This window comes from Vulpes lagopus, chromosome 3 (genome assembly GCF_018345385.1).
Source record: "Vulpes lagopus strain Blue_001 chromosome 3, ASM1834538v1, whole genome shotgun sequence".
Taxonomy (NCBI): Eukaryota; Metazoa; Chordata; class Mammalia; order Carnivora; family Canidae; genus Vulpes; species Vulpes lagopus.
In genome coordinates, this window is record NC_054826.1 from 115,022,233 (window position 1) to 115,144,128 (window position 121,896).

At 47.3% G+C, this 121,896-nt stretch overlaps 2 protein-coding genes across 3 annotated transcripts; both read left to right on the forward strand.

The window, feature by feature from the left end:
- Nucleotides 1–17,235: 17,235 nt before the first annotated feature.
- Nucleotides 17,236–92,359, forward strand: SYT17 (synaptotagmin 17). 2 transcript variants are annotated; one of them, XM_041749214.1, is made up of 8 exons: nt 17,236–17,568; nt 21,203–21,220; nt 21,890–22,038; nt 28,417–28,565; nt 31,466–32,085; nt 61,709–61,829; nt 63,386–63,541; nt 91,022–92,359. In XM_041749214.1, exons 1-8 carry the CDS (start codon nt 17,554–17,556, stop codon nt 91,216–91,218), a joined length of 1,425 nt encoding a protein of 474 aa, XP_041605148.1. In that variant the 5' UTR covers nt 17,236–17,553; the 3' UTR covers nt 91,219–92,359. The 2 variants fall into 2 exon arrangements, with proteins under 2 accessions (XP_041605148.1, XP_041605147.1); XM_041749213.1 differs by lacking the exon at nt 17,236–17,568 and adding an exon at nt 18,836–21,036 and having other exon boundaries at nt 21,198–21,220.
- A 13,204-nt stretch (nt 92,360–105,563) lies between these two features.
- Nucleotides 105,564–119,742, forward strand: CLEC19A (C-type lectin domain containing 19A). Its single transcript, XM_041749215.1, has 5 exons — nt 105,564–105,702; nt 108,642–108,807; nt 115,217–115,310; nt 118,071–118,203; nt 119,427–119,742. The coding sequence occupies exons 2-5, from the start codon at nt 108,644–108,646 to the stop codon at nt 119,504–119,506; spliced, it is 471 nt and encodes a 156-aa protein (XP_041605149.1). The 5' UTR covers nt 105,564–105,702; nt 108,642–108,643; the 3' UTR covers nt 119,507–119,742.
- Nucleotides 119,743–121,896: the final 2,154 nt, after the last annotated feature.

Consider the following 121,896-nt stretch of genomic DNA (forward strand, 5'->3'; position numbering starts at 1 on the left):
CACAGCCAGCTCTGCTGTTCTAAAATTCTCCTATGTTGGTTGAGACTGATGCTGAACCCCAAATTCCCATCCTCCCAGTGGCTTGTGGTTTCCTTTCCTGAGGCCTAAATAGCCGTGTGGCTCCAAGCATTGGAGAATTTTATCCTTCCCCATCTTTCAATTTCCATCAGCCCAGTCTTTATTTATTTATTTTATTTTTTTTTTTAAATTTTTTTATTTATGATAGTCATACAGAGAGAGAGAGAGAGGTAGAGACATAGGCAGAGGGAGAAGCAGGCTCCATGCACCGGGAGCCTGATGTGGGATTCGATCCTGGGTCTCCAGGATCGCGCCCTGGGCCAAAGGCAGGCGCCAAACCGCTGCGCCACCCGGGGATCCCCCAGCCCAGTCTTTAATATGGGCAGCTGATATTGCCATTTTTTTTAAAAAAAAATAATTTATTTATTTATTTATTTATTTGAGAGAGAGAGCATGAGTGGGGGTGGGCAGGGCAGAGAGAGATAGAGAGGGGAGCCTGACACCATGCTTGATCCCAGCATCATGACCTGAGCTGAAGAGGCTCAGTGAGCAGAGGCTTCACTGACTTAGCCACCCAGGCCCCAACATCGACTTAATTTGATGTGGTATTAAACATCTTCCTCTTCAACAACTCCTTTCTTCCTGAGACCCAAGCCTTTCCTCATATAAAAATTCTGGGGCTCCCTCTGCTGAGGAGCCCCTAAAGATTTACACTTTCTAAGATAGCATGATGGGTTCCATTCAGAGATAATACTTTCTTGAAAAGCAAACATTAAAATGGCACAATGAGTCCTGGCCTGGCTTCCAACAGCTTTTGGGCATTAGCTCTATGACTGGTGCCATTTATCTTAGGCACCAGGAACTCCAGGACATTGCCATACCTTGTGCTTTTAGAGTGGAACAGGCGATTGTGGAGGACATGGACAGATGTTTTTAAATTGGCCATGCACACTGTATTCTTGCTTTTTTCCCCCAGGCAGGATTTAAAGCAATTTTTTTAAAAAAAGGTTTTATTTATTTATTTGAGAGAGAGAGAGAGAGAGAGCAGAGAGAGGGCACAAGCAGGGGGAAGGGAAGAGAGAGAAGCAGACTCCCTGCTGAGCAAGGAGCCTGGTTCAGGGCAGGATCCCAGGACCCCAGGATCATGACCTGAGCTGAAGGCAGATGCTTAACCGACTGAGCCACCCAGGCGCTCCTTAAAGCAAATTTTTAAAACTTAAAAATAAGCAAACAAACAAGGACACCATGGGTAGGTTCAGAAGAGCTTGATTCAACAGCTATTTCTGGCAGCTTTCTAGAGCAGGTGTTCAGGAAACAGAGAGGTGAACCAGTGCTGTCCTTGCCCTCAAGGGGCGGGTGGCCTCAGGATGAGACAGACACATAAGAAGCCGCTAGAATATGGGCTAGTCTCAGCCAGGGCTGATCAGAGTTTAATGTGCCTACAGACCACCTGAGAGCTTCTTAAAATGCAGATTCTGAGCAGATTTGAAACAAATCCTGAGATCTGTGTTTCTCACAAGCTCTAGATGCTGCTGCTGCTGCTGCTGCTTCAGGTCCACATTTTGGTTGGCAAGGGACCAGGCACTGAAAGCATGAAAGCATGGGCTCTGGAGCCACTTACTAGCTGAGTGAGCTTGGAGAAGCTTCTTCGCCTCTCTGAACCTCAGTTTTTCGTCTGTATAACAAGGCCAATAATGCCTACCTTGTGGTATTGTGTCTGTATCAGATGGTATAATTCAGTTGAAGCACTCAGCCTATTGGAAATGCTCAACAAATGGTAGCTGTCCTTGGGAGGGGCTCTTAAGAGCTATTCTGAAGTTAGTGCTATGGGCATTCAAGGAAGGCTTCGTGGAGGGGGTGACATTTCAGCTGAGTCAAGCAGAATGGGAAGAAGCATAGGGCAGGGGACAGCCTGAGCAGATGTCTTACAACTTTACAACTGGCCGCATGCTGGGCGTGATTGTTCTTGTGTCAAGACTTGGTATGACATGGGGTTGCCAGAGGCTCAGCCCTTCCTGCTCCTTCTGCTTCTTTCTTCTGCTGTCGTCCTTGCTCTGAAAGGGACATGTGTAGGGATCTGCATGGAGCTGCTCTATCCAACATGGTCGTCATTAGCCCCATGTGGCTAGTCAACATGGACAAGGTACCTAGCGCCACGTGTTGAAACGACAGTATGTTGGATATCCTGGGATAGAGAAATCATGTAAAATATATAAGGGAAAACGGGTAACAAAATACAGTGTATTGTTAAAATTAATTTCACTGTTTCTTTTCACCTTTTCAAAAATGTGGCTAGTAGAAAGTTTTAAATTAAATATGTGGCTTACATTGTATTTCTATTGGCCAGCACTTGCTGGGAGCCACCGGTCAGGTTCCCTTGCTGAGGCTATGGCAGAGAAGTAGGGAGTCCTGATCTGGGGACCTCAGCCAGGGTCTGCTTCTGGAGTTGGAGCAGCTCGGAGAACAGGCATGGAACAGGAGGGAGGGCTGGGTTTGAGGAAAGGAAGGAGGTCAGTTACCATCTCAGCAGATGTTCATATGTGTGCTGTGTAGCAGTTAGCTACTGCTGCATAATAAACCACCCCCAAAACTTAGTCACCTAAAACAACAATCATGCTTCCATGTCTCTGGGTCATCTGGGAAGTTTGCTGATTTAGACAGGGTTGGGTAGATTTTGACTGTGTCTCTTCACGGGCCTCAAATTTAATTGGTCTGTGATGGGGCTTAGCAATCAATACATCTTAAAAGCTCCCAAGTGACCCTAATGCAGCCAGGATTCAGAACCATTGATTCGGACCCTAAAGCAGTGGTTCTCTGATTCAGAACCCCCTGGAGAGTTTATCAAACTAGAAATTGCTGGGCCTTACCCCTCAGACTTTCCAATTTAGCAGATTTGGGTTAGGCCCTAAGAGTTTGCATTTTTTACAAGTTCCCCGGGTGATGTTGATGTGCTGGTCTTGGGGCCACTTTTTGGGAACCGCTCGCTGAGCAGGAAGAAAACAGTGATGAGGTAATGGTGAGCAGGGATTCCTACCAGACAGGATGGGGAAGTAAAACCTCCCCATCTGGGCTGGGAGGAGGAGGGGAGAGAGAGGGGAAGTGAGGTAAGAGATTAGATTTAAAAGTCCTTGCTCCTACTTGCTGGAGGAAGTAGCAAAGGCTGGTGAGTTTTAGAAACCTTCAGCACAGTTTTGGGGAATCTGAGGATTGGACATGGTATTCGGTTTAGCATCACACGGCCCAGAGAGATTGCAGGTCCCTTGGGGAAACACGCTTTGGCATGGCGCCACATCAGTGTGGTGTGAGAATGATGGATTAACCAAGGTGGCATGAGAATGGTGGATCAACCAAGATTTGGGGTAAGGGCCTTGAAGGCAGACTCCCAGAGTCCTGACTGCTGCTGAGAAATCCCTCAGAGACTACAACAATCCCCACCCCCATCCTGGGGACACAAAGGTGGATCGTTGTCTGGGGTTGGGAAGTCTGGGTTTGGGAAGAAGCAAAAGCAATGGGACACCTGGGTGGCTCAGCAGTTGGGCATCTACCTTCCGCTCAGGTCGTGATCCCAGAATCTGGGATCCAGTCTCACATCAGGCTCCCTGCATAGAGTCTGCTTCTCCCTCTGCCTCTGTCTCTGCCTCTCTCTGTGTGTCTCATGAACAAATAAATAAATATATATATAAAAAAAAGCAAAAGCAATCATAGGGATACAAGCAGGACCCATGGTCATTGGAAATGGGTTCCAGCATGAAAACCAGGAACCAACACAATCCAGACCAGCACAGACCTGCCACTTCTCAGCAGAAAGCAGCAAGAATAGAAGCCCATGTGCAAAGCAGGGTCAGGACTAAGGTCAGGCGAGAGAGGTACCCAGGACACAAAATGCTATTGCAGGGTCAGCACTCACCCTAGACCCAGTCCCCGCACAAAGACGAGAGAGATGAAGCCCTCCTATGCTGGAGCCCCACAGACTTACCAGTTCTCCCACACTGCTGCTGGGAGTCTGACATGCACCCTGCATCCATCAGGGAAAAGGCTCAGAGCTGGGGACACCCCATGAGCTGATGAAGAGTTCTATTCACCCTGTGTCCTCGAAGAAGACTGTTTGGGATCAGAAGAGACTGAGTTATCATTAACAGGTGAGTTTCCAGAACCAGAGGGGAATGTCAGATCCAGATAGAAGAATGGTTTTGCACAACTGAATCATGGTGTCAAGTTTGCTATGGGGTATTTCACAGAGGTTGCATCAAAAGTCTTTTATTATTATTTTTTTAAACAAATGAAGGTTTGTCTGAGACAAGAAAGGGTTTGAACCTTTTAAGAACTTGGCTGGGTAGGAGGCTGATGAGGCATGTTATGGAGATCCTGTTAAGACTGATGAGGCCAGGCGATGGGTGGGTCAATGTGCCTCTCTGGGAAACTGGCTGAACCTAGAGTGAGGGCAGGTCTGGAATTGAGCAGACCAGTCCCACCCAGTAATTACTTTGTTACTCACCCTGCAGATTTACTTTGGAGAGGGAGGGGGCCCAATGGGCAGGGACACTCTGGGTCATGCCAGATCCAGGGAAAAGCCTAGACTGATCCGTTGAACCTATCCCCTGCCCCTATTACAAGGGGGCACAAGTTTGGGTGTCAGATCCCATTTGTTCCAAGACTCTGGTGGGGCACCTGATTCCCTTCTCGGGGAAGTCCGCGGCTCTGGTGGTCGGGGAGGCAAAAATGTGGTCCTGGGAGTGAAGTCAGCCGGCCACAAAGAAGATCCACTAGTTTAACCTGGGTGTGAGAGGTAGGAGATACTTCCCCTTCTTAATGCCTGACCTCTCCTTTTATTTATTTTTTCTAAGATTTTTATTTATTTATCCATGAGAGACAGAGACAGAGAGAGAGAGAGAGAGAGAGGCAGAGACACAGGCAGAGGGAGAAGCAGGCTCCATGCAGGGAGCCCGACATGGGACTCGATTCCAGGTCTCCAGGATCAGGCCCTGGGCTGAAGGTGGTGCTAAACCGCTGAGCCACATGGGCTGCCGCCTCTCCTTTTATATTCAGCTCTCCCTGTAGGATCCCTCCCCTCGTCCTGTTTTCCCAGCGCTGGATGCCTTCCCTCTGCCAGACAGGAGGAAGTCAGGTTAAGGAAGGCCTTGCACGCCTGGGAGGGCGTTGGCATTTATCCTGCAGGGAGTGGGGACCTCGGCGGGCTTCGAGCTGACCACTGGCGTGGCTAGTGTTTCCCCGCACCCTCACCCCAGACAATGCCTGGTTTGTAGAAATGTGTGCTCAATCCACTTGGTAGACCCATGATCTATGCTGTGTTCTAAGAACTGGGTAAGTTTCCACTATTTTAACACAGCCTCTTCTCCACTGCCCTAAAGCAATCTCCGACCCATCCTATCGCTGTAGGATGCTTTGTACTTATTTCTACTGATGGTGCATTTGATTTTTTTTCTGCCAGATTGGCAGCTCAGGTTTCACCGATCTTATCTCTGAACCCAGAAATACCTAGAACAAGGGGTAGTCTAGTAGGGTTGGATATTGGTCCTCCCCCAAAGCACTGTGATTGATGTGGCTTTGATTTCTTTTTTTTTTTTTTTATGATAACCTTCCAAGTTGATCAAGTTTAATGGAATTAGAGCACAGTAAAAGGCATTAGTATCCTAAGATAATGCCCTCATTCGTCCCATGGTCAGTCTCCAGGATTCTGTGGGGTCAGAAATGGAATGATCAGGTGTTATTTGGTACAATAGAAAGAGCAAGAATTCTGCTCACTGGCAGGTCACCCAGATCCCAGCCCTGCCACTTAGTAGCTCTCTCACCTGAGACTGTTTGCTAAATATCTCTTGGTTTCAATTTTCTCTTGAAAAGTGAGCACCACCTCTGTGTCTGGCTTACAGAGCTGTTGTGAGGATGATAAGGAAGACAGGTACTCAAGTGTTTAGGGCAGTGCTTGGTCACAAGGTAAAGGCTCAATAATCAGAGTAGTTATTGAGTAACACCCCCTTCTCCCCCCTCAGTGGCAAAAGCCCTAGTGATTGGGATTCTGTTCAGAAAGATACCGGACATTTTCGATCCAAGGCCTGTGAAAGATACTGGGGCTATTTCTGGGCAAGGCTGAGAATAAACTTCATGAGACTCACTTTAAGGATAAAACTTTTTTTTTTTTTTAAAGAATAAAACTCTTAAAATAAAAATCCCTTTCTCTTCACAGAGCTCTCCGGCCTCAAGAGATATTTGGATTTAAGCTTGCAGGGAAAGGTGGTTTTTAGCTTTCAATACTAGATAAGAGTAGAGGTGGGGGTGAAGGAGGAAGGGGTGTAGGAGTGACTCAGAGAAGGGGAGGAAGTACTGGAGTCCTCCTGGCGGGACAAGGGAAAAGAGATTTATGTCATGAGGACAGGGCTGGCTTTACTGGCAGTGGTCCAGATCATGTGCTCAGAAAGATCGCGAGCCCGGCTTAAAGATCTGTTGTCGTTATCATCTTGAAATTGTTAATAATTTGGAACAAGGGGCCCCACATTTTCATTTTGCACTGATCCTGAAAACTATGCACTTATGTGGTCCCATATAAGTGGAGGGATGAGGAGCAGAGGGGGCTCAGCAGATGCTGAGCTGCCTGCCCACGTGGACCATCCAGTGACCATCCTCTTTGGGTCATATGCTTTCCCAGAGTCATTGAACACTTGTACATCCTCTTGAATGAAGAGAGAGGATGCAGATGGGTATGCACTGTCTTTAAGAAGGGAAAATCTTAAAGAAGAAGAAGAAGAAGAAGAAGAAGAAGAAGAAGAAGAAGAAGAAGAAGAAGAAGGAGGGGGAGGGGGAGGGGGAGGGGGAGGAGGACTGAAAATCTTGCTGCCCTCATCGGAGTGGATCTGAATATAACCAGGAAGGCTTTTCCCTATGAGCACCTGTGAGACCTGAGACCATCACCGAAATACTCTGAGGTCCACACTGGCTCATTGGACCATTGGACCATCTTGCCCTGTTAGGATTTTTCTGCACGAGGTGGGTAATCTTCTGGCTGTCTGGTGCTTCTGCCTTTCAACCATTCTCACTGCCTCTGTGAAAACTGCCCTTTACTTTTCCATGTGTTTCCGGTGGGTCTGCCACTGATGGTGTGCTGTCTCCCACCATTGGCCTGGGCACGTGACCCAGGCTAGGCCAGTCAGTGCTCCATCTTCCTCTCCCTCTGCGTTGGACCATTGGTGGCAGTAGAGGGGACACCAAAGCTGAAGCTACCTCTCTCCTCTAATGGTATTGAGATGGAAATGACCGGTCACCTGGAAACAGACTCCTCAGAATATTTCACACGTCTTCTGTCCCCTATAATCACAATGTAAGATTTTACTTGTACTGTTCCTACTTCCTGTGTGAATGTGGGATTTATCCGGTGCTCCGATGGGCACAGATCCCTGGAGCTGGTGCAGTTTATTCAGTGACCAGGTCAGACAACAAAGGGTCTCTGAACACGACCAGAAAACCACTTCAAAATGCCAGAGTGTTATGAACTCTTTTGGGTCTTACTGAGGGCAGAAATGAGAACTACTTATAAACTTCATTTGTATTAACTGGGACACCAATGGGTGCATTCATTGGTCTTTCATAGAAACACATAACTAAAAAGCGAGGAAGCATAATTCTCAAAGCGAATTTGAGAGGAGAGCCTTTAGACATAGAACAACAATAACAAAAAATAAAAATAACAGGGAAGATAGTAAAACAATAGTAAAAAATAGGAAAGATATAAGCTACGTCATCTTTTGGCAAGAGATTTCATTTTATTTTCTTTTAAAAAATAGCTTTGTTGACATGTAATTTACATACCATAAAGCTCACCCATTTTGAGTGTACAATTCAATGATTTCCAGTAATTCACAGTCATGCCACCATCACCACAAAACAGTTGTAGAACGTTCTGCTCCCCTCCCCATACCCCCCCCAAACTCTCTTGTGCCTATCTGCATTCATTCCACATCTCCACTCCCAGCCCCTGGCAACCACCTCCTTTCTCTCTCTAAGGATTTGCTCTTTCTGGACATCTCATATGAATGGAGTCATATCATATGTGGTCTTTCTTATCTGGCTTCTTTGACTTAGAAAATGTTTTTGAGGTTACCCATGTTGTGGCATGTACCGATCGTTCATTTCTTTATTGCAGTAAAGTATTGTATGTCTGTACCACATTTTGTTTATGCATTCACCCATTGATGGGCATTTGGATTGTTTCCACTTTGGGGACAATTATGAATAATGCTCCTGTGAATTATGGCATACAAGTTTCCTTGCAGAGCAATGGCTCTTTCGATAATGTTAAATTCTTCTTCAGTAGAGAGAAACAAGCTCTTTCTTGAAAGAGTACATGGGACTTCGTGAACCTTGTTTTGAATAATGGATAAAGTGATAAAATTCATCTGCTACCCTGGAGAAGGCAAAATCGTTATAGGGGATGTCAGAAAATCTCAGTCCCTGTACCGGAGATTTCCCCATGTCTCTCTTAATGAGGTGGGGCCCATTAATTCCTCCCTGGATTGATATACATATGGATGTCTGGGAAAATCTCTTTTCTCACGGGGGTGGCTATGCTGAGAAAATGTAAAGTTGGTGCCCACTAGTGCCACTTGTCCTCTACGTGGAAGGAGACTTAGCAAAATACACTCATGCATTCAACAATACTATTGAATGCCTTCTATATGCAAGGCAATGTTCTAGGTATTAGGGATACAGGTGTGGGAGAAACAGAAACCAAAAACCCGCCCAAAACCCCTAAGCTCAAAGAGCTAGTTGGGGAGACAGACCATAAAAAATAGGGAAGATATAAGCTACGTCACATGGTGATATGTATTAAATTAAGCAGGAAAGGCAAACAAGAGTTCCTGGGAGAGGGGAAAGGTTGCTATTTTGTTTTTGTTTGTTTGTTTTTGTTTTTTTTTAAAGATTTTATTTATTTATTAATGAGAGACATACAGAGAGAGGCAGAGACACAGGCAGAGGGAGAAGCAGGTTCCATGCAGGGAGCCCGATGCGGGTCTCGATCCCAGGTCTCAGAGATCACACCCTAAGCCAAAGGCAGGCGCTAAACCACTGAGCCACCCAGGGATCCCCACGGTTGCTATTTTGAAGAGGAAAGTTGGCGAAGATCAGATTGCAAAGGTGACATTTGAGCAAAACCTAAAGGAGGTTGTATTATCTAAAGCTATCTAATGAATTTCTACATGCTTAGCTACTTAAAATAACACGTATTTATCATCTCACAGTTTCTGTGGGTCAGGAGTCTGGGCATGGCTTATTTGGATCCTCTGCTTCAGGGTCTCTCTCAAGTCTTTAATCAAGAGGTCGGTGGGTTGGGGTCTCACCTGAAGGTTCAACCAAGGGAGGATCCACTTCTGAGCTCACCTGGCTGTTGTCAGAATTTTAGCTCCTCTATGGGTATTGGACTGGGGTCTCAATTTCTAGCAGGGTACCCTCATCTCCTTGCCATGTGGATCTCTCCAACATGGGAACTTGGGTCATGGAGAAAGAGGCAGCTACCAAGGCAGAAATTACTGCTTTACATAACCTAACCACCGAAGTGACATCTCATCACTTGTGATAAGTTCTGCCAATACTCAACGGGAGGAGATGACGTGAGGGCGTCAACAGGAGGCAGAATCATTATGGGCCATCTCGTATGCTGCCTGTCATACAGGTGAAGGAGTGAGCCATGGGGGAGCTCAGAGGGAGGAGTGTAAGAGGCAGAATAAATAGGTGCAGAGGCCCTGGAGTGTTCAGGAAACAGTGAGGAGGTCCGTGTGGAGTGGAATGTGCAAGGGGCAGGGGAGCAGAGATGGGGACAGTGGAGGAGGTAATGAGGGGCCAGGTTATGTGGGACGTATTTGACTCTTACCTTAAGTGATATGAGTCACTGGAGAGTTTCCGGCAAAGGGATGACATGAGCTGGCATTCGTTCTAGACCCTCGATCCTCCAACTGTGGTCTGTGGATCACCCTTGAAGCTTGTTAGAAATGCACAATCTTAGGACACCCCCCCCCGCCCCGACCTAGTGCATCAGAGACTGCATTTAACAAGACCCCTAGGTGAATGGAATGCCCAGTAAAATTGGAACCTCGGTGGTTCTCACCCTGCAGCCAGCATCAGAATTACTCAGAGTGTTTGTTGACCCAGTTTGCCGGGCGCCATTCCCCAACCCCCAGAAGTTTCTGATTCAGTAGGTTCAAGGGGGAGGACTGAGATTCTGCATTTCTAACAATGTCCCAGAGATGCTGCTGCTGCTGCTGCTGCTGCTGCTGCTGCTGCTGCTGCTCAAGGAACCATGGTTTGAGAACCACTGGTTTACAGTGTGCCTGGTGCCAGGGTGCAGGGATGAGGAAGACAAAATCCTTCCCTTGAAGCTGTTCAGAGCATCAGACCCTGTTCTGGCCTCTGGGGGAACATGACATATCAGACCCAAAGCTCTTTCCTTGTCATAAGTCCTAGGAAGGTAGATTTTCTGTGCTGTCCTTTAAAACCACATCTGTGTGGTCACACTGGTGCCTACCCTGGCTCTCCGTTCTATTTGTGCAGTTAAATCTCATCTGTTTCTCCTAGCTGTGGCAGAGAGAGGGAACAGGTGGTCACCAGTGCCCCACTAATAGCTCTTCAGATGTGTGCAGCCCATTATTAAATCGCCCTCAGATTTTCCTTCTTGAAGACTAAATAATTAGCTCCCCTTTTCTGAATCACAGAGTGGAGAAGGTTTGGCTGACTGTAGCTACCAGCCTCAGACAGGGGCAGATGTGGTGGAAATTCTTAAACCAGCAGGGAGGCTAGAGGTAAGATGGGGTGGGGGGCTTCAAAAGCTAGACCATGGGACTCCTTCATCTCAGCAAGATCCTTAGAAGTGATGCCAGCAGACAGCATGCAAGATGGCATGTCTGGTGTCATGCAGAGATCAGCTGGAGGTGACATGTCACGGGTGAGCCAAACGTCTTCAGGGATTATGGGCACGATCGGGTTCACTCCTGCCCCAGGGCAATCTCCCACCCTGACTCATTCCAGCCAATGGATCAAGACCAGTGGTGATGATCCTCCTAGGTAGGAAGTATGTGGACATCACAAAGATGATGTCCTAGTATGCCAAGGTCAAGGTCAAACTTGGACCACCTGCATCAGCCTCTCTTGGGAAGCTTGTAAGGAAATGCAGACCTCCAGACCCCACCTTTATACTTACTGCATCGAAATCTCTGGATGAGGAGTCTGAGAATAGGGATTTTAACAAGATGGCATCCCCTCATTTCTCTGCACACTCAAGTTTGAGAATGACTGTGCTAGTGTGTGATATGGCTCTCTCTCTTCCTAGGGTTGGCCACCCACAAAAAAGAGAAACTGGTCAGGGTAGATAAAGCACTTAGTATGGGTATTAGTAATAAAAGCAACTTTGGTCTGTTTCCATTTTGAAAATAAAAAATAATGATAGCATTTCTTGAGCAGCTCCTCAGTGGCAGGCACTGTGCCAAGGGATGAATATGACTGGCCTATGAAATCCTCACCTCCATGAAATAGTGGCTGCTAGCATCCCATTCAACGAAGAGGCAACTGAGGCAGAGAGATATGTCTGAAGTCACATAGCTGCTAAGTGGCAGGCAGCAGGATTTAGATCCAGGCTTGGCTGATGCCCAAGGCCAGGATTTGAACCTCTACTTTGTCCCCTCCTCCTCCCTAACACATTTCCTTCCACCTATAGAATAGAATAAGAGGAGCCACGGCCCCAGATTCTGTGTCTGTTGTGGGAGAAAGAAACAGAGAACCACTAATTGTGAACACCCACTAGAGTTTCACATGCATTGTTCTCACTTACCTAACTTCACACCAGCCCTCAAAGGGAAGCATTATACCCATTCTGCTGGTGAGGAAACCTGAGGCTCCCGGGGATGAAGCAGCCTGCCTGAGGCCACAAAACCATTCTGTAGGCAAGGCTGGACTGGAACCCAGATCTCTTGCTATCATCCAGCCACACTGCCCAGAGAAGAAAGGGGTCTGACTCCTACGTGGGTTTACTCATCACATCAGCCCTAGGGATCATACTTAACAGGTGGCTGCCCTTCTTATTGCCACACCAGCTATTTAATTAGCCCAGAGCCTTCTTACTCCCCAGAGTTCAGAAACACTGCCTGTGGGTTATGGGCACAGCTAAAACAGGATCTGAATGGCATGTTCAGGAAGCTGTATAATTAAAACTGACTTAGGAGACAAGTGCCGTCAGCCTGTTTGGCAGAAATAGAAAGTCACCTAACCAGAATGTGTGTTGCCCATATGGTTGCCAGAGACAGCTTTTTGCTCTTCTGGCGCTTTTAAATTATAAGAGATATCCTGAGGTCTGTGGTTTGCCACTTCTAACTACCTTCTTAAGGATCCCGAAGAGAAAACCATTATTATGTGTCTGCCACCTGGGATTGGAGGGGAGAAGGTGAGGGGCCAGGTTCCTTCGAGAAGCTGTGGACTGAGGTGAGCCTAGGAGGTGACTAAAGCCTTATCTCCTGATCAACTCTGTGCCCCATTCTGCATTAGGAAGGTCTGAACTCCCTTACCAACACGTCTGCCCACTGAACACCTCCACCTGATGTTCCACAGCCACATCACTGTGGGCATGTCAGTTGGTTTCCAGAATGTCTTTCTTAGAGAACCCCATCCTCCCCCTCTCTACGTGGTCTTCATGGGATGGTGGCTCATGATCTCTGCTCACCTGGTCCAGGTGGACTCCAGCAGAGTGCTGGCTCCTCTGGACACAGTGCTTGGTCCAGAGGTAGGCACTTGAGCCAAGCAGGACCAATTAGAGTTTTTCCTTAAGATTTCATAAAAAGCCTCTCTTACTTTTGGAGCATTAACTATTAAAACATACACTCACGTTCACCACTGGCCATGTTTCTGCCAGGGGAAGCAAACCCCCTCCAGGAGAAAAACTTCATGTGTTCAGAGAAAAGCCGTGAAGAGGTGAGATATGGAGAGAGTGAGTCCTTAGGACTTCTTTTGCATCTCTAAATCCAGCCACGACTCTAGGATTTGCCCTCGGACTTCCCAGTCAGTGAGCCCACAAGTTCTTTTTCGCTCAAGCTGGATGGACATGAGTCTCTTGCAGGAACCTTACATAATATGTGTCTGAGATTCAACATATGCAAATAGAAAACCCCAACTCCTCCCCCAGCAAACCTGCCTTCATCTAGCCTCAGCTGCCTTCTACAGCCTCACTGCTCATTCAGTTACAGCCACTGATTGACCGACGTGACCATCATTCACGCTCAAAATCGCCTCATATCTGGATCACTACCATATCCTCCCCGCCTCCAGGCTTGTCTACTCCATGTCCACAGACAGACAGACAGACACACAGACACACACACACCCCTGCCAAAATCCTTCTGGGCCTGACCCTTCCTGCTCTTCTGTGGAGTAACTTCCCAGGCTGCAGGGCATCTGGCCTCTCCTACCTGTTGAACCTCACCTGGCACCGTCCTCCCCTTGCTCTCGCCAGAAAATTATTTGGCAGTTCTCACTCTCACCCCTAGGCTAACACACAATGCTACTTGCTGGGGCTCCTAATCCTTTCTGTGCCATGGACCCCCCAATAGTCTGCTGAGGCCTGTAGACCCCATCTCAGAATAATGCCTTTAAATCATAGAGTGGGGGATCCCTGGGTGGCGCAGCAGTTTAGCGCCTGCCTTTGGCTCAGGGCGTGATCCTGGAGACCCGGGATTGAATCCCACGTCGGGCTCCCGGTGCATGGAGCCTGCTTCTCCCTCTGCCTATGTCTCTGCCTCTCTCTCTCTCTGTGTGTGTCTGACTATCACAAATCAATCAATCAATCAATCAATCATAGAGTGGGATACCTAGGATTATAATGAAATGATACTTCCATTGATAAACACTGATCAAAATATTAAAACCAATTTAAATATGGTAATGTATGTGCTTCTTCACTAATGCATTAGATAGACCTAGTAGTTGTGATTTTCAAGCAGTAAAGAGTGCAAATAAAACTTCAAGTTATTCGCAACAACTGTAATGTGATACGAATGTACTTGATTTCAATTGACTTCTATTTCTTTTTTTTTAAGATTTTACTTATTTATTTATTTGCTCATTCATTGATTCATGAGAGAGAGAGAGAGAAAGGCAGAGACACAGGCAGAGGGAGAAGCAGGCTCCATGCAGGACCCCAATGTGGGACTCAATCCCAGGTCTTCAGGATCACGCCCTGAGCCAATGGCAGGTGCCCAACCGCTGAGCCACCCAGGCATCCCCTGACTTCGATTTCTATTCTACTCTCTTTCTGTTTCTATTGGTCACAAACCCAGGTAAATGTTTTAATCTGCTGGGGTTTGTTGTCTGCGTCCCAAATTAAAGGATGTACTGAATTTCATGTAGAGGCTAGTGACAATGGAGGTGTAACTCTTTTCCTTCCTAATTTCAGGAACACTGCAGAATTCTGAAGTAGGGGCTTCTCTACGGAGAGCTGGGTGGGTGCCAGCTGCCTCGTCCAGACAGGCACAGCCTTGCTCTGAGTCCATATTACACTTCAAAGCCGGACTACAGGGGCTCCTGGGTGGCTCCGTGGTTGAATGTCTGCCTTTGGCTCAGAACATAATCCCAGGGTCCTGGGATCAATTCCCACATCGGGCTCCCCGCAGGGAGCCTGCTTCTCCCTCTGCCTGTGTCTCTGCCCCTCTCTCTGTGTCTCTCATGAATAAATAAAAATCTTAAAAAAAAATAAAAAAGAAAGAAAGAAAGCCAGACTATACATCCCTGTGAAGGGCAGACAGAGGAGGTAGGGACCCTGAAAGCCAGGCTTCGAGTGACATCTGATGAATGACTTACAACTGACTTCTTGTTCATTCTTTCTTTGGAGGCAGGATGGTGCAGCTCTGAGGAGCTGGGCTTCCAGAGTTAAACACATTTGTATTTTGGTCCTGTCCCTGTCGCCCTTCACTTCTTTAACTCCAGTGACTCACTTCCTCTCTTCAGAGCTTCAGCTTTTGCACCTGGAAAATGGGATGACGATAGTACCTACCTTGTGAATGCTCCGGTGAATGCATGTGAAATGCCCAGCTCTCGGTCATAATAATGACTCAAAGGTTGGCAGCATCCATATTAGCTATTGTTACCATCCATTTACTCATTCAACAAGCACTTATTAAGCACCTATAGTGTGCCAGGTGCTTACACACCAGAAAGTATTTGATAACCTCAGAGGTAGGTTCTATTATGCCCATTTAAAATAACGTTCAAAAAAAAATAAAATAAAATAACCTTCACTGGGAGGGGTGCCCGGTTTTCTCAGTTTTAAGTCCTTAGGGATTAAGATATTAAACTAACCCTAAGGATTCCCTCCCTTTTCCCCCAATAGCCAGCACTGGGAGGCAGTGCGGTGCCCTGACTGGGGGAAGGATTTGGTGCAGGCTGTCTAGGTTTGAATCCCAACTGTTCCCCAATACCATCTACCCCCTGGGCAAGTTACTCCACCGCTTCATGCCTCCTCTTTTGTCATCCAGAGACTGGGATGGCAACAATGCCCACGTTACGTTTATCAGGGAAGTCAAAGCTGAATTTGGGCAAAAGGGTTAAAGTAGAGCCTGGCACACCATCTCCAAAAGTTTAGCTGTTCTGTTCTTTCTTTCTTTTTTTTAAGATTTTTATTTACTTATTTATTCATTCGAGACAAGAGGGAGAGAGAGAGGCAGAGACACAGGCAGAGGGAGAAGCAGGCTCCATGCAGGAGCCCGATGTGGGACTCAATCCTGGGTCCCCAGGATCAGGCCCTGGGTTGAAGGGGGAACTAAACCGCTGAGCCACCTGGGCTGCCCAGGTTAGCTGTTCTTAACTCCTGGGAACACCTGGCTAACTTTTCCACCTCTCTCAAGTTCCCCCTAAAAGCGCCCAATCCCAGAGAGGCCCTCTCCCCACCCAGCACCTTTTCCATCAGTGTTGAAGAAACATCGGGGATAAATACCATTAAGTGGTTAGGAGGGTGCACTGTGCGGGTTGCAACGCCAGCTGTCACGCTTCTCTGAGGGGTCTCTACCTCCTGCACCCCAGTCTCATCTGTGAACGGGGGGGGGGGCGCCTGCAGCGCCTCCCTCAAACAGGAGGAACCCCCCCTGCAAGCACAAAAACATTTCTTGAGTGCCTCCTCGGGTCAGGCACCGTGCTGGCCATATCGTGAGCAGGGCAGGGGGACGAGGGCATGACACGGTGCTGGTGGACAGTGGAGCACGTTGCCCGGCGGATTCTGCGTGCTCGGGCTGTGCTGCACGCCGCGCGCTACGAATGAAATCTTCCGTGCTAACGAATGTGTGCCGGCTGGATTTTCACGCCAAATACCTACCCAGAGGCACGTTACGCCTTTTATTTATGACATCCACGCTCATTTGCTCACGTATCCCCACAAAGCAGCCTTGGAGAGAAGGCAGGACGCAAGGACGGAGATTCTATGCCTTTTTTTTTTTTTTTTTTAGTGCAGAAAAGACAGACGGGAGGCGCTGGGCGGCAGAGGCTGCATAACGTGCTCACGAGAGCCGGCGGAGGGCAATGTTCCACTGCTAACTCCCCCGCTCCCGAGGCCCGGGCGCCCCCGCCACGCGCGCCGAGGGGACCCGCGGGACCCGTCCCGGGGCGCGCTCGCTCGCTGGCCCCGGAGCCCGCCCGAGGCGGCGGACGCGCGCACATCGCGGGCGCGACGCTGGGTGGCGCTGCCGGGCCGCCCCGCCGCCGACCTGTTGCGCCCCGGGCGCAACTCGGGCAGGTTCGGGACCCGGGGGCGCTCGGGTCTCGGCGCGCGCCCCCGCGGCCCCCCGGGCGCCCCCTTGCGCCGCCTGAGCTTGGGGCTCCCAAGGCCCCGGCCCCTGCGATCCTCGCCGCAGCAGCTCCGGGCGCGTCGTGCACCGTTCGGGTGGGGCGGGAATAAAGTTTTTCCGACCGGGACTGGGAGAGGGCTGGATGGGGAGGCCCCTCCCCGCCCCGGCCTCCTCGGCGGCCAGGCCTGGGCGCCGCCGGCTGCAGGGCTGTGCCGGGGGCTGCGCTGGGGGCTGCGCTCTCGGAGGGGCCGGCCCGAGCCGCGCGGAGGGGCCGGCCCGCGCGCCGCCCGCCCCCGCCCCCGCCCCGCGCCCGCCCCCGCCCCCGCGCCCGCGCGCCCCGGCCCCGGCGCCTCCAGCCCCGCCCGCGGCCGCCCGGGGCTCCGCGCAGCCCGGCCCGCGCCTGGGGGGAGCGGCGGCCGGCGAGCGTGGCCGCGGCGGGGGCCCCGGGCGCCCCGAGCGCCCGCAGCCTGGGAGGCGGCCCCGGCCCCGGCCCCGGCCCCGGCCCCGGCCCCGGGAGCAGGAACGCGGGGAAGGGCAAGGACGGGGCGGCCGGCGGAGGGGCGGGCGCCGCTCATCAGCCACGCCGGTCACGTCTGGGGCCGCCCGGCTGCCTCCTGCTTCCTCCCCCCCTTGGCTGTGCCCCGCGGCCCCTGCGGGCGAGGGCAGAGCGGCCGTGGCGGCGCCATGCCCGGGCCGGAGTGAGCGCGCGAGGGCGAAGATGGCGTACATCCAGGTAGGGCTGCGGCCGGGGGTCGGGGCCGCGGCGCCCCCTCGGTGACGGCGCGCGGCCGGGCTCCCGCCAACTTGGCTCGACCGCAGCGGCGCCCCGGGGCGCGCCCCCTGTGCGGCGGGGGGCGCGCCCCGGGGCAGGGGGCAGGGGGCTGCGGGCTGCGGGCTGCGGGCTGGGGACCCCGCCCCCGGGACGGAGGCCCCCCGGCCCCGCGCGCGCCCCGGCCTCCCCGCAGCGCGGGGGGTGCGGCCGACTTCCCCGCAGCCCGGCCCCCGCACCCCACCCCCGGGGAGGGGCCGCGCCGGGGCGGCCCGGGACGCGCCGGCCGCGGGCCCGCCAGCTGCCGTTGCCGTGGTGACGGCTCCGGCTAATTGGCCGGCGGAGCGGGCCCGAGGCAGAGGCAGCTGCTCCGGGCGGGAGGGACAAGGACGTCGCCTCTCCCGGGCACGGGGTGCCGAGGCCTGGGGGGCGGGGGGCGGGGGGCGGGCGCCTTCGATCGTTTCCGGCCTTTGCCTTGGGGTCTGCGAGTTGGGAACCCCAACACCTGGAGGAAACTTCGCAAGAATCCTTGCGAAGGAAGGGAATAATTTCCGAGCATCCTTTTTTTGGGGGGTGGGGGGCTGCTTGGGACCTTTCCCTTCAATACAAGGCGGGGAAGTGGCGACAGGTCAGCGCCAAGGTCGTGCAGTCAGACCCGGTGAGCTGCCTGCTTTCTGGGGCTGGCTCCTCTCTCTGCCTAGCAGAGAAGCCTACAGGTTCCCCCCTTTAGGGTGCATCTGGACTCCCTTCTCTTACCCTCGGCTACAGCCCGCCAGGGCGGGGGTGCTGGTCTCCTAGCTCCCCACTGACTCATATCCTGTCCTCGGACTTTTCAGCCTGGCAGGAACTCTGTGGTCTGTCACCGGTGGTGGTCTCTCCATCCCTCACCTGGCTTAGACTGGCTCCCTTGGCCTCTATGGAATGTCTAGGTCCTCAAGTTCAGTGAAGGTCACGTCGCTGAGCTGTACGCTTACTGCGTGCTGAATGTTGTCGTGGGGCTATTGGATAGTCACTCAACAAACACTTGAGTGACTACCTACTCTGTGTGGGCGCTGGGGATACAGTTGTGAAAACAGCAGTCTGCCCCTCAGGATGCACAACCCAGTGAGAAATGCCCGACATTAGAACCCGCCTCTGTGGTTTTTTAATAACCACCTTTAGGACAGAGATGAGTGACTTGCCCAAGGTCACACAGCTGCTTAGGGGGTGTGGTGGGATCTAAAAGAGAGAGGATGGTGGGGATCAGTGGGGGATTTGTTAAGCTAAAATGAGACTGGCTCTGTGATACTGACTTTCCTTCTAGCACAAGGTATGAAACTTTTTCTATAAAGGTCCAGATAGTAAATTTATTTTCTTGGAGGGCTACGCGGTCTGTGTCACAAATAGTCAACTCTGACTGTGATGTCAAACAGCCATAGACAATAGTAAATGCATGGGCGTGGCTGTGTTCCAAGAAAACCATTTGTGGATACTGAAATTTGAATATCATCAACTTTGTACTAGTCGGGAAGTATTCATTTTCTTTTTTTTCCAACCATTTAAAAAGGTACAAACCATCCTTAACTGGAGGACCATACAAAAACAGGTTGTGGGCTGGATTTAGCCTTGCAAGTCATAGCTTGACAACCCCTGTTCTAGAAGATCTGAATTCCCCTTGGTGTTTTTGGCTTAAATCAGTGATCCTCCATCCAAATACCTGAACCCGGTGGACCCAATGTAAGGAAAGACTTAGCATGCTGGAAACATAAAAACATCTTCCCTCCCCTTTTTCTCTTGGTTTCTCTTTGCTCCCTGACATTCATCTTATACCTGGGGTTTGAGACAGCTGGATGATTGGGCCCTGTGGTGGTAGCCTTGTCTCTGTTCTCATGGTTTTATGAACGGTGTCTTTTGATCACCACACACCCAGGAAATGCTTTCCTCTCAGAAAAGAATGGGCATGGACTGTAGTCTAAGGAAAAAGCCACACTTTATCCTTGCACTTTATTGTGCTTACAAAAAAGTCCTCAAGCACTTTCTCACATGTAAGTGCAGGCGGGCATAGCTTTTTGCTCCTTTTTCACGGCTGTATTGGCCAGGACAGTCTCTGGTGCCTAATAGGTTCCAGCTGGTCTTGACAAACCACCTCGTTCTCATAAAACCACGGAAAGAGTGCAGATATTCTGCGGCTGGGCAGCACAGGCAAGAATTTTCATAGAGTCCTAGCTTAGCCCTTCCACTAAAGAAAAGAGGTAACTGAGGTTCAGAGTAGCCCCCTGACCTACCCAAGTCACAGGACTGGATGGTGGTGAAGCCAGCACCAACACTTACCCACTCAGCTCTGCGTGACCCCCAAGCATCTTCGGGTCTTGCTCTGTGTGTGGTTCGACTTTTGCATTTGGAAGAGTTTGTGATTAATGCCTGACACTTTCTTTCCTAAGCTGCAACCATTCCCTTATCATCACTTCAAGGATTTTGAATTTTTCATGAGCCGTGTACCACTTGTACTGTATTTACTTAATACTTTTTCCTATAAATGGACTATTTTTTTTCTTTACTTAAAATCATATGAAAAGGAAACTTTATGTCACTACGATAGTAGAAAACCATGGTCACTTGATATAAGCAGAAGGCAGCTGGAAAGATAAACACAATGATAATAATGTCACATAATTACTTATGTCCAAGGCTCTGAGCTAGGGTCTGTTCTCTGTTTAAGAAGAAGGGATGGTGGTGGGGTGAGATGTGCAAGTGTCAGAAACACGTTAACATACAGTGGTACCAAACTGAGACCTTCATTTTGAGAGAGAACTGAAAAGGAGGATAACTTTCTTCATCTTGATTGAGTGTTCTGAGTTTGAGTTCATCTCCGGAATATATCCCAGGCTGAGATGCAGGTGGACTCCTGATCTCCGGGGTTTACATGGCCCATCCATTCCTAAACCACTGTGACTCTTCCCTGGAAGAGGGGGAGGGAGTCTGTGTGCCTTGGGAACCTGTGAGGAGTCCTGGTGGGGGGCGGGGCTACCTCCCTTTTCAGCCCCTCCCTCCCAGGACCAGATTATGGCTTCCTCTTCTGCTCCCTGTGTTTGTGGGTGGTCATATGAAACTCCCCACCATCACCATTGGAGCAGAATTATAAGGTAGGGCCTCTGGGAGGGTGGGGGAAGCCAAGTCACATCCACTCTGTGCCAGTCTGCATGTTTAGCTAATCATGTCCTTTTGGGTTGGCTTCATGGCTATTTCTGTATAGGAAGGTTTGCTCTTCTGAAGTGTGGCTGCATTGGATAGCATGACTATCTATCCACCCGCTCTGATTCATAACAGCATACGGTGCAAATCAAATCGAAATGCTAAAGTTTCCCATTTATTCGGTGTTGGTTAGCCAGGAGGCTACCAGCAGCCCCGCAGATAGCAGTACGTTGTTAGGGAGTCAGCTCCCTTCCCAGGATGGTAAGTGGAAAGATGCAGGGCTTTTTTTTTTTTTTTTCCTTTCTTTCTTTCTTTCTTTTTTCTTTTCTGAGTTGCTGGAATATTGCTAAACTGGTCTTGTCTCTCTTTTTGTAATCCTCTCACCCCCGACGCCCCTTGGCTTCTTCGTGGATCTCTAAAAGGGCAGTTGGAACCTTTAAACGAGGTGGGTTAATTCGATGATTCATTTAGTCTTGTTTCTGATCAAGAGGTGCTTGCCTTTCATTTTGGAGTTTGATGTGGGGCTGTGGGGATGTTCAATGTTAAACGATAACTGGATGTTGAGAATGGCACAGTTTTGATGCCTTTCTATGGCAGGGAGGGAGAGCCCGATGGAGAGATGCTCGCAGACAGGATAGATTTCCCTCCCCGGCCCCCTCCTTACTCCGTTTGGTTACCTCTGTTTACTTTCATGTAACTGAGGTGATTTTTTTTTTTAAAAAAAACCTTTTTGCTTTGCTTTCAAGAAGACAGTAATATTCATTGTGTTTCGAGAACATACTGTATAGCCCTCATGATGTTGTATAAACCACCCACCTGTCGAGAAAGACGTTCACATAAACCACCCAAGAAAATACCTGCAAATGTTTTGCTCACTATTAATGGCTCCAGCGAGTTGGTGTTTGCCATCTTTATGCCTGCAGTTGGTAAATAGAAACGGAAAACATTTTGTTCTAAGTGTTCAGCAGCAGAGACAGACCTCCCGAATGTCCTTATTTCTCAGCAGGGATCGGCTGCTTGTAATTTCGAGTGTTTTTCCTTCTCCTCCTCTCCACCCCTCCCATCCCCCACCCACTCCCCCTCTCCACTGCCCACCTCCCCCCGATGGCCTCAGGGTTTTCTTTCTAGAATCTCCGATCTGCTACTGTGCAGATGGACTTGCAGGCACTGCTGTCAGAAGTGCTATGAGTCCAGCTGTTGCCAGTCGAGTGAGGATGAAGTTGAAATTCTGGGACCTTTCCCTGCCCAGACTCCTCCCTGGCTGTAAGTAAAACTGCTCTGAACTTCCTCGAAGGCAATCTCAGGAGGTTTCTTTTCTCAGTTTGTGAGATGGGGTGAGGGCAGGAGGGTTTGAGGTATGATCGAGGGAAAGGCTGAGTGGCTGTGGACCTCTTTGCTGCCCATGGGGACCTGCTCTGTGCCTCTCTCATTTTGTTTGGCAAGCTGCTGAAACCAGCTGGTGGCGGGGCTCAAGTTTAGCTAGTTTCACATCGGCTCTTCTGAGATGTGAACTGTACACTGCTAAGCGTGTGGGCACTATTAATCATGTTGAGTGTCATTCCAAGTCAGAAAAGAGATCTGTGAGCATCTGTATTCTTCAAGGGATGTCGAAATTCTAAAGCTTTCCGTCCAAGTCAGTATGACGAACTGTCCTAGCATCTGACCCAGTGCATGGCACACAGTCGATGCTCAGTAGAAACTGCTGCAGGAGTGGTAGACCAAACGGACAAACAAGTGCCTTTTTGCTGGTCTGAACAAGAGCTTCGGAAACAGGGAAGCAGAAGAGCACCTCCAAGCTCCATCCTGTCCTCCAACGCTGTTTATGTTCTCTCTGGCATCTTTCATTTTATTTCCAATTCGTGCTCCTCCCGCGCCTGCATACAACATCTCCATCTGCCAGTCGCTCAGATATTTTGGGAATGCAGTTTTGAAGCCTCTCAGCCACGTGTCCAGTCCACCTCTCCGTGGCTGAGAGAGGCACATGGCTAGAGAGTCTGGGTTGAGTCTAGAAAAGGCCAGCGCTGAGAAGGTCCTGACCATCATCAAGTACAGCTTCTCCTGACACAGAGTGGGAGGCCCAGAGAGGGCAAGAGGCAGTGCAAAGGCCCACAGCCAGAGCCTCAATGCTGGTCCAGCTAAATCTTTGCTCTGAGGTTCTGGAAGTCCACGATGTCCCCTCTTTCCCTCCAAGTTGGAGGTCATGCCTCAATCTTCTCATTTGCCCTTCTTAGAGACAAGCATCAGATATTTCCATAGCAAAATGCCTCTATGTCAATCTCCGTGCATTCAGATCCTGTTTCTCCTACCTTTTTTCTAGTTCTGTGACCTTGGGCAAGTTGTTAGATCTCTGTGCCTTGACTTCACATCTATAAATGGGGATGATCAAAATAATAGTATTTATCTCATATGGTTATTGTGGTGACCGCACAAATTAGTACACAGAAAAACACTTAAGAATGGTTGACACCTGGTTGGCAGTCATAAATGTAAGTCATAAATGTAAGTCATAAATGTAAACCATCTCATCCTGTTTAGTTTCAGGTTGTTTGTTTTTTTTTTTTTAAGATTTTATTTATTCATGAGAGACACACACACACAGAGAGAGAGAGAGAGAGAGAGAGAGGCAGAGACACAGGCAGAGGGAGATGCAGGTTCCATGCAGGGAGCCTGATGTGGGACTCGATCCTGGGTCTCCAGGATCACGCCCTGGACTGAAGGTGGCGCTAAACCACTGAGCCACCCGGGCTGCCCTGGTCTCAGTTTCCACATCTGTGAAGTGAGAACAAGAATAGAACCTATTTTATAGGGTTGTGATTAAGAGCAATGAGATGTGCACATAACATACTTTATAGAGTAGTATTTATTCATTTCTGAATTTGTACGTATTGATAGAGATGCTTTAAACGGTGTAAAGATAGTGTTAAGAAATGCTTTCGTTACTCATGGGTTGTAGCCTGAATCCTGCAGATATGTGTAGAGTGAGATGTGTGGTGAAACCAATTCGTTGATCAGGAGATCATTCCCTCACTGCCTGGATAGCTCAGTCCCTTCAGTGTCTGCCCTCGGCTCAGGTTGAGATCCTGGGGTCCTGGGATCAGGCTCCCTGCTCTGTGTGGAGCCTGCTTCTCCCTCTCTTTCCTGCTTGTGCTCTCTCGCTATGTCTCTCTCTCGCTCTCTTTCAAATAAATAAAATCTTTAAAAAAAGAGAGAGAGATCGTTCCCATTTTCTAGAGCCCTGTGTGGCAGGGATTGGCTCAGCCCACCTGGTATCTTGAAAGCCATGCTCAGAAGAATGCCAGCTCTGTGAGGGCAGGGTTTTTATCTGTGTCGTTCACTCCAAAAAATTATTTATTGACCAACTGGCTGACCTGCAAGCAGAAATTGAATCTTCAAAGTGCCAGTCATCTGGTTGGAAACTTAATCTCAGTTTCTTTGGCAATTATTTCTTGACTGCTCTTTGTGCTAAGCATTGCAGGATGCAGAGATTAGTTAGAGTCCTATTACTGTGCTCAGGAGATTTTAAATATCATATAGCAGATAAGGCAGGTACATAGGTCTAGCTAGAGTTGTGCATTCACATCCTGTACTCCAATATGATAGTTCTGCATAGAGTCTCATTTTGGAAAAAATCCAAGGATAGTGGCTTCAGGCATAGCTGGATCCAGGGGTTCAAATGTTGTCATGGGCATGCATTTATGCTCTCTCTCTCTCTCTCTCTCTGTTTCTTCAGTATTGGTCTCATTCTTCTTTTGAGGTGGGGAGGGGCAGGGAGAGTGGGAGAAGAATCTTAAGCAGCAATGTGGGGCTCAATCTCACAACCCTGAGATCATGACCTGAGCCAAAATCAAGAATTGGATGCTTAAGTGACTGAGCCATCCAGGCACCCCTATATTGGCCTCATTCTTTTTTTTTTTTTTTTTAAGACTCTATATATTTGAGAGAGAGAGAATATGAGAGGGGGAGGGTCAGAGGGAGAAGCAGACTCCCTGCTGAGTGGGGACCACCCCCCTCCCCCGATGTGGGGCTGAGCCAAAGGCAGATGCTTAACTGACTGAGCCACCCAGGTGCCCCATGCCAGTCTTTGTAATAGACAATTTGGGTGCTGTAACCAGAGAGGAGGGACTGGACCCAGAATGGGCAAACTCTACAACATTTAGGAAGAGTTGGGGGAATCATGGGAAATGAGCCTGCAAGCTCAGGTCATGTAGGGTCTTGAATGCCAAATTTTAAGGACTTTGAATTAGCTTCTGAACCAGTGGAGAATCCTGATGGACACTGAAAATCACAGTCAGGTACTGTTTGCCCTCAATACCCAAATGTTGAGTGTTACAGATGCATGCCCAGGTCCTGGCACTGAGCCGGAGGACGGTTGTACTCTGGCTGTGGACCCATTGTGCAAGCGGAGGACTCTTTCTGGGGGCAAGGGGTTGGGAACCTCTGGCAAGACACTTTGGTCTTGCCACAAGCAGAAAAGAGGGCTGGAACCTTCCCAGTAGGGCCAACACACCACACAATTCTGGAAGACTCCATTGACCTCATGGTCATTATGAATGATACCACCTAGAACTTTGCAGTCTAGAGCCTGAACAACGGTACACGACTCTCCATACTTCTTAAGATGAATTTCTTGAATCCCAGGTAGCAACTTAGTATATTTTTGGCACTCAACATAATGCAAAATGTTAAGAAAAATCTGTAAAGGGGAGGCGGGTTAAATCATTCAAAAAGTGAATTTACAGCTTGTGCTTTCCCCAGATTTATTTACCAAGTGGGCATTGCATGTTATCAAACAGTCAGGGAGTAGAAATGTCAAGTGTGCAGGCTCTGCAGTGCTGTTCCTACTGTGACATTTGAGCTAAGAACCACAGGACATGCCTCTCTGTGGGGCGGCATGTGGCAAATGAGCTAGTCCTTTATGTGTGGGGTATTTGGGGGGACACCACCATTAATTGTTACATATTATCCTGTCATCTGGGTACCCCAGCTTTTTTTTGGCTGGGCTGGGCCAGTGAAGGTCAGGAAAACTATATACAATCCGACTGGCTCCTTTTGGAGCGATGCCAGAAAGACCCTCCTTGAAGGGTGAACTAAAGTCAGGTCACTTCTTTGTTTATCAGGCATGTGTCGACCTACTAGATGCATAGCTCTGATGGGTCTCACCAGGGATGCCCAGCTCAGTAGTTTAGAGCATGTAGTTCAAATTTGGTATTGCTGGACTTCACTGGGAGTTTAACAGTGGTGCAAAATAATGACCCACCCCATTCCCCACCCCACCAGCCTTCCATTCCCCAGTCTGGAAGGGGGGTGAGGTTATTAATAACAAGTAAACTCAGGGGTGCCTGGGTGGCTCAGTTAGTTAAGTGTATGCCTTCAGCTCAGGTCGTGATCTCAGGATCCTGGGATTAAGCACTGCATCAGGCTCCCTGAGGAGTGGGAAGTCTACTTCTTTCTCCCCCTCTGCCCCAATTTCCTGCTCTCCCTCTCTTTCTCTCTCTCTCTCATGTGCTCTCTCTCTGGGGAGAGAATAAATAAATAAAATATTTCAAACAAAAAAGGATAGTGCCTGGCACATACATGGTGCTAAGCAGCTGGTACCTTTGATCAAGATAAGAACAGATCGCCCCATTAAGAAGGGGCTGCTGTGGAGGGTGGTAAGATATGCACTCAGATCACCTTGAGATAAGATAAATCAGATAAGAATCACAAGAAGGGTGTATCCATTCATTGATTTACTGAGAAAATAAACGTGGAAGATGCTGTGCTAGGGTGAGGTTAGCCTTGCTGGTGGGTAGGAGATGTTGGTCTGCCCCCATGAAGCAAGGATTTAGTGTCAGATGCAGAAGATAAGCTACCACTAAAGGTAGTAGTTATGTGTGTTGCTGAAGAGGTAAAGAAGGGCTGATGGGGGGAAGAGGTGATGGGGACAGGACAGAGCTTCTGAAGAGGTGCTGTTGAAGCTGAAACCTGACTGATGAGGAGGAACCAAACAGGAGATGGAGACTGGAAGAGCGTTCCAGGCAGAGGGAACAGCATGGCTTGGCTCGGTGTGTTGGAGGAAGGGCTGGGAAGCCTGGTGGGTGCAGAGGAGGCAGGAGTGGTTCAGACGACTGAGAAGATTCAACTGAAGCTTCTGGGGGGCAACAGCGCTTATGCTGAGCCTTGAAGATCGGATGGGACTTTACAGGTGGAGGTGGCTGCTGCACTGACGTATGGCAGGTGGGTAACAGGCATGCAGGCGGAGGTGCCTGAGGTGGTTCTACTACCTTGGGAAGATGCTGCAGCTTTTGTTTAAGGGAGAGCCAAGGATGAACGATACAGTATGATTGCATTTCTGTGCCTTCCCCTGCCCTCCCCCTCCCCCCATTTTATCTGCTACAGACCAAGAGCAGACTGGGTATTCCCCTGCCCTCTGCCCCCCCATAACATGCCCTGTCTTGTCCTACCTGTGACCCTTATATTGCTTTGGAAGAATATTAGATAGGTCTCATTTCATGCATAGGCTGCATCTATCTAAAGACCTCCTAGAATTGGAAACTTGCATTTTTCAAGACTAGCTTCTGCACAGGCTTAAATGTCAAGTTTGGGGGAGAGGGGAATGCAGTCTCAGAAGGTATCAGTCTATAGCCACGACAGCTTAGGGGCATGTCAATAGCAGCATCCATCTCCCGGTACTACTCCGCTTTTTTGCCCTCCTCTCTCCACCCCCCAGCATCCTTACCTAGCATTATGGGGATTGGGGAATCTTAAAGATTGTAATAAATACCAGCTAGAATGTGTTGAACACATACCTACTACATATCAAGAACTATTCTAATAAGCATTTCATATGTGTTAACTCATTCAGTGTTGAGAGCAACCATATAAGGTGGGTACTAGTATTATTCCCATTTTACAGATGGGTAGATGGAGGCACAGAGAGAAGGGCCTTGCCCAAGGTCACCCAGCCAGGGTTCAGGCCAAGAGGTTGTGCTCTTAATTACTACCCTGTATCTCCCCATCCCTTACCCAGTGCTTTTTCTTCTTTTAGTATCTTTCATCCTCATGGGGAGCACATTGAATCATGGCTGCTACTCATTTTTAGCTGTTTCTTCACATGGAACTATTGGTCTCTTCATTGATTCTCAGGGCCGTTTTGTGGCTATAGCCCTGCCACACAAAGAACTCTTGAGTGACACTGCTATACGATACGTTTAAAACATGTTAAAGTGTAGACACAGTGAGGGTTGAAACAGCAGAGCACTTCTCACCAAAAGCCACTTGCCCAATTTCAAATGGGTATGAACACCTCCTTGGTTCCTTCCCAGACTGAAGATCTTGGTCTGGGCTTGGCGTAGCCAAAGTGGCGCCCCCACGTGGCTATAGCCTGCATAAGCCTTCCCACAGTCTTAGCTTGGAATTATGCACATTCTTGACAGATTGTTCTAAATTGGAAAGCATTTATTCATATCATTTCACATTTTGTGCAAAAAGTCACTCGTTATTAAGAGTTTAGGGCTGCCATGCTGATTCAGGTTTGTATTACCCCAAGTTGTCTAAACTGGATCTGAGAGCTATTTCTTTGTGGGTCTGCCCTCCAAGGGATGGAGATGCCAGTCCCTGGCGATTTTTTGACAACCATTGATACCTCTTTCCTTCCTATAGGATGGCCAGCCGGAGCAGTGACAAGGACGGGGACTCTGTCCACACAGCCACTGAAGTCCCTCTGACCCCACGGACCAACTCCCCAGATCGAAGATGCTCATCCTCAGACACATCTAAGTCTACGTACAGCCTGACCCGGAGGATTTCAAGTAAGCGTTTATGCTGTGACTGTCTAGGGGTCATGGCTCATGCAATCCTGTGTTGTTGCACCTCCATTCAGGCCCATGAATTAAAATCCCATTAGCGGGGGCCCCAGGACAAAAGAAGAGATCTGGCTTTCCCAGATTCTCAGCAGCATCCCCAAGGAAAGATGTGAGGGGAGGGGTTGTCTGAGGAGGGGGCAGGGTGAGGTGACAGTCCGGAAGACAAGAGGATGGAGAAATAATCACAATGTGATAGGAGTGCATTACACCTGATTTCTGCTGAGTTCAATCAGAAGCGATTATTTTGATTGATTTTTCTTTTTACTAATCACGAGTTTCATGGAATTGGGTCAACTGATTGACATGGCCAGCATATATATCATATCAGACCCCAAAAGGTGTGTGTTATTGTGTCATACAGGAGAACTTGCAAATTCAGGTCACTTCAGGGGCTGGGTGTGTTATGTTGGGGGATGAGTTGCAGAGGGTTAGACAGAGCTGAATGTCGTTCTGATGCAGTGACAAGTGGCAGCTGACTCGGCCTCAGTTACCAGGGCAGGGTGGGGACTTGGGGAGCTGATGCCCCAGTCACGGGGGGCAGCGGCTACTCAACTCTCGCTGCAGGAGAGAGAGAAAGAGACTGTGGGCTCAGTACTGCCTGCCCTTTCTTTTTAAAAAGAGTTTATTTATTTATTCATGAGAGACACAGAGAGAGAGAGAGGCAGAGACATAGGCAGAGGGAGAAGCAGGCTCCCTTTGGGGAGTCTGACGCAGGACTTGATCCCAGGACCCTGGGATCACGACCTGAGCCAAAGGCAGACACTCAACCACTGAGCCACCCAGGTGTCCCCTGCCTGTCCTTTCTAAAGAGAAACTGGCAATCTGGTTTTTATATAAAACTTTCTTAGCTTTAAACCCAAACAAAGCAGATTTCTGGGTCAAACTGGGTCCACAGGCCACCCAGTTTGTCCACTCTGATGTACAGCGTCTGTGTTTGACCCAATGGCATGATTTGGCTGGGGAGGAAAAATGAGGATGAAACCAAAGAGTCCCAGCCTCCTCTTACATCCCGAAAGTATCTCTGCAGTCATTTCAGCTGTCTGCTATTCACTTAACAGAGGAGAAAAGCTTAAAATTCATGATGTAGATCCACTAAGGTGGAAATATTGGTGTCTGATCTTTCCTGGGGGCAAATGTGGGGGGAAGGGGAAATAGAGAAAGTTCAAGGGCTTGATAGAGTGAAGCAGCAGACATGTGAGGCTTCTCTAGACCTCAGTCTTTCTGTCTGTAAAATGAGAGGCCTGTTCTTGTCCTGCTGTGTCCAGTACAGTGGCCACTAGCCACATGTTGCTGGCGAGCATTTAAATGGGGCTGAGCCCAATCGAGACACGCCTCATGTGCGCTATACTCATGATTTTGAAGCCAGGAACTGAAAGAAAATTTAAACCGTCTATCACTAAAATGTTTTAATTTTGATTATATGTTGAAAATGTTAAAAAATTTCACCTGTTACTTTGCACCTTTAAAAAACGGGGATCCTGGAAGATTTTATGTTCCCTACGTGGTTTGTATTTCTGAAACCCATGATGTTTCACCAGTCTAGATGAGTCCCAGGTCGCATGCCCAGCTCTAGACACAGATGATTTTCATTTAGTCCATAGTTATCAGAATACCAACCATGCACCAGACCAAAGTGTCATGATTTTAGTAGACACGACAGGTGTTCGGGCAATGTCATGAGAGAACAAATAGTATATAACCCTGCTTTAAATGAGGAATCTAATAGTCAAACTCCTAGGAGCAGAGAGTAAAGTGTGGTTGCCAGGGTGGGGGAACTGGGGAGGTGTTGGTTTCCACTATGCAAGATAAATAAGGTGTAGAGATCTACTGTACAGCACAGTGCATATGGTTAACAATATTTTATTACTTAAAATTTTACAGAGACTTGACCTTATATAAAGATTTTTATCACCAGAAAAATTAAATAAATAAAGCAGTAGAAAACTTTTGGAGATAATGGATATGTTGATAGATAGCACAGAGTGTGGTGATGGTTTCATGGATACATACTTACCTCCAAACTCATGCACAGCTTTTTGTATGCCATTTGTGCCTCAGTTAAATAGTTTTTTTTTTTCTTCAGTAAATAGTTAAAAAAAAAAAAATTCCGTGAGCTCACTGCTAGAATAGAGGAATGAGCAAAGATTCAAATGGTGGACTTGGAAGACATGAACTCTGCTGGTTGATGGGGAGGGGTGAGGTGCCCCACAAGTGGTGAAGTTCAAATATGATCGTTGACAAAGTATAATAGTTACCATTTAGTGACCTCTTACCATGTGCACGTTCTTACCATGTGCACGTTCTATGCCGAGCCCTTTCCATGCATTGGCTCTGTGAATCACCACAGTCTTTGAAGTAGGGGCTATTACTGACTCCATTTTACAGATGGGGAAACTGAGTCCCAGAAATTCTGGCCTCAGGGTCCACTCTCTGAAAGTGGAGGCAGTATAGGGTAATGGTTAGCGTCAAGACTTTGGAGCCAGACAGGCTGGGCTTGACTCCTGGTTCTTCCTCTCACTACTTTGGTCACTTTTGGAGAATTATTTAAGGTTTCTGTTTCGTCATCTGTCAAATAGGGATAGTCGTTATCTAAAAGCTTGTGAAGATGACTTGATATGTCAGTGCATTTAGAACAGTGCCTGGCCGTGATGGAGGTGATAATGCCACCAAGCTACCTCTCATAGAATAAATAAGAGGATCTCAGGGTGTGGAGAGCAGATGGCACAGAGCATCATGAAACAGAGTGAACAATGTGAGAATCTGAGAAATGGTGCTAATTTCACAAAGTGGCCCAGGTTCGGTCCCATACATGGCGGTCTTAATTATTATTTCTGGTGACTGTTTAGGTCTTGAATCCAGACGACCCAGCTCCCCACTTATTGATATTAAACCCATCGAGTTTGGCGTTCTCAGTGCCAAAAAGGAGCCCATCCAGCCCTCGGTGCTCAGACGGACCTATACCCCAGATGACTACTTCAGAAAGTTCGAGCCCCAGCTGTACTCCCTTGACTCCAACAGCGACGATGTGGACTTCCTAACAGACGAGGAGATCTTGTCCAAGTACCAGCTGGGCATGCTGCACTTCAGCACCCAATATGACCTGCTGCACAACCACCTGATGGTACGGGTGATCGAGGCCAGGGACCTGCCACCGCCCATCTCCCATGACGGATCGCGCCAGGACATGGCCCACTCGAACCCCTATGTCAAGATCTGTCTCCTGCCAGACCAGAAGAACTCTAAGCAGACGGGGGTCAAACGCAAGACCCAGAAGCCTGTGTTTGAGGAGCGTTACACCTTCGAGATCCCCTTCCTCGAAGCTCAGAGGAGGACCCTGCTGCTAACTGTGGTGGATTTTGATAAGTTTTCCCGCCATTGTGTCATTGGGAAGGTGTCCGTGCCTTTGTGCGAGGTTGACCTGGTGAAAGGCGGGCATTGGTGGAAGGCGCTGGTCCCCAGCTCTCAGGTAAGGGGTGGTTTGGCGGTGTCTCCTGCTGGGATCTTTGCAAAAAAAAAGATGATTATTTTTATTTTATTATTGAAATCGTCTTTGTATTTTAACAACTTTTCATTTTGAAATAATTTTCTACTTCCAAGAAGCTGCTGATGTAATATAGAGTGGTTGTGTTCTCTTCATCTAGCAACCCCAATGAGAAATCTTACACAAGCAGAGTGCCTTAGCAATACCAGCAAATTGGCATTGGCAATGAAGCTTCGGACCTTATAGAATTTTCACAGATTTTTACATGCACCATTGTGTGTGTGCGTGCGTGCATGTGTGCGTGTGTGTGTGTGTGTGTGTAGTTCTAGGACATTTTATCACATGTATAGATTCGTGTAACCACCACCACCCTGGGAGCTTTTTTGTCATTGATGCCGGGTTATTTAATAAGGAGAATGATTGTCCAGGGTATGAAGCTATCAGTTATTTTGACTTTCAGAAATTGATTTGGGAAAAATAAAATGAGGGCTGCAGAACAGGATGATATATGGATGTTTTTCAGGCAAATTGTGAGATTGGCTTCTTTCCCCCTACCAGCCCACAGACTTGCAACTGGCTGCTTGGGAAGCCACCCACGGACCAGGCTCTGTCCCCAGTGGGCTGATAGAGTCCCTCCCTTGGGCATTATGTGGATGACAATGCACGAACTGTGCAGAGAAGGACGAGGTAGGAGCCCAAGGGAAGGAAAAGACCCAGCCAGCTGGAGGCCATTCTAGTCCATTCAGGCTGACGGTGACAATCCTGTGTAATGCAGGCGGGATTATTTTATGTCAAACATGCCAAGGTGCTTTTCAAAGCTGAACTCTACTGGTCAGGGATTTGATGATCCAGCATCACACCTGGAGTATTAGGTTTTAAACATGGGGACTGGAGGGGTTGCTCGTGTGTGTGTGTGTGTGTGTGTGTGTGTGTGTGTGTGTGTGTGTGTTTCCATTCAAAGATAGATTTATCCTTCTCTTCATTTGGATCCCCCTAGGAAGAAGGGAATCCTGAGGCAAAGGAAGTCATTTATTAGGGAGGTGACAGCAGAGGAAACACCAGGAGGAGGGTGGGAAATTGACATAAAGTATGCATTATCCAGCTGGCCACCAATTTGGGGAGATCAGGCCCTAAACCTGCTGGGGAAATGGGAAGCCAGGATTAGACACATGTCTAGAGTCTTTCCACCTGAGTGGTGGGGGAGTTGGGGTGTGTATATACCAACTCCTATCAGCCACTGAATGAAGGCTGTTGGCAGGGGTATGGAGACGTTCCTTCCCTGGCATTTCTGGCCTGTTAATACTGGTTGATAAAGAGACCTTTGACATCCACAGATGCAAAAAAAAAAGTGCAAGAGCTGGCAGCTACATACAGACCTGTGTGCACTGAAGTGATCAGGACCAGGAGGTGATGGTCAAAGTGTTAGCTGTGTTTGCTATAATCCTGTATCCTCCTTCCCATCACATTATCAGAATAGATTGGGCGCTTTCCATGTAGCCTCCTCAATATTTGGTATCACTGGGTTTTCGACCATCAAGAGGGTTGAAAGAGGGAGACCCACCGGACAAGATCGACTCTGTATCGCCAGCTTGACTGCGCACATCAGAGAATCTGGACATCCACACACCTTGCCTCCTTTAGGTCTTGGCTGAAATGTCACAACTTCAGCGAAGATTTTTCTGGCACATCTGCTGTAGTTTGATTCTCCTGAAATCTGAGGCCAAAGGCCAGGACCTGGGTGCAGGTAGATTCTTTAGGAGGCTATCCCGGGGAACAGGAATGAGGGGTAAGGAGGACACAGGGAAGGAGGGAACATCAATAGTGGTTTTTCAGGTTGCCATTCCAGCCCTAGCATGCTCGTCAGGTGGGCCCCCACACCCTCACGGAAAGACTGGGAAGGAGAAAGAAAGGCCAGGACCAAGCCCGAGCAGAACTTCGGGACCGTCTGTAGCTGGGCCGGAGGTGGTGTCCACTGCATGTCTCTGCTGACGCGGTAGCCAGCACCCAGGCACTCCCTGTCTCCTTCTCCTGCTTTTGCTTTTCTCCAGAGACTTTAACCATCATCCTGCAGACCATACATTCTGTGGTCTGTCTTCCCTGCTAGTATGGAAACCCCATGAGAACAGATTTCTGTTTTGTTCACTTCTGTGTGTCCTGCACCGAGAACAGTGCCTGGTGTGTAGTAGTGCTCAATCGAGCACTATTTGTGGAATGAATGAAGGATTCCCCGGAGTGAATTTCTTTCTCCCACCTGCCACCTTGCCCCCTGCTCTCCTCCTTCCTTCTCACTGGAAGAAAGGCTAGTGGAAAGGCCAGTTGTCTGAGGTTGGGTTCCCTGGCAGCAGAGCTTGAGATAAGGATTTGGGTGTAAATCTATTCGCTTGTAGGGCTGCTGTGACAAAACAAACATTAGAGGCTTAACACCACAGAAATTCATTGTCTCACAGTCTGGACATTAGGAGTACAAGATCAAGGCCACGCTCCCTCTGAAACCTGTCAGAGAGAACTCTTCCTTGCCGCCTTCTGGCTTCTGGTGGTTGTTGGCAATCCTCGGCATTGCTCAGCTGACAGCTGTACCACTCCCACCTCTGCCTCCATCCATCACAGGACCTGTCTGTCCGTGTCTGTGTCTTTTCTCTTCTTCTAAGGACACCAGTCCTGTTGAATGAAGGGGGCCACCCTATTTCATTATGTCCCCATTTTAAATAATTACATCTGCAATAACCGTATTTCCCGATAAGGTCACATTCTAAGGTAGTGGGAGTGAGGATGATAACATATCTTTTGGTGGGGGGTTGTAGGAGAATGCCCTGCAGGGGAGAGAGGGAAGCAGTCTAGGGGAAGAGTGACAGCCCATTGAGAGCATGGTCATAGCCTCAGCCTGATGGGTGGTTGGAGAAGGGACGATGGATCCCCACCCAGATGGTGGATGGTGGATGGAGCTGCAGTGTCCTTCCTCCTTTAGACCCAGAGCCAGCCTTTGACCTCCCACATCTGTCAGCTATTGGCTGGGTGGCCATGGGCCTACATATAGCTTCTGTCCTAAAGATAGGGGTTCTGAGCCAAGGACAGACTTGCTCTTGGGACACTTGGCAGGGCTGGGAAATGTTGTGGGTTCAGCGAATTGAGTTCAAGGATGCTGCTAAGTACCTGCGGTGCACGGAACAGCCCCCACCACAAAGGGTGCTCTAGCCAGAAGTGTCTGTGCCAGAGGGGGCGAGCCCACAATGAGAGAAGGGGATAACAGATTCAAGAATGGCAGCACGGTCTGCCACACAGGCAGGATGAGGGCCAGGCTGGTCCCTGAAGGCTGGGAGTTTTCTTCCAGCAGAAACAGTTGCTGGGAAGCAGGGAAAGCCAGGGATGGAGGGTGTTAGGAGCAGATATCCAGGTAACGGTGTTGTTTTTCATGCCATCTGTGGAAAAGGAGACACTGGTTCTGAACAAAAATCCACATTGTGCAAAGTAGGCCTGTGTTAGAGACAGAAAACAAAATCCTCATGTGATGCACTGAGGCCATGGGATGTCGATGCTGATTTTCACAGCAGCCAAGGTCTACCTTCACCAAATCACGTGGAGGTCAGTTGAACAGGAGGGGAAGATGCAGCGGTGTCCAGGGGTGGAAGCAGAGCTCGACAGGTTCTTGTTTGCAGCCCACCTTTGCTAGTGTGGGATCCACATGACTCTTAGAGGTTAGCTCTCGGTTTCTGTGTGTTGGAGAACCCACGGGAATGGTGGCTGGCAGGGCCACACCTCCTCATCTCCTGGCTCACGGTGGGATGTCCCAGCTATTTTGTGGCTTTGAGCATTGTGTCTTTGACCTTGGCCTTCAGAACACAACAGCTAATGGGGCTACTGTAAATTTTTTGGTCTCGTTGATAAGGTTTGGCTAGGAGATCATGAAAATGAAGACAGAGAAATATGAAGCCTCTGGAGTGATTAAACAGGTGCAAAGTTACTCTTGCCACTAAGAGAAATTCTGCTCATCCAAGTGGACTACAGTGAATTGGCACTGTAGTCATTGAATGTGAAATCTATGTAGGCTCTACTCTTTTTTTTTTTTTTTTTGAAGATTGTATTTATTTATATGAGAGAGAACAAGAGAGAATACGAGCAGGGAGGAGAGGGAGAAGCTGAACAAGGAGCCCCATGCAGGGCACAATCCTGGGACCCTGGGAACATGACCTGAGCCAAAGACAGATGCTTAACCAACTGAGCCACCCGGGTGCCTATAGGCTCTACTTTCTTAAAAAAAATTATTAGTTGCCTCTCTCTCTCTCTGTGTCTCTCATGAATAAATAAATAAAATCTTAAAAAAAAAACTATTAGTAATTATGACAAAACACACCTAACAAAATGTACCAGGTTATCCATTTTTAAAAAATATTTATTTAAATTATGGTTAGTTAACATACAGTGCAACAGCTTATCCCTTTTTAGGTGCACATTTCAGTGGTATTAAGTACATTCATAGCATTACAACCGTTATCACCATCTGTCTCCAGGACTCTTTTCATCTTGCAAAACTGAAACGTTATACCCATTAAACGATAGCTTCCATCTTTCGTTGCCCCCCGGTGCCTGGCAATCACCATTCCTTGGGTCTCTATGAATCTGACTACTCTGGGTACCTCACGTAAGTGGAGTCATACAGTATTTGTCTTTTTGTGACCAGCATGTTTCACTCAGCCTCATGCCCTCAACATTGAAAAGGTGCTTGACGTCATTAGCCATCAGAGAAGGGCAGATTGGAACCACAGTGAAATAGCACTATATACCCAAATACCGGTATGTCTAAAAGTTACAAAGACTGACAACACCAGCGTTGGTGAGGATGTGGAGCAACCAGAACTCTCGGGCAGTGGAGGGGTATAATGTGGTATAACCACTTAGGAAGAAGCTCTAGTAGTATTTTGTGAAACTGAACATTTATCTACTCCCATGAACCATAAATAGCCACTCCTAGGTATTTGCCTAAGAGAGATGACAATCTTATGTCTGCACAAAAACTTGGACTCAGATATTCACAGCAGCTTTACATGTCACAGGCTCCAGACTAGAAGCAGCCAATTGTCCCATCAGCAGAATGAAGGATAACAAGCTGTCATATATTCATATAATGGAGCATTATTCAGAAGTAAGAGGGAACAAAGTACTGATGCATACAACAGCATGGATGAATGTCACAAACAAACAGAACATTATGCTTTAACATATATATATAATTTATAATTTAACATTTATATATATATGACTGCATTTATATATAATGCATATACATATAATTTAATATATACATATATATGTGTGTGTGTGTGTATATATATATATATAAAACTGCATTTATATTGTTTGAGAACCACCAAAACTAGTCTATGGTGAAAAACCAGAATAATAGTTGTGGGACGTGAACAGGAGGGAAGGGGATTGAGTGGAAGGGAGCAAGAAGGACATTTCTGAACTAACAGTGATGTTCTACATCTTGATGGGACAGGTGTGTGTGTTGTCAAACTCATCAGGTACGCTTAAGGATTATGCATCTTGTTGGATGTAAGTGTTATTTGCGAGGGGGGGGTGGGGGGGGAAGAGCCATAAACACACACTGAACTCTGGCTACTGACATGCCTGCTGAAGTGTTTCAGGGGGAAGCCTGTAACTTATTTTAAGATGCTTTCAAAAAAAGATCATGGTGGGGGGATGCTGGGTGGCTTAGTCATTAAGCATTCGACTCTTGGTTTGGGCTTAGGTCACGATCTCGGCGTCATGAGATCAAGCCCCATGTTGGGCTCTGTGCTCAGTGGGAGTCTGCTTGAGATCCTCTCTCCCTCTCCCTCTGCCCCTCCCCCCCAAAGAAATAAATAAATCTCAAAAGGAAAGATCAGTAGACATGCAATAAGGCAAGTATAGCATAATTTAAAAATATTAATGTAGAATTATTAATATTAACTGCATTGCAGAAGCTAGGTGGTGTGTATAAAGGAGGTGACTGTACAGTTCTTTCAGCTTTTCTGTATGTATGTGACAGTTTTTATGATAAAATGTTGGAATGCAAAGAGAGAAGAAGACAGAGACCCTAGCAAGGAGCAATTTGCCATGGTTGCGTAGGCAGGATATGATCTCCTGGACCTGGATGTAAGGTGCAGGAACATACGGGGCCAGCCGGAGAGACCATTTGAAGGTGCAGTGTTTCATGTCTGGGACCAACCCTTAGACATTCAACTCCAGCTTCAGGGGTGCTATAAACAAGGCTTCCTGACAGAGTAGGGGTTCTGCATCATGCTGGCTGTTCTCTTATTTTGACAATCAGCCTCGCTGATTCTAAGGTCCCGAGTCTTAGATGAATCAATCACACTTCAGCGAATGTGCTGGGAGATTCTAATGCAGGTGAGCTGTGGTCCTCCAGCTGAGCAGCACTGGGTGACCGTAGAAGGAAAGGGTTAGCTGTCCAGGCTGGACGTATGGGGCTGGAGCATGGCTCTGCCACTCACTGATTGGCTGTTGTGTTGGTTGAATGAGCTGAGTGGCCAACATAGGCTGCCATTAAGATTATGTGTTATGGAGCCATTTGGGAAGGAGTAGACTCAGGTTACCATGCTCTTAAAAGGTCTTGGGGGATAATTCTGGGTCACATAGGGGTGTAGCATCTCTTATTACAAAGCCAGATTTTCCACCAAGGAGAAATGTTTGATTTGCACTCAGAAGAAGAAAATGTGTTTCGTCAAAAGTGATATTTGCACACTGCAATGCTGGATATTTATGTTTCTGAAAATTGCTTTAACCTGAGATTTGCTCTGACCAAAGGAACGCCTTTTAAATCTTCGATGCCTAGCATTCTGGGCCCTGTGGCTTAGGAAGCAAAGTCTGTGCATATTGCCTTTGCCAAGTAAGATTCGGGGATTCACATTTAGCAATAAATATGTTCTGGGACTCACACATACTAACTAGACCCTGAGCTGCATGCAATACTTACATTACCCTATCAGATGGATAGTAATGACACTTGCATTTCATAGATGGGGACCCTGAGGCTCAGAGAGGTTGAGGACCTTGCCCATGGTTGCACAGCTGGGATGGAGAATTGAACCTGAGACTAACTGAGCCCACACCCATAACCTCTATGAAATAATCAATTTAGGGAGTGCCCTGGCCAGTGGCTTTGAAAGTTGATCTACATCATGTAACTCAAGAGTGATAAGACAGTATTTCCCATAAGTATAGCCACATTTTAATATGACTATGTACCTTGCTTCCTTCCCCCCTTGGATTTATCCTCCTAGAAGGAGTTCTGTGTTTGTTCTGTGTTGTTTCAGCAAGCTTTCAGAGTCTGAGGGGCGTGCTCATGGCTTTCCTCAGGAGCACCAAACTGACTGGATTTTTGAAAATGTCTGTGGGACAGTCTTATTTGATAACAAAGATAGGTGTCTATGTAGCAATTGTTGTTTGTGGGTTTTTTGTTTTTGTGAGTTTTTTTTTAGGAATAGAAAAAAGTTGTATGACTGAGGTAAAGAGATTTACTTTCTTGGGTGGCCCCCCAAATGTCTTTTTTTTTTTTTTTAAGATTTTATTTATTCATGAGAGACAGAGAGGCAGAGACATAGGCAGAGGGAGAGGGAGAGGCAGGCTCCCTACAGGGAGCTCGATAAGGGACACGATCCCAAGACCTGACCTGAAGGCAGATGCTCAACCAGTGAGCCACCCAGGTGCTCCAAAATGTCTATTTTTATCAGGAATCTTGGTTAAAACTGACAGAACCCATCTTAAACTAGCTTTGGCCAAAGAGGAAGGTTTGTGGTAGTGTGGGCTCCCAGCATCCCTGGCTCTAGAGTTTTGGTTGTGCCCTGGGAATCTTTCTCAGCTGGAATGTTCCTCAGCTCTGCCTTTCTCCATGGGTTTTCTTCTCAGAAGATGCTTCCCGTGTGCAGGAGCAAAAGCAGCTACAAGTTACCCCAGGCCTACCTCCCACCAGCCAGGACATGCACTTGGGGAGACAGGTCCTCTCTTCTAAAAGTTCTAGAAGTCTGGGGCACCTGGGTGGCTCAGTTGGTTAAGCATCTGCCTTCGGCTCAGGTCATGATCCTGGGGTCTTGGGATCGAGCCCCAGCATCGGGCTCCCTGCTCAGTGGGGAGTCTGCTTCTCCTTCTCCCTCTGCCCCTACCTTTCTCTCTCAAAATAAATAAATAAAATCTTTTTAAAAAATCAAATAAAAGTTCCAGAAGTCCCAGGGAGGATTCTCAGGGGCCCATCTTCCTTGGGTCCTAACCTTGTCCATGTGGTGGGAGATTGTTTGTCACCACATCCCCATTCCAGCTGGTGGTCACCACTCAGGAGCCTTGCAATGGGAGGGAGCGTGGTTTAGGGGAAGGAAGAGTGAATATCTCCTTACTCAGTTGCCACAGTTGTGGTTGGGATTCTTTTTTTTTTTTTTTTTAATTTTTTTTTTTAATTTTTATTTATTTATGATAGTCACAGAGAGAGAGAGAGAGAGAGAGAGAGAGAGAGAGAGAGGCAGAGACATAGGCAGAGGGAGAAGCAGGCTCCATGCACCGGGAGCCCGACGTGGGATTCGATCCCGGTTCTCCAGGATCGCGCCCTGGGCCAAAGGCAGGCACCAAACCGCTGCGCCACCCAGGGATCCCTGTGGTTGGGATTCTTTGTTGCTGCTTCCCTGACTAGCACTTCCCTGGCTAATGTCCCTGCTGAAGAACCTTGGCAGGCAGGGGTTCAAGAGCTGGCCCTGGTAGCAGGTGGATGCCAACTATTTGGAAGTTTCTGGAAGTAGAGGGGGCTGCCCGGGCCCTGGGAGTATACCTCAGGGCTTTTTACTGTTGGGCAGCAAAGCTGGGCAGCTTCTCCCTGGAGGAGGAGCTCTCAAGGATGGGTCCTAGTCAGATGGCCTGATCCTACCTTCTCTGGGGCTCAGTGGCCATGAGAAACTCATCTATGTCCTAGGCTGCACTCTCCTAGAAGCAGACCCTGAGACCAAGATTTGAGTGCAAGTATTTTATTTGGGGGTGATGCCAAGAAAAACCAGAAGGGAAGCAGGGGAATGAGACCTCCACTAAAAGACCTGTTATTGGGCAGGTTCCCACCACGGGCAACTGGGTCACGATCCTCTTGGGCACTCAGTGTAGGGGCAGTGGCAGCAACAGAGCATTTATTCACCATCTCCCTCCAGATAGAGGTTGAGGGCTGCTTCCAGAAACCCTTAATTTTTGAGGCTCCTCTATCCTGTTTCTTGGACATGGTGGCCAGAGAGACTCCTCAGATGGAGAGATGTGGGGCTGGCTATAGGAAGCTCGGTGGCCTCTGGCAGTGATGCTGGTCAGGCCTGGGGGCTGGAGTGGCCCCTTCTGCATCCCCACACTTACTCTTGCCACCCCGAGTGCAAGGTCTTCTGGGCTCTCCCTTCCCTCTGCTTGCCACTTCTCTCGATCCCTCCTCTCCTCTGGTCAGAAGGGTGAAAAGCAGGCGAGCAAGACCACTGGCAGAACAGATGCCCATAGAGAAGAAGGTGCCAGTCTCCCCTTCCTAGAGGGGCATGCGATCTCTGAGAGTGTTTCTCTTGGCAGCCATCTCTCTCAGCTTTGGGGTGGATGGACTGGGACAGTCCTCAGCTTTCCCCACTCAGCCAGCATCTCCTCTCTGCCCATCGAGGCAGGGAACGTCAATGGTTTTGAATAATGCAGGATCCCATCTCTGCCTTTTACAAATCCCAGAGGGAGGTGCTGAGCACCTGTTGTTCCTAGCACCTTGGTAGGTGTCCCCTGTCCCCAGCTTTGGGCCCAGGCTGCCAGTTCTGGGGCCAGCAGGGAAGGCCCCCCTCCGCATCCTATTGAGGTACAACTAAAGGCTTGGCCAGACTCTCCATAACATCAGCTTCTGCTTCTATTTATTCTTGGTATTTTTGACACAAAGAAGGAACTCATTAGATGTTTTTTGAATTGAATAAATATTGTTGTGTAAAGAATATTAGCTTTAGAGTTAAACTGACCTGGTAAAGGTCCCAGCTTCACCTTGTACCAGCTGTGTGAATTTGAGTCCAACTCATCATGGGGAGTTGGGGCAGTGTTGTGAGGATAATATAATGACAAAGAGGACTGACTCTGACATAGTACTTACTGTGTGTGAGGCATGGTGCCAGGCATTTCTATTGTATTTATTATCATCCCACTTTATAGATAGGGAAACTGAGGCTTACCTTAAGTAACATGCCCACGGCCACACACCTGGGATTTGCACCCAGGCTGTCCAGCTCCAGAGGCTGTGCTGATAGCCATTCTGCTTCACTTCATTCCATCTTGATAAACCAAGATCAGGGAGGCAAAGCACCTGACATATAGTATATGCTGAGTAAGTACTGACTCGGGGCTCATGCACTGGGAAGAAGGAGAGAGGGAACCAGAACCAGAAAGACATTGGGAAGCAAGTGAGATCAAAGCCGTGAGGAACTGGCCAGGGGATCTGATTTGGGTTTCAGTACTTTGACCTTTGGGCTTCACTACTTTGACCTTACCATGTCCCTGGCAGACAGAGATAGAAAGATAGAAAGAATTTCATCTTTTAGATAAAAAATTTTCATTTTTTGGAAGGAAAAATAGGTAATGATTTGAGGCACCCAGAGTTCTGTGTTGATTGGGCCAAGCACCTGGAAACTGCCAGAAGTGATACACGCCCCCAGCGTCTCCGGCCCGCATATTGTGTTTTTGAGATCGCTCCCCATGTGATCCCATAACAGGCAAGGCCCTCCACAAGGCAAATGTCAGTTTTTTAATGAGCATTCCTCTTTAACTCATCCTGAGCTGCTGTCAGCCTTGCCCCTTTCAGTAGGATGCTGGCCTCTGTGTGTGTTAAAAGGGTTTCCTGCCCAGGTTTTGGTGAGCAGAGTGTTTTGGCAACACTGTGCAGCCAGGGCCCAGCCCAGGCCAGAGCCTTAGAAGGCAGCATTAACTAGAAGTCTCTTTTCATGTGGTCCTTCTTGTTTTCCTCCTTCTGATGGAGAAATGGAGTTTACATTTCAGACCTCAACCTAAGCTTTTGGTTCCTGGTTATAGTATGAACTAGAAGGGAAACCAGAGATGATTTGGACCAAGCCTGTTTTCTAGATGAGAAGACTACAGCACAGAGCAGTTGAGTGACTTGTCCAAGGTCACACAGCTTTCAGTGATAGCTTTCAGAGACTGGTTAGGTTGCCTGACTTCCAGGCAGGAGGTCTTGCCACTGTGCCACACTGTTTTACCTCACACAGGAAGGGGTCTGTGGTGGCTGAGAATATACAGACCTGGGTTCAAGTTCTGGCTTTTATACCCTCTAGAGGTGTGGGCCCCGGAGAGTTACCTTATCATCTCTAAGCCTCGGTTTCTTTGTGTATAAAATCAGGATTATATAGCATGCCGGAGCTAGCTTGCATTGGCTCGCAGAGCTCATTTTAAATTTTCAAGCATTTCACAAGCTGATTGACTTCACTTTGGAGCCAGCCATTGTGTATGAAATAGACAAATACTACAAATCAGAGCCCTTTCCCCTCCTGCAGGGTTAAATATCCGCACATCACTGATCATAGTGGTATTTACTTCAGGGTGTTTTTGTGGGCCACCAGTTGGCTTGGTTCTGAAAGCACAGAACCTTGATGTATGTATACAGTGGTGCCATATCAAGAGGACAGGCCTATAGTCCCACGATCCTCAGGCTGGCATTAGCCCCGCTCCTTCCAGCGGTGCGACCTTGGGCAGTTACTCGTTGTTGCTGATAATGACAATTGCTGACTCTTCTTGAGTGTGTCCCATAGACCAGCTGTTGTTTCAGGGCTTTCTATATCAATTTGAAAATCAAGCAGGGACTATCATTATCTTCAGTTTTCATTTTAAAAAGCTGAAACTCAGGGGCATCTGGCTGGCTTAGTCGGTAGAAGGTGCAACTCTTGATCTTGGGGTTATGAGTTTGAGCCCCACTTTGGGGGTAGAGATTACTTTAAAAAATTAAATTAAATTAAATTAAATTAAATTAAATTAAATTAAATTAAATTAAATTAAAAAACGGAGGCATGGAAAGTCTGAGGAACTTGCCCAAGGCTATGTAGTTAATGAATGGGGGAGTCTGCATTCAGAGTCTGGCAACTGCTCCTGGCCTCCCCCCCCCCTCCCCCCATCTTGTTGAGGCTTGGCTTCCTTCTGTGGAAAATAAGAAAAGCAAATTCAACCTCAAAAATGGCAATGAGGGTGGCATCTGATAATGCCTATGGTGCTCATGGTGGCCCAGCCCATCGCAAGGCCTCTGTTAATGGGTGCTTCCTGCTGGCAAGCCCTAAGTAAACGTTGCTGTCAGTCATTACCACAATAATTGCCCTAAAATCTTCTTAGCCAAGGGACTGTGACTCAGTTTGACCAAGGAGATTAAAACATTTGCCAGCAAGTAATTCATCTACCTCAACTGGGGTTGAGAAGATGAGGCTTTAGCGCTTGAGTGGCTGGTGGGTTAGGGGGTTCTGGAGGCGGACAGTAAGCTTCAGAGAGAATGTGGGGGCTCTGCTCAGAGGAAAGGTTGAAGACTTCAGTGGGCTGTTGCCATTGACTGAGCCTGTACCGATGGCAGGGACTACAAACCAGAGTGAGACCCAGGCCCCTCCTTCAAGACTCTCAGTATAACAAATACTGAGTATTTGTCAATGCTCCGTGTTTCTTGATGTCGTGGAAAGCATTTTCCGTGCATAAACCCGTTGAATCCTACAAGCCTTTGAGGTACAGTGATCATCCCCATTTTACACATGAGAAGACAGAGGTCCCAGTCAGTGAATGACTTGCTTTGCATGTTCAAGGAATCAGTGGCAGAGCCAGGGTTTGAACTTAGGTGACTCTGGCCCTCAATATTTCCTCCTTTCCTGGCATGGCCTCTGAGAAGCAGTCATGGCCATCAAAAATTAGGAGAAATTAGTGGGGCCCTGAAAGAAGGGTCTTCAGTTCAAGCAGCAGCAGAAGTGAATCTGGCCAGCTAAGGGAAGTGATAAATAAAATGATAACAGATTCACTTACTAAGTGCTGGGCTCTAAGCTCTGCCCATATATTAACCCATTTAATTCTTTCATCAACTCTGCCTCATGGGTGTTCTTACTATCCCATTCCGCAGGTGAGAACATGAAGGTTGGGGAGTTGGGGAAGCTGGTCACACAGTAAATGGTGGAGCCAGGATTCAAACCAGGCTCTCTGGGAGCGAAAGAGGGCAGTCCTGAAAGGGTAGTGGAGTAAAGGAAGCAAGGAAAGGAAAGAATACAAGCAAAGGAAGAGTTGAACCACGAGGCATCTGGGCAGCTCTGGGACTTTCTTGAGCAGAGCTCCATGGACTTCTAGGGGACGGGGGTCAGATGCCCAGGCTGAGCCCCACCCAAACCACAGCCAAAGAGGTTCTAATATCAGAATAAGTGGGGACAGATGCTGAATAGACAGCAACAACATATACTGCCTATAGGACCCCCAAAATCTGAGACTGAGAGAAACTGTGAGTTTGTTTTTTTTTTAAAGATTATATTTATTTGAGAGAGAGAGAGAGCATGACCTGGGAGGAGGGGAGAAGGAGAAGCAGACATCCCATGGAGCAGGGAGCCGGATGGGGGGCTACCTCCCAGGAATCCCAGGACAGAGCCACCCAGAAGCCCCAAAAGTGCATTTTTTTGGTAATAGGGCTTCTGCGGGCAGCTGACGTAAGAAAGGAAAGTAGCAGGGTTCCTGGGCGGCTCAGTCAGTTAAGCATCTGCCTTTGGCTCAGGTCATGATCCTAGGGTCCTGGGATGGAGCCCCACATCAGTCTCCCCACTCCACAGGGAGCTTGCTTCTCCCTCTTCCTCCCCCCCCTTCCCTGGTTGTGCTCTCTCTCTTTTTCTCTCTCTCTCACTCTCAAATAAATTAATAAATAAATCCTAAAAAAAAAAAGGAAAGTAGCTACAAGAGATGTCTGTGCTTTTCTTCTTTTTTCTAAAATCAATCAGTAGGTATTTTAGTCTCTTGCCATGTGCCAGGCCTTGGACTAGGTAAGAGGATCGGCTTTGAAGTTTGACAGACCTGAGTTCAAATCCTGACTTGACCACATACCCCTCTATCCATTCAGTAAGTTTTTACTGAGCCCTGGGGCAGGGCACTCGTTGTCACAGGGGACATTCACTGTGTCACCTTGGGGAAGTTACTTGACTCCTCTGAGCCTCAGTTTTCAGTGGGAGAAAATGGGGATAAAAAGCCAAAGAGCACAGTTGTCAAGAATGCACAATCTAGAGTCAGCCTCCTTAGGCTCATACCCTGTAAGCTGCTTTTAGTCCATAACACTTCTGACATTAAAGGTATGGGAGGGGGGCCCACACAGTAAATTCTCCATATGTTCAAGCACCAACCGAGTGTCCTACAACTTAGCTCAGTACTGACACTGCCTGCAATCAGCTCAGACCCCTGACCCAGGTGAAGGGCTCAGTCTCATGGACCGCTCCCATTTCAGATCCAATCACAAGTCCCAGGGCGTCCCCATACTTCTGACTGACCCAGCTGTAAATCAGGGGTTCTTTTTGACCTCTGCCTCGGCTTCCATAATTTGCTAGAATTGCTCACAAAACTCAGGGAAACACTTTATTTATTTTAGAGGATAGAATTCAGGAGCAGCCAAATGGAAGTGATGCGTAAAGCAAGGTACTGGGGGGAGGGGCACAGAGCTTCCATTCCCTCTCGGGGTCCAGCACCCTCCTAGCACCTTGATGTGTTTACTAACTCAGAAGCTCTCCAAACCCTGTTAGTTAAGAGGGTTTTTTTGTTTGTTTGTTTTAATGGAAGTTTCATTTTGTAGGCATGATTGATTAAATCATTGACCATTGGTGATTGAACTCAGCCTCTACTCTCTCCTCCCCAGAGGCTGGGGTTTGAGGCCAAGAATTCCAACCCTCTAATTGTGCCTTTGTCTTTCTGGCAACCAGCCTTCTTCCCAAAGCTATCTGAGAACCCCCAGCCCTTAGTCATCTCATTAGCATACAAAAGACACTCTTATCTCTCCCAGAGATTCCAAGGATTTTAGAAGCTGTGCTCCAGAAGCTAGGGACAAAAACCAAATATGTATTATTGTGTCACCTGCAGCCCTGCCAACTGCTCACTGTGTGGTGTCAGGCACCCACCTTTGGCCATCCATTGTCTCAGGTTACTCATATGTACAATGAGGATAATGATAGCTCCTCTCCAGGGGCTTGTGGTGCAGATTAAATGAGAAAATAAAGGATAGCACTCAGAATCCCATGCCTGGCACAAAATTGCCCAGAAACACTGGATAATGTAAGAAGAAGAGGCAACCAGGAGTTGCATTCTGGGGAAAACTGCATTTAAGGGCAAAAGTAAGGGAATGAGAACAATGAAGACCAAGACTTGAAAGCTAGGAGGTTAGAGGGAAGCTAGAAGGGAGCATAGTCATGCCAACCAACAGAAGGATTTCCAGAAGAGCTCTTCCCCACTAGAATTTCACAGAGTGTATATTATATCCCTCATTTTCCCCAGGAGGATAGGAAATGAGGCCCAGAGAAGCTCAGCAGCAAGTCCAAGGCCCACACAGTGAGTACATGCTAGAGATGGCATTGGATTATAGGTGTGTGACCTCAGTCCTTTGCCTAATCACCCACCGTGTTAGCTTCCTGGGGCTCCCATCTCAAGTTCCCATAAATTGGATGGTGTGCCACTGCGGGAATTCATTCTTTCATGATTCTGGAGTCTAGAAGTTCAAAATCAGGGTGTTGGCAGCGGTTGGTTCCTTCCTGGAGGCACTGAGGGAGATCCTGTTCCATGCCCTTCTAGCTTCTTGCGGTGTCATGGTCCTTCGTGTTCCTTGGCTTTAGATGTATCACCTGGATCTCTGCTTCCATCATCCCGTGGTGTTCTTTTCTATCTGTGTCTGTCTGCTTCTAAGGACACCAGTTAGACCTAGGGGTCACCCTAATCCAATATGGTCTTGTCTTAACTTGATTACAGATGACCAGAGCCCCATGTCCCAATAAGGTCATATTCATCCTTGTCAGGGGTTAGGGTTTCAACATATCTTTTGAGGGAAACAATCCAATGCATGACAACTACCCCAACTCCAAATGGTAGGGCAGAAAAGAGGGGTGCATGAAAACACAGACTATGGAGTCCCTCCCCACAGGAATTACAGTATATGAAAAGTCCAATAGCCCCATAAAAGAGTTTGCTCTGACAGGTACCGAAGAAGCAGATAAGTACAATGTGAGTGGAAGAGGGAGTCAGAAGGAGAGATGGTTTGGTTTTTTTGTTGTTGTTGTTTTATAAGATTTTATTTATTCATGAGAGATACAGAGAGAGGGGCAGAGACAGGCAGAGGGAGAAGCAGTTTCCCTGTGGGGAGCCCAGTGTGGGACTCAATCCCAGGATCCTGGGATCACAACCTGTGCCAAAGGCAGATGCTCAACCACTGAGCCATCCAGGCATCCCGAGAGATGGCTTGAACCATCAGAAGAGGAATGAGGTATAGCCAGAGAAGTCCTTTTATTGTATCTTTTATTTTTTATTATTTTGTTAAGATTTTATTTATTTATTTGAGAGAGAATGAGTGGTGGGGAGGGGGAGAGAGAGAGAGAGAGAGAGAGAGAGAGAAGTAGACTTTCTGCTGAGCAGGGAGCCTAAAGTTGGGCTTGATCCCAGGACCCCAGGATCATGATCTGAGCCACCCATGCATCCCCAGAGACATCCTTTTAAAACATTATGTCTAATTAGGTGACTTTCTGCCTAAAGCCTTCTGTGGCTCCCTGTTCCTCAAGTAAGTCCATACTCCTTACCTGGCAGCCTCAGGTCTGCACCCGACCCTGCTCCAGCCCCCTGGCCCCCTTTACTTGTCCATATTGGCCATTGTGGTTATCGTGCATACCTGTTCCTTGGCCCTCCAACCCCTGTTCCTACTTCTGCAGGGGAGTCTTAGGAAGGTCAGTTCCCATAGCACTCCATTATTCTTCATAGCACATACCACTGTACTAATCAAATAATCTAGTATTAATTAGTTATGCATATTAATTAATGCTTACTATCAGGAACTGCATTACAGAGATCATAACTGTCTTGCTCACTGCTGTGTCCTTTGTGTCTAGCACAGTCGGGATACTCATTGAGCACCTACTATATGCCAGCCCTATGCCCTACATGTAGTAGATAGTCTATAAATAACTAGTGACAGAATGCTTGGGCTGGATCTGAGGTTGGGTAGGTGTTGGTGAGACACAGAGAAGCAGAGGGGGGACATTTGACACAGAAATGGAATGAGCAGATGGGAGAAGAATCTGGGGGCTGGGCCCTGCTGGCTCAAAAGCTGTCCCTTTGCTTACAGAACGTCTCCCAGCCATGTCTCCATAGGTGCTGTGGCTCATCCTGGCTGCTGCTGCTTCTACTTGAGCGGGACTCTCTCTAACATAATTTGTGTCCACTGTTAGTCCTTTGTTACAGACACTTGGTAGCTGGGGAGACAGGGAGGGCTTCCTGCTGTCATTTCAGGTTCGGGTTGATAGTGTTGCATGTTCTGAGGCAATCTCTGTTAGAACAAACAGCTTTGCTATAAGATGTTCACTGGGAGCTCAATTTACAATAGAGTTAGTATCTCACTCTTGAGATGCTTGAGTGGATCTGAAGTACGTTGACTGAATTTAGATGGCCACTGAGCGCTAGACAGAAACTCTTCCATATGAAAAGATTGAGCTTCTTTCCTATCTTCTCTGGAAGGTTTAGCTTCATTTGCAGGATATAAACAAATGTTTCTCTGCATCAGCATTCATCAAGAGTCTGTCCTGTAGGAGACATATAAAGTCACTAGCCTTAATGAGGTCATTGTCTCATGCAGCAGAAAAACAGCAGGTAAGATTGTTACTACCTCAAAAATGAGAAAGGAGCCTTACCTCACACCGTACACCAGACCAAGTCCAGATCCCAAGGACTTAGATTTCTTTGAAAAGCCTAACCTTTAGAAGGAAAAAAAAAAAAAAAAGAATGTCTTTATAACCTGAGTGTAGCAAAGCATTTCTGAAAAGGTCATAAAGTGCAAACTGTGGAAGAAGAAGCTGGGTACAGTCTATCACATTAAAATTATGCACTCTGTTCATCAGAAAATACAGTACAAAAAAACTGGGAAAATATATTTGCTATACACATGTACTTGTTTGCTGGGGCTGTTGAAACAAAGTACTAAAAACTGTCTTAAGAGAAATTTATGATCTCATAGTTTTAGAGGCGAGTATTTCAAGATCCAGTTGTCAGCAGGGCCATGCTCCCTCCGAAAGTTCTAAGAAGGATCTGTTGCTGTCCTCTCTCCTGGTTTCTGATGGTTCCACTGCTTATGGAAGCATAACTTCAGGCTTCACATTGCTCTCTCTCTAATATGCATGTCTGTGTCCAAATTTCTCTTTTATAAAGACACTGGTCATATTGAATTAGAGGCACATCCTATTCCCATATGACTTCATCTTAAGTAATCCTATATGTAAGGATGCGATTTCCAAATAAAGTCATGTTCTGGGATCCTGGGGGGTTGGGACTTAAAACATGAATCTGGGGGTGGAGGGAGGGGAACACAATTCAACCCATAACAACACATAACAGATGGGTAATTGACTATCCATAATATTTAAAGGCCTTTTTGTAAATGAATAAGAGAAGACAAGGACTCAGTAGAAAAAATGGGTACAGGGACGCCAGGGTGGCTCAGCGGTTTAGCGCCTCCTTCAACCCGGGGTGTGATCCTCGAGTTCTGGATCGAATCCCTCATCAGGCTCCCTGCATGGAGCCTGCTTCTCCCTCTGCCTGTGTCTCTGCCTCTCTCTCTGTGTGTCTCTCATGAATAAATATAATAAATAACAAATCTGAAAGAAGAAAGAAAGAAAGAAAGAAAGAAAGAAAGAAAGAAAGAAAGAAAGAAAGAAAGAAAGAGGGAGGGAGGGAGGGAGGGAGGGAGGGAGGGAAAAATGAGTACAAAGAATCGAACAGGGTTTTCATAACAGAGAAAGTATAAAGAGCCAATGAACATGAAAACAGCCAGGGAAATAAACTAAATCCAAAATAAGATATCCAGTGGACAGGAATAATTAGAAAGCCTGACAGTAACTGGCAGATACAGTCCAGTCTGAAATGTATATTGTCAGTTGTGCCACAGACATATAGAAGGGCATTAAACTTACCCAGAAAAACAGAATGTCAACATTTCTGTGCAAGCAAGGAAATGCAGTTAAATTGATACATGACTAGATATTCATTCAAAGAAATATAAGCGAAAAATATTTTAGCAGCCCCACTGATCCCATGCCTATGTGTCAAAATGTTAATATTCAGTCCTAGTGACTTGGCAGGGAGACTTGTGTCCTTCCTATCCTTCTGCTGCTTGCCATCAAGCTAGTGCAGCCCTTTTGGCTGGTCTGGCAGTTCATGTTCAGCAGCAGAAAAATATCCGATGTTTTTGATATATTTTGATCTAGTCTTTGACCCAGTAATCCCACCAGTGGGTTTTATTAAAAGGAATCTAAAGTAATCTAAAAGAAGAAAAGAAGAAAAATGTCAAAATGCCCAATTTTAGGTCATTACAAATAACCTAAGTACCTAGCAATAGAAAAATGCTTAAAATAAATTACAGTGTGTTTCAGCCTAATGGAATATTCTGTGTGGACATTAAAAATGAAACTTATGGGGCGCCAGGCAGGCTCAGTCTATAAAACATGCCACTCTTGATCTCAGGGTCATGAGTTCAAACTCCATGTTGGACATAGAACCTAGGGAAGAATGAATGAATGAATGAATGAATGAATGAATGAATGAGTCACACGTGATGTCTAGGTGATAATGTGAGAAATGCACATGTCTATTTATTTAAGTTTGGGAAGTGGTTCAGAATTTGCCTGTGTTGTCGATGCAGTTATACAAATACTGTTTCTGTGTATTGACAAGGACTGGAGAAGAATCCCAAAGGATGACAGGGTGAGGGCAGTGGAGAATAGAAAGCCTTTGATGCAATGTGTAAAAAGTACTGGGATTATCGTTGAATTTTGCTTTTTAAAAAAATCCCTTCCTATTTCAATGTTGTTTGTGCAGTAAATTAAGAGACAAAAGGCTTCTCCCAGCCCATGAGAACAAAGACAGGCAAGCACAGAGCAGCCTTGTTTGGGCCTCGTTAAAAGTTGTGTGCACACATCTGAAACCCTCTACCAGGTGAGTGAGAGCCGGAGTGCCGTTTCGAAGCACCTTTATCAAAGGACGTGTATCGGGAGGAGAGCCAGGCTGTTGTTTTCCTCAGAAAGTGTCTTTTGTCCCAAATGGTTTTCTCTGACTTCCTTTTTATTGATTAGAACTTAGCTGTTTTCAAAGGCTGCAGGGAGAGAGAATTTTTGTCTGGGTAGAGAGCAGAGCAGCATTTGTACAAGCCGGCTGCCGGGGGCTTGCAGGGTTGTTTCTGGATGCATTTGAGTAATTTACAGATGGTCTATTTCGGTTCTCCCAAGCCCACCCCACGTGGTTCAACCAAATTAAGCTCATCAGGCTCTTAAAAAAGGAAACCGGGCCTGTTTGTTTGTGACATTGCGTTAAAAAGGGAAAAGGTAGAAATGGCACCTGTTACCTAGTTTTTTTTCTCCCAACACGGCTTCAGTTCTCTCGAGGTTGGATGAGGCAGGCCACAGACACAGGGGTGACCCCTCTCCGGACCATGCTGTAGTGGCGGCAAGCCTCCATGTAGGGAATGCATAGCCTGTTCTCGTGGTCATTAGGATTGCAGTTGCTTCACATGCTGTGAACATAGTGGTGGAAAGATGGATACTGTCCTTGCTTTCGTGGAGAGCTAGCAAACATCACATAAGGACAAAGTGCCTTGAAAGAAATAAAATAGGTGATAAAGACAAGCAATCAAAAGTGAGGTAGGCAGGGGTCTATTTTCAGTTGGGTAGTCTTGGAAAGCATAGCTGAGGAGGTGACGTTTGAGTTGACATTCCCAGGCTGAGGGAATAGCAGATGCAAGCCCCCGCAGCAGGGATGGTCTTGTGTTTCCAAGGAATAGAAAGAAGGCAGATGGGGCTGGTGGATGAGGTCGGAGATGGAGGCTGAGGTCAAATTATTTAGATCCTGGTAAACCAATGGTTCTCAGTAGGGGGGGGTTGCCCTCAGAGGACATTTGGCAAAGTATAGAGACATTCTTGGCTGTCACAATGGGGGATGGTATGCTACTGGCATCGAGAGGGTAAAGACCAGGGATGCCATTAACCATCCTAGGGCGTGCAGGACTGCACCCATAACACAGAATGATCTAGCTCCAAATAGTGCCAAGGCTGATAAATCTTGTAGATGAGACTAAGGACTTTTTTTTTTTTTTTAGTTTATTTATTTAAGTAATCTCTACACTTAATTTGGGGCTTCAGCTCTCAACCGCAAGATCAAGAGTCCCATGCTCTTCTGACTGAGCCAGCCAGACACCTCTAGATGAGGATGTTGGATTTCATTCTAAGAGTGGTGGATGGAGAGTGTTACATAGGGAAGTGAGAGAATGTCCTGGTTCAGTTTTCTTTTATAAACCTAGAGTGTGGGACCAAATTATTCTTGCTCTGACATGCCAACCTTATCTGACTAAATTTGGGCGGGAGAAGGGAGACTTCATAGAGTTGGAGATTCTCCCAGAATAAGCAATCCATTCTTTCTGGGGAGGCTGAGCCCACTTCCTGGGAGGGGTTTTGTATCGGGTGCTCCGGGGTTTCTGCCTGCAGCCAACAAGAAAGACCCGGGAGGAAGCGAGAGGATGGAGTTGTAGCTTGCTCTTAGGCCTCTTTTGGTCAGTGGAAGATCCAAGACAAGCTCAGCTGAGCTAGTGAATGGACTTTCCCTCATATCTGTTGGAGCAAAATTCGAAGTCTTTGGTTGCTATCAACATTTGTTCAGGCTAAAATCATGGATAAGAAAAGAATCTCAGTTGAGATTTCTCAGCCTCAGTGCAACTGATATTTTGGGCCAGATCATTCTGTTGAGCGGGTGGGAGCATTGTGCACTTTGTAGGATTTTTAACAGCATCCCTGGCCTCTACCCACTAGGTGTCATGTCAGCAGCAACCTCCTCCCCGCTTGTGACAACAAAAAAATGTCTCCAGCCATTCCCAAATGTCCCTGGAGGTGTGGGCAAGGGGAAAATTGCCCCAGGGTGATAAAGGGCCAATACTTAATGAGTGTCCACAAAGATCACCATAAATTCCATGATTCTTTTGAGGGAGGAAGTACAGATTGGAGAGCTACTGAACTAGATGGTCTTACTTTTTCTGTTCCCATAATCTAAGCTCCTTAACCATCTGGCCTCTGGTCAGCTCTTAAATTTAGCATCAGCTATTTCTAGGGACGAAGGACAAAGAAGATGCCATATTCAGGAATCCTCCAGGGACATGTTTGCCCTCAGAGCAGTTTCGATGTCTGAGTGGATGTTGTTGTTTAGATGTGTCACACCTTCTGGGACAAAGGCCCTGAGTTTAGTGACAACCTTCCATTTTCTCCTAGGCTGGGTTAAGATATGATCTTGAGATCCTAAGCCTGAAAATTAGGGAAACTCTCGTCATATGTCATTCAGGAGGACTATAGTGGCTTAACTTCTCCACAGTGATGACTTCACTGCTACTTCTAAATATCAATTACTAAATTATTGCCCAAAAATGTATCCCTCTCTCTCTTTTTAAGATTTTATTTATTTATTCATGAGAGAGACAGAAAAAGAGGCAGAGACATAGGCAGAGGGAGAAGCAGGCTCCCTGCAGAGAGCCTGATGTGGATCCCAAGACTCTGGGATCATGCCCTAAGCCAAATTCAAACGCTCAGCCACTGAGCCACCCAGGCATGTCTCTCTCTCTCTCTCTCTCTCTCTCTCTCTCTCTCTCTCTCTCTCTTTTAAATATTTTATTTATTTATTTGACAGAAAGAGAGAATGCATGCATGAGCACGAGGTGGGGAGGAACAAAGGGAGAAGCAGACTCTTGCTGGCAGCAAGCCCATCTCAGGGCTTGATCCCAGGACCCTGAGACCATGACCTGAGCCAAAGGCTTAATCAACTGAGCCACCCAGGAGGCCCCTATTTCTCTTTTTTAATTTGAAACGGAGGTTGAGGGCATCCAGAACGCACACCTGTTCTGCCTAAGGGTGAACTAGCATTCTTTTTCCCATTTAAAAAACAAAGGAACTTACAAAAACCAAGACTGCAAATGAGTGAGGGTAATGCTATTTGTAAGGAGGAGCTCACTGTCTTATTTTAGAAATCCAAATTATTAACTGCCTTTGCTTGCTTACTTGGGACTTTATGTTATGAAATCAAGAACCTCAGGACCAGAACAGCAAAGGGTAATGGGACTGCGGTAAAGGTTCTCTCATTCTGTTCCATCTATGTAGAGTGTCCTTCCCTAAAATATGTGCTGGACAAAATCCTACATATCTTTTTTTCCCCTAGTTTTATTAAGATATAGTTGACTTATAATATAATGTAGGTTGCAAGTATACAATGTCATAATTTCATACACATATATATATTGAAGTGATTACCACGATATGATTAGTTAACACATCCTACTTCTTTTTAAAGACTTAAATGCCTCCTCCGTGAAGCCTTCCCTGACCATGCCCCTCCTGAGAACGGGGTTGTGCTTCACTCTGTCTTGCACTAGGTCAGGTTTGTGTGGCTCGTTAATACCCAGGGCCCATAATTTGCTTTATTGGAGACAAAATTCACATCATGTCAATGTAACCATTTTAGAGCATACAGTTAGTTCAGTGGCATTTAGTACATCCTCGATGTTGTGTAAATATCCCCCCCCCTCTCTAGTTCTAGAATATTTTTATCACTCCAAAAGAGACCCCATGGCCACTAAATAGTCACCCCCCATATCTGCCCCCCACCCCCCAGCCAAGCTCCTACCAGATCCTGACAACCACTGATCTGTTTTCTATCTTTATGGATTGGCCTGTTCTGGATAGCTCAGAAGTAGAATCATAGTGTACATGATTTTGCGTCTGGCTTCTTTCTCCTACTATAACGTTAACGAGGTTCAGCTACACATACTGTAGCGTGTACCAGTACATCATTCCTTTCCATAACATTCCATTGTATGGATAGGCTCCATCTTGTTCATCCGTTCATCCATCGGTGGCTATCGGCCCATTTCCACCTTCCGGCTGTTGTGAACAGGTACAACTGTGAACATTCACCTACACGTTTTTGTCTTCTCTTGGGAGAACAGAAGTATCAAGGAGAGGAATCACTGGGTCCACATGGTAACTCTAGGGTGAACCTTTTGAGGAACAGCCATCAGCCCGCGTAGCACAGTGGTGGGGCCATCTTACATTCCCACCATCAGGGCACAGTCTTCAGCCTTCTCCACAAGGCACCTGTTATTTTGTTTGTTGTTGTGTTTTTATAGTTGACCTTATGAGTATGAGACCACTGGGGATTTGATTTATATATATATATATATATATATAATCTTCCCTGCTCCCCACCAAAAGACTGAATTGTTGGTGTCATGATGCTTTTGTTACTGGCGACGTGGTATAAGAGTTAAAGCATGGGCTGCACTTGCCACCTGTCCTTTCTTAGAATGTGATCTCCAGGGGCATCTGGGTGGCTCAGTGGTTGAGCATCTGCCTTCAGCCCAGGTCGTGATCCCGGGGTCCTGGGATCAAGGTCTGCATCGGGCTTTCCCCAGGGAGCCTGCTTTTCCCTCTGCCTATGTCTCTTTCTTTGTGTCTCTCATGGATCAATAAAATCTTTTAAAAAAAGAAAAAAGAATGTGATCTCCAGCTGTCACTTGGCTTCTCTGAGCCTGAATTCTTTCATCTGTAAAATGGGGAACCTCTAGAGCTCTTGAGGGGAAGAAATGAGATTCAGCCTTAGCATGCCCGAGTCAATCCCCAGCCTAGGGTGATTTTGAGATAAAAGTCTTCCATAATTATTATGATCATGATGTCCTGGTGTCTAGGACTGAGTAACAGTAGAATAAATGTTGAATAAATCAGCAAACCCTTGCATGTTGCTAGGTTAGCCCTCTTTTTTGTTTCTACCAACTGTCCCCTGAATTCCAGACAGCTGTCTTACAAACTGATCACCCCCAAGGCCAGGCAGAGAGAAAGAATGGCTGGGTCGGTGGGATGACCTCTCTTGGAAAAATACTTCCTGAAAACCTTGTTAGGCTTGTGTTGGGGATGAGGAAGGGCTGGAGAGAGCAGCAGCTTGTATCCTTCAAAGGGAAGAAAGAATAAAAGAGCTTTCCCTTTTTTGAGATGAAAAATAATCTTCTTAGAAAGGGGAAGATAGAAGATGACACCAGGCATCCACCTTGGTGAAGCTTGGTCGATGCCCCCCTCCCCTGGGGGGAAGGAATAGAGCTTCTCTCTCCACTCTGAACAGGAGCTTGAGGGCTCCCTTAGGCAGTGAGAGCCTGGTAGCCAGCCTCACTCCTTTTACCATTTCCTATAAAGCTGGGAGTGGGCATGCTCCCACAGGTCTGCCCCTCTTGGTAGCTTTCTCTAGCTCTCATGGACCTTTCCAGAAGCCACCTCTTAGCACATTCCAGCCATACTGCCTTCGCTGTGTTCCTGGATTTCTCCCTCTTCCCACCCCCATGTTCGTGTGTCCCCCTGCCCATCTCACTTCCTTCAGCCCTTCTTCCAACCTCACCTCTGAGTCCTTGCCTGACCACCGTGGCTGACCTGGTGGCCCCCACGTGCGCCTCATCAGTCCCCATTCTGTTACCCTGCCTAGGTTGTCGTGCTTGCTTTTTTAATACTTATTTTATGTTTTTAAATGAAGCATTTCCAACATAAAATAGTAAACACCCAGGTACACATCTCCCAGATCTGACAAGTGCTGATAAATATTCTGTCCTATTTGGTTTACTTTGGATCCTCCCCAATTTAATCAACTTTATCAAGGTGTAATTTGCATACAATAAATATGTACATTTTAAATAGTTGATTTTTGGCAAATGCACCCATGTCATCACCACCATAATCAAGATACAGAGTATTTCCCTCACCCCAGAAGGGCCCTTCATCTCCGTATCCTGCTGGATTTTTCTCCCTAGTACTCAGCATGATCTGAAATCACCTCACTTGTGTCTCCTTTAGTCTGTTTACTCTCTGTCTCCGACCCCCTCACCCAAAGTATATGTTCCATGAAGGCAGGGACTATCTTGCTCCCCACTCCTTACATACCATGGCCCACAGTTAATCTGTCAAGGTCACGATAGTGCATTTGTCCTTGTGCATGCATGGTGACGCACAGTGAGGTACGTCAGTGGAGTAAGTTCCTAGAAATGGAAATATTGAGTCAACGGATATGTACTTTTTTTGCTATTGTAAAAGAAACATCTGTCCTCCTTCCTCTCTTCTGTCCCATGTCTCTCAATCTGAGCGCTGTTGCCATTTTGGGCTGGATCATCCTTTGTTTGGGGGGCTGAGGAGCTGTCTTGTGCATTGCAGGGTGTTGAACAGCATCCCTGGCCTCTACACACTAGATCCCAGGAGCATCCCTCACCTCAGGAGTGACAATCCGGAATGTCTTTAGACATCGGTGCTGGTGGTAGTGGCAAAACTGTCCCCATTTGAGAACCACTGGTCTATAGGCTAATTTCCTACCATACTGTTTTGTTCCTCAGTTGCAACCCTCTCTCCCTCTCTAAATGAACCACCCATGATGACACTAGATTTGAATCCATATTTCACCAACTCAGCAGACTAAATTACAAGTTATGATCCTTACCTATAAAGCTATGTCATGAGTTGAGCAGCTGGTTACTTGTAAAAGCAGGGAAGGCTTCGCTCTAAGTCCACAGGGATATGAATGGCTTCTCCTTGGCCTGGGAGCCAGCAGAATTCTCAGCATTTCTTGTCTCAGGATAAATACGTCTACAGAATCAGGTCCTGAGGACTACATCTTCCAGGCCTTTAAGAACAAGAGGGAGGAGTGCTTGGGTGGCTCAGTCAGTTAAGCATCTGCCTCTGTCTCAGGTCCTGGGATTGAGCCCTGCATTGGGCTTCTTGCTCAGTGGGGAGCCTGCTTCTCCCTCTTCCCACTCATGCACACATGATTGCACTCTCTGTCTCTCTCTCAAATATAAATAAAATCTTAAAAAATAAGGGGGGGGGACTCCTAGCCACTGTGTACAGGGGCTCTGAAATTCCTTGATTACTCAGGATACTGAGTTGACCATTCTATCTTGACAAACCTACAAACTCATGTGTAAAGCAGTGAAGGATGAGGACCTCATGAAATGGAGGCAGGTCCCATCTAGGGGGACACCGCACTGTGGCCACATGTTGCCAGGTGGGAATGTGGGTCCAGCCATGCTGGACCTTCTAATTTTTTAAGAAAGGCAGGAAATCCAGATTTTTTTTTTTTTGAAAGTGTGAGGTATCTTGATTCTTGAATTTTATCATAATTATCAATTAGTTATGTTTAAGCTTGATGTGGGCCAAATAAAACACATCTACAGGCTGTCAAGTTGCAACCTCTGAGTTAATGTGTAAGATTCTTTCTTGTCTAAGGACTTGTCACTTAGTACAGAAATCTTTTGGTTTGACTAGGAGTCTAATCAACACGTGTTTATTGAGTATCTCCCATGTGCCAAGCTATGTTCTAGAGCTGCCACTTGGCATAAATTTGCTGGAATCACTGATAACCAAAAGGGATGGACAGAGATTATGGGTGAGTAGATGGATGGATGGATGGATGGATAGATGGATAATGGATGCATGGTGGAAGGAAGGATCAATGAATGGATGGTGGATGGGTGGTTGGAGAATGAATAGCTGGTGGATGGTTAGATGGATAAAGAGATCAATCATTTTTAGAGATATATACTAAAATATTGAGAAATAATATGATATCTGGGAATTACTTCAGAATGATATGAGGCATTGAATGAGGGTATAGGTAAATCAAGATTGGCTACGAGACGATAATTGTTGAATCTGAGTAGTGGTGGATATGAGGAGTTTCCTTGCACTTTTCTGCCTTCTTTTGAATGATCAGAAATTTCCCATACTATAAATATTTGTTTTAATGTCCTTATCTTTTAAAGATACTCTCCGAAGGATATACAGGTAAAGTGACATCATGTCTGGGATGTGGTTTAAAATATTCAGCTAAAATTTTTTGCAAGTCAATGTATAGATGTGCTGTGATCTGAATGTTTGTGTCTCCTCCAAAGTTTACATGTTGGAGTCCTAACTTCCAATGTGATGGTGTTGCAAGATAGGGCCTTTGGGAGTTGATTGTGTCATGAAGCTGAAATCCCCATGAATGGGGTTAGTGCCTTACATACAAGGCCCTACAGCACTCTCTAGTCCCTTCCACTAAGCAAGGACACAACGAGAAGTCTGTGACCGCACCTAACCATGCTAGTGCCCTGATCTTGGACTCTCAGCCTCCAGAAGTGTGAGAAAGAAATTTCTGTTTATAAGCTACTAGTCTATGGTATTTTATTATATGGACCAAGATAAATACAGAGTAAGACGCAATGAAACATCCTTTAGCAAAGGAAGTATTCTGATCATGTTACCACTAGGTGGTGGGTCTATGGAGATTCCTTATGCTGGCCTGTGTAACTTGTATATGGTTGCAAGTTTTTACAATAAACATTTTTGAAAAAGTGGGACAGAGAAGTGGAGGCCTTCTCTTTTCTAGGTACTTTTGGAAGTGTGGAAGGCACCATGCTCTGGATGAATTTCCCACCAGTGTGGTAGTGTCGACATCAAGGGATTGCATGTTTTTTAACAAGCAATGTCATAGGCTGAGTGTTGCAGCAGTGAGACTAGAAGCATGGGGTCTACTGTGGACTGGAGGTTGAGAACAGATTTCTCACCCACATACTTGCTCTGTAGGGTATCCTGCTCCCAGTGATCCTGGTGGGAGGCAAAATAGCATCGCAGTCAGATTATCTGGAATCAGCCTCCCCGGGTCTAAATGCTGGTGCTACCACTTTCTGTGTAGTCTTGGATATGTCATTTCATTGTTCTGATCCTCACTTTCTCCTATTAAATAAGAGTAATACTAACATCTTACAGATTTATTATGAAGATTGAACTGGTTGTCACGTATAAAGTGCTTAGGCTCGGAACTTGACATTTAGCATTTATTATTATTGATACCTTGCTGTTAGTATGTTGTTGCTGCTGTTCAGCATCCTAAGAACAGAAAGAATTTTCTTTTTTTTTAAGATTTTATTTATTCATTAGAGAGAGAGAGAGAGAGAGAGAGCACAAGTAGGGGGAGGGGCAGAGGGAGAGGAAGAACCTGGAGCAGACTCCACGCTGAATGCAGAGCCTGACGTGGGGCTCGATCTCACGACCCTGAGGTCATGATGACCTGAGCTAAAATCCAGAGTTAGATGCTTAACTGATTGAGCCACTCAGGTGCTACAAGAACTTTCTGGGATAGAGGGAATAATTGGGGACAGAGGCTAAAAGAAGTCAAAGGAAGAGTCGCTCACTGTCAACTGATCCACCCACAGAAGCCCATTTGTGAGCTGCAAGAATCACTTTACTGCATGATAGGTACAAAAAGGAATACAAGAAAAAAGCAACTTTCTGATCATTTCTTTGCTCTGCAGAATGAAGTGGAGCTGGGTGAGCTGCTTCTGTCACTGAATTATCTCCCAAGTGCTGGGAGACTGAATGTGGACGTCATTCGAGCCAAGCAACTTCTTCAGACCGATGTGAGCCAAGGTTCAGGTACAGTGTAACCCCTTCACTCCCCATTTCCTTAACGAGGCATCTATGTTTGTTTGATACAGAGCCTCGATTTTTTTCCCCTGAATTCTGGATACTATTCATAAAACCCTGTGAGGGTAAACAAAGAGCATTTAGAACTAGGATGTTAGATCAAGAGGGAAAATAAACACTCAGATGTCTCTTAAGATGAGGCAGGTAAATGATGCTCTCTCCATAGCCCCATTCGAACTGGGGATTTGACCGAGACCTCGTGGGATAACTACTGACCTGGATCCTCTATGCACACACAGCCCCGAGGAAGTCACCTGCCTTTCCAGATGCTCCATCGCAGGATGGAGATGCCATGCTCCTGGTGGTGGGAACAGCGGGCACCGATCACGCATTCTGATCTGAGGGGGTATTGGGCACGCCCTGAGGGTTTTTTTGCCAGCTCATTTCAAATGCACCTTGAATCTTTATAAATCAGCTCTGGAAAGACTGTTATATTTAAAGTGTCTACTTTATAGCAAACCAATTCAAACATGACTTTTCATGAAATGGAACAGATTACATTCCATCTGTATGTAGCTTCTCCCATGACAGCAAAAGATATTATCGTGAAAGTAGCCAGGATCTCTGAGACCTCTTCAGCTCAGTGGAGAAACCACTGTCTCCTCTAAGTACAGTAGCTAAAATAAATTACTTTTGCTATCAAGTGACAGCTGCATTTAGAAGACAACTTACATTCTCAAAAACCACATTATAAAAATAGAGGTTTTGAAGGGGCCAGTGGAGGGAATGATGTTGAGGCTGGAGAGTTTCAGACTTAGCACAACAGGAGAGACAGTTTGATAAAATGATTGAGGGTTCTGGAATCAAACTGCCTGGAAACTAGTTCTCATTCTACTGCTTACAAATGACATGGCCTTGGGGAAGATACTTAACCTCCATAAGCCTCAATTTCTCCATCTGAAAAATTGAGATAGCAACAGTATCCATCTCACTGGGTCGTTTAAATAAATATTAAGTTGGATAATGTACATGAATCTCTTTGTAAACTGTAAAGGGATCTAAGAATGATAGTCATTAATCAGCCATCTCCGTACTCCTGTGTGTGGAGCCGTGGGCTCACTGACATGATAATGGGTTTCTAGGGACAAAAAACCAGGGCAAGCTCTGGGTCTGGCTCTTCTTCCACTAGTCTGATCTTAAGCAGACCATTTCCTATCTTGAGTCTTTAATTTTTCTTCATTTGTACAATTAATACAATGCCTGACATGTGGGAAGAGCTCAATAAATTTTGGATGGCTGAAGGAGGAGAGAAAGGGATGAACCAGACAAGCAGCTGGGTGGGAAAAAAGAAAGGGTGGATAGTGGATGGATGGGAGAATGGATGAATGAAAGGAGGGTTGGATACCTGGACTGGGGGATGGAAAGACAGACGGACTGATGAGATAAAAGAGATGAAAGGATGGGTCGGTAGTTGGATTTTCAGATGGATGGGAAGATGGATGGATGGATGGATGGATTGAGTTTCATGAGTTCCAACATTCTATTATGCTGTGTCCGATTCTCAGACCCCTTTGTGAAAATCCAGCTGGTACATGGACTCAAGCTTGTGAAAACAAAGAAGACATCCTTCTTAAGAGGCACAATCGATCCTTTTTACAATGAATCCTTCAGCTTCAAAGTTCCCCAAGAAGAACTTGAAAATGCCAGCTTAGTGTTTACAGGTAGGCAGTGGTTCAGACCCTGATGAACAGGTGAGACATCTTCCACTTCTTGTCCTAGAGATAGAAGGGGTTTAGACAGGGTAATGTCTGGTATTCAGCTACCTGGGTTTGAATCCATTTACCACTTGTGACCTTGGGTGAGATTCATAGAACCATAAAGCATATTTACTACAAATGTAAACTTTGGAGCCAGATTCCTTGACACTTCCACATAATTGCTGAAGCCTTGGACATGTTACTTGACACCTCTGAGCCTCAGTTTCTTCATCTGTAAAATGTGGGCAATCCTAGTACCTCCTTCAGAGGTTTGTGAGATTAAGTGACTTACAACTTTGAAATAATAAGTGCTCACTCTGTTACTTTTGATGATGTGGTGATTCAAGGAGCTTATAGTCCAACAGGGAAATGTGAGAAATATGTCACCTAACTTGGAGAGGAGGATTTTGAAAGCTTCCCAGAGAACATAATTTTTAAGTAGAGGCTTCATGTGCCACTGTGGTTGAATGTAATCTGCTGTTTTCAATGCATATTAGTTATCTATTACTGCATAATAAACTGAGTGACTTAGAAACATTTATTAAGCTCATAGTTCCTGTGGGTCAAGAACCCAGACGTAGGTTTGCTGCGTGCTTCTGACTGAGGTTCTCTGACAAGGCTGCAGTCAGGGTATTGGCTGGGGCTGCAGTCTCATCTCAAGGCTCATCTTGGGGGGAGGATCTGTTCTCAAGCTTACTCACATTGATAGTGGTTGGCAGGATTCAGTTCCTCACAGTGGAGATGCATTGGATTGGAGGCTTCCTTTCCTTCCTGGATGTTGGCCAGTGACCTTCCTCCATTTCTCACTATGTGGACTTCTCCGTAGGGCAACTCCCAATGTGGCGGATGGTTTCTGTCAGAGTGGGCAAGTGAGGGAGCAAGAGAGAGTGAGCAAGATGGAAGCCGGAGTCTTATCATAACCTAATCTTAGAAATGACATCCTCTCACTTTTGCCATATTCTATTCATTAGAAACAACCCACTAGGGGTTCATCACAATCCAGGGGAGGGAGTTACAGAGTGGCATAAATCCTGAGAGTTAGTGATCATTGGGAGCCATTTTAGAAGCTGGCTCCCACAACATCGAGTTAATGGAAGTAATGGTTATTATTTCCTGTGTCCTGATCACAGCAGGGGCTTCACATACTTTATTGCTAATATTCATCATAATTCACGCTGTCCAATCAGCATAATCCTCATCAGCTTACAGGGCTGGAGACTGAGGCCTCAAACCCAAGTAATACACGTGGTCTCAGACTGGTACAGTCAAGATTCCAGCTCTGGTCTTACTAGCTCTGAAGACCAAGGGGTCTGCATTTCCCCAAACATCCAGGTAGTGCTGGCATTGGTGACCTGACATCACACTGAGGAGTCGTGCTCCAGAGTAATTAGTAAAGCCTAATCTGTTTAGATCTAGTCTAAAATCCTTACCCGCAGGTCCCCCAAGAAAGAAGGCTATGGCTTAAAAAAACCCTTGTATGCAAGGCTTTCTCTGCACAGGCTTAACTGCTTCTCATCACTAAGATTGCAAATGCTCTGTGCTCCAAGACTCCTCTGAAGCAGGTTGGTTCTGGGTTTTCTTAGGCCCTGTCACCCAGAGAGTCTGCATCCAATCAGGAGCTTGCCTGCCCTAAGCAGGTATGACAGTCCTATCTGCAGCCGTGATGGCTGCTGTCCACAGGTCCCACTGTCCCCAAGGTTTCGGGTCAAGCAGAAGACAATGATTGCACTGAATCTTTAAATGGTAGGGAGCAGGCAGTGGGAACTAAATTGAACCAAGGTAAGATCCAAGCATGGAATATTGATTTCCAAGTCCCTACTGAGAATAAATGACCGAGTGTTGCACATTTAGATTGGGAGGGGACCCCAGGGGGCATTGAGTGCCCAGAAGGGAAGCCCTGACACTTTTATATTTTACTGAAGATTTTATGACAAAAGTATTACATGCTTGTCACAGTGAATGACACAACCAAAAGGTTTGTTTGGATGGAGAATCAGAAAAGTAGAGGGGTTAAATGTGGGGGCTGTAGGGCCAGGGCCTGGGTCTGGGCTCTGTAGCCTTGAGCAAGATCTGTATGCTTAGATTTTCTCATCTGTAAAATGGGTATAACCACACAAGGACGTCTTGAAGAATTGTTATTTGGATAAGATGAAAAGAAGACAATCTGTGTTGGGCACTGTGCCTAGTATACAGCAAGCACTTAGTAACTATGAACTATTATTAAAAGGCAGTGTTAGTCTCTTCTTCATCCCCCTTCCATTCCCTTCTCCCTGAAATCACCACCTCAGTGTCTTGGTATGTATCATTTCACACTTTTTTTTCAAGATTTTATTTATTTATTCATGAGAGACACACAGAAAGAGGCAGAGACACAGGCAGAGGGAGAAGCAGGCTCCCCATGAGGAGCCTGATGCAGGACTCGATCCCAGGACCCCGGGATCACGACCTGAGCCAAAGGTAGACGCTCAACCGCTGAGCGTCTGATTTCACACTTCTTTCCTCATTTCGCACACACTGCTGATTTCACACTTCTTTCCTCATTCCCACAAACATCATCCACATACAGAAGATTCAGCTCTTTTAAGAAGTTATTCATTAATTCAGGAAGTATGTATGAAGCACTTTCTGTTTCCAGGTGCTCGGAATATAGCGGTGAACAAATCAGACCTCCAGTTTGGGGAGCTTTTCAGACCATTCTGTGGACCCCACTCTCAAACTTACTTTTGTTTCATTAACAAATGAATGTGTCCAGTCCCTCCAGGGTGATGCAGATGTGAATGGACCTAGCTCTTTAATAGTTGCGCTATATACCATCACCTGGTGATGTGATACCGTGATAAAGGCAGAGGTTACACATGGTGGGAGTAGGGGAGGGTACGGGGAGGTAAGGGGTATGTGATGGGGCTTAAGATAATGTGATAAGAACTCTGGAGCACCTTCCGAGAGAAATACTCTAAACAATAAGAAGTTTTGCCTTCCATTGAGACGTTGTTTAGAACCCCTTGAATCCCATATGTGAACCCCATCAGGCCAAAGCCTCAAACTGGGGCAGTATCCCTGCCCCCCATACATCTCTCATTCAACTCACTACATTTCAGGTAGCAGTCTTCACCAGGCAAGGCCCCTGCTCTCCATTTGTGGAACGCAAGCTTCTCTTGTTTAAATGTTGGGGTTTTGTGCCCCTAGCTCAGAGGTGCCTCTTGTCAGGTTAAAGCCCATTGAAAATATACATTTTGTTTATTTATTTGGGAGAAAGAAGATAAGCGGGAAGCGGTGGAAGGAGAGGGAGAAGCTGAGCAGGGAGCTCCATATGGGGCTTGATCCAGGGACACCAGGATCAGGACCTGAGCCCAAGGCAGACGCTGAACTAATTGAGCCACCCAGGCGCCCCCGTGTATATGTATTTTTAAAGCACCCTAGATATTTCTAGTGCTCAGTCAGGGTTCAGAACCATAGCTATGAGTGGAAATCCCAGCTGGGATGACATTTTACATGAAGGGCCCTGCCTGCAGTTACAAAAGAAGTGTGGTTTGAGCTGGTGTCTCTCTAGGCAAAGTAGCAATGGTGCCGAATTAGAATCCATGATGTTCTAACTTGCTTTATTTATCAGCTAGGGGAAAGAGCTGTCGCCTCCAGGCTAAGGATCTGAAACCTAGCCTATTAGCTTGTTTCCAAACACTTCATAACAGAAGTAAGGTTGAGCTGCACTTGGAGTGTTTGCCGAGAATCCTGGTAAAAGCCTGTAATTAGCTGGCGGGCCTGGCTTTCTGAGCAGTTCCATTCCTGTGTGGGATGAGGGTTCTACTGCAATTTTCAATCAGGTGATTTTCTGCAGCTGAAGTTTAAAAAAAGAGGGAAAATTGCTTCTCAACTTGTGAGAGTGACATGCAGCCCAGAGGCCTTCCAGAAAAGTAATGTGGAATTGGCCACTGAGGTTAGTGGGCTATTATTAGAAGTGGGGGAAGAAAAGAAAGAAATACAGCTTGATGATGGCTTTTCAAAAAAATTAAAAAAAGAATCACCATGTGATCCAGCAATTCCCCTTCTGGGTATATCCCCAGTGGAATGGAAAGCGGGACTCAAACAGACATCCGTGCACCCGTGCTCATAAGCGGCACTATTCCCAGTAGCAAAAAAGGTGGAAGTAGCCCAGCGTCCATTGATAGAAGGATAAATGGATAAAGAAAATGTGATCTATTCATTCAGTGCACTGTTACACAGCCTTCAGGAGAGGGAAATGGTCACATGCTACCACATGGATGAACCTTGAAGATATTCTGTGAGGTGACATAAACCAGATATAAAAGGTCAAATACTGTGGAATTCCATTTATTTATTTAAAAAAATTTTTTAAGATTTTATTTATTCATTTGAGAGAGAGTGAGTACGAGCGAGTGGGGAAGAGCAGCAGGGAGGACAGGGAGAAAGAATCAGAAGTGCATTCTGCATTGGGCGGGGAGCCTGATGCAGGGCTCGATCCCATGACCCTGAGATCACGCCAGGGCTGAAACCAAGAGTCGGCCGCTCAACTGACTGTGCCCCCCAGGTATTCCTAGAACTCTGTCTATATGGGGTATCTCACGTAGACAGATTGATGGAGATAGAACAGAGGCAGCCTCTGATGGCAGGGGCGGAGCAGGTAAGGGTCAGCTCCCTGGGGCGGGAGCTGACCAAACATCAGTCTCCATGGATTGAATTTTTTTTTCAAGCACCTACTATGTGCTGTGTATTCAATAGAGACCCAGACATTCATGACCCGTGTTCTCATGACATTTACATCTAGCAGGGGGACGGCTGGACATTAGACTAAATGCCACACCAATCACGATACAACTGTGAATTGGTCTGAGGATTATGAAGGAGCAAAGCGAGGTACGTTGCAAGTGCCCGACCCTGTCTGGAAAGCGAGAAGGTGATACGTGAGCTGGGCGCAGAGGCCTGGAGGGAGTGAGGAGAGACCGGGCAGGCCTCCAGCCCAGAAGGGAAGCTAAGGTCAGGGAGAGAAATTAAGGCCAACCCCCTACTTCACCCTGGGAGCTAACGGGCTAACAGGGGTCAGTATGGAGGACCCATGCTCGGCCATCCCTCTGTCCTGTTAGAATTTCTCAAGGCAGCTGCTGCAGGAATTGCCCTGGGCACGGGCTTAGTGATAACCAGCCTCTGGCAGCCTCCCAACACAAGAGAAACCAGGGCAATGACCAGTGACTGACATTCCTAGCTTTTTGCCAACCCTTAATGCGTCTAGCTAGGGCTAGAGAGTGTGGCACCTTCATCCTTAACATCTCCCAGGGATTTGTTAAAATGCAGATTCTGATTCAGTTGGTCTGGGCTGTGGCTTAGGATTGTCTTTCTGATGGCACCCCAGTGAGGCCAGTGCTGTGGGTCTACAGACCACGCTTTGGGGAGCAGATACACAGAAGCCCCTGGACATGCGTCTGGGGGAGTGATAGTGCATGCACATCAGAAGGAATCAGACTCAAGCAGTGATCCCCCCCCCCCCCGCCCCTGCATATCAATTAGACTTCTAACCCCATCAGTCATTGGTGTGATGTTGGGACTTAAAAAAAAAAATCCCAATTCCCAGGCCCCAGGCCAGAGCAGCTAAATCAGCCAGGGCATCTGCATTTGGGGACAGGGGTGTGTTTTTCACAGCTCTCCAGTTGGCTTTCTCGCACAGCCTGGGTTGGCAGCATTTGCCCACACTGTTCTGCCTCCCTCCCCACCCCGATGTCTGCTTGGAGGCCTCCCAGGCCTCTCTGTTGAGAGTGAGTTCCAAGGCACCTGGTCTGCTTCCATAATTGCTTGGCTTTCTGCAGCTACAGCATCAAATTGGTTAATTGAATCTGCTGGTGAGATGAGGCGGGTGGGGAGGCGTGGCACAGGAGGAGAGGGGAGGATGGAGCAGCGCTGCCACCCACTCGCCTGGGGAGGCCTCAGGGCTGAATGGGTACCAGAGGACACGCTGTGAAAGCGTTGGGGTTTGGGAAGCAGGACAGTGGAGACGCTGAGGGTTTCCAGCAGAGGAGAGATGAGGAAACCAGTCTGAGAGGGGCATAGCCATTCTGCAAGAGCCAGAAAGTCCCTTGAGATGGATGGAGAGATGCTGTGGGTTTGCACTGTTCCCCAGCATCTGGCCTCACGTCCTCCCTGTAGCCTGCCCACAGCCTCTGTCTTCTCTCCTGCCCGACTTATGGGGGCCCCAGGCCCAGCTCTGCCTGCTAGAGAAATGGTTGCATGGCCACTCAGAGTATGGGTTGGAGCGAGATACAGTTTTTGGTTCACATGTCACTTTTACTGCTCAGCAAGCATGTGTGACCGTGAGCAAACAACTTCTCTTTCCTGTAGCTCAATTTCCTCCTCTTCCAACCTTCCAACCTCAGGACATAATATAAAGAGCTTTAGACAGCGCCTTGTACATAGTTAGTGCTCAGTAAATACCAAATGTGATGATGATGGTGATGATGTTGTTGTTGATGGACCTTGCCACAGAAGAGCAGACCCTGGAATTATTCATACTTGAGTTTGAATCTTGGCCCTACTGTTAGCCAGCTGTGTGACTCCAAGCAGATGGCTCCACCTCTCTGGGTCCTGGACTTTGTCTTGTGTGAAATGCAGCAAATCATTCCTATTATGAGCATTAAAGGCAAATCAACACGTGGACCTGTCCATCCTAGAGCTAGCCACTCGGAAAATCATGCCTGTTGTTTTTAAGAGTTATGCTGGCACTTTTGAGGTGACGAACTCAGCCTAGCTCCTCTGGTTGCCTCCTGACCAGGGCCCTCACCTAATCATCATCACCCCAAAGCTGCCAGCTGGTGCAGTGTCCAGGAGGCAGGGATTGACACTAAAGCTGTGCCAGCTCAGCCACAGAACCAGACCGGTTTGCGTTCCCCACAGTGCCCTGGGGTTGGCGCTGCGTGGGAGGAGCTGGCAATAGGTGCTTGGCTCCAGATCCAGACTCGGTCACAGGAAGTAAGTAGCAGAGGGAGGAGATGAACGCCTCCACTTTCTAGGCAGAAGGTAATCAGAAAGTGGGACCCTGGGAGCCAGAGCATAAGGAATATTGCAGAGAGAGAGCAGTGCCCAGAAGGAAGCCCATCAACTTATATGTGAACTGGGCTCACCCCTGAGCTACACACAAATGGGTATGACCCTAACCAGTATACAAGAGACTTTGAGAACTAAACTGTGGTGTAGACTACTGCCCGGGTCTGTAGTGGGCTCCCGAAGACACAAATGAGGGACAGATATGAAGAGCACCACAGAGACTTTAGAGATGAACTGACTTTGGCATAACAGCACACTGAGGGCAGCTCAGAACATGTGGTCTGAACCGAACCTGGTCAGTTGCTCAGCACAGCTAAAAAAAAATCAATATATTTAGTAGGATTCAAACAAGACCTAGAGTCTCATGACATAATATTCAAAACGTCCTGGATACAATCCAGAATAACCTGATTCACAAAGAACCAGCAAAGCCTGGCAAATTCTCAGAGGAAATATAATCAGCAGACACCAACCACAGGATGACCTAGATGTTGGGGTGATCACACAAAGACTTTAAAGCAGTTGCTATGAACCATGCTCCAAGAAGGAAGGGTGAATCCTCTTGAAAAGAATGGTAAGAGAATATTGCAGATTAGTAGAGAAACAGAAGATAGAAGATAGAACCAGGTGAAAAACTTCAAACAGAAAAGTACAGTAACAAATCAAATGGACTGGATGGACTCTAGCAGAATGTAGATGATCGAGGAAAGAGTTAATGAACAAACCCATAGATGAAGAGCACTTATGTACTGCAAACGACAGAATAAAAAGATTGGGGGAAAGGAGAACAGAAGGGGGGAAAAAGAGAACAATGGAGCCTAATATTGATGCCACATGAATCCCAAAGAGAGGAGAGAAGAGAAGCAGTAGATAGCATTAGGATGGCAGTGGGGGGGGAGGGGGGAAATCCCTGGGTGGCTCAATGGTTTAGCGCCTGCCTTTGGCCCAGGGTGCGATCCTGGAGTCCCTGGATCGAGTCCCACGTTGGGCTCCTGGCATGGAGCCTGCTTCTCCCTCCTCCTGTGTCTCTGCCTCTCTCTCTCTATGTCTATCATAAATAAATAAAAATCTTTAAAAAAAAAAAAAAAAAAGGATGGCAGTGGGTGACTTCCCTTCAGGGGTCCCATGAGTTCCTTACCAGGTTCCCCGAACACCGGCTTAGCTGAACCATGACTGTCCTCCCCTTTGTGGAAAGCGTTAACCCGTCTCGAGGCGGTATCGCACTGTGGGTCAAGTCAGCCAGACCTAGCTTCAGACTCTGACTGTGGGCTCGTGGCTTTGCCTCCGTGAACCCCAGTTTCCTTGACTGAACTGTGGGGACATTGCACTTACATTTATCTGAATCCCCTGTGTGTTCGTTAATTACATTTAATCTTTCACTTAACATATAAGGTGTGATCTGCTCTATGGCCATTTTTCATGGGGAGAAATGCTAGGGAGACCGAAGTTCAAAGAAGGGAATGGCAGTGAGTGGAGCCAGTTGCAAAGTCTGAGGGACTGGTCCCCACAGGGCTGCCCTCACTTCGGACCAGCTGGCGAGAAATTCACGGTCCCTGTGACCTTGCAGGTTCAGTAATTCATGAGAATCACTCACAGGATTCAGGAAGGTGCTACTTATATAAGCACAGTTTTATGATGGCAGAACACATTTTATTTTACAAAATAAAATCAGCCCAGGGATGAGAAACATGGGGCAGAGTCCAGAAGAGGTCCAGATGCAAGGCTTCCAGTCATTTTGTACCCATGGAGTCATGGACGGTGTTGCCTCTTCCCGGTCACTAAGTGTGCAGTATGCACAGAGTATTGCCAATGAGGGGAGCTTACTGATGTTTGGCATCCAGAGCTTTTACTGGGGCTCGATCCTGTACTCTCTGGTAGGTAACTCCAGTCTCCAGTGTCTCCTAGAGGTCCAGCTAATACCTCTAAGGAACCCCAAAGCTCTCACCATAAGTCACACCATCTGTGGCCAGAGCTCTTAGGCAAACAAAGACACCTGCAGGATAGTCCAGAAGCCTAGAGATGACCTCCCAGGAGCCAAGAGCGTAGACCAAGATCTCTCTTTGGAGAAGAGGAATTCTTCACTACACAGGAAGTAACTGGTCACTTGTGCCAAGTCCTCCAGCTGGTGAGCAGCCAGGCCAGGCTTCCAACCCAAGTTGTTTGGTTCCGGAGTCTCCCTCACTCTTAGCCACTACACTTCAATGAGCATATGAATCTCCTGGGGATCTTATTAAAGTGTGGATTATTCTGAGTCAGTAAGTCTGAGAGAGACCCAGGCATCTGTATTTCCAGTAAGTTCTGGTAACACTGATGCTGGTCTGAAGACCATACTTTGAAAAACAAGAAGACACTTCATCTGTTCTCCCATGTTACCCCTGTATGTCCAGGGCACAGAAGGCAGAGTGAGTTTGGAACAGCAGCAGGGCAGGCCCAGTAAAACCTGCAGGATTAGAAGCTCGTGTTTGTTTGTTTGTTTGTTTGTTTGTTTGTTTGTTTGAGTGCATTGAAAAGCCTTTGGAGGGTTTTGACCAGGGAAGTGCTATGGTGATGTTTTAAAGTATTACTCTAGGGGCACCTGGGTGGCTCAGTGGTTGAGCGTCTGCCTTCGGCTCAGGGCATGAGCCCAGAGTCCTGGGATCGAGTCCCACATAGGGCTCCTGCATGGAGCCTGCTTCGCCTCCCTCTGCCTATGTCTCTGCCTCTCTCTCTGTGTCTCTTGTGAATAAAAAAAAAAAAAAAAAATCTTAAAAAAAAATAAAGTATCACTCCATCTGTTGAATGGAGAATAGGATCATCAGAAGACAAGAGGGCAAGCCAGGAGACCATCTGGGAGGCTACAGTGCTGGTCTGCAGGAAAGGAGATGGTGACTTGGACCAGGGAGGTGGTGGAAGGGTTTCAAAGAAGTAAACTCAGTGGGATGTAATGTAAGAGGCAGAGTCAACAGAAAGTGCTCATGGATTAGATGTAAAGGACAATTGTCTATCTTGGCAAGCAGCCTAACTCTCCTGAATGAAGATTTCCTTGCTTGTAGGTTTCAGGCCCCCAACTCTTAGGATGTTGTAGGGATAAAAGGAAATGGTGTATGTAATGTGCTTAGCCCAGCGCTCAGCCCTTAGTGAGGGCTCAGTGGATTGAGGCATTGAGCCCCAGTGTGGGCAGAGGTGGTGCTCCAGCCAAGCAGTCAGGAGATGGAAGCAGACACCTGCCACCCTGGGGCTCTCCTGGCAGAGCACAGAGGCCGCGATGGCACCCCCAACCTCTCCTTTCCTCCAGAGAGCTCCTTGAGGCTGCCAAAGTCCATCCACCCAGGCGGGAAAACTTGGCTGGATCTTAAACATTCATTTTGGGTTCCGGTGGCAGCCTTTAAAGACCAAGCCAGCTGCCAGGGCTCCTGGGGAGTTTTAGTCCATTTGCATGGCTGTCTCATGATTTGGTGCCTTTGGATGGAGCCTCATTCCAGGCAAATCCCCACGGGGGAAACCATCAGGGGGCTGGGAATTTATCCAACCAAAGTGTCCCTGAAGAGCCCCTGGCTAGGAGTGGGAAAGGGGAGCTGGTGGAGGCCAGGTTCAGTTTGCCTGTGCTTTCCTACTGGCGAGAAGCAGCCCAGGCCACCACCTGGTAGCTGCGTGATGAGGCCTGGCAAGGAGGATAAATCAGAAACCAAGAATATCCTTTCCGGACAGCCCTTCTGTCCCTTGCCCCAACCCCGAGCTGCCAGTCAGCAGGAGAAGGCTTAACCTTTAAAAGCCCAGGGACTGCGGAGCACAGGCTGAGTGTCACTCCTCTCCCTGCATCTCAGGGAAACATTGTGAAAATAGCTTTGGCTTAGACGTCAGAGAGCCAGGTCCGAAGAACTTGGTTGCTGAAGCATCTCAAGCAGGACCTTTGCATCTCATTGAGCCTCCATTTTCTGTCGGATGCATTTAAGGTCTACCTTGAGGGGACCCTTCTGTTTTGGACAGTGACAGTAGACAAATACACAGCACTCCCTCTATGCCAGGGGCTGCTCCGTGTGTATTGTGTGAATTAACTCATTTAGCCTTCATAGCAGCACTGTAACGTAGGAATTACCATCATTTTGTGAACGGGGAAACTGAGGCCATGCTAGCAGAAGTCAGGATTCAAAGTCAGGTCATCTGGGTCTAGAATCTGGGCTCTCGGTCATGGAGTTACACAGGTTCAAATATTTATCAGGCCCCTACTATGTTGAGGTGTTGTGCCTGGTTGCTGGAGAAATAGCAGAAAGGCAGAAATAATTAATCCTTCCCTGACGCTGGTATGCTAGTTGGGGCAAGACAAATCAACACCTAAAACATAATAGAATATGGGGACAGGGGCTGGAGCATCATTTTAAACTGGGTAATATAAGCTGAGAAAGGGGCGGCCGTGCAAAGATGAAGGAGAGGAGCATTCTAGGCAGAGGAATGGGCAAGTGCAAAGGCCCTGGGGCCAGAATGATCAAGAAGGCACAAGTGGCCAGAGCCTAGTTAATGCTGTAAGTGAAATACACATGAGGTCAGAGCAACAAGTAGGGGTCACGGTAAGCTCAGATGACAAGTCTTTATTGAACACCTACTGTGTGTCTGAGACTGTTAGGCAGCGGGGAAACCAGTGAACACAACAGATGTGGCTTCTGCCTTCACGAAGGAGTGAGATGACATGCGTGCGGGGATACTTAGCACATAGCAGATGCTCAGTGGGTGTGCTTTTCTCTTTCCCTGTGTGTAAGTTGATGTGAAAATGCTCCCCTGGGTTTCTGCCTAACTCCCAACCCCCCACATTAAAGTAGGATGTAGTTGGCTTATAATGGCAATCATTTCTAGAGACGGGCTGGGCAAGGGCATTATTCACCCACGAACAGGTGGGTGAAGGACAAGCAGAGTGAGCAGAAGGGGCCGGCCTTCCCTCTCTGTCCGGGAGCTAATGCCCTGCCCAGGCCAAGCGAGGTAGGGTCTTTGGGGCTTGACTCACAGCCACTCTCTTTGTGATCCTCAGTCTCAGAGTGGGCCTGGGAAGAGTGTCTGCTGGCTCAGTGTCAAAGTTCTCATGATGTGATTGCTTTTAGGTCTTATTCTGTTTAATTTGATCAGGGCTGGAGAAGCAGAGGAGAGGCAGCCTATGGGTGATTCATGGGTGGGATCCTCTTCCATTCCTGTTCAGGCCTCTCAGTGATGTCTTTGGTAAGGAGGGGCCAGGACACTTAAAAGATGCATGGACAACCGTGTGATAACGTGAGGGTCCCCAGCCTTACTACAGGATGTTTCCCTAAAGCCCAGTGTGGCGCTAAGGTGTTTGAGGACTACGGCAAATCATTCTTTCTCAGGTTATTGAGCATGACTCAGAAAAGAAGGCACAAGAGGCAAAAAGAGAAGGGCAGAAATTCGATGGTCACTCTTTCCACTTATAGTAAGAGGCAGGCTTCATTAAGGCTTATTAGTAAGTCCCAGGCACATTCCCAGGACTCTCTCAGTTGATCCTCAACAACTAAACAAGGGAGGTAGTAGGGTTATGCCCATTTTACAGAGGAGGAAACTGAAGCTCAGGGAGCTCAGGTGACTTGCTAAAAGTTACTGTATTAGCTAAGGTCAGGTAAGGCTGTGGTAGTAGGTCAGCCACACTGGTTTGTGGTTTGCCACAGTAGAAGCTTATCTCTTGCTTGCACACTGGTGTTTGCGGGTCCTTTCATGAGCTGCCTTCCACGCAAGGATTCAGCGATCCAGGCCCCTTCCGTTTTGTGGCTCTGCTATCTTCTCAGGCCTTGGAGGGTTTCGCCTCCAGCTGGTGGTTAGGGGAGGGGAAGAGAGAGAGAGAGAGATGAGGATTGTGTGGGAAGCTTTAATAGACCAGGTCTGGAAGTTCTACCTGTCCCTTCCACTTCGACTCAGACCGTGTTGGCTACAGCTCCCTCTACAGGGGAGGCCAGGATTGTAGTCCAGCTGCTTGTCCAGGAAGAAGAGGCTTTGGTGACCTCACAGCCGTCTCGGCCACAGACACCCAAGGGTGCAAATGAAAGCCAGCCTGGGCCATGGACAATCTTGCTGTGCTGCCTTCCTAAGCACCTGTTGCCTCTGAGTTCACCGTGAGCGTCAGCACTGGGGAATCCCACCTCACTGAACTCCAGGCTCGAGGAATTCAAGCTTACAAGAGTGGTCCTCGTAGTGAATTCGCCACACTCCTTTTGGCTGGCAAGCACAGTGTACCTACTGACGTAGAAGAATAGTTAGACTGGCGGTTTTCAGCTGGGCTGATTTTGTCCCCCAGCAGATGGTTGGCAGTGTCTGGAAGCGTTTTTGGTTGACACAACTCCAGGGGTGCTGTCGGCATCCAGTGGGTGGAGGTCAGGGATGCTGCTCACACCCCACAGTGCATGGACAGCGCCCCCCTGGGATGGTGACACCCTGAGCTAGAGCAATGAGGTCTGCTGGTCTTGGAGTTTGGGGGATGGGAGTAGTGACCGCTGTGAAGGGCAGGTTGACGCCAGCTCAGAGCCAGTCTGCTCCAGTTATGCACCTATTTGAGGCATGTTTATTCTCCTTATGGCATTTTAACCTCTCTTCATTTCTAGTGGTTTTTCTTTGGCCGCCTGAGTGTGAAGAATTCAGGGGCAGAAACTTGAGTCAATTTGTGCTCATCTATATAGATTTTTCAAATGGCTTCCCTGCTTCCACCCATAAAAATTTGGGCAGACAGAAGCATCCTGCTCAGCAAACAAGCCCCTTTCCCAGGTGATGTGACCTGCACAGATGGGGCGCAGCCTGGCTCCGCAGGAGAGAAGCAGAATATTTTAAAATCTGGGCTCTATTCCTCCCTACCTTGTGATTTATGGGTGCATGTCACCTGCATGTGGTGACACAAAGGGTTTATAAGGGTAAAGGAGTTCTCCTGGCTTTTCAGTGTTGTTATTAGAAAGGATATATATATACACATACACATATATACATATATATGTGTATATATAGTACAACCATATAGGAGAGAGTAGAATGAAAAGTAAAAGTCCCTAATTCTCCCTACTTAAAGGTAATTTACTTTTAACAAGGCTTCTTTCTAGGAATATATGCACAGATGTGTATGTAAGTGTGTGCATGTACGTATGTGTATACATGGTAGGTGTACACGAATGTGTGTGTGTATCTCCATCCGCTACCTCTAGTATCCAGAATATATATACTTTTCTGTAACTTGCTCTTTTCACATAATACATCTTGGACATCTTTTCATACTGGCATATTTTATATGTGTATATGAGAGCCAGGCACTGTGGATACAATAATGAACAAATTAGACCACAATCCCTGGTTTCATCAGATGACGACCTGAACGTGGGAAGACAGGTAGTAAACAAAGCGAGTCACTGTATGATGCCATGTAGAGAAGATGTTCAGTGCTAAGGAGTAAACAGAATGAAGGAAGGAGAACAGGGAGGAGTAGGGTGAGGATTGCAGTTTTTTCCAAGGTGGTCAGGAAGGGCCTCACGGAGAAGGTGACATTTGAGCCGAGTTGTGAAGGAGTTGGAGGTGTGCCATGTGGATGTGGATGTAGGAAGGGCATTGTAGCCAAAAAGAATACCAAGTGCAAAAGCCCTTACACGAGAGAAATAGCAAGGAGATCAGTGTGGCTAATGTGGAGTACAGATTCCCCCTAATTGTTTTTGTTTTTGTTTTTTTTAAGATTTTACTTACTTATTCATGAGAGACACAGAGAGAGGTAGAAACATAGGCAGAGGGAGGAGTAGGCTCCATGCAGGGAGCGTGACGCAGGACTCGATCTCAGGACTCCAGGATCACATCCTGGGCCAAAGGCGGATGCTAAACCACTGAGCTGCCCAGGCGTCCCATCCCTCTAATTATTTTTAATGACCACATGATGTTTCATTAACTCCAGGAGTTGAAGAATTTACTTAATTAGTCCCCTGTTAATAACATTGGGATTCATTCCAGGGTTTTTTGCAGTTAGGAACATTATTGGAGTGGTCACCCTCAACATGTCTCCCTGGATGTGTCCAGATGTACTATGAGCTGAAAACCCAGCAGTGGGCTTGCTCGGTCAAAGCATATGTGCTTGTCCATTTGGATAGCTATTGTCAAAATTTACAGTCCAGGGATGCCTGGGTGGCTCAGTCAGTTAAGCATCCAACTCTTGATTTTGGCTCAGGCCACAATTCCTGGGGTCCTGGGATCGAGCCCCACATTGGGCCCCCTGCTCAGCAGAGAGTCTGCTTCTCCCTTTGCCCCTCCCCCTGCTCATGCTCACACTCTATTTCTCTCTCTCTCAATCTCAAATAAAAAAATAAAATCTTAAAAAAAAAGAACTCCAGAAACTTAGTAATAAGACAAACACTCCACAATCCAATAAAAAGTGGGCAAAGATTTGAACAGACGCACTTCATGAGAAGACACAGCAATGACAAAGAAGCGCCTGAAAAGATGCTGTGCTTCATTAGTCATCAGAAATGCAAAGTAAAACCACAGTAAGATCCACTGCACGCCCACTAGTATAACTAAGTTTATTTATTTATTCTAAAGATTTTATTTATTTATTCATGAGATGCACAGATTGAGAGGAAGAGAAACAGGCAGAGGGAGAAGCAGGCTCCCTGCAGGGAGCCCCATGCAGGACTCGATCCCAGGACCCCAGGATCACGACGTGAGCCAAAGGCAGATGCTTGACCATCTGAGCCACTCAGGTGCCCCTTGATTTGAATCTTTTGTTTGCTATTGTGATTAGAGAGCATCAGGGTGCCAGACCCTTCTGTTCAGGCCCAGGCCAGTGTTTCTGGCCACATGTCATCTGGTTATTGTGGTCATTTGGATGGATAACCTGGCTGGAGGACCCACCAGGAGGTCCTCAATATCTCTCCAGATAGGGCAGCCTGGTTCACTCCTGTGTCCCCCACGATTTACCAGGCTCCCTTCTGCTCTAGGATCCAACAACCCTGTGGCCAGCCTGTGAACAGGGTAGCCACACAGACCTAGAAGCTGATATTTCTGTGGCATTAAAAAAAAAACAGATTAATGAGGGCACCTGGCTGGCCCAGTCAGAAGAGCAAGTGACTCTTGATCTCAGGGTGGTGAGTTCAAGCCCCACGTTGGGCATGGAGCCTGCTTTTTATAAAAGAGGAAGAAGCAGGTTAACAGCTATAAAAGTAAAACAGTTGAATTCGTGTGTTTATTTTTTATTATCTCGACATTTCATTGAAAACCTTTAAAAAAAATATTGGAAGAATTATCCAGTCAACACCCCTATTCCCAACCATCTAGATTTTACAATGAATATTTTGCTGTTTGCTTTATCACACATCTACCCATCTCTCCATATTTCAGTTTATATTTTTTTCATGTATCTCAAGATCAGTTGCAAACAGTAACCCCATTCATTTGTTTTTTAAAGTTGACTTTTTGTTGAAGTTTAACATACAGAAAAGCATTACATGGGCTTGATACATAGGTTGGGGGGTTGGGATGGGCTGAAAGGTCCAGCCCTTAAATCCTGCCCTGGTCTTTCTGGCAACCCGCCCCCACCCTGAAACTATCTGGAAACTATCTCATGAGTATACAAGAAGACACTCATCGATTGAAGATTCCATGGGTCTTAGAAGCTCTTGTGTCATGAACCAGGGACTACGACCAAATATTATAACAAAAGTTGCTCCCATCCCCCCTATCACATAGGAAATTACAAGGGTTTTAGGAGCTTTGTGTCAGGAAGTAGGGGCAGAGACCCAATATATATATTTTTATTATGTCACTTTCATGGCCATCCATTTACATATTGTCTGTGGCTGCTTTCTGCTACAATGGCAGAGGAGTTGGGACAGAGACTAGAGATGGCCCTTGAAGCCTAAAATATTTACGGTCTGGCTCTTTATGGTTAAAGTCCACCTACTTTGCACTAAAGTAACACCTCTGGGCTCTCTTATATTCATTTTATTATTTGATTTATTCTCTGTTGTCTTGTATTCACTCCTCCCAGGGAAGAATTGACTTACCTGTCTGGGAACCTGGTGAGTTTTCATGTGGAGGTCCACGGTCCTTTGCTGGATAGGATTAAGGTAGTAGAGATCTCCCAGCCCTCCTCTCCTGTGTGGTACCTTCCTGCCCACAACGGGTAGCATTCTCTGTAGCTCCTTCAGTGAGCCTGCTGATCATGCTTGACCCTGCCGCTTCAAGGCCTGCTCTGTGTTTGGGTCAGAGAAGTTTATTTATTTATTTATTTTTAAATGTTATTTAAATTCAGTTGTTAACATATAGTGTATCATTAGTTTCAGAGGTAGAGGTCAGTAATTCATCAGTCTTATATAACACCCAGTGCCTATTCCATCAAATGCCCTCCTTAATGCCCATCACCCAGTTACCCGGTCTCCCTACCCCTACCCCTCCAGCAACCCTCAGCTTGCTTCCTGTGATTAAGAGTCTCTTATGGTTGATCTCCCTCTCTGATTTCATCTTGTTTTATTTTTTCTTCTCTTTTTCTATGATCCTCTGTTTTGTTTCTTAAATCCACATATGAGTGAGATCATATGATAATGGTCTTTCTCTGATTGACTTATTTCACTTAGCGTAACACCCTGTAGTTCCATCCATGTCATTGCAAATGGCAAGATTTCAATTTGTTGATGGCTGGGTAGGATTCCATTGTGTGTGTGTGTGTGTGTGTGTGTGTGTGTACACCACATCTTTATCCATTCATCTGTTGATGAATATCTGGGCTCTTTCTGTAGTTTGGTTCTTGTGGACATTGCTGCTATAAACATTGGGGTACATAGGCCCCTTTGGATCACTACGTTTGTATTTTGGGGGTGAATCCCTAGTAGTACAATTGCTGGGTCATATGGTAGCTCTATTTTCAACTTTCTGAGGAACTTCCATACTGTTTTCCAGTAGTCAGATAAGTTTAATTCCAGAAGAACAAATAGTGGGGTCAGGCCACTTTCTACAATCCAGCCAAGATACCAATCCAACTGATACTTTGTTCTACATCTAACACAGTATATCTAACCTGACCCCATGAGAAGCACCTGGGAAGCATTTGAAAAACACTGGCATCCAGTCCCCTATCCTAAACCAGTCAACAGAATCTCTTGCGCTGAGGTCTGGGCACTGGTATTTTTTAAAAGCCTTGTGAGTGATTCACATGTTTGTGGTATTTCTCCTTTATTTTCTCAATTATTTCTCAATTGTTTTAGAAGATGGAGAAGGGAATATTTGATTAATTGTCCCCCTGAAGCTTCAACAGGTGTCTTGCAAGTAGCTCTGAAGCCAGTTTGTAGCGAACGTTTCCCCCAGAGCAATGCCAGCATCTCAGAGACAAGTGTACAAGGATGATCCTCTTTCAGATATATAAATTTTGGTTGTTCATGTAAAAACAAGCACATTACGTTACCGTCACACTTTTAAATGCTTCCTCCTAGACGGTGTGATTCAGTTCTGAAAGTGATTCTTCAACCCATATGTCATCTTTATAAACGCAGGCTCCACATGGCTCAGTTTCCACACAGAAGAGTAAAGAAATGGTCCAGCAGTGGTCCAAAGGAATTTCAAAAGGAACTTTGATTTTTTTTTTTAAGATTTTTTTTTTTTCTTAGAGAGAGAGGATGAGAGGGGCAGAGGGAGAGGGAGAGAGTCTCTAGCAGACTCCACACTGAGCATGGAACCCGACTTGGGGCTTGATCTCATGACTCTGAGATCACAACCTGAGCCAAAGACTCTTGGCTATACCAAGCTGGTCTTTGACCAGCTATACCACCCAGGCACCCCAAAAGGAATTTCAGTTTTGACTCCTGTGTCTTGAGGAAGCAGGAAGAGACCTGATCTAAAGCCACAGTGACAGGTCTCAGAGGCCTCTTTCTCTACTCTCCAATTTGTGCAGTGGATTAATGAGGGAAAACCCCAGGTCACATGCTTTCCCTTTAAGGCAGGGTTCCTGAGCCTCAGTCCACGTGGACAGTTTGAGCCAGGAGATTCTTGGTTGTGAGGCTATCCCAAGCATGGTAGGAAGTTTAGCCACATCTACTCCCTAGTGGTGACAATTCGGACATCTCCTGACATTGGCATATTTGGGGAGCAAAATGGGCCCAGCTGAGAACCCCTGCATAAAAGAAATTGAACAACTCCCATTAAGCCAGTATTTCCTGTAGACCTGGCCAAAAGGGGCCTCTGCCTGGGGCCTTATGCTTTCAGTGGGGCAAGAGGTGTGGAGGCAAGTGCAAGGAGTCGAGGTCACATGCCCACCACATGCCCAGGGCTCTCTCTAGGCATCTTCAGGAAAGCGAGCCATGATGGTAGTATGTGACCTCTAGCCCCAAGAGGTAATAATAGGCTGATCTTGTAAATCAACACATGGATAAAATCATTTAGTGCAATCAAGAATCCATATAACGAGGGCTGACACGTTAATAAGTACTATATAAGTGTTAGATGCTAGTATTATATTTTTCAGATCAGTCCCCTGTACACGTAAGACAGCTTCCTTGTCCACTGTCTACCTGAAGGAGCGTCCATTCTCATGTTGGAAGCAAACCTGACCCTGTTGGACCCTAGGGGGATGATGGGAAGGTCTCCCACATGGCACTTTTGTGAGGGGTTTTTGAGGCCTGTTGTGACTCTTGATGCTTCTTGCCTTACAGGCCAGCTTGAGGACCTAACTCAAATGCGTACGTGCACTGTATTTCTACTCCGAGTCTTGTTTTTGTCATATAGCAGAGTCAGTGGAATGGGGAATGGGTGAGACTTTCTGAGACAAGAGAAGGAAAAATGTTGCTGGACTGAGTGTCCATCCCAACTGTGCCACATGCCAGCTCTATGACCTTGGGCGCTCAGCCTGCTAACCCCTGTGAGTGAGCCTCTAATTCTCCATCTGCAAAAGGATATAAGTAGTACTTTCCCTAATAGGGCTGTGGTGTGGATTGAGTCAAAAAATGTATATGAACTACTTTTTTCAGTGCTTAGTGTAGGGGACACAGGATTTGGTATTGCTGAGTTTTCATTTTATTTTTTTAAAGAGTGAGAGCGTGTGCATGTGCACATGAGCAAGGGGGGATGGTGGGGGAGGGGCAGAGGGAAAGGGAAAGAGAATCGTAAGCAGATTCCATGCCCACCACGGAGCCTGATCCAATAACCCTGAACTCATGACCTGAGCCTAAATCAAGAGTTGGACCCTTAACCAACTGAGCCACCCAGGTGCGCCCTGGTTTTGCTGATTTTTAATTATAATACTGTTATCTAAACTGCCATTTTGACCATTGGAAGAAGGAACATGGGAAAAAACGTTCTGTCCGAGCAGCTGCTGTGAATCACAAAGTGAAACCTCACTCTTCCGTCATGGATGAAACTTCTTAGAACCAAAGAAATGTCATAGTTGAAAAGAGTCTTAAAACCTACGTTTACCCATACATTATATAAATGGAAAAATTGAGGCCCAGGTAAAGGATATAATTTACTTTGTTTGGAAGAAGCACCTGCAACAGCTTCTAGCTTTCAGAGAGGAAAAAAAAGAGCGAGAGCTATAGGTTGAGGAAGATTTGCAAAAGCTGATGAGAGAGTGGATACCATTGTTGGGGTGTGTCAGAGCTGATGTATGGTGACGCCTGGGTGGCTCAGCAGTGGAGCTCCTGCCTTTGGCTCAGGGCATGATACCAGAGTCCCGGGATCAAGTCCCACATCGGACTCTCTACATGGAGCCTGCTTCTCCCTTGCCTGTGTCTCTGCCTCTCTCTCTCTCTCTTTCATAAATAAATAAAATCTTTAAAAAAGAAAAAAAAAAGCTCATGTACGGAGAGGAGGGGACAGGAGGGAAAGAGGACAAGGAGCTTGCTTTGGGGGCTCCTCTGAAGGTTGAGAGATGATGACTCCTGAACATCCAGACAAAGTGTGGGGATCCCTCCACACTGAGGAATTAGGGAGGACTGGCAAACAGCCCAGGGTGGGTTTTGCTGGCTTCATGCATTGTTGTTTTTTGTTTGTTTGTTTGGGGGGGGTTGTTTGTTTTTTCAGAAATGGGGAACAGCTTAACTCAGCACCCAAGAAGGTAGACTGTGGGGCCTCTGATGAGGTGGGGTTCTGACCATGACCTGGGGCACCCCTGCACTGTGTTGTCACCCTCAAAGTTGCATATGAGGGTATCACCTTGTGAACCAAACTTGCAGAAATGGGGAGCTGTCGAGATTTTTTTTTCCTTTTAATTTGCAGTGTTTATGACACCCACATGCTAAGTCATCCAGCTTCCCTTCCAGACCGGCTGCCTCTGCGAACTAAATTAGCAACCAAAAGAGTTTAGCTCTTGTGGGGAAGAACAGATTCATTTTCACAGCAAATATCAACATGTGAAAGCCTCAGACTGCCCCTGACTCACTCAGGGCACCTAGATTTTGACTGGAGCAGTGAGCAATGCCCCCCTGCACCTCCCTGGGCCTCGGTCCCCCACCCCTGGCTGTAAAGTGGGCCAGTGATAGCAAGTGCCTGAGAGCAGTGGTTCTCCATGGAAAAGAGTTAGGTGATGCTGCTAGGAGATGTATGGCGATGCCTGGCAGTAACTTTGGGTTGTCACAACTGGAGAGAGGACTGCTAGTGGCGTCTGGTGCATCTAAATATCCTGTAGGGCTCCGAACAGCCCTACAACACAGAATGACCAGGCCCCACATGTCAGTAGTGCTAAAGGGGAGAAACCTTATTCTAGAGGGTTGATACATAGATTTAGCAAGTTAATCCACGTGATATGCTTAGCCCTGGGCCATACATCATCTAGTAGGCACTTAATAAAGCAGTGTTAACTCTCCATGCTCCTCCAAAGCCTGTCCCTGAGCCCAGTGAGTACCCCTCATCATGCTTTGTTTTGCCAGAGGGATTTCCCTCACCTAAATTGCCATGGTGATTGGTGCCACAGAAGCAGACAAATATGTTGGTAATTCTTTAGAGATAAGGTGAGCTTAAAATTCCAGAAAGTGGCATATGCCAGGTGTACCCATGCCTCCCATCTGGCAGTGGAACTGGACTTTGGTGGCTTGCCTGTCTGCACAGAGGGCCATCCTCTGAGTCCATAGCATGGGCGCTTGAGATTTGTCGAGGCTAGGGAGACAACACAGTGTGACAGGTGAGAGAACACAGGGCAAGGTGGTGGCTCTGCTCCATGTGGGGGTGGGGGGCACCAAAGGGGTTTTGTGTAAGTGTATCTTCCACTGAATGAATCCCCTTCCCTTCAATGTTAAAAATCGCTTTAAATTTTTAACTGTTTGGTGAACTATTCACACTTACTTTGACCCATTAACCAAAGCACTGAGCTTTCTGACTGATTCAGTTACAACTATAAAAAATAAATGATCACACGGTGACTATACCTTGCCTCTTGTTTGCCCCTTCACCAAATGGCCCCATTCTACTGGACTTCTTAAAGTTCTTGGGGTGCCTGGGTGGCTCAGTCAGCTAAGTGTCTGACTTGATTTTGGCTCAGGTCATGATCTCAGGATCAAGAGATCGAGCTGGGACAGGTTCCGCTCTCAGAGTAGATCTGCTTAAAATGGTCTCTCACTCTCCTCTGCCCATCCACCCACTTGCATACTATCTCTTGCTCCCTAAATAAATAAATAAGTAAAATCTTAAAAAAAAATAAAGTTCTTGTATCTGCTGGTAGTTAAAATCCGCTAAATTAAATTACTGCAGATGGGGGTGCCTGGATGGCTCCATCAGTTAAGCATCTGACCTCAGCTCAGGTCATGATCTCAGGCTCCTGGAATCGAGCCCCACATTGGGCTCCCTTGCTCAGTGGGGAGTCTGCCCCTCCCCCTGCTCATGATCTCTCTCTCAAATAAATAAATAAAATCTTGAAAAAATTTTAAAAATGAATTACTACAGATGGGGAACTCAGATGGCCAAGTTTATTGAGTATGTCTAAATCCATGAAGAGTGAATAGGTTCTTAGAGAAAATGTGAGGAGTTCTCTCCATGGGTTTTGTGCACAGACTCTGAATCTATTCTGACTGTTGTGATGCCTTTGTGCTATTCTAGATTGTATAGGTCATTGGGAAATTGCTTCCAGAAAACTAGGGCACATAGTCCAGTAATATACTGGGGACTGCAGTAGAATGAGTCCCCCATAACAACCAGCAGGGATATTTGGGGATGCCTTACAACAAAATTTCTGATTGGGATTGTTTCTAAAGAGAGAGAAAGTAGGGATCTAGTTATGAAGAATTAACTTCCTTCACAGGATATTTGCTGCAAATACTTCAAGTTTTATCACCAACTAGCTCAGTGACTTGATTTCCTTAGCTGTAAAATGGAGGGGTCAGGGTATCTGGCCCCTATCTGGATTCTGTAGGTATTCAGTCCTAATTCCCTGTTTCTCCAACAACACACTCCCTAGAATTTACAGTGATAGCAAATCTTGATATTCTCTGAGGCAACTTTTATAATAGAAGTCATTAGTTTTATTCAGCTTTGGCTTATTATAATTTGCATTTTAAATGTTTGATTTTTAAAAGACTGTCAAGATTGCCATAACTTTACCAAGTGATTTGCAAGTGCCAAAGCCTGCCAATTAACTCAGATGGTCACAGCAGCGACTGCTTCCCATCAGAAAGGCTGAATCATTTAGGAGCTCCTACCTTTCGAGGGCCAAGTGATTCACCAAGCCAAGTAACTTTGCAAATTGGGATAAGGAGCGTAGGATATTAGACTTCCTTTTAGTCTTCTTTCCCTTCTGGCGATTTAGATGTGGATTCTCTAATGGCAACTTGTTTTTTTTTCTTTTGTTTTCTTTCCAAAACAATATGTACTTACAAGAAGTGCAAACTATACTTATATAATACAGAAAGCAGAAAGTTCCCTGTTTCCCCTCCCTGGAGAGAGCCACTCTTAACAGTTTGGTGAAATTCCTCCAGACTGTTTTCTATTCTATATATTAACTTTTTTTTTTAAACAAAAAGAGATTATGTTTACATATACTATTTTGCAACTTGCTTTTGTCTCCTAGCAATATGTCTTGGAGATTTTTCTATTTCATATATATAGGTCTATCTCATTTTACAGCGACATTGGTTTCCATGGCATTATTACATCAGAAATGATTTAATTAGTCTCTGCCAGTCTGTCTGGATCCTTCCCAAAGCTGATCCTAAGACAATGACTTGGGTTCAAGTAGGCTACTAAGGAGATGACCCTTACTGAGAAAGGGAAGCAAGCCAGTAGGGGACATTTGATGAATCCAGTAACTGCAGCTTGGAAGGTCCCCAAGACCATCAGTGTCAGTGATTCCCTGGAAGGACTCACAGACTTGCCAAAGCCATTATACTCATGGTTATAGTTTATTACAGAAAAAGGAAACGGACCATAATCAACAAAGGAAAGAAGCACAGAGGGCAAAGTCCAGGAGTCCAGGAGAGACCAGACACAAATTTCTGGTTGCCCTCTCCCAGTAGAGTTGTATGTCCCAGGAAGGATGTATGGAGACACACTTGAAGGGTAACCAGTCAGGGAAGTTCACACAAGCCTTGGTGTCTGGGATATTGATCAGAGGATCAGTCCCATAGGCATTCAAGTGGCTGACGCTAGTCTCCAACCCCTGCAGAGGTCAAGCTGCTATTGAGTGGCCCAAGGACTCCACCATAAGTCATAGTTAGCATAGACTGGTGTGGCCCTGGCCGAGGGCTCTGGGTGCTCAGGAGCTGTGGGTAGCCTCTAGGATGGGCTAAGGGAGTAAACAGGGCACTCCAGCCTCAGATACACTTTTTCATGGACATTTTTTGTTATTTACATTTTTTATTCTCCCAATGTTCTAGAGCAGAAGTCAGCAAGCTTTTCCATAAGGGGCCAGATAGGAAATACTTTCAGCTTTATGGGCCGCACAGTCTCTCTTAAAGCTACTCAACTCTGCTGCTGTAGTGTAATAGCAGCTGTAGACATTGTGTAAACAAATGGGTTTGAGAAGGTTCCAATAAAACTTTATTTACAAAAAAAAAAAACAGCAGGCCAGATTTGGCAGGCTCTAATACCCAGATATTATCCAATATCTAATATCCAGAGAACATTCTTGATGTATATCATTGTCCATTTGTGCAGATAATTCTGTGGGATAAATTCTTAGAATTGCTAGATCACAAGTTATTTCAAGTAGATACTGTGAAACTTTCCCCAAAGTTGAACCAGCTTCCTCTTTCACCAACAATACCTGAGAATGTTTGAGATTTCCTTTCTTAAAAACCTTTTCCCAGGGAAAACCTACAGTCATTTACTTGGATGTTTTTTTTTTAATTCTTGAGCTTTGGAGAGTCAGCGGAAGATAGAGTATTTTGCCCTCAAGGAAAAAACCCAAGTAAAGCCTGAAATGGCCTCCTGATAGTATCTTGCTTTATCAAGGCCCACAGAGAAGGAGACTCTGGTAATTTGCTTTTGTTTGGTGAGATAAAACCTTACACTGCCTACTAGACATGGTTCGGGTGTGGTTCCTAAGTGTTACCTTTTCAAAAAAAAAAAAAAACTTCAAATACTCCTTAGTAATATCCTTTATTAAGCAAAGATTCCTGTCCTAATTTTTCCCTTCACGGACGCCTGGGTGGCTTAGCAGTGGAGCACCTCCCTTCGGCCCAGGGCGTGATCCTGGAGTCCCGGATCAAGTCCCACGTCGGGCTCCCTGCATGGAACCTGCTTCTCCCTCTGCCTGTGTCTCTGCCTCTCTCTGTGTCTCTCATAAATAAATAGATAAAATCTTTAAAAAAAAATAATTTTTCCCTTCAGCAAGGGATCTTCACAAGGTCTCCCTGTGCATACTGAACCCTTTAGCAAGTTACAAAAAATATACATGGTCCAATTTTTGTCCACATTGCTGACAGGTGCTGGACCCTTGAGTGGTACTGGACTCAATTGGAATGGGCTAGCCTTGTTCACCCTGAGTTTTTTGGTATTTAGGCAATGGATGGAGTTTTGTTTTTGTTTTTCTACTTTTCTTTCTTCTCATTCCCTGCCCCTCCCCCAATTTTTATCATTTAGAATTCTTGATGTGAACCCCACAGGGGAGAACAGAGGCTCATTAGCATTCGAGCTCTGTTTTTGGCTGCATATTTTAGCTGGTTTATTTGATAATCGGCATCCCTCCTGGGATCCAGCCCGCTTTTGCTCTGCTCCTGCTGGGTGAATCTGTGATATTTCCCATTCTGCAGTCCTTCATTTATAACACAGACACAGCCTGCCTTCCCGTTAGCAAGATGGCATGCCCGGACTACCCACACGCATATAAAGAATTAGGCAGAACTTGGCTGGGAAGATAAATCAAGCTAACCATCTCATTAGGCTTGAAAGACACAAATTAAGCTTTGCATTGGAATTAACAGAGAAGCCTTCCAAAGAGACATGCAGTACATCAAGGGGTAGAAGAAATCGCCATGGCCGCTTCTCGCAGGAAGCTTGCCTCCATTGCCCAGAACAGAGGAGACATAAAGCCTCTTTTATAAAAGGTCCACAGACAGAAATTTGGGATCAAAAGAGCAATATAACCTTCAACGAGGGCTTCTCTAGGTACAGTGTGCTGAGACATTACATACAGTATCTCACCAAAACCTCACAGTGACATATGAGGTAAAGTGCTGTCAAGAGTCCTATTTAACCCGGAAGGAAACTGAGTCTCAGAGAGATGCCTTCCCTTGTCTCAGGTTCCCAGAGCTAGCCTAATGGTCACCGAGGACGTCTGGCCCCATGGCCCACGGCCCTTATCCAGTGTGAACTGGCCCTGCGGGGGACATTGGGTTCTGTCTGGAGACATTCTGAATTGTGACAGCTGATGGGGGTGGTGCTGTTGGCATGCACTGCATGGAGGCGTGAGGTGCTGCTCAACATCGTGCAGTGCACGGGATGGCGCCCACAACAAAGAATGTCAGCAGTGCCTCAATTGGGAACCCCCAAGTTACCCCCGGGTTAACTACTCAACCAGACTCCAGTGATGGTTGACTGTCCCCCTAGAACTACCCAACTACAGGGCCCTGTACACAGCGTGGCAGGGCGATGGCTGTGAGCTTAATGTTGCATGTTGTAGAGGACGCAGCTCTCCGGCAGAAGGAACAGCCAGTGCAAAGGCCGGGCGGCTGGAACAGGCCTGGCGTGGTGAGGAACAGGAGGCCACCCAGTGCACCTGGAGTGAGGGGACTCACGGGAGGATGAGATGAGGGGAAGTGGGAGTTCTTACCATTAAAAGAAACAGATGAAAAAAAATTTTTTTAATAAATAAAAATTTAAAAAATAAAAAAAATAAAAGAAATAAAAGAAACAGATTATGTCCTAAAAGCAAAGAGCCCACGCCTGCAGTTGAGGACTTTGTAAACTAACGACCTCTGTCTTGTTCCTGCCTCCCTGTTCTGTTTCTCTCCTTCTTCTTACCTCCTCCCTGCTGCCCTCGCCCCTCTGGCTCCCTAGTGTTTGGCCACAACATGAAAAGCAGCAATGACTTCATCGGAAGAATTGTCATCGGCCAGTACTCCTCGGGCCCCTCTGAATCCAACCACTGGCGGCGGATGCTCAACACTCATCGCACCGCCGTGGAGCAGTGGCACAGCCTGAGGTCCCGGGCTGAGTGTGACCGCGTGTCTCCCGCCTCGCTGGAGGTGACCTGAGGGCTGCAGGGAAAGCAGCTTTCATTTGTTGGAAAAAAAAAAAAAAAGGAAGAAAATTTAAGACAGAAAATGTGTCACATGCCTATTATATCCACAACGCAAACACACACACACACACACACACACACACACCCTAAATCCTCTCAGAACTGAGAGGAAGCTGACTATTGAACACAAAATGGTTGCTCTCAATGAGCAAAGCCTGAGAACTCTCTGGAAACCCCATCTATATGTCACGAGCAGAGTGGACTCTGCTGTGAGACTTACTGGCAGTGTTTGCTCCTGTTGATACCCCTACCCCCAAATGCACTTTCAACCCTCAGGCCAGAGAAAGGGCCTCCCCAAGGGTGCCAGCCTCCATTGAGATGAAATTCTCCAAGAGCTTGGCCAGTGTGTGGGAGGCCCGACCCCACACCCAGAATGCACAGCTGCTGACTGGGTGGCTTCTGAACAGGCTGCTGTTCCCTGGGGTTCTTCAAACCTGATACCTTTCCCCCAAAATGTAAGTACTTTGTCTTCTCTTTAGTGGACGTGATAGATTAGACTCTGAAGAAACCAAGTGGCATCCAAAAATATGCCGGTGTAAGAAACTTCCCTGGCTTAACTGAACTTGTCCTCATGTTAGCCTACTCCTAAGGACCCCCTGTGGGTATGTATGTGAACGTTCTCGTGTGTGTCCCTGTGTGTCCTCCTGGTGAGCAAGGCGCTCGGCGGGACCTCAGTCCTCAGCCCTCTTTCTCTCTGCCTCTCCCAGCAAAATCTTACCTAGTGTCCTCCTGTCTGTCAAGACCCCACCTTCAGTAACAGCATGTGTGTATGTCAAGTAAATAGAATATGATAGAGCAAAAGTAAACTTATTTGACCGATTCGTGGTGATTGTGGCACCCAGAAGACCTGCAAAGGACAGCTACATGGATTAAAATGGCCACCACACTCCCATCCAAGATGATTCCTTCCTTTGTCATACTCTGAGCATCTGTGTTTGTGTGTCACCCAAAGTCATTTTTCTCATGCTAAGGAATTAGTGTAGTTAGAATAGATCTCTCCCTGTTAGATGCTTCTGTATCGTTCCCACAGCCTATTGTCTGGCATAATGGGGAGCTATTTATTGAAATTAAAGATTATTTATTTGTGCCATGCATTTGAGTTCTCTTTTTCTTCATGAACACGGGGCACAAAGAGTGTGAGGTGTTTCAGCCACTACTGCTGTGTAACAAACCATCCCAATGACTCAGAGCACTGATAGGGCATAGAGGTCAAGGTGGAAGGTGGGAGGGCTAGGTTCAGTGAAGTTTCTCAGGAGAAAAAAAAAAAAGAGAAGACATTTCCCTTTTCTTAAAATGACTTATCATGGTTGTACAGAAGCGGATAAAAGCATGAGAGAACAAACAGAATGAGGAAGATGGGAGCGTAGCAGGCGTTTGGCACTAGAGGGAATAGCAGCGATTGGGCCCATGGGCTTTCGAGCCAAAGAAGCCGTGGTTCAAATCGTGGGCTCACCTCTCCCTAACCGTGCATCCTTGCACAAGCCTTATAACTTCTCTGAGCTACAGTCTTCTCAGTACCTTGGTTAGGGTCCCTACCTAGCAGACCCTGAGGCTAGGACTTGGGTACAGCTTGTTTACTGGGGAGGTGACTCCAGGAAGCATAAATGGAAGAAAAAGAGGAAGGAGAAAAGCAGATGAAAGCTGCATTGACTCGAACTGTGGGTCACTGGGGCTTAGGCACACTGGGGACCCCTAGGATACACTTGAGAATGATCATGATAGGGGCACCTGGGTGGCTCAATGATTGAGCGTCTGCCTTCGGCTCAGATCATGATCCGGGGGTCCTGAGATCAAGTCCCGCATCGGGCTCCCCACAGGGAGCCTACTTCTCCCTCTGCCTATGTCTCTGCCTCTCTCTGTGTCTCAAATAAATAAATAAATAATTTTTAAAAAAATAATTTTAGGGATCCCTGGGTGGCGCAGCGGTTTGGCGCCTGCCTTTGGCCCAGGGCGCGATCCTGGAGACCCAGGATCGAATCCCACATCAGGCTCCCGGTGCATGGAGCCTGCTTCTCCCTCCGCCTGTGTCTCTGCCTCTCTCTCTCTCTCTGTGACTATCATAAATAAATAAATAATAAAAAAAATAATAATAATTTTAAATATTTTTTAAAAAGTGATCATAATGGGGAACCTGGGTTATTTAGCTCCCAACGCCTATTCCTCAGGATCTGAGGTCCACCCCTGGAGATGTGAAATGTTTGGCACACGAGGACTGTCCTATTGGGCTGCATGCCCAGCCAGCCTGCAGCAGCCACAAGGAAGATCAGATGGCCTGAGAGCTCACTCTGAGGTGGAGCATCCCCAGCATCGGCCTCCCTCATCAATAATAACAAGAGGGCTGAGCACAATGTGAAGTGCCAAACATGTTGTCCTCACGCGGAAACCCACACTGGAGATGTCATGACTCCCCTTTAAAAAAAGAGGAAGCCAGGGTTTAATGAGATGAAGTGGCCAGTAAGTGATAGTAGAATACCAGTTCAGGCCTGTCTGACTCTAGAGGCTGTTATGGGCTGAATTGTGGCCTCCTCAAAAATATGGTGTCCTGACCCCCAGGCCCTCAGGGTGTGACCCTTTTGGAGACAGAGTCTTCAGAGTCAAGTTGAAGTGAAGCCATTGACTCGGCCCTAATCCAGTATAACTGGTGTCCTTATTAAAAAAAAAAGGGGGGGGGTGCATCTGGGTGGCTAAGTGGCTACATGTCTGCCTTTGGCTCAGGTCATGGTCCCAGGGTCCTGGGATCGAGTGCCACATAGGGTTCCTGCTTCACAGGAAGAGTGCTTCTCCCTCTGCCTCTCTCTCTCTCACGAATAAATAAAATCTTTTTTTAAAAAATGAGGCAGGGGCAGAGATTAGGACCCAGGACAGATACGCACAGAAGGAAGATGATGGGCAGAGACACAGGAGAAGATGACCACCTACTAGACAGTGGGAGAGGCCTGGGCAGATCCGGCCCTCACAGCCCTCAGAAGGAACCAACCTTGCAGACACCTTGCTTTTGGACTTCTGGGCCTCCAGAAATGTGAGACCATGAATTCCTGGTGTTTAAGCCACCCTGTCTGTGGCACTTTGCTTCAGCAGGCCTGGAGACAAATGCAGAGCTGGTGTGACCAACTACGCTTGTTGGACTATCCTGTCTGAAAATAGGGGGACTCTTCTTACTCCATATGGTTAATAGGATTATCCTGGATGATGCCCGCACCCATGCGGTATTTGCTGGCTATTCCTACGAGGCACATGTCAGGCGATGTTTGCTGGTTGACCAGAGGGGACAGTTGTAGGATGGATGTCAGAGCCGTCCATGTCTCCAAGGAGAGAGTCTGCCAAGAGATGAGGGAAATGTGTCAAAGGTGAAGGAATGACTTGGTTTCTATAGAAACTTGGGTCCAAGGTGCCCTGTTATGGGCTAATGTTTTCGTTAGCATCCTCCTCCTCTTCCTCAGCTAGAAGATGGGAAAGGAGATTCATGGGCCATCTGCACACACCCTCTTGGGACGTGAAGACCCAAGTTCAAAGGGAGGAGGTAGGATGGGAGCGACGGGATGACCTTTGAAAGCCAAGTCTGTTTTCCCACAGCGAATCCTTGAGGCTCTTGTCTCTTGTCTCTCCACTCTTGAGAGTTGACAGAAACTGTGACCTTTGCCAGCCCAGCTCAGACATGCTGAGTCTCGGGGCACCGGGAACCGCTGTTTGGTGCACTGATATTTCCCTTCTGGAATGCTGGGAATCAAAGCAGGGGAAGAAAGGACTCCTTTCCCTTCTGGATGGCCAATCTTCCACTGCCAGTGGTCTACGTGCTCTTTCTTATATTCAAAAAGACCAGTGAAAATAACTCAGGGATTGGAGCGCCCGGCTGGCTCAGGTGGTGGAGCATGGGACTCTTGATCTCAGGGTTGTGAGTTTGAGCCCTGTGTTGGATGTAGAGGTTACTTAAAAAAATAAAATCTTAGAGGGGCCTGGGTGGCTCATTCGGTTAGGTGTCCGACTCTTGATTTCAGCTCAGGTCATGCTCCTGAGGTGGTGAGATTTAGCCCTGCATCAGGCTCCATGCTCAGGGGGGTGTCAGCTCGAAGATTCTCTCCCCCTGCCCCTCCCCCATGCCAGGGCACGCACACGAGATCTCTCAAATAAATAATCTTTAAAAAATAAAGGGGTGCCTGGATGGCTCAGATGGTTAAGCTCTGCCTTCAGGTCAGGTCATGATCTCAGGGCCCTGGGATTGAGCCCCACATCAGGCTCCCAGCTCTGTGGGTAGTCGGCTTCTCCCTCTCCCTCTGCCTTTCCCCACTGCTCGTGCTCTCTTTCTCTCTCTCTTTCTCAAATAAATAAATTCTTAAAAACATAAAAAGTAAAATCTAAAAAAAAAAAAAAAGCTCAGGAATGATCACTGCTATGTAAAAACTAAAAATTAAATGCCTAGGGACAAAAACGACGGCATTACCATCAAGGCTGGCAGGAGTTATCCATTGGGAGGTGGTTTTACCACTCAACCACATACCTTCCCCTCTAGTATTTTCGAAAGTTGCATAGTGATCTAATGGTAGCTAACGTGTATTAAGTGCTTATCATGTCAAGCACTGCTCTAAGCACTTTTATGAGGCCAGCATTGATTTGTTCCCATTTTGCAGATAAGGAAACTGAGGCTTATGGGTTTACATAATCAGTATGTACTTACATAATGGGTACTGCAGTGGGTGCCTGAAGGGAAAGCCATGAAATGAACCAGCCTCTTACTGTCCCTTTTATAATGGTGGTAAGGGGGCAGGGGACTTTGTTTTGTTGATAAATAAACAGAATTTTTTAAAAGCTAAGAAACTACAAGAGGTGATAGATAGATGATAGATAGATAGATAGATAGATAGATAGATAGATAGATGATAGATAATAAATAGATGATAAATGATAGATAGATGATAGATGATAGAGAGATGATAGATGATAGCAGAGAAGGTGGGGGGACAATCATCACTGAATCCCCAGACCACCATGAGCGCAGTGTGTGTGGATGTGTGTATGGGGGCAGGAGGGTGGGTCATGCCATCACACAATGAATAAAGGCTTTAGGAAGACAGAAAAATCTATACACTATGTTACGAAGAGACTTCCACAACCTCCAAATGACAGCAGATAATGTATTTGTTAAGTGCTTTCTGGTCGGTAAACTTGGGGTCTAAAGCAAGGGTTGGCAAACTATGGCCCATAGACCAAATCCACCTCGCTGCTTGTTTTTGTATTGGAACTCAGCCAGGCCCATTCCTATAGTCTTTGGCAGAGTTGAGTAGTTGTGACCGAGTCCATGTGGCCTGCAAAGCCTAAAATACTTGTTATCTGGCTCTTTATGGAAGTTTAAATTACAGTAATGTGAGATGGATGAGTCTAGAGAGCTAATGTACGGCATGAGGAATATGGCACACTCATGAGTATCATGAATATGATGAGTATGAGTACAAAATATACATCAATATATAAAATATACAAATAAATTTGCTGAGAGAGTAGATTTCTGGTACTCTCCTCACCAAAAAGGCGGTAACCATGTGAGATGATATATTAATTAGTTTGACTACAGGATCATTTCACTGTGCGTGTGTCTATCAAATCATCATGTTGCACACCTTAGATATATACAATTTTTATTAAAAATATAATTTATTTATTTTTGAAGATTTTATTTATTCATGAGAGGCACAGGGAGAGAGGCAGAGATACAGGCAGAGGGAGAAGCAGGCTCCTTCTGGGGAGCCTGATGAGGGACTCGATCCCAGGACCCCAGAATCATGACCTGAGCCAGAGGCAGATACTCAACCACTGAGTCACCCAGGTGCCCCTAAAAAACAGAATCAAAAAGAAAAAGCTTGCCTACCCTGTCTAGAGCAATGCTGCACAAACTTTAACATACACAGAGCCCCTTGATTCTGATTCGGTGGGTCTGACCTGGGGCCTGAAATTCTGCATTCTGAACAAACTCCCAGGAGACACCAGTGCTGCTGGTCGACAGACCATGCATGGGATTGAGCATATAACAAACACTTTGCTTGTTTCCATCCAGAGAGGGGGCATGAACCCATATACCAAAACCTTCACCCATCACCTGCCAACACATTATCGACACACATCATTTAGTTTATTTGCCAAATCACAGGATCCTCCACTTTCCCAAAGGATTTCCAAAGGCCTCTGTCCGACCACCCTCCTCCCCTACCTGGTGAGTTCACACTCAGAGGGTGCTTGATTTCTGTGACAGCAGGAGCCCCCGAAATGCAGTGCCCCAGATGATGGAGCGTGGGGAGAAAAGCTCCAAACTTATTTATGTTTTGTACCAACCTTTAAAAAAATTGTCAGTTTGGGGGGAGGGGAATTTTATTATAACAGACCTGCTAGTACCGTAGGTAATCCATGCACATCGCTTATATAATAAATGTATGTCATTCCTAAATAAATGCATGTGCGTGCTCTGGGGGTGTGCACCAGCACAAAGTTTTGAGGCAACTGGTAGACATGAGGCAGGAGGAGGAAACTGAACCTGAGCTGTGCTTGTAGCCTGAGTCAGGCCTTGGCAGGCTTTCCAGCCAGTGCCAGCAGGGCAACGCATGCTGCGTGGGCACGAGTTAAGTTATGCCTCACAGGCACAGCAGCGGGTGTTCCAGAGAAAAAACGAGTGGCTGGGACAGGTTCAAGTCCTCCCTGCGGGTGCCAGCCACACACAGTGTCAGAGCACCTGATGGAGCATTTCAGGAGAGGAAGGGGGGGTGTAGGGTGGAGAGTATGCAGGGTCGTCTGCTAGGAAAAGGCTTACTCTGGATCAGTGGTACGATAGTGAAATTTGCTATCACTTATTGAACACCTACTACTTGCCAGCATCTGTGCTAAGTTTTACAAACAGGTGATTTCATTTCATCTTTGCTAGGTAGGGACTGCTGTTAGCTGCTATTGTCTTAAGGAAGCAACTGCAGCCTCAGGAAAGCAAAGTGACTCCCTGACAACACATGACGTGGGAGAGAGTAAAGCTCCGATATTTAGAGATATTAATTCATAAATGCAGTGACACTCCCCATGAAACACCAGTGGATTTGAAAACATTTATTTTGGGACTCCTGGGTGGCTCAGTGGTTGAGCATCTGCCTTTGGGTCAGGTCGTGATCCCGGGGTCCCGGGATCGAGTCCCGCATCAGGCTCCCCACAGGGACCCTGCTTCTCCCTCTGCCTGTGTCTCTGCCTCTCTCCCTGTGTCTCTCATGAATAAATAAATAAGATATTTTTTTTAACAAAAGAAAACAGTTATTCGAAGTCTGAGCAAACCACACATGAGACTTCTGCACAAATAATAACATGTGCTTCTCTTGGTAGGATGCTTATTCTGGATCAGGAACCTTCTGCTGGCCCCTCCTTTAACCCCTTCTTAAGAAACCCTGAAAAGGGAAGGGGAAGGGAGGAGGGTAAACCACCTAGACCTAGGCAAGCGGTGTTCAAACATTTGCCTTCAGGGCCAGCGTGAGGTGGGGACGAGCTGAGCCCAAGCACGCAGCCCCCTCCGACCTCTCTTTTTACCTTCTGCTATGTATTTCCTCCGAGGGAGCCCCAGATGCTTTATCTCCTGTGACAGACAGGATGCAAGCTCTGTTACTCTCCCATCTCACAGAGGAGAAAACTGAGTCTCAGAGAAGCGAACCCACGCCCAAAGCCACGCAGCGGCCCCGAGGCAGGGCGGTAGTTTCTCTTCGCCGAGCAGGGCAGCTCTCAGGCTGTCCCTCTGAGCCTGAGCGTCTCCAGCGGTGCAGAGAGGAGGGAGGAGAGATGGGAGGGGAGGAGGAGGAGACTGGGGTCTATCCCAGTGGCCTGAGCTCAGCAATTCTCGCCTGCTCCCAAGAGAGCTCCTGTGACAGGGCTGTCTCCTCCACTCAGGCCTGAAGGTGGCTTCCTCGGGGCTCAGGATGCAAAGGTGGGGGTCGTGGGCCGCGGCCTCCCTGGCCCTCCTGTGTGCACAGGCCTTTCCACAGACGGACATCAGTATCAGCCCAGGTGAGCACGGGGCCAGGCCTGAGCAGGTGGAGAGGGCACCTCACGGACACCTGATTCTGTCGGTGAGGCCTGGCTGGCTCTGCAGGCCTGCTGGGCAGAGGGGAGTGGTGGGAGCACCCCCGGCTCCCCGTCCCCCACTTGGGGGGCTTTGTCCCAGGCTCAGACGTGGAGTCCTGATTTAATTTATTTTTTAAAAAATATTTTATGTATTTATTTGAGAGAAAGAGAGTGCACAACAGGGGGAAGGGCAGAGGGAGAGGGAGAAACAGATTCCCTGCGGAGTATGGAGCCCCACATGGAGCTCGATCCCAGGACCCCGGGATCATGACCGAGGTGAAGGCAGACGCTTAACCAATTGAGCCACCCAGGCACCCCGAGAGTCCTGATTTTAAATCCTAGTTTTGCATCTTAAAAACTGTGTGACTTCACCCAAATGTCTTAATCTCTCTGAGCTCAGCTTCTTTGGGAAAATGGAGGTCAGAGTGGCACCCTTTGGGGCTACTCTGCACAGGGAGGAAGATAAAGTGGGGAAGTGCTTCAGGCTTGGAGCTTGGCACCACAGGAAGGTCTGAAAAGGGTATTTCGGGTAGGGATTTGGATCTGGGTACCCCCCACCCCCACCCTGGCTGTGATAGCTGTTCCCAGGGACCTTTCAGACCTGCTGCTGTGCCACCACAGGCTGGGCATGCAAGGGGACACAGCTGTCCCTCTCATGGCCTCCCTGGAGGTCACTGCTCCGTGGCCCACTTCTGTGGGTTTTCTGTGTCCCCTGCAAATAGGACTTGCCAGCCTCTGGCATGTGCCCCGCCCCCCCGCCCCCCACGGTCCCACTTGAAAGACTCAGGGCTTCAAATGAGTTCACTTTCTTCCTCTTTGCCATGTGGAGACCCGGGTGCTCACTCTGAGGGACCCGTCTGGGTGGGAAGATTCGTGAATCCTTCAGTCTGCTCTGGACTGAGGATCTTGACTGTCACCTCCACCCTGTGGGTTCTTCCCAAACATTGTTTAAAATATCTAAAATAATAAGAATACCTATAACCAATTGGGATTTACATAGCCCTCACTAGGTACCAGGCATTGTTTTAAGCACTTTTTGTATATGGATTTGTTTTTTGGTTTTTGTTTTTAAAGATTTTATTTGTTTATTCATGAGAGACACACAGACAGACAGAGAGAGAGAGAGAGAGGCAGAGACACAGGCAGAGGGAGAAGCAGGCTCCATGCAGGGAGCCCGATGTGGGACTCGATCTCGGGACCCCAGGATCACACCCTGGGCTGAAGGTGGTGCTAAACTGCTGAGCCACCCAGGGATCTCCTTGTATATGGATTTGATTTATTTAACCTCCACAATAAGTCTATGACAGGGATACTATTCGGATCCCCATTAAAGCGCATCTAATAATGAAATACTCATAAGATTCCCATAAGACCCCATTCCTGGGCTGTTACTGCGCTAGGGTGAATTTAAACAGTGGGGTGATAGAGGTGCCAGATAAAATACCTGATGCCCGGGTACATCTGAATTTCAGATAAGCAATCATCTTTTAGTATAAGCATGTCTCAAATATTGCCTGGGACATAAGCTTAAAATGATGTGTTGTCTGAAATTCAGATGTACCTGGGCATCCTTCCCTGATGGTGGCAGGTGAGTGGCGGTCTTTGTTCATTTGGGCAAGCATTAGGGGCTCAGCTTCTGTCATAAACTCTCTGAGTGTCTGTCTTCGCTCGGGCTGCCATCACTAAGTCCAATAGACTGGGTAGCTTTGACAACAGGAAGTCATTTCTCACAGTTCAGAGGCTGGGAAGTTGAGGTGCTGCTTGATTCTGTGCCCTGGTGAGGGCTCTCTTGCTCGTTTGCTGATGGCCACCTTCCTTGTGTCCTCACATGGCAGAGAGAGAAAGGGCATGTGCACACTCTGGCCTCTCTTCCTCTTCCTATAAGGACACTAATCCCATCATGGCGGCCTCCCCATGACCTCATCTAACCCTAATTACCCCCCAAAGACCCCCCTTCCAAACACCATCACATGGGGGGTTAACACTCCAGCATATGAAGTAGGTAGGAGGAGACACAGAAATTCAGTCCCTCACAGTGACTCTGCATCCTTGCTGTTGGGCCTCAGTCTCCTCATCCATGCAATGGGCGAGCAGGGGAGAAGGTGGACAAAATATCCTTGAGGTCTGCCTCGTATATCCCACAGCCTTGCCTTTCCGTCTGGGGTGTGTGGGAAGGGCCAGAGGCTGAGTCTGCAAGTGGAACAGGTGGGAAGTCTCTCTCACTGGCCTGTTCCTGTGACACCTCTTTCTGAGCATCAGGTTTCCTCCCCTGGAAACTGGGGATCATAATGGCACCTACTAAATGTTTTGGGGATCTTCAGTGAGATCCTGCAGAGGAAGTGCTTAGCACATGAGTTATTACTGCCAGCTCTTCTGCTGCGGCAGCTGTTGGTGATGTGATAGAAATGGTCAGGAGACACAGCTTGGAATTCCGGTCAGCCCACCCCTCCCATGTTACAGTTGTAGAAACTGAGGCCTGCGGAGGCCAGTGACCCTGCCAAGGTCATCCTCCGTCCAAGTGGTGGTTCTCTTGCTCTCCAGGTTCCCAGCCCAGCAGAAAGCCTAGTTGGAGCCGGAGCAACAGATCTTCTAGATGAAAGTGACTTCAACCCAGAAGGGAGTGTGTGAGTGTAAGCATGTGTGTGTGTGTGTGTGTGTGTGAGAGAGAGAGAGAGAGAGAGAGAGAGAGAGTGAGCAAGAGTGTGCACGTTGATGTGGACCAGGGAGGGCTTCCCTAGGGTCATGGTGGGCCTTTGCCAACCACAAAGGTGAGTGCACAGCCAGGAGCCCTCCTTACCGAGAATGGGCCTAGTCGTCTTCCTCCCCGGATCTCAGCCTTTCTGTGCAAAGCAGGACAGAGCATCAGTCATTTCATCGCTCATCCCATGGCTCCCGACTTTCCATGAACATGCAAATACATGCACCTAGTGCGACTCAGCCATACTTCTGGATTTGCTTTGGAAAGAAATCCCTTTAGATGCTTCTGAGAGACTTGGGAGGGTTTAGCCAGACTACGGCCTTTTCCCAAACCCTTTCCTCCAAACCTGGCTTCCATCACATTGTTCAAGTGGATTAATGAGTGTAGAGCGCTTTAGAAGAGAGCCTGGCATGTCGTAGAAGCGGCATAAATATTTGCTATTAGGGCTCTTCAACCATTACCGTCAAGTTTCCGTGCCTGGCTCGGCAAGGCGCGTTTGAAGCCAGGGTGGGGGTGGAGGTGGGGGGGCTGCTTCTGCAGGGCTTCGGGAGTAGGCGAGGCATCAGGCCTGTCCTTCCCTCCAGGAAGCTGGCATTGCGCTCCTTGCTGCAGGCAGGTCCCAGGCTGTCTCTGCTCTAGTAATATTCAGTGCTTTCTGGAATGCCCACTACGAGCCGGGCCGTGGCTGCCCTGTGAAGTAGGCATCATCATCGTGTCCATTATAGAGATGAGAAAACAGAGGCACGGAGAGCTGAGTGTCCAACGGGGCCGCTGGACTTGAGAGTCCAAGCTGGAGCATAGAGGTCTGAGCAACCTGATGTCCCCACTTTCTAGAATACACTCTGGGGCCTGGATCATAGATCCAGATCCCAGGATGCCCCGTGGACACTGACCCACTCCCCAGGCCTCCTCTATGGGCACAAGGAGTCTGCATATCACTGGAATGCGCCTTAGGGTAGGATAACTTGTGGCCTTGGCCCTGGTTCCTCTCCCCAGACGGTGAGACTGTGAGGGCACAGACCTCAAAGCCGAATAGGAACCCAGGAGACATTGAATTATTTGCTTGATTAACTTTTTTGGTCTTAGTCGGCTCAGGCTGCTATAATGTATAGTGAAAATACCATAGACTGGGAGGCCTGAACAGTAGGAATTTATCTCTCACAGTTCTGGAGCCTGGGAGGTCCAAAATGAAGATCCTGAGCAACTTGGCTCCTGGTGAGTACTCAGCCCTCGGATGGCCACCGTGCTGTGTCCTCACCTGGCAGAGAGAGAGGTGGTGGTGGCAGGGCGGGGGTGCATGGGGGGGCGGGGGGTACTCTGGTCCCTCTCCTTTCTCTTCTTTTTTAAAAAAATTGTATTTATTTATTTGAGAGAGAGAGAGCAGGGGGAGGGGCAGAGGGAGAAGCTGGCTCCCCATGGAGCAGGGAGCCAGACTTGAACTCAGGCACTCGACCCTGGGACTTGAACCTGGGACAACCCTGGGACTTGAACCTGGGACTCGACTCTGGGACTCTGGGATCATGACCTGAGCCGAAGGCAGACGCTCAACCAACTGAGCCACCCAGGGGCCCTCTTTCTCTTCTTATAGGAGCACCTATCCTATCATGGGTGCCCCCCATGACCCCATCTAACTCGACTCACCTCCCAAACACCCCACTTCCAAAGACATGGGATTAGAGCTTCAACATATGACTTTGAAGAGGGAGAGACACAAGTATTCAGTCCATGACACTGTTAAATTTGGTGTTTAATATATCTGTCTTGCAAATGAGAAAACCAAGGGCAGAAAAAATATGTTTTCTGGAAGTGCTTAGTGTTTAGGGATTTCTTTCTCTTTTTTTTTTAAGATTTATTTATTTATTAGAGAGAGAGCGAGAGGAGGGGGAGACGGGAGGAGAGAGGAGGAGGAGGAGCAGACTTCCTGCTGAGCAGGGAGCTGGATGCAGAGCCTCGATCCCAGAACCCTGGGATCCTGACCTGAGCCAAAGGCAGACTCTTAACTGACTGAGCCACCCAGGCGCCCTTTGTTTAATGATTTCTGAGCTCACCCTGATAGCACCACTTGCCAGCTGTGGGAGTAAGTGACTTAACCTCTCTGAGACTCAGTTTCCTCAGCTGTGAAATGGGGATACTGGTGCCCTCCTAGGCTGGTCTCAGCAATTACATACTCACCACCGAATGAATGGCCACTCTTTGGACAATACAAGAAGTCACCCAGTGCTTTTTTCCTCTGTATCATGTGGCCACAAGGGTGACCCAGAGAAGGGAGAGCAAAGCTTAGGCATGAGAGGCCCAGGACCCCCGGTTCTGGCAACCAGAGCCAGGCCTCATGGGTGAGGAGGATGGCCTGATAGTGGGATGTGTAGTCAGGGAGGCAGCAGGAAGCAAAGGCGGTGAGGGCAGCCACCTTCCAGGAAGGTTAAGCACTTCCTCCTGTCTCCTGGGATCTGGGCCCCTGTCGTGGGAGTGGGGTGGGGGCTGGGATGTGGACCCCAGAGCCTTCCTCACCTCCTCTCCTGGCCAGCTCTCAAGGCTGATCTGGGCAGGAGGCGGCAGGGTAGTGCATTTGTAGGCGGCTGGATTGGGGCCAGGGGAGCCAGCAGCCAGATTGAGTGGGAAGGTGACAATTTATTCTTTTAAAAAGAGAGAGGGGGGAGGGGGGAATGAGCCCTGAACTCCACTGGTGTGTGCTTTTTTCTTCATAAGCTCAGAGCTCCTAAAGACTTTGACTCCCACCCCAGCTGAGAGACCTTGGTGGCCTTTAGTGCTGCTAATTGAAGTAAAAGACCTTGCAGTTTGGCCTCCTGGTTTCCAGAGCAACAAGCTCCTTTGTGCATCCCTTCCCCTCTCTATCCCTCCACCCTCCCTCTGTCACCTCTGGCCTCATCTCTTGCCTTCCCACCCTTCTCAGATTCCCAGCAAGGCTGAGCCATTTGCAGATGTTCTCCAAAGGTTCCATTCTCTCATACCTCCGGACCTTTGCACCTCCTGTGTCTGAGCACCTGAAACATTTTCTCTGATTCCTGTCTTTCAGGTCTCAGATGACACATCATCCCCTCCAGGAGGACTCCCAGATCTCCAAATCCGTCTATGCCCCTTTTAGGTGCTCCTGTGACAACTCCCTGAAATTCCCCCATCTGGAAAGGGGACTCTGTGCCCCGTCGTAATCACCCACAGGCTCCTTGAAGAGAGGGTTGTGGCGGCCCCCAGTTCAACTAGGGAGGAAAAGGGGGCAAACAAACGACCAGCTTCCACAATAATTAGGGGGCTGCTCCCTCAAGTTTTTGCTCGCAGGACACACATCCACAAATGACATATTAATGACATTTTATATCTGTACTTCTTTTTCTTTTTGTTTTTTTTTTTAAGATTTTATTTATTTATTTGACAGAGAGAGGGACAGAGAGAGGACAAGCAGGGAGAGCAGCAGGCAGAAGGAAAGGAAGAAGCAGACTCCCTGCTGAGCAGGGAGCCCAACATGACATGGAGCTCGATCCCAGGACCCCAAGATCATGACCTGAGCCAAAGGCAGACACTTAACCAACAAGCTACCCAGACAGCCCTGTGCTAATTTTTCTTAATGTCAATCTCCATTAGACTGTAAGACCCAAGAGTTCAGAAGCCACCATATCTCCAGCATGTAGCCAACTAGCTGCCTGAGCCCAGGTAGGTGCTCAAACAGGAATTGTTGAATGAAAAAGAGAATGAATGAAGGACCAGACCATCAAGATTGAGACAAAAGGAAATGGGCTTAAATGCAGCAGGAAACCCGGGTACCTGGGTGACTCAGTCGGTTAGGCATCTGCCTTCTGCCTTCTGCTCAGGCTATCATCCCTCTACCCCTCTCCCCTCCTCCTGCTCATGCTCTTTCTCTCTTTCAAATAAATAAATAAATAAAATATTTTTAAAAAGAAGAAAAAATGGAGCAGGAATCCCTAAATTAGATCTGGAGCCACACAGCCTGGCTTTAAAAACCACCTCTGCCCCTTAGGAGCTGTGTGATCAAAAAAAAAAAAAAAAAAAAAAGGAGCTGTGTGATCTTGGGCAAGTTATTCAATCTCTCTGTCATTTGGTTTCTTCCTCTGTAAAGTGGGAGTGATTGTGGTACCTACCTTGTAGGATGTGTGGGCACTACATGAATCAATGGGTACAGAGAGCTTGACACAACGTCTGAGTCAGAAGAAAGCTGGGCAGTGTTGGTCATGTTTATCACATTGCCATCCTTATCTGTAAAAGCCATAAACCTAGAGAGATCCCTTCAGGAGGGAGACCCGGATTAGTGCAGGCTACTTTGGGGTTCAGGCTGATGAGAGATCTCTGGGATCCTTCTGTTCTCCGTTTCACAAATCCCAGAGGCAAAGGGGGTGCAGGGATACCAGGCAGGGTGGAGTTCCTTATCGTCCCAGGGCAAACTCATGCCTGTTTGCCTCCCAGACTGCTAATTAAAGGCCTTTGCCTGCCCGGGTGGAAAGGGAGTAATTGAGTAGTGACCTGTCACAGCCCCATTTTCTGGTGTGCTTCACTCCAGGCATCCATAACCACCATTTGTTGGGTGGAAAAAGTCAAAGGAACTAGCAGTGTGGAGGAGGGAGCTTGTTTTCCCCTGGGGAGACTTGATTAAAAATATCCACCAGATTTTAGGGCCCAGGAGAAGCCCTTGGGCCTCAGGGAGAGGGGAGCTCGGGCCTTTGCCTCTTCCTTTCCCCTTCCAGGCCCTTTCATTTGATTATTGCTATCTCTCTACTAGATAAAAGGTTAGTGCCACAAAGTCCCCACAAAGAACTCAGCAACACCCAGCACTGTAAGGGGACGTAGACAGGACTGACACAGCTGCCTGGGATGGGGGACGGGCCGGTTCTGGTCAAATGAGAAAGGCCAGTGGCTCTGGTGGTGATGGGAAGCACTTAGCATAGCCCCCTTGATTAAAACAACTGACTCTTTCTTTCCCCCAAATAAATGCACAGAGGTAGAAGCATGAGCACACACGCACACACGCACTTTTGATTTTGCATTTAATTTCAGGGGATTCAGGGAGCCCCGTTAACCCTGGTTGTGAAACCTGAGCTTATCATTAATAATCATACTATCACAGGGCAATCCATATATGCCATGCATTCTGCGAATTTATCTGGCCACCTCATGAAGTAGATGCTAAAAGACTGTCAACCAGTCTCAGCCCTGTTAATTGCCCATGGTGAAGCATCCTGCGGACTTTCAGATCAAGACTTTGGTGTCAGGAGGCTGAGTTCAAATCCCTATCTGCAGGATGACCTTGGGCAAGTCACTTAACCTAAGTAAGCCTCAGTTTCCCTGTATGTGTTTGGCACATCATAAATGCTCCATAATTGTTGTCCACTACTTAATTATTCAGGAGCTCAGCCAGCTGTTACAGTGGCTTGAAAGGCGAAGACCCCACATCCTTAGGTGACTGCAAAAGGGACCCCAAAGACCAGCCAGTTTGACAGCTGAGAAGGGAGGAAATGTGCCATTGTCACAAGACACGTCAGGCAGAGCTGGTGGCTGGGACTCAGGCCCCCAGATCCCAGTCCAACAGATTTCACCATTGCCCACTGCCACGGGTGAGCCACCTCACGTTGTTCAAGGAAGGTTTTAGGCATGCCCTCCAACCCCTAACGAGTCATCTTGAGTTGTGGTTTCCAAAAAGAGTATCTCCTAAGAGGGCTTCAAGGGAGGCCAACACTTGGGAAAACTTTATTGCCCCAATCATGGGTTTTCCCTTGTGTGCGTTTTTCAGAATTAGGAACACATCTTGAACCCCAGTGGTTTGATGAGCTCCAGATAGAAATAGTTTGATGAGCTGTCGTTTGTCAATAAACACCTGGAAAAATCTCCACCCTCAACAGAGAGCCCGGAATTGCAAATTGAAACAAGATAGTATTTTTTGCTTATAAAATTTGCAAAGATTGCCATGAAAGTGATAACATGGAGCGCTGGCAAGGGCCCTGTGAGGTGGGCACTCTCAGGCATTACTGGGGAGTATAAATTGCTTTCAGGAGGCAATTTAGCAAATTGTATCAAAGCCTTAAAAATCCCTCCTCAGAAAATCACCAGAAATGCTGAAAAAGCTTGATGCACAAGGGCTGTTCATCTCAGCATTCGGTGTAATTGTTTTTAAAGAGGGGAACCAGTCTGATTATCCACAAATTAGGGGGATGATTAAATAAACTCTAGGGGGGGGCATTCAGTGGAGTATTCAAGAGCTATTTAAAAACAATGTTTACAAAAAAATTTATATAATGACATGGGGGAAATATATTCTCACTTTTGGGATTCAGAATACTGACAGGTATGTAGAGTACAATATAATAATTGAATTTTTACAAATCACTGCATTCAAGCAGCACATGAAGAAAAATACACTAGAGCAGTAACATTTTCCAGGTGTTCTATCATGAGCACATATTACTTTTGTCATTTGGTAAATTTTGGGTATGCTTGTGTTCTTTGGACCTCAGGCATGGAATTTGACTTATCATAATGGGCCATGTTTTATTTTCATTCTTGAAAAGGTGTCAGAAGCTGTTTGCAAACCTTGTTTGCACACTGCCAACCCTCCCGCCAGTCTGTGTTCTTTCTGCCCACAGCCATGCCGGAGCTGCCCCGGGCTTCCCTCTGCCCCCTGTTCTGGATGGAGTTCAAAGGCCACTGCTACAGATTTTTCCCTCTCAATAAGACTTGGGCTGAGGCTGACTTCTACTGTTCTGAGTTCTCCATCGGCAGGAAGTCCGCCAAACTGGCCTCCATCCACAGGTGAGTGGACGTCTGTCCCCCACAGCCCGACTGAGCACCCCCTTTGGAAAGGGGAGTGAGAAATGCATTTCTCACTGGTGTTTCTCTTTGGTAATTCTAGCTAATTTGATCTAGCCTGAATTCTCATTGGAACAGTAGAAGGCAAAGCATTTAGCTTGGGTAGCAAATGGCATGCTGCAGGATCCGTCTTCATAAGCGCTGATTTTGTGCTGTGGCCCGCACTACGGCACAGGGGGGCTTGACCCTGTGAAAAACTCACATAAATACATGCAAAGAATATGATATGAGGAATGACAACTGACATTTATTTGTTGGGTGTTTATAGACATCATCATGTTGAAGCTGTCTCTCAAACCATATTAGGTAGGGATCTTCATTGTACAGACACGGAATGTGATCCTCCAAGACGGTGACTTGCTCAAAGTTACCTACCTATAAAGTGGTAGAGCTGGGATTTGAACCCAAACAGCCAAATTCCGTAGCCCACCCACCGAGGCCTCCTTCCACATTCCTCTGTGTCTCCCTTATAAGTCCCAGTCACACTGACCATCTCAAAGTTCTCCAGTCTGGTCCAGCCCTTTTACTCTTCCATACTTTTGCATATTCTGTTCCCTCTGCTGGGAATTGCCATTCCCCAGTAAATACCTCCTCAGCCTTCAAGGCTCATCTCTTCACTGAAGTCACCCCAACTCTGGCATCCTAATTGCACTCATTGCCCGCCTCTCCCAGAGCACTTTCTTTCATCACCCTGTTTTCACATCAGACGTCCTTGCCGACCTGTGGGTTCCTTGAAGCCAAGAGTGCTACGTTCCAATGGTACCCCAACCACAGCTTCACAACCCTGCTTCTGTTTCTCAAGAATCTCAGAAAGACAGTTGGTGCTTTATGCTTTAGAGTCACCGAATTTTGTTAAAAACAGAGAAGGGGTCAGGTATCTTAATTTTTAAGCAAATCCTCCATGGTTTCATCCAACAGATATGGAGAGCTCCCCCTGTAATCTCAGGGGTGCTCAAGAATATAGGGAGGCAGTCAGATCTTCAGGAGAAGAGGAACCACTACAAATATGAAAAACAGAGAATTTAACACGCATAAGTGATGGAATCTAAGAACTGAAAGAGGCAACAGTGAGGCAGACCAGAGATTCACAACGGCAGGAAGGAGGGAAGCCAATCCCACCTCTAAGGGGAGGGCAGACTAGTCTTTTTTCTTCTTCTTTTTTTTTTTTTTAGATTGTATTTATTTATTTGAGAGAGACAGAGAGAGAGAGAGAGAGAGAGAGCAGGAGCAGGGGGGAGAGGGAGAAGCAGGCTCCCTGCTGAGCTGGGAGACCAAGATGGGACTCAATCCCAAGACCCCAAGATCATGACCTGAGCTGAAGGCACACATGCTTAACTGATTGAGCTCCCCAGTTGCCCCAGGGCAAACTAGTCTTAGGGGAGCTGGAGCCACCCAGGTGAGGCAGCCCCTGCCAGCGACTCCCAAGGCAGAGAGGGAGACACATAACCTGGTTTCTCCCTCCCTCCCATCCTTATCCATGCCTCCAACTACTTGCCGGGCAGCTGACAAGAAAACCTGGGAAAAGTGGTCTTCAGGGCAAATCCTCTGTGATATAGAACAGAGCACAGGACTGGCACTTACCAGGATGAGTCAAAGAAGCTCTCGAAAATTTCGAGCCGGGGGGTGCCTCAGGGACTCAGTCAGTTACCTGCCTTCAGCTCAGGTCAGGATCCCGGGGTCCTGGGATCCAGCCCCGCATTGGGCTCCCTACTCAATGGAGTGTCTGCTTCTCCCACTCCTCCCCCCATGCTCTACCTCTTTCTCTCATATAAATAAATAAAATCTGGGGATCCCTGGGTGGCGCAGCGGTTTGGCGCCTGCCTTTGGCCCAGGGCGCGATCCTGGAGACCCAGGATCGAATCCCACATCGGGCTCCCGGTGCATGGAGCCTGCTTCTCCCTCTGCCTGTGTCTCTGCCTCTCCCTCTCTCTCTCTCTCTCTCTCTCTCTCTCTCTGTGACTATCATAAATTAAAAATGAATAAAATCTTTTTAAAAAAAATTACGAGACTATGGAGGAAAATGAAATACATGTGATAAAAAGTAAATTCTAAAATGATTTCAGGGGCACCTGGGTGGCTCAGTCGGTTAAGTGTCCAACACTTGATTTCAGCTCAGGTCTTGATCTCAGGGTCATGGGTTCAAGTCCCATGTCAGCATAGAGCCTGCTTGAGATTCTGTGTCTCCCTCTTCCTCCGCCCCTCCACCCCAGAACACTCTCTTTCTTAAAAAAACAAACAAACCAAAAATCCAAATGAAGGTTTCCCTCTAGCCAGTCCACAGGAAGGGCAGCTCACCCTGCTCATGGTGCTTATAACCTTAACCTTGGTTAGCCAGGCACCAAAAAGGGTTCCAGGCAAACCTGGATGCTTCTGGCAACCCCTGACCCAATTCCTGCTCTTTTCTGCCTCAACTTACCTTCTTCCTGTCTTCTCAACTGCCAGTGCCCCTCCTTGCCTTTCTCATACTAACATTCTCTCCCTTCCTTCTCCTTTACAGGTTGTTTTCCATTTGGCCATATAAAACTTTCTTGCAAACACGTAGGAAAGTTAAACCTGAACAATTTATTCAGCTATTATACATGGAATTCAGTTTGCAGAAAGCCAGACACCATTGTAAAATCCCTAATTATATCTTGTCTCTGAGACACAACCCAATTCTGTATTTCTGGTGTTTTCTCCATGGTTTTTAATTTTTTTTTCTTTCATAATTAAACACACAATCAGCTTATGTCCGTGGAGCATCTGATTGAAGCTTCAGACCCTCATACTTTCTGCTTACCTAATAATTTCCATCTTTGTTCGATTGAATTAAGTTCATCTAATCCGTGCTCCTGGATACTTACGGTAGCAACTTGGGCTTCTCTCTGTTCCAGTTATTTTGACTAGATATGGGGGAAATGCAATAAAATATTGAAATAGTTTCCCAAGCAAGTGTTGTTGAACAAAGAGGGCAAAAATCACTAAAAGTGACTGGACAGCCACTCCACCAGATGACTCCTCAAAATGTATGTTCGGCCGTCAGTGTAGCCACACGGTGAATGAGGGAGGCATTTGGGGATTCCAACACTTGCCCAGCTGGGTAGGACCAAGGTCAAAGACCCATTGGGCTGAAAAACACTTTGTCCCCAGAAATTGGATCATTCACATGTCAGAACACACACTCTTGGAACATTGATATTGAATGGAGCCTGCTGATGGCATGAGAGGAAATGTCAAATAGATGTAAGACTTGCTATTGGTCTGTGTGGTCCTTGTGGCCCATTTGGAGAGACCAGACCATGAGAAATAGAGAACTAAACCAACCAGCCTGCCCCTGGGAGGTCAGAAACGTGTGCTCCAGGTGGTCCAGGAGCAGTTATGGGTGCTCACAGCAGACTTCCTGGAAGAGCTGGTCCTGGATCCAGGACCTTGAAGAATTTAGGAAGCTTAAGGAATGGGAACATCAGATGTTCCAGTTGGAGAAGCCCATGGGAGGAGATGTTATATGCACTAAGGGCACTAGAGTCAGAGAGTCCTAGACTAGTCCTACCTCAGCCTCGTCCTCCTCACACCATCTAACCAAGGAGACCAAGCATGTGAAGCTCTCCCACGGTTAGCTCGACTGAGTGCTCAATAGTAGGAGCTGTTAATGATTTCATTTGTTAGAATCCTAGACATCTCAGGGCGTCAGTTCTTACTTAGCGGTCCCATGTCAGCTCATCTTTGCGAGGGCACGCAAGCCCTGCCTCACTCACCCTCTTTTCCCTCCCTTTCCTCCAATTCAGGCTGCTGTTACAACAATACTACAGACAGGGGGGCTGATAAACAACAGAAATTTATTTCTCCCAGTTCCAGGGGCTGGAAGTTTAAAATCAGGGTGCCAGCACAGCTGGGTTCTTGGTGAGAGCTCGCTCTGAGGTTCACAAATGGGCCATCTTCATGCTGCATCCTCACAAGATGGAAGGGGTGACAGCGCTCTCTGGCACCTCTTTCTTCAGGCCCCTCATCTCACTCCTGAGGGCTCCACCCTCACGATCCAATCACCTCTCAAAGTCCCCACCTCCTAATACCATCACATCGGGGGTTAGGTTTCAACATATGAATTTGAGAGGGACCCTAAGATTTAGTTTATAACAGTATTTGCTAAGCAACTCCCTGAATGTGACTGCCTGGAGAATCATGTCAGGAAAGATGCTGAGGGCCAGGGGTCTAAGTGCTTCTGGAATGGAGTAGTAATTTCTTCCACAAACACAAAATTAAGGAGAATAAAAGTGGGTGCTTTGATTTGCTACCAATGGCTCAAGACAAAGGCCATCCAATGGTGGGCATTTTCGACAAGATGGCAGCCTTTGGAGGGTGGCCATTCCAATGAAGCCAATGAGAGCAGATATACTTTGTGGCAACATAGAGGGTCCGTCCACATAGTCCTGTTTTGAAGTGAGTTGTTCGCTAGGTGTTAGGTCCGAGGCTGATAATTACTACCTTATAATAACTTCCTCATCACACCAAACTTTACCTTTAAATGCCAGGTGGAAGCCAAAACTGGGAATCCCCTGTCCAGTGGGATCTGTGCCTTTGGGTCTGGGAACCCTGTGAGTGCAGTGTGGCTTTTGTTCAGCCATGTGCTTTCACTTGCTTTGTCCACCCTCCTGACCTTAGCCAATGGCATTTCTCAGGCTCACTGATGTCAGAGCACTGGGTAAGCCGTCATCACCCTCCACGGTCTTCCTGCAGCAACCCCATGTACCATGTGCCCACATGACTACAACCCAAGAAGGAAGGGCAGTGGTGGGAGCTGGGCCCTTTCCAGATGCCTGTGTCTGTTTATCAGGAAGGAGAGTATGTCCAAAGTGTCCATTACAAACTTCCCCTCACATCCAATCGGCCAAACTGGGTTTTATGGCCAGCATTAGCTCTAAAGGAGGCTGGAAAGTGAAATCTAGCTTGCCTAACTTCTGCAGGCAACAGGCAAAGGGATTAGACATGGCTGTGGAGTAAGCAACCAGTAGTATAATTTCTGTGCCCGAGTGCCAGTTTGATGCGAGGATTCACTGAGTTCATGGGTGCAAAACAAGCACAGTGCGCAGAAAACATTTTAATGATCAAATGAAAATCTCTATGTCTATCTCTCCATCCATCCATCTCTATTTCTTTGTTATTTTTGGCAGCAGACTGCCTTCAGTGTCCTCCACTGATTTCTTTTGTTAGGTGAATTATTTTATAAGCTCTTTGCAATAGGAGGTGAGAATCCCCCAAAAGACCCCAATACCTTCTGCTATGGTTTGAATATTTGTGTCCCCCCCCCAAGTTCGTATGTTGAAATCCTAACACCCAGTGTGATCATATTAGGAGGTGGGGCCTTTGGGAGGTGCTTATGCCATGAGGCTGAAGCCCTCATGAATGGGATTAGTGCCCTCATGCAAGAGACCCCACAGCGCTCCCCTAACCCCTTCCTCCATGTGAGGATAAAGTGAGAAGTCTGTGACCCAGAAGACAGCCCTCACCTGATCATGCTGACACCCTGACCTTGGACTTTTACCCCCCAGAACTGTTCTGGAGAAATAGAGTTCTGTTGTTGGAAAGCCATCTAGTCGATGGCATTTAGATATAGCAGCCTGAAAAGACACTTTGTAAGGAGAGTGGACTGTTAACTGAAGAGCTTTGGTTTTGCTGAGTGGGCTCTGCTAAGTTCAAGCCCAGGGCTGAATTTTCCAGAAAAGCAAAAGATTTTGGAGATGGAATGTGAGAAAAAAAAATTAGTATGGTAAGTAAAGACTCGCTGCATAAGGAGGGCTTTTGAGAGAAAACAAAAATGTCTAGTGGAGATTTGTCTTAAATTATTTCATGTGCATAATGTAGTATAAACCTCTTTGTCTCTTCACGATATTGTCAATATACTCCAGCTTGTTCACTTGTGTTTTGGAGGCAGATTTAAATTTTTAAGATGAATCGCAGTGCTGAGATCTGCTTTGAACCAGGATGAATCCAATCCAGGGGTGCCTATGAAAGACAGTCACGCAGCCTAGGTGGCTCAGCGGTTTAGCGCCACCTTCAGCCCAGGGCGTGATCCTGGAGCCCCTGGATCGAGTCCCATGTCGGGCTCCCTGCATGGAGCCTGCTTCTCCCTCTGCCTGTGTCTCTGCCTCTCTCTCTCTCTGTGTCTCTCATGAGTAAATAAATAAAATCTTAAAAAAAAAAAAAAAAGGAAGAAGAAGAAAAGACAGTCACATCTGGGTGATGTAATTAAAGAATTGCATCATACCGTCAATTGACGTTGGTCCAGGAAGGTTAACAAGGATTGCTTTCAATTTTCAACTCTGTCCTATGAAAAGAGGCAAGGAGTAACATGCAATGGCGTTGCTCACATTTGCAGCTGGGAAGAGAATGTCTTTGTATATGACCTGGTGAACAGCTGTGTGCCTGGGATCCCAGCTGACATCTGGACAGGGCTTCATGATCATAGACAGGTAAGAAAGCAATGGCCATCAGGCCTTCTTGGAAGCTCCAGCCAAGACGCCACTTCGATTTAGCCAATCTTTCGCATGGCATCTAAATGCCAGGTGACTGCTACGTGCCCCACACACAGAGAGAAATCAGACACCAAGACGTCCCAGTTAGAATATAGTGGTGCAAAAGAGCATATGATGGGAACACAGTATGGTCAGAGAAGCCTCCATTTGGGTTTGAGTTCCCAAAAAGTCATACACAAATGTGTAATTACATGTGCAAGAGATTTCTGTGGGGAAAGATCTGGGAGGATAAAAAAAAGAAAAAAGGAGGCAGGGAAGGTGTCCAGGCAGAAATGTGGGTCTGAGACCTGTGAGGGGAGCAGGGGAAGGAAGGGGAAGGCTGGAGAGGAAGAGCCTCTGATCACAGCATATGATCTGAGAAAGATTTGGTTAGGCCAGTGGGGAGTTGCCTGAGTTGTCTCTTGGGCAAGAATGCCATTAGAGGAGTGCTGCACCCGGCAGGAATGGGGCAGCCATCGCACCCTCGAGTATTTGCTGAGACAGGGCCTGGGCACAGCCTGGAGGAAGCCAGGTCTCTCTGTGAAGGCAGGAATGGACCCAAGGGGGCAGGCGAGTTCAGGCCGTCAGTCAGCTATGTTCCCTGTAGCCCGTCCTCCTAAAGGAGCTCTCAGCAGTGTCCTTCCATGGCTACCCCGGCCCCCTAGTTGAGAGACGTTTAAGCTGGTGTCTAATGGATATATAGGAGTCAGCCAGAGGAAGAAGTAGGTAAAGGGAATAGCATGGGCCAAAGGCCTGAAGTGTGAGCGCTCGTGACCCATTCAAGGACCTTAAAGACAAGCGAGTCTGGGATGCAGAGTGGGGCAGGGGTCGATGGGTTAATGGTGAGGCATTGGGCCAAAAAGGATAGCCAGCGCCAGACCTTATAGCTGGCGATATCCTTGCAGACTTCACGGGGACATTGTGTCCCCATACTTGCCCTGGGTGAGCTGAATACTGTCTCTCTTCTGCACCTGTGCTGCCAGCCTCACCCCAGAGTACTGTGGGGCACAGGTCTCCAGTTCCAGCTCCTGTCCTGTCACTTACTGGTGGGTAGATGACTTGGGGCAATTTTTTTTTTTTTTTTTTTTACCTCTCTGGGCTTCAGTTTCCTCAGATACAAAACTGGGACAATGATAATAATGCCTTGGTGTAAAAAAGTAAAGAGCTTAGCCTGGTGCTTGGCACACTATCACAGCTCATTAGGCTGGTGGGAGCTGCTGTCAAAGGAGCAAAAGTAACCATAGTGGCCAAACTCAATAGAGATCTATCTTTTAAATCCATAGAGTTCATCTGGCAAGAACCTATATAGAAGTTGTAATTTAAAAAAAAACAAACCACATTTCTATTTGTAATAGTAACTTTAAAATAGGACTATGTGGGTTGGGGGGGGGTTGGGCGGCTCAGTCGGTTAAGCATCTGACTCTTGGTTTCGAATCAGGTCCTGATCTCAGGGTCGTGAGATCGAGACCCAGGTTGGGCTTCCTGCTCATCGAGGGGTCTACTTGAAGATTCTCTTTCTCCCTCTGCCCCTCTCCCCAGTTGTGTGTGTATGCTCACATGCGTGCTCTCTCTCTCTCTCTCTCTCTCTCTCTCTCTCTGTGTGTCTCTCAAATAAATAAATGTTAAAATAAAGTGGGATTATAAGGGTGCCTGGCTGGCTCTGTCAGAAGAGCGTGCAACTCTTGATCTTGAGGTCATGAGTTCAAGCCCCACATTGGCCATAGAGAGTGCTTAAGTAAATAAATAAACCTTTAAAAATATATATATGAAATGAAATGGGATGATGAAGACACTCAACTGGGGCTTAAGGAACTTGTATTACAACATTTAAGAATGATAGTACAGTAAAGGGGCTTGTTTTTTTAAATTTTCTTTTCGGGGCTGGGGCACCAGGAACTGGGTACCAGCTAAGTCCTCCATGGGCTTTACCCCATCAGTCCCCCAGGACCTTTCTGGGGGCAGACATCAGCCCCAGTGGTAACGGTGCAGAAACCGACACGGAGAGGTAAGGTCCCTTGTCCAGATTGCGGTGAAGAGGTGGGTAGAGCTGCAGGGACAAGCTCTGACCTCTCTGGGAGGCGCATGCCATGCCCGTGATCGCCCCCTCCGCAATCATCAGTGCTCCGGGGGAGACTTTTCTAAGAACTTGAATAAATGCAGAAACGGCTTGTGTTCCAGAACATTGCAAAGATGTAGTCCTCTCCACAGTTAATTTGCACATTTATTTTAACACCAATCAAATTCCCGACAGGCGTTCTCTTGTAATTGGACAGAGCGGTCCCACGTCGGGCAAGAAAAATACACCCTCTGTGGACAAAGGGAAAGAAATGAAGGGTGACCCCTGTCTGCTGGTAAATTAAAAAAAAAAAAAAAAGTGTAGTAGGTAAGGTCTTGGGTTCGAATCTCAGCACTAATGCTTTATGAAGCTGTACGACTTTGGCTGGCTAGACCACTCCGATCTCGGTTTCCTCACCTGTGAAATGGGGATAAGGGTGCCCACCTTGAGGACAGCGAGGTGAAAGCACCTGGCGTGGCCCCTGATGAGGCTTCACTGAGCGGCAGCTGGCAGGGGTAGCACGACACTATCTCACAGCCACCGAGGACCTCTGTCCTGCTCCATAGGGAGGTGTTGGGTGTCATTCCCCAGCTGGGGCTGGCTCTCATGCCAGATCTTTCTCTCATGGGCTTACTTCCTCCACTCGGGATGGGACTGCCCAGGAAGGCCAGTTTGAGTGGACGGATGGCTCCTCCTATGACTACAGCTACTGGGACGGGAGCCAGCCAGATGACGGCGTCCACGCGGACCCCGAAGAGGAGGATTGCGTGCAGATATGGTACCGGCCCAGCAGCGGTGGGTGCCCCAGGGAGCAGGGCTCCTGCAGGGGTGCTGGGGAGGTGCCGTGGGCAGCCAATTAGGTGGCTAGGGGCGCCAGGGGCCTTCTCCACGGTGGATGCAGTTTAAACAGTACGTGGCAGTGCGTGGTTGACATGCAGGCTGCAATCTGCGATTGGAATGAAAAGGTATTAGTGGTAGGGGTGGGGCCAGGGTGGGGAGCACTTGTACAAGGAGCAAAGGACAGGATGGTGCTTCTGTGTCAGCTGGCCAGGGCACCCACGTGCAACCCTAGCCCAGGCTCCCGAGGATTGGAACTGAAACCTGGCTGCAGAAGCATGCAAGTGTAAGTGGTGAAAAGAATACACACCAGGGTTCGAGCCCCAGCCCTGCTGCTCTCCAGCTCTGTGTCCTTGCAGGGAATTACGTGTGCTCTCGGACATCCCGTGTGCCCTTCTGTAAAATGGGTTTAGTAAGCGTTCCTACCCACAGGGCAGATCTGGGGGTTATAGGAGATACAGCTGGGCCGGCCTGGAACCCCGGCTCCACCCCTTATTAATCTCGGGGGCCCAAAGTGAACGCCTTCACCTCTTGGTACCTGGATGTCTTCATCTGCAAAATGAGCTAATGCTACTTAACTTGCAGGGTTGCTGTGAAGAAGAAAGAAGCTAATGCACATAAGGTGGCCACTATGGCTTGCATGCAGTATTAGCAATCGCCGCCATCAGGATTAACGGTATCATCACTCCTCACACCAACCCTGAGAAGTAAAAACTATCAATATTCTCATTTGGCAGATGAAGAAATGGAAGCTCAGAGAAGTTCAGTGATTTGCTCATGGTCACACAGCAAGTAGTGAAGCGGTTTCAAACAAAGATTTACTGAAGTCCAGATTCAAGCACTCAACTGCTACTCCCTGGGTGCTCTTTTTCTTTTCCTGGTCAGGAGAGGCAGGTATGGAACAGGGACTTGCTACCCTGGAGACCAGGCTGGAGCCTGGGAGCCAGAGCTGGGCCTAGTATCAGGATGAAGTTTGTCCTGCCCTATCCACAGTGGCAAGTCAGGACTAGCCTTATGAGAGAGAAAGGCTGGACAGCAGCCTCATCAAGCATCAGCAAGAAAGGGGTACCAGTGCAGATGTGAGGCCACTGGAGAGGGCTTTTACTCCAGTGGGGTGGTGAGGTGACTTTTACTGTGGTAGGTGGACCCTCACCCAGATTCTCTGCTTCTTTCCATCACAGCTCTGAGGTCCTGGAATGATAACACCTGCAACCACAAGTTCCCCTTTGTCTGCAAGATCGCCTCTCTGACCATTCACTGATCCAGTCTTGGCCCCTCACAGTGAGCCCAGCTCCAACACCATCTTGTAGCTGTACGTAACATAGATCAAACAATAATGTGAAACACAGATGAGATAGAGCTCCCGGGCAGAGATTTGAAGCAAGCAAGCTTTAATGATACAGAGTGGTTACTTGGTCATAAGTGACAGGATACACAAGATAAACTGGCTTGATAAATAAAAAGGGGCGGCAGATTTGTTGCCCCAAGTAAACAGAAGTCCAAGGTTGTTCTAGATTCAGACTTGAATTTCATTGGCCTGGCTCAGCACATTCCACTTTGGTGTATGTTGGTTGGCTAGGCCCTGCCTAGATGCACATCTCTGGGCAGGAAGGGATGGGAGTCAATACCATCTGAACCACGTGGACCTAAAGAGGTGGGTGGTTCCCCAAAGAAAAACAAAAATATTAACGAATCTATACATTGCCAGTGGGAGAATAAAACAGTGAAGCCATCCTGGAAAACAATATGGTGGTTCCTCAACAAGTTGAACATAGAATTACCATATGACCCAGCAATTCCAATGCTGGATATATACCCAATGGTATTGAAGACAGGCATTCGAAGGTGAAGGGTCATAGTAGCATTATTCACAATGGCCCCCAAAGTGGAAACATCTTTGGGGGTACCACCCAGATGACCTCATCCCATGGGTCAGGGTCCCAGCTAGGGCCCTTGACCATAGCCTTGCTTGGGAGCTTAACTGCCTTTGAAGTTTGATCCCTCTGAATCCTGGGCTTGGTCTGCCCTCCTGCCAGCTTCTTTGTCTGCAACCAAAGAGGTTTCTTGGCTTTCACTTCTAGAGCAAGGGTCTGTTACTTGTCCTTGGCTGATGAGTATCCTTCTGTAGAGCATCAAAGCCTTGTAGCAACAGCCATCCAACCTAGTTATGCTCAGGGGTACTGTATTGTCTGTTCATCGACTGCCTGATACATGGCCTCTCCTACAGCATTCCCTGCCCCCCAGTACATCCTCCCAGCTCAGTCCATCGAGTTACAACCACCTTGTGCCAGGGCCTGTCTGGGTTCTACCCACCACTACCAATTGCCAGCATAGAGGGAAGCCATCCTGCCCCTAAGCTCTGCCTTGTTGCCTGCTTCTTCAGACCACTCCCAGTATCAGTGGTTCTAGACTGGGTTTTCTGGTAGCAGTTGCTGAAACAGAGTTTGGCATAGAGGTCATTTATTAGGAATCAATACCTGTGAGAGGAAAGCAGAGGAACAAGTGGACCTGAGATGTGACCTGGTGAATTATCAGCCAGCCTGGCAGGGAGATCCAGGAGAAATATTGACATCGGAGCAGACCACATGGGGCTGAGATGGCCAGGCCATTCAGTCAGTGACACAGGTTTCCCCAGAAAGGATGTTACTTCTCCGGGGCTGATGCTGACCCTGAAGGAGCTGACAGCTAAGAGCTCTTTTTTTTTTTTTTTTAATTTTTATTTATTTATGATAGTCACAGAGAGAGAGAGAGAGAGGCAGAGACACAGGCAGAGGGAGAAGCAGGCTCCATGCACCGGGAGCCCGACGTGGGATTCGATCCCGGGTCTCCAGGATCGCGCCCTGGGCCAAAGGCAGGCGCCAAACTGCTGCGCCACCCAGGGATCCCCAGCTAAGAGCTCTTTGCCCTCTTTCCCCGGAGGGGGATCTGAGTGGGGCATCTCCATGTTACCACAACTGGAATCACCTGGGTCAGGTGATTTGAACCACCAGGTTCAAAGCACCTGGGTGGCTCAGTCTGTTAAGCATCCAACTCTTGATTTCAGCTCAGGTCATGATTTCAGGGTCATAGGATCGAGCCCTAAGTTGGGCTCTGTGCTGAGCGTGGAGCCTACTTAGGATTCTCTCTCTCTCTCTCTCTCTCTTCTCTCTTAGCCCCTCCTCCCTTCTCTCAAATAATAAATAAAATATATCTTTTTAAAAAAGACATAGATTCAAATCCCACCATTTCCACTTACCATGTGACCCCATTTAAGTGACTTAACCTCTCTGAGTGTCAGTTTTCTCCTTGGAAAAATGGAGATGCATTCCCCTCCAGCTCTGACTGTGATTTATCAGGAAGCTCTGGGTAATGAGGAGCTACCATAGGTGACTTTTCCTGAAAACTAAAACTCATTCCGCAAGCATCACAACTAACTCTATTTTTTCTACTTTGAATAGGAATCTTCTAAACAGTGTTATACATTTCCCTGCTTCCCTAAACAGATGATATTCAACAAGATTAGTCTTTTCTCGATGATTCAGGGTCATGTGCGCTTCATCTACTTCAGGTATTTTTGTCGCCTGTCATCATATCTGGGTGTCAGTGTGCCAGTCTCTGACAGCCCACAGAATCTCCCATCTTTTCTAGACTGTTGCTGCTGAGATGCTGTGG

Coding starts and splice junctions, on each gene's coding strand:
- CLEC19A (XM_041749215.1), top strand. CDS start 108,644: ATGCCGGAGCTGCCCCGGGCTTCCCTCTGCCCCCTGTTCTGGATGGAG. Junction 108,808..115,216: donor AAACTGGCCTCCATCCACAG/GTGAGTGGACGT, acceptor TCACATTTGCAG/CTGGGAAGAGAATGTCTTTG. Junction 118,204..119,426: donor ATGGTACCGGCCCAGCAGCG/GTGGGTGCCCCA, acceptor TTTCCATCACAG/CTCTGAGGTCCTGGAATGAT.
- SYT17 (XM_041749213.1), top strand. CDS start 20,934: ATGCTAAAGTTTCCCATTTATTCGGTGTTGGTTAGCCAGGAGGCTACC. Junction 21,221..21,889: donor AGTTGGAACCTTTAAACGAG/GTGGGTTAATTC, acceptor CGATGGCCTCAG/GGTTTTCTTTCTAGAATCTC. Junction 61,830..63,385: donor CGATGTGAGCCAAGGTTCAG/GTACAGTGTAAC, acceptor TCCGATTCTCAG/ACCCCTTTGTGAAAATCCAG.